The sequence below is a fragment of the Nuphar pumila genome, chromosome 11 (genome assembly GCF_984573655.1).
Source record: "Nuphar pumila chromosome 11, dmNupPumi1.hap1.1, whole genome shotgun sequence".
In the NCBI taxonomy this organism is placed as follows: domain Eukaryota; kingdom Viridiplantae; phylum Streptophyta; class Magnoliopsida; order Nymphaeales; family Nymphaeaceae; genus Nuphar; species Nuphar pumila.
Window position 1 is genome coordinate 19735914 of NC_143259.1, and position 144179 is coordinate 19880092.

The 144179-nt window shown below is 36.9% G+C and overlaps 2 protein-coding genes across 3 annotated transcripts; both read left to right on the forward strand.

The window, feature by feature from the left end:
- The first annotated feature begins 568 nt into the window (after nt 1-568).
- LOC149822153 (peptide methionine sulfoxide reductase-like) lies at nt 569-6265 on the forward strand. The gene is made up of 2 exons (XM_089980697.1): nt 569-1035; nt 5855-6265. The coding sequence occupies exons 1-2, from the start codon at nt 676-678 to the stop codon at nt 6104-6106; spliced, it is 612 nt and encodes a 203-aa protein (XP_089836823.1). The 5' UTR covers nt 569-675; the 3' UTR covers nt 6107-6265.
- Nucleotides 6266-14667: 8402 nt separating this feature from the next.
- LOC149822154 (uncharacterized) lies at nt 14668-83007 on the forward strand. 2 transcript variants are annotated; one of them, XM_089980138.1, is made up of 9 exons: nt 14668-14898; nt 31035-31144; nt 33637-33705; nt 54685-54800; nt 54946-55000; nt 62318-62438; nt 62528-62575; nt 82575-82669; nt 82762-83007. In XM_089980138.1, exons 1-9 carry the CDS (start codon nt 14814-14816, stop codon nt 82861-82863), a joined length of 801 nt encoding a protein of 266 aa, XP_089836264.1. In that variant the 5' UTR covers nt 14668-14813; the 3' UTR covers nt 82864-83007. The 2 variants fall into 2 exon arrangements, with proteins under 2 accessions (XP_089836264.1, XP_089836265.1); XM_089980139.1 differs by lacking the exon at nt 82575-82669.
- Nucleotides 83008-144179: the final 61172 nt, after the last annotated feature.

The window sequence follows — 144179 nt, forward strand, 5'->3', positions numbered from 1 at the left end:
CTCTGAATCAGGCTTCACAACAGTCAATGTACAGGTCAGCCGGTGCTTGATGGAGCAATGTAAGATCTTCTGTTGGATGTGCATAGAAGCAGAAATAGAAGGGAGAGAGAGTGAGAAGGTTGATGTTCATAGCCTCCTCTAGGGGAGATTTTTTTCTCAGATAATCCTGCAGTGAAGAGACTAAGTCTTAAATAATCATTTTCGGGGCACTTAAGTCTTTGCAACCACTCATTTTCAAAAATCGTCATTTTTTTTTTTGAACCAATGGAGGAGAGGTTACTTAAGTCTTTGCAATCGCATCAAACTCCAATGCTAATTAATACTGACAAACATGGAGATACGAGACGCACATGCTTACATACGTGGTGCTCTTTGAGACCCCCAAACATGAGATGTAGCTAACTGCCCTGTTCGGGAGGAACATATAACCTGCTTCGATTTGACTTGCATTGGTATTTCGTGAATAATATATATATATATATATTTATTTATTTTTTATTTATTTTATTTAGGAACAACCCCACCCTTCAACTGAACGTATAAAATATAGGTCACACCCCTTAAATGCAGGTCCTCTCTGTTTGGCCTTCCCTTCCCTCCCACCATCTCCCCGCCTTCTCTCCTCCTGAGAGTGCCCCTCTCCCCCCAAAACCCCAGCCCTAAACATCCATCTCCATGAATTGGCTGGGGAAGCTAGGGTTCGGAAGCTTTAGGGCCGCCGACGCCTCTCCGAAGGGCTCCTTGGCCCAGGGCCCCGACGACGACGGCCCTGCTCCGGGCCACCAGTTCGCCCAGTTCGCTGCCGGATGCTTCTGGGGCGTCGAGCTCGCCTTCCAGAGGACCCATGGCATCACCAAGACGGAGGTGGGCTACAGCCAGGGCACCCTCCACAGCCCCACCTACACAGACGTCTGCTCCGGGACGACTGACCACGCAGAGGTCGTCCGGGTCGAGTACGACCCCCAGGAGTGCGCCTACGAGGCTCTGCTCGACGTCTTCTGGGCTCGCCATGATCCCACCACGCTCAATCGCCAGGTCGTTCATGTCTTCTTCTTCTTCTTCTTTTTTTCCGCAGTTTTTTTGGAGAATTTTGTTGTGAGTTTTCGTTGGTATGTTGGATGCGAGCATTTTATTTGTTATGTTTGATTGATAAAAGGAGTTTGTTTGGTTTGTGATTATGATGTTTAATTCTGAATGAAATTTGGGAAGGTTCTTAAATGGGGGAGACTCCCCCTACCCGCCCACTTTAATCCTTTTGCTTGCCTATGGGTTTCTATGTTTTGAAATTAGAGAGGTTGCCTTTTTTGGATTTTTTTTTTAGATATTTTATGGAAGAAGTTCTTTTGATGGTTTTTGTTGGTCAGAGGTTTTGCTTATTATGGATTGATTAAAGTTTTGATTTTTTGCTCTGAATTTTGATTGCTGCAACAGAGAGAATCTGGTTTTAGCTGTTAACTTGGTTGGGTCTCTAGAGTTAATTGCTATAAAGTTTTTATTTATTCGAAAAGTACGGTGTTATGGCGGCCGTCATTAGAGCTTCCTGATCATGAGTTTTTTTTTTAATAATATTGTTGCTTTTATTTTTCTCCTGTCAAGAGTCAATCCGGAACTTATGAATTTGGGAAATTTGGTAATGGTGTTGGCCTAGATTATTGCAAAAAAAATGGTATTGTTCAAGTCATAGGAATGTGTAGTGGAGTCAAATTGTTCGAATATATATGGGTAACTCGCTGAATTGTTTAATACCAGTTCTGGGGCAGGAGGGTAACGCTAAAACATATATGGTCCCTGTAATTAAATCTTCTTAATTTAGGATAACCAAGCTATTGTAGTTCATTATCATGTATTGCTTTATGTATTGGTTGTTGTAATACTTTATCATTGATAGTATATTTTTTTGAAGATATAGATGACTTCGTTGAGCAAGGCCAAGAAGATGAAGCCCTTGGACAATCTGATTTTTTTTTGCTATGTTATGGTTATTTCACAACACATTTTTATAAACAGGCAATGTGAAAAAATAGGTTATGTTGGTCTTTATACCTAAAATGTTAAGTTATTGATCATGTTTCTGCAGGTTTATGATACAATCGTTGCCTAAGATTAACTTTATAATGACTAATGGAAGTGACTAGTGAGTCATGGATGGATTTTCTTTTCCTGGCTTGGAATGAATAACGTATGAGGAACTTTACTTTTTGGAAATTAGGATTTCCATGACCAGGCATGTTTGTTGGTATGCCTAAGTTGGAAAGTTATTTGATTGTTTTCTTTGAAAATTTTGAATGTGTGATTGAGGTATATGACTACCACGACAGTTTACAGTGTTATACTGAGTAATTTTTGGTTTAATTTGAGCACTATCTACAACATCTGGCTTTTTATGTATAAGACTCAGTTGTAAGTTGTAACTTTGTTGTAGATCTTGGTAAATGAAAATCCTAAAATTTATTTTTAGGAAGACAGACGGTCACTTGACTCTATCCTTGTATTAAGCTATTTGGAAAGAGATATACTTTCCCTCCTTGGGGAAGTTATTGGTTTTTATTTCATGAAACAAGGTGGTGTTGGTTAGCATAAGTAGATCATATTCATTGTAGAAACCACCTTTTTGGGCTTGCTTTTTCAGGAATCAGATTTCGTCTGGGTGGATATGTTGGTAAATTTTTTTCCTGGGTTAAGTCTCTGTCTGGCATTTTACTTTGTCTAACCGTTAGCCTAATCTGCATACGGCTGTAACAAATGACAGCTATGGTATTGTTGGTATTCATCCAGACTTGTTATTAATGAAGTAGAATGATGTTTTCATAGAACAAGGTGATGGTTTCATTTATGGGCTATAGATGACAGTATTCTTGAATCAATGTGAATGACTGGTTTTGACAGATGGTTTGTCCTGTGATGGACTGGATGCCAATTGAACAATGGCTTTTTATGTATTAACATGGTAAAATGGATGTTGATTGAATCTGACTCTCACTGGTGGCTGGCAGACAGTAGGTTAGTACTAGCCTGACTGGGCTTTCAAAGAAGGTGAATACAAGCCATTCTCTTGCAAAGGTAGGTTGATCTTGATAACCTGTACAAATAAATGGTGGTGGAAATACGTTCACTCATATTTGCAATGAATGGACGAGATAAAATGACCCAATGTCATTAGTGAGATGCAGATGACTAGCAATCTGATCTAGATTATCTTAGTGATGAACCACGATAAGGTGAAGTTGAGGTGCCTGTGAGTTTGAATTTGTGAGAGAAATTTCCATTCTGTTTTTGCATGTTTGCTATGGAAGTCTTCACATCCTGGGAAATATTTCGACAACCTCTGACAAAAGGCTACGAAATCAGTACCATAGTCTCTTAGGGTACGTTTGATTGTGTTTTTGAAAAGTGAAAATACTGTTAAGAAGAGATTCACTTTCAAAATCTCATGAGACCTCATGAAAAAATTAATTTCACACAAATGAGATTCACTTTCTAAATATCACTTTTGGGGTTATGTATAAACTCACTTTTTATGAGTTTTCTTTTTGGGTTCTATGCAATTTTCTTTTATGTTTGGTTGCTTTTGGGTATTGTTCAAATGAGATTCACTTTCTAAAGTGTATTAGGAAGTGAATCTCATGTGATCGAACCAAACCCCTTAGTGTCCAAAACAGGACACAAATTTTCATCCCTTGGTGGTCTATGAAGATATTTTCTAGTTCCTTTGAAACCTTGCTCTTCCATTTTGGCATGTGAATATGAAAAGTCTAACATTGTTAGTTTTTGAGCTTGGTCTATGTAGTGCATACATCATACAATTCTGCATTGATGAAAACATTCTTGAAGGTTGATGGAATTAGTCAGCAACAACTAGCCTTTTGGGAAGCATCTACTCTTATGTGTGGATAGCAATGTTGTGAAAAGCGCGTCTCAAGGTGCAAAAAGCTCGCCTCGCCACAAGGTGAGGGCCCTTGGGCCTTGAGGCGCACTAAAAAATGTGAATGCCATGAGGTGTGTGCCTCATAGGCTATGAGGCACATGCCTCATGGCAAGGTGCGCCTCAGGCTGAGGCGTGTGACTTATTGAGTTTGGGTCAAATGGGGGTCAAAGCCTCCATTTGATCCAAATTAGGGAAGGCCCCGATTGATTAGGTTACTCTCTCTCTCTCTCTCTTACCCTTCAGTTCCTCAGGTAGTTCAGTAGGAATTCCATGCTCCTAAGCTAAACTTTATAACTTTTTAAAAAAAATGCTGCTTCTTCCTAATCAAATTCTCAGCCTTCTATCTGTTGCATCTTGAGTTGTTATTAATTTACTGATAGGCGTTTGCCAAATCCTAGTATTAATTGTAAAAAAATTTGGTGTATGAAATAGATTTTCTTATTATGTCTTGTTGTGAGTCTATGCTTTGAAACCTGTATGCATATAATCAATGATTGCAGTTTCACTTGGAACGTTGAATTCTTTTTGTTTGTTTTTTTGTTTTTAAGTTCTTATTAGATGAAATTGCATATCAGTTTTTTTTTGCATTTGTATTTTATCTCTTCCTATTCACATTATTTGTTGATACGTTCCCTTTTTTTGGTTTTTTGGCACTCTCGAACATTGAGAACCTTCAAAATTCTGCATCGACAAACAAATTCATCCTTTTTTCCATGTACCATTTCACCTTCTGAAAACTTCCCTTTTAAACTGACATATCATGGCCACTAGATCATCCAACCTAATAGAACCTGAAAATAGGCCAATAAAATATGAATATAGTATATCTGAAAGCAAATATCTGCTGGGAAAATATTCAATGCCAGGTAGTGCACCAAACATGCAAGTTAAAAATGCATTGTGAGAAAGAAAGATTTCTGAAGCAATCGCTTGCAAAAGAATAGTTTGGAAAGGCATTTCTGAAACAATTGCTTGCAAAAGAATAGATTGGAAAGTTTTTTATTTTATTTTTATTTTTATTTTTTGTTTTTTATATGTAATTGTAATTGTTTGTTTGTTTTATAATTCTTTGTTTATAATTCATTCTGTTCCCTTTTGGAAATTTATAATTCAAAGAAAAGAAAAAAAGAAGAAAGGCTAGGGGAAAAAGAGAAGGGAACAGGGTGGACCATTTAAGTTTGGCTTCAAGAGGGAAAATTACTTTGCCATTCATTTCAACTGTCTTTTATGTGTCACGCTTGACTTTTTTTTTTGACAGAGAAAGCTGGGGTTAGGCAGACCCCTACCAGTTATACAACGTCCCAACACAAGGTGACGTGCACTAGCTGCTCCTGCCAGACAAGCGGAGCCCCCGTTGGGTAAATCACGCTTGACTTAGTTACAAGATATGGTAATAAAGCCCTTGCCCAACTTCACTGAAAAATCCTTAGATGTAAAGGGTTACCCATGCTTCACCAAGTGAGTTTACCAAGTTGAGATTCTGACATGCAACCAACCTTGATCTTTTTAAGCTGAAATGAAAATCACAGTGGATATACTGACGTAGCGCCTGATTGAATTCTTTCTGTGAGTTTTTCTTTTGTACCTGTTTTTGTGAGAAAGAGAAGAGAAGAGAAGAGGAGAAGAGAGGCTGCGGCTGTCAGGAACAAGGAACTCGGGTCTGATGAACTCGGGACTGATATGATAATCAGACCCTAAACACGCTTTTTCACTTTCCTGGCTCCCTGTTTCCTATTTAAGTTCCACCACGTAATGAGTTTAAAATTTCGCCTGGTAACTGATACAATGGATAGAGCAAAGAGCCTTGGTCTGAGTTTAAGCAATAGCTGAACCTTATTCGAGACAGGTTTTCTTTGCATTATGGAAGTTCATTGTCTGACTGTCAAAATAAAGTTCATTGTTTGCTAAAAACTTTGGATTTGGCTTCAGGGTAACGATGTGGGCTCCCAGTACCGGTCCGGGATATACTTCTACACACCAGAGCAGGAGAAAGCTGCTCGTGAATCGCTGGAACAACATCAGAAGGCCTTAAACAGAAAGATTGTTACTGAGATCTTGCCTGCAAAAAGGTTCTACATTGCAGAGGAATACCATCAACAATACCTTGCTAAGGGTGGCCGCTCTGGTTCTAAGCAGTCTGCAGAGAAGGGCTGCAACGATCCTATTCGTTGTTATGGTTGAATGATGCACAACTCTTCCGTGTGATACCCTATTACAAAGAACAGAACAATTTAAAAATGCTGTGTGGTTGATCTGTTGAGCTGTAGTTTGATGTGCACTGGTTTGTGAGATGCTTTTTAATGTGGAAATATAATTATTGTATAGAAATATATAAGAAAACACTCAAGTCAGCCGTGTCTGGTTGGAAATCCAGCAACAATCATAATCCAAACTTGACCCACGTTACTCGGATCCTGTTTGGGTCCATCACCTCAGGCTATGGTATGGGGCTGCACTGAATGTGACCCTTTTATGGGTCGAAACAGAACTCTGTTCTGCACACTTGGCACACCGTTGGCCCAACTGCCAACACTGTACTTGTTTTATTAATGTCACCAAGAATGAGATGGGATCAGGTTATAGTGAATACTGTCAGAGCTCCTTTGGATGCAGTTGATCTCAAGATAAACGGGAAGCCTTATTCACTGTTTGATGGGTGGTGTTCATCGTCCCCTCTGACGGTGTCACGTTATTGCCATCAGAGGTGCCTCTGATCTGATCCTCTCTCCCGAGAATATGCTTCCCTGCCCCTGCAGAGTGTCGATCAGGTGACATGATCTGTCTGCAAGCCTATTGCCAATCCACTTCTGCAACCCTTATACTAGGGTTGGTAAACAAGACAAACAAACTCATATACTAGGGTTGTCGATCTAATCTTCTTCTTGCACCTCCCACATCAATGATATGGTTGCTATGATATATGAACTTTGACATCATTTATTGGTGATTAGGCCAGGGCTTCCTTAATGCATGAGAGCTTCATGGGGTGCTATATGCAGTGATGAAGTACCCTGAGGGGGCTATCCCTTAGCTTGAGTTAAGAAAAAAAAATTCAGGGTTTTTAATAACATGGTGCATCTGTTGGTCATAGCTGACAAGTCTCTTTTGGCTTCTTGTCTAATTACACCAGGCGACACGTGACACGTGAGCTCGCCCTGACCCATATGGACAATATTTTATTATTTATTATATATAGCCATATTTTCATATATATATAAAAAATTAATTTTAGTTAGTAAAATAATAAAATTCTGTGTTCTTGTGTCCTATTGTATAAAAAAACTGCAAGCTGTCACAAAGTAGTGCAGTCATGGGTTCATACATTCTCCAATGGGAAAGCACTTTCCCTCATGTATGTATGTCCTTTCAAGGGAAAGTGGCTTTTCTTGAGTAAAAGTGTAACAAACACCCCCTAAGGGTGCACTGTGACATTTAAACTGCATATAAATCAGTGCGGATTTTAAGCACCGCAAGCAGAGTACCTGCATGAATAACATTAAATGCAAAATGATATTTGGATCAGGTCAGAGGTACCTAGGGTCCCTTGGCTACCATTTATGCATGTGATGAACGGCATTGGGGTGCCCCTGACCTGATCCACTCTCTCTGATTACCTTGTTTCTCACATCTAGATCTGGAGTGGGGTTCATGCTAGGTCCTCAGTTTGCAAGATCTGAGAACCTCAAAAATGTGATCCGAAGCCAAAGTGTGGAGACTCCCTTGGGGCAAGGGGTAAAGCCCACAGAGTTTCAAGCAGCTTGGACAGCGCGAGAGTAAGTATGGCAGGCAAAGCCAGCGCCGCTAGGTCTCTGATCCTGAGGGTGGTTTCTCCCTTATCCTGACCCAAATGGCCCAAAAAACCAAAAAGGTACAAAAAAGAAAAGAAAAGCCATGGTAGTTTATCTTATAGTTTGGTGGTTTTGAAAGTAAAAAATCAAAAGGGCTACTAGCGATGCCTTGATCATTAAAGTACAAACTTCTGGGCGCGCAGTCTGTGGGCACCATGTGAAGCATAATAAGGCCAAGAATTTCAATGTGTTTCTTGATATCATCATGTGAAGTATGACCAGTTCATGAACTTGTTCATGTTTCCAAACGCATCCCTCTTTATTTGAGGGGTGAACCCAAAAAGAATCTTTGGAATAATTCAGATGCGTGAACCACGTCAAGTAAATAATTGAGGAGTGATCCCAAAAAGAAGTACAGAGCTGCCCATTTTGCACCCCTCCATATGAAGACCTTCAAATTATGGAGGACCTTCTGCTCCCTGTCATGGGGTTCTTGCAATTATTGATGAATACATCCATTATTATTCAAATGACCAAACAAAGAAACTTGGCGAATTCAAATAATTAGAAAAAGGATAATTTACATATAGGCGTCTAACATATGACAAATTTACATTTACCAGCCTCAGGTTTCAAATATATATGATAGGCTCATAACTTTGCTCAAATGACCACCTGATTTGCTTTTCTTACTCACCTAAGTGTGCCTAACTTCTAGAAAATGACAATGCCTACTTTTTTTTCTTTAAACCATTGAATGTCGGTTTTGTAGCTCTGATGAGTAATTTTAGGAAAAAAAAGCAACTCAGGCGCGTCTGAGCAATTTCTAAAAAGTTAAGTGTATATTTTAAATATTTGGAACCTCAGGCGGTAAATGTAAATTTTCCATAGGTAGAAAAAAGAGGTTTAAATGCCATGTTCAGCTTGTGGGAACCAAGGGACAGTTCGTTGGTTGGATCCTGAACCAAGTCCAGCTTGATATGACCAGACCTGGACCCATCCAGTAATTCCTTCCAAAAATATTGTTGCATAGGCTAAAAAAATTAACTTTATCTGCCCATCATAAAGCTATCTAATAATAGATTGTTAGAAAAACAATGGAGATAGTACTGGATATAAACCCTTTACAATATATATATATATATATATATATATATATATATATATATATATATATATATATATATATATATATATATATATATATATATATATATATATATATATATATATATATATATATAATAAAGCCGGGCTTAGGCAGACCCCTAGCTGTTCATTGAATCAAAGCCAACAACTACATATATTGATTCACCACTGCAAGATATGCCAAGTGTCTAGTCATATGATTACAAGATTTAGTGACTCTAACAATATGAACCTTATAAAACCTTAAATCGTATTTGTTTGATGTAAAAATACGATTTTTTGAGTCGAGAAACTTCGATAAATTGTCATTGATTCTTGAAGCCTTTGAAAAACATATATATATCATAACCATACGATTCAAAACCGATTTTCTATTAAACAAACTTCTTAAAGTTTAATTTAAAAAATATAAAATACACGAAAAAGGTTAATTCTAATCATTAGCTTTGTACTTTCATTAGTACCAAATATTTACACATTTTAGAAAAGGAATAAGAATTAAGTGGTTTAGTGACATGTGCCTAGGGCTGCAAATGGGTTGGATTTGGTCGGATATCTCATCCACATACTATTTTTGAATATGGATCCTTTGAGTAAAATCCAAATGTGCATTCAGATCAGATATGAATCTTCACAATCGGATTACTTTAGAATTTGGGTCAGATTCAAATCAGCATTTTAAGTCGGATATGGAGTTGACCCAAATCAAAATTTGCCCGATTGCAAATTTTACATGTAAATATCTTGTTCTTGTTGCTTTTTTTTCGGATCCAATATTACTACATATATTTTGGATTCAGATTCAATCTTACCTCCTCGGATTCGGATCTGCTACTTATATTTCAGATTTGGATTCGGACCTGACAAGAACCGGTTTGACTCCGGAAAGTTTTTACCCCTACGTGGGCACTTTGTTGGGCAGAGCTCTTTCGAACCAATGGCTTTGCCAGTTTAGTGCTTTTCACAAGTGGCCTAGAGACATTTGTTTAGATAGGTAGGAACCAAAGGGGGGCCAAAATGGTCAAAGGTGGATGGCACCACGTGTGCCTCATTAAGCACAGTGAATTTTGGTGTCCCTATCCTTTTCGTTGAAGTGCATGTGTAAAGCACATGAAGATCGATATCGACAAGATACAAACCAACATAATAGATAAGATTCTGAGGTGAATCACCCACGTGAAGATAACTCAGGACAATGTTTACCTGATGTTTTAAGCTTCAACCAAGCTACACTTGAGGGGGGGGGGGGGGGGCAAACAGGGGTGTAGAAAAAAAAATTTATTTGTGTGATAGTCGGGGGTTCGGGTGCAGCGGCCCCGAAAAAAAATTTTTTTTGAGATAAAATAAAAAATGACAACAATTATTAATAAAAATCTATTTCATTTGGACAAATCAAACTATTTGCTGCAGTAAGGACTGGGCTGGGCTAAAAAATGAATAAAAATCTATTTCATATGGAGTCAGGGCAGGGCTAGGACTGGGCTTTTAAAAAAAAAAATTTTAACTGTTTGGGGAGGCAGGACTGGGCTATATGACCAAGATTTTATATATTATATATATATATATTAACCAAGATTTTCATAGTTTTTTTTTTTTACTTTTTTTTTTAAAATTTACCATACGGATGTGATCTAACCGCTTGGTTTTATAGAAACAGAGTCTTGGATCATCCAAATATGATGTATATGAAAGAGCTTTTAAGGGTTGCAAATCACTGGCTTAGAATTTTTATGAATATTCAAGCATAAACAATCACATTTCTTCATCTAATTACGACGATCCACCAGTTTATTTCTAGCAAATGAATCACAAGGAAAGGGTTAGATTTGCAAAAAAAAACTATGAAAATCTCAATTCATACTAGAAAATATATTTAGTTGGTAAACATATATATTCTAGTTTCCCCATATATACATATTGCTCTATATGACTGATTGGTAGCTGCTCCCACGTTAGGTGCTAAATGAACGTGCTAAAATAGGGTTTTCAGCCTTTTTCATTTTATTTTTAAATTCTCACCGTACAGATGTGATCTATGTACTTAATTTTATAGGGATCAACTCTTGAAACATTGGATTCTAACACATGGGTGGGTTTTTATAAGGTTCAAAAAACTAACGGTCTAAAATCCTTGTAAATTCTTGAGGTTCTAAATATCATTTTTTAATAAAAAACACATGATCCAGGTGCTTATTCCTCATAAATGGACCATGCCCGACACATATATGGGGTCATAACTGCGAAAAAAACACCGGAAGAGCAGAAAATCCATTGAGCATGTACCATTTCGCACCTGTGTGAGCAGCTACCAATTTCTCTCTCTTTATATAAGAACTGAACCTATTAGGCTTTATTTTCTCATTTTTTCCCATTAGGTCCCATAGTTTGAAGTGTTTTATGATAGATTTGAACCATTAGATGTGTTTAGCATGCTCTATTTGGTGGGAATTGACTCTCTGATCTTGTTTTTTCCATGAAAAAATATATTTTTATGATTAAAAAAAAATTGATGCATTCATAGCCATTATTTTTGGATCACTGGAAAAACCTGTATACAGGTGTTAAGATTCTATTTATCCAAAAGCCGGTTGCCACTAAACAAAGCCTATAGATCACATCTATATATGTTGTAAGATGTGAGAAAAAATATTAAAAACTACATTTTTGTAAGGGGCCTAATGAGGCAGACCGATGGTATTACTCTATCTCTATATATAGTAACTAGAACATGAGAATTGAAATAAGAGAACTAGAAATATGGGCATTTTCAACACTTTTTTTGCAAATCCAACCACGTGGATATGCCTGGCATGGTGAATTTGCTAGGAATCAACCATTGGATGGTATATTTTGATAAAAAAATGTGATTTTTTGAATGCGTGAATATTTATAAAGATTATGAGTCACTGATTTTGAAACCTTAAAAAAATCCCGTTTATGAATCAAAATTGGATGATTGAAGAGTGTTCTTATAAAACCAAACATGTAGATCACATCTGAATGGTTAGATTCAATAGAAAATAGATGGAAAATTGTTGTTCACACACATATACACACATATATATATATATATATATATATATATATATATATATATATATATATATATATATATATATATATATATATATATATATATATATATATATATATATATATATAGGTTACCAACCCAATATGTTTACTGGTATGAACTAAGATTTTCCTAGGTCTTCCTATTTTTTTTTTTAAAACTTTACCATACCGATGTGATCTAGACGTTTGGTTTTTATATAAATAGACTATTGGATCATCCAATTATGATGTATAAAAAGGATCTTTTAAGGGTTAAAAAACATAGGTTTAGAATTTCATAGTATTCAAGCATAGAAAATTGTATTTCTTCATCCGATTATGATGATCGGACAGTCAATTCCTAGCAAATGGTGCATGCCAAATACATATGCAGAGTTAGATTTGAAAAAAAACTATGAAAATCTTGATTCATACCAACAAAATTTTTTGGTTGGTGAATATATATATATATATATATATATATACAATTGAGCCTATTTTTGTGAAGATTAGACCCCAGTTTTTAACTATGATTATAACCCTTCCGATGTGGGGACGTCTAATTATATAAAAATGATTCTTTCCAAGAAAAGTTCGGCTAGAAAAGCAAAATAATCCGACACCACCGAAAAGTCGCGCTTTTTTTTCCCTTTCACATGGATTGGGGGCACCCCTCAACCGCAGAGCTTCTCTGATACAGCTCTTCCTATTGCTTACAATGCATATACCATTAGTATGAATTTGAAGCCATCCACCTTGAGATGGACGAACATAGCGGCACTCTTTTCCTATCTATCTAGTATAATTGGAATGAAGATCCATGTAAAAAAAGTATTTAAAATTTAAATGGTGATTAAAAAAATCAACGGTTGACAAAATGCAAAACCCTTTTTTAAAAAAAATCATATTTTTTGTCAAAGAAATTTTGTTGATTCTTATTAAATCATCCATGATGAATCCATGTTATGAGAGTATGTTGGTCACTCTAAAACCATGTTCTAATCCTGTCAAAGGGTATAAAGGGTATTGTATTTGTCCAGAAAAGGGTGACAGATATTCTTAAAAAAAATAAAAAATAAAGTTAATAATAAAAGTAAGATTTGGACGTTTTAAGAGGGGGTGGGGAGACCCTTTTTGGTCATTGACTAAATAACTCGAAGGTCAACTTTTTCAAGATTAGTTCACGTTTGGACCTGTTTTGTGGTAATGGGTCGCGAGAAATGACTAAATTACCCCAAATGGGTGTTCGTCATCGGGTAAACGCCGCCGATCTCGTGGGCCGTTTTTTATTCGCTCGTATTGTGGGTTGTTTTTGCTCTTTTTTATGAAAAAGCGAGGGCATTCTCGTCAAAATGCGAGCCTAGTTCTCTCATTCAAGCGCAGCACACCAACTTCCGACTCGAAAGAGATTCGTAATTGAATAGACTCGGTCCGGTTCTAAGAGTCCATCATCGGGTCATAGTAGCTTTAGCCATCTGTCTGGGTCTGGGTTGATCTCGGTACCCGAAGTTGGCAAGAGAGCGACCATGACCATTGGAATGAAGAACCCGATCGAGTCTTGCTTAGACTCACAAAGTCACTCATTTCATGCAACAAGATGCACCCAGGATCGGTCGTAAAATTGACCGAGTCTTGGTAAGACTTAGCCATGCAGTGTAACACAATCGTACTGCTAGACATGGATAGTCCCATTTTGAGGCTATGCTACTGCTAGACATGGATACTTCTCATGGTGATTCAAATGCGTCCAAAATCTTGGACCCTTCAAAAGTACAAAGGTCCCTCTAGTCTCCTAGTGGAATGAAAATAGGCCCTAGATCTATTATATGGACCAAACAGGAACAATTTCATGTATCTTTTACTAGTTTCAAGATGCTATCCTTTAGACCGAATTTAGACCCGATCCATATCCCGATCTCCTTGTGCCAATCATAGTGACAAATCTAGCGAGAAATTACCCAAAAGTTAAAAACGGTAATTTCTCATGAGTTTTTGTCAAAAACATAAATATCACATTTTAAACATGAATTTTATATTTTTATTGGTTATTCATCATAAAAAACCATGTGGTTTTTATTTTTAAATATTTATATTTTCATATAAAGTATTTTTTATTGCAGCAATTTTGCCAAAAAATGTGATTTAAAAAAAAAATCAATTTCTCACGACTTTTTAGTTGCTGATATTTTGCAGTTTTTTACTTTTGTCACTATGGTGCTGATAACCCCCAGTTTGAATTTCCGTGCTCTTCATTCCGATTCGTAACGGAATCAGACTGAAGTTATATCATAATTCCGAGTCATTCTCATGAACCACAAGGGTAGAACGGTCATCACGAAAGTACACAAACCTGACGTTAATTACGATTACAAATAGAGAATAATTAATGAAATACAAATAAGATCTTCGTTAACTCGTTAACGTATTTTTTTTACTCTCTCTCTCTCTCTCTTCTTTCTCTCTCTTCAATCTTTCCCGTGTGCGTGAAAGACGCGCAGGCGCTCAGAGAGGAAGGAAAACCAGAAAAAACGGAAAAACCAAAACCAAGGAAAACGATTCCGCCGACTCCGTTTCTCTCCTTCGTCTCCCTCTATTCCTCCCTCCCTCCTTTCTCCTTCGGAATTCATAATCCCTTGTTCCTGCATTCCTCGTTCTCGTGGGGAATTCGAAAACGGAAAAGCTTCTTGTTTCTTTTCTTTTTCTTTCTCATGGCCCCGTCCTTGGAGGTCCTGGTGGCAGATTTCTAGGGTTTGAAGGGGAGTTCTTGGTTCAGCTTTTCCCGTGAGGAAAGGGCGAGCTTGTCTTGGTGTTTGTTGTTGTTGTCTGAGGAGGAGGAGGAAGAAAATATCGATGGAGTAGGGAGGTTTCGTTGTACTGGAGTTGCGGTGGAGGAGAGAATGGACGAGCGAGGAGGCTCGTTCGTCGCGGTGAGAAGGCTGTCGCACGGGATCGAGCGCGGCAGCGGGTGCCATTCCACCTCTGGTATCCATAGATTCTTGCTTCTTCTAATTTTGTTTGATTTTAGTTTGCTTTTTTGTTCCTTTCCTCCTCTCTCTGGAATACGTGTTGCATTCACGATTTGAGGAAGATTTTGTTTTCTTTTGTTTTATATATATATATATATATATATATTCAGCTTTGGAAATTTTGTGTGTATGTGTGAATTGTTTGTGGGGAGAATGATCTGTTTCTTGGTGGTAAGTAGGATGGATTTTGAGCTACTGAAGATGATAGAGGTCAATTAGGTTATTCGGGACATTAGATTTAGAATTGGGATGTGGATGAGTGAAGGTTTTGGACGGACTAGTGCTTTAATTTGTCACCATCATCAGGAATATGAGATGAATAAATTGTAAGAGGGTATGCGTTTTTTGTAATTTTGAGAATCTTGATATGTGGTTTGAATGTATAGGAACTCACTTGGTTGGTAGGATTAAGAGGATTATTAGTGTTCATTTTGGACGAGGATTTTCTGCTACATGTTTCTGTTATTGGCTGTGCACATATGCAGATCAGAGACGACCGGTGTTTCTAACTCTGATGTGAGGCAATCTTGGTGTTTGAGATGATTGGATGTTATGCTTTGAGAATTTGAGTCATTCCTTCCTTTCCAAATTGTGTGAGTTCATGGCATAGAAAGATATCACGATTTATGGTGTTACACTCGAAAGTAGATAAAAAATTGTTGACATCATATTTTCTGCATCTCATTTATTTTTGAATGTTTCTATTTTATTGTGATATTAACGCATCTTTTACTTTTTGTATTTTTATATTTTACTTATGTTTTATTTTTTCCTAAAATTTCTAGATTTCATACATGTTGATATTTCCCGAGATTTTCTGAGAAAACATCGATTTTATTTATCATGAGATTTTCCTCACCTAGAAAATATCACACATCTCATCCATTATCAAATGATGTGATTTTATTGTGATATTAGCATTTTATTTTTTTATATTATTATTTCTATTTATGTTTTATATTTTCCTAAAATTTCAAGATCTCAGACATACTGATATTTCCTGAGATTTTTGCCAAAAGCATAAATTTTATTTATCACATGATTTTCCTCGCCTAGAAAATCCCAATACAGAGAATTGTGGCATTGCTTCATAACTGGGAGTTCTTTCAGACAGCCTTTGCCATGCTATAAGAAATTTGAAACTTCCACCATTTCAAATGTGCCATAGGATAGGGATTAATAGTTTAGGTAGTAATTCTAGATGATTTGTTTGCATCTTGAGTATCCTAAATCTTATTGCCTTCTTTGTACTTGACACATCCATAACAAGCGAAAAAACAAAATTGTCTACATACAATGCGAGAAATATCAATTAAATACGCTGAGGCACCGATTCTATGACGGATATCAACCTACCCTCTATTTTTTTGCCTTTAGTAGGTCTATTATTTCAGTGCTTCTTTATCTCTCCATGTTCAAAAATTCAAAATTGTTATCATAGAATGGGACCAAAGTATGGTCACATGGATTGCCTAGCTACCTGTGAGAAAGTTGACATTTCTTGGTGAGGTTTGAACATATGTGGCAGGATCCTTTATCTCTTTGCATAACATGTTTGGGCCTAGGGATTCTTCATTTTGTGTGCTTATTGTGGTAGAAAGACTTTTTATTTGTGATGATGTTCTTTTTTATGTGCCATGAATACAAGAAATGAATGTATACATTTTGATTATCATCATAAGTTGTGTTTGGGCTTTCAAGCGAGGTGTCTTTTTTTTTTCTTAACGCTAAATCCTGTTAACTACCACATATTAAAAATGATTCGTGTGATTCACATAGTTAATGTGTCTATGCTAGATTTCAAGTGAACTAAAATTATGAGCTTTATAGAACATAAAGGTTGATGGGTTTTAGAGATTTTCTGGCAGGATCTTTATGTTGATTCCTCTTTATAAGAAAGAGAAAATTTTGAATAAAAAAATCCTGAAGAAGCCCTTTATGTTGATTCTTTGTGATGCCGACTTTAACTAATATCGTTGTTTGCTGTGTGGATGCTTGACATATGACCAGGATCCAGGAAGTTGCTTTGAAGCATATCAATAGTGTGACAGATTGATGCTTGAGCTAATAATTGTGCCATGCCAACTGTTTAATGTTTTAATGTCTTTCGAGCAATATAGATATTGCAACTGACTTGGGAGATAATTTGCTCAATTGTGTTATAGCCCTTTTTGTTTTTGCTCATTATATTTGGTATAGTTGCCATGTGTTGAAGGAGTAGGACTCTCATGCCTGATAGAGTCCTCACGTGAAGGAAGAACCATATGTGAAGATAAGACTCCTGAAAATAAGTCTCCTACTTCAGTTAACGTTAAGGCAAATGGGAGTCCTTGTGAAGAAAGACTCGAGTGCTTCAAGTTATCTCAATCTAATGTAATTGAGTCCCAATACAATAAGGAGATCACATGTGTTCAAGATAGCTGTAATTTGGAGAGTCCCAACCAACATAGGAAGTTGAGGTTGGTTGGGAAACCTCCTATCTCATGTAACATCCCCCTCTTATATAAATTAAGAACTCCCCTCTCTCAAAGTGAAATAACATAGAGAGAGAGAGAGTCTTCCCTGATCCGTGGAATTAGGCCTCAAAGGCTGAACCACGTTATATCGTTGTGTGTTATTGTGTGGTGTGCATGACCGATATCAATCATGTGCGATTAAACCCAGATTCTAACACTTTGAAGCTATGAAATTTTAATTATTGTTACTGGTGGTGGCTAATGAGTGGAGGAAGAGTACTTTGGTGCCTCTATATAAGAATAAGGGTGATATACAAGATTGCACAAACTATCGTGGTATAAAACTCATGAGTCATACTATGAAACTTTGGGAGAGGGTGATGTCGAGGAAGGTTGTCACGATATCGGAGAATCAATTTGGTTTATTGCCTGGAAGATCAACTATGGAAGCTATACATCTTCTTAGACAACTTATTGAGAGATATAGAGAGAGGAATAAAGATTTGCATATGGTTTTTATTGATTTGGAGAAGGCATACGATAGAGTACTTAGGGACGTTCTCTGGTGGACAATGATGAAGAAAGATGTTTCTCTCAAGTACATTAGTATAATTAAAGATATGTATAAAGGAGTAGTAACCAATGTCCGCACTTGTGGAGGGGTGACAACCCATTTTCCTATAACGGTTGGGTTACATCAAGGATCTGCTTTAAGCCCTTTCCTATTTGCTATAGTGATTGATGAGCTTACGAGATCAATTCAAGAAAATGTGCCGTGGTGTATGTTGTTTGTTGATGATGTTGTTTTGATTGATGAGTCTAGAGCTGGTCTTAATGCTAAGTTAGAATTATGGAGACAAACACTGAAAGCAAGAGGTTTTAAGTTGAGTAAGAGTAAGACAAAATATATGGAATGTCGGTTTAGTAAGCAACGAAGTAGTGATGGGAGTGTAGTGAAGCTTGGTGAGCAAGAAATACCGGTGGATGACTGTTTCAAATATTTGGGATCTATCATTCAAAAGTATGGAGAAATTGATGGAGACCTAAATCATAGGATAAAGGTTGGGTGGATGAAATGGAAAAGTGCAACTAGAGTGTTGTGCGATCGTAGAATGCCATTGCGGTTGAAGGAAAAGTTTTATAGGACGACAATTAGGCCCACTTTACTATATGGTACGGAATGTTGGGCTACCAAGAGACATCATATTCAAAAAATGAGTGTATCTGAGATGCGTATGCTTAGATGGATGTGTGGAAATACAATAAAAGATTCGAAACGAGGAGATACGTAAGAAGGTAGGTGTTGCATTCATTGAAAATAAGATGAGAGAGAATCATTTATGGTGGTTTGGACATATTCGGCGAAGGCCTAATGATGCTCCAGTTAGAAGGATGGAGAAATGAGAAATTATTTTAGTTAAAAGAGGTCGGGGTAGGCCTAAGAAGACTTGGATGGAGATGATAGGAAAGGATATGAATGCTTTGAACGTCACCGAGGACATGGCATTGGATAGAAATGATTGGAGGAAAAGGATTCATGTGGAAGACCCAGAATGATTTCCTTTTTTGGTTCATATCGCCGACCCCAATTGTTTTGGGATGAAAGCGTAGTTGTTGTTGTTGTTGATATGATTCTCCATAGTCGTCGCTCACATCAAGTAGTTGTTTTCATTGAGTTTGTAGGTGATGACGGTGTAATGAAATGGTGGTCTTCAACAAATGCACGAATAACTCACAAACAAGTGTCTATTGGAGACACTACAAGCATGACCCTTGAAAGGGTATAAAAGGAAGAACACTTGAAAAATAAATAATACTTTATTCATGAACAAAATGCTTAAGAAGCATAGTAGTTTACATTGAAGGGGTTCACCCCTATATATACAAAAAAGTGGAAGAGAGAGGAGAGCTCATTTTGAGCTCTCCAAAAGAGACGTTGGAAGTCCAACGTCTCTTAATATAGCTGTTGGACTACAATCCAACAACATTTATTATTATAGCTGTTGGACTATAGTCCAACAACATTTATTATAGATGTTGGACTACAGTCCAACAGCTATTTGCACAGTCAAGTTCCAACAGGAACTTGACTGGATCAAATATCTAGTTTCTATTGAACTAGATGCTAAAAAAGAAAATAAAGAAAAATAGAAAAAGAAAATAATAAAAGAAAATATAATAATATTAAATTTTATATATATATATATATATATATATATATATTACAGTTTACATTTTAACACTCCCCCTCAAACTTACGGTACAATGAGCGAAAGTTTGTCTAAGAGGAAGTGAAATCTGGGAGCAGCGAGAGGCTTGGTGAAGAAGTCTGCTAATTGATATTTTGATGTAACATATGGCAGATCAATGGTTCCATGTAAGTATTCATCTCTGACATAGTGACAGTCCATCTCAATGTGTTTAGTACGCTCATGGAATGTCCGGTTGCTTGAAATGTAGATCGCACTTTTGTTGTCACAACACATCTTTGAAGCTTGCGTTGCTTTAGCTCCCATATCCGCTAGCAATCGTCTGAGCCAAACAACCTCCATAGTGGTGGTTGCCATGGCTCTGTATTCAGCTTCGGTGGAGGAAAGAGAGACTTTTTGCTGCTTCTTGCACCTCCACGAAATTAAGGTTTCACCTAGGAACACACAAAAACCAGTAGTTGAGTGTCTATTATTGGGATCACCTCCCCAGTCAGCATCAGTATATGCAATTAAATTTAATGAAGATGAAGCAGACAAGAAGAGTCCTCGTGAAAGAGAGAATTTTAAGTATCTAATAATACGCAAAATTGCTCCCATGTGCACGGAGGTGGGAGCATGCTGAAAATGACTGGCTGTATGAACCGCATGAGTTATATCTGGCCTAGTAATGGAAAGATAAGAAAGAGCTCCAACAAGCTGTCTATAAGGAGTAGGATCATCAAGAAGTTCTTCATCATCAATTTTCATTTTAACATTGACAACTTTTGGAGTGTCTACTTTCTTATCATCTGTAATGCCAGACCTGGAAACGATATCAAGAGCAAATTTAGATTGAGATATCAAATACCCTCGAGGGGAATAAGCAACTTCAATGCCTAAAAAATATCTTAATAAACCTAAGTCAGTCATTTCAAAGTGAGTTTTAAGAAGAGATTTGATATTTGCAACTCCCTGTTTGTCGCCTCCGGTGATGATCATATCGTCCACATAGAGAAGAAGAATAATGATGCCTGCATCAGATTTCTTAACAAACAAAGCAGTGTCAGTTAAACAAGGTTGAAAACCAATATCAAGCATAACATGACTAAATCGGTCATACCAGGCTTTTGGAGCCTGTTTAAGACCATAAAGAGTTTTTTCTAGACGAAGAGCTTTACCCTTAGGGATACTAATACCAGGTGGGGCTTCCATGTATACTTCTTCAACGAGATTCCCATTTAGGAAAGCATTTTTGACATCTAATTGAAAGATAGGCCATGTTCTAATGGAGGCCAATGCTATTAAAGTTCTAGCAGTGGTCATACAGGCCACAGGAGCAAATGTTTCTTCATAATCGATGCCATACTCTTGGGCATATCCTTTTGCTACTAAACGGGCCTTATATCTTTCCAGGGTCCCATCACTTTTGGTTTTGACTTTGTATACCCACCTACAACCTATAGGTTTCTTACCCGGAGGGATATCTTGTATCGTCCAAGTATTGGCCTTTTCTAGTGCATCCAATTCTATTTTCATGGCTTCTATCCATTCTATATGATTTTTGGCTTGAGAATAGGATGATGGTTCTGTTAAAATATGTATATATATATATACATATACTTATATATATACATTCATATATATATAAGTATATATATACATATATGTATATATATACGTATTCTCTTTTATTGAAATACCCGATAGGGGTATTCTTGTAAATCAGCCAATGTACTTTTTATTTTTACCTTTTTCCTTTTTTCCTTTTTCCTTGTTTATTTTTTTCTTTTTATTTTCTTTCTTTTGGATGACCACAAGGGGCCCCACTCTTGTAGTCGTTGGGGCCCCAACGGTCAGATTTCTGACCATTGGAGCTCCCAACGACTACAAGGGAGCCCCCTTGTAGTCCCTTCTTTGAGCCTCCCTCCTCTATAAATAGAGGAGGTGTTCTCCTCTTGTAGCATGGGTTTTTCACCCTTCTCTTCCTTTCTTCAATAATATCCAACTTATGACTTTAAGTCATTTTCTATATTTGAGAGTTTTGTGTGTGCACATTTGGTGTTTGTGTTCTTGGCTCTAGTAGTCGCTCTTAAAGAGTGACTTTTGCTTTATTGGTGCTTCCGCCTCTTTTCATTACATGGTATCAGAGCTCGGTTGGTGATTGGGCTTTTCTTTGGAACGTGTGACTCATTTTTTGAAGAAAGGAAGGACTTTTTGGTGCCGATGGAACGTGACTCTAAAGTGGAGCTTTCTTTTAAGCTAAATGGGTCCAACTATCTCATGTGGGCCTCCGCTATGGAAAATCATCTTAGAGGTAAGAAACTTTGGGGTTTTGTTATGGGAACTACTCCCGAACCCTCTCTTGTTCTCACCAAAATCGAAAATGAAGTTGAAAAAGCTTTAGATGGTGATGAGCGCATCAAAGCTATTAATGATCATCAATCCAAAATTGAGGATTGGGAAAGTAACCATGCCAAAATTTTGGCATGGTTTATGAACAATGTTGACCTTAAAAATTGTGCTAATATTGCCAATTTTAGAAGGGCCAATGAGGCTTGGTTTTTCCTTAAGGGTATGTATACCCAAAAGGACCTTGCTCGACAATTTTTTTGTCAAGAAAAAATCCGTTCCACCAAACAAATGGACATGAGTGTCCGAGACTATTTTAGCTCTCTAACTCCTCTTTGGGAAGAACTTGCTCTTCTTGAGCCTAAGTGGGTGGCTCCGGAAGATATTGAATTAAGGAGGGAACAAATTGAAAAGGAACATTTTTGTCAATTTCTTCATGGTCTTCGCCCGAAATTTGAACAAGTAAGGGCATCTCTTCTCCATAGAAGCAAAGCCCTACCTATTGAAGATGCCCTTGGCTTGAGCATTAAGAGTGATGAAGTTTTGGCCGTCACTAGGCCCGGATCGAATGTTAAAGCATAGACCTCCAAATTTTAACAAAAATAGTAATGGGCCTAGAAAGGGAATAATATGCCATTATTGTAATGAACCGGGACACATTAGACCGGTTTGTCCAAAACTCAAAGGAAAGGTAGCCGCTGTTGGGGAAAATTCTCCAAAGAAGGAAGAAAGTACCAAAGAAGGAGATATCAAAGAAACTCTAAATCACATCTCCGAAGTTCTCCAACATCTTCTCAAGACTTCTCCTTCAACATCCGGGGCCGCCATCGCCTACTCTTCATCACCTCCAGGTATGTGGATACTAGACTCCGGTGCTTCTTTTCATATGACATCTCATAAAAACTCTCTTTCAAATGTTTTTTCCGAACCCATATCCTCTTGTGTTTCAACGGCCGATGGTACATCATTAAAAATTGAAAGTATTGGATCACTTGATTTTAAAAACTTTTTCGTTCCTAAAGTAAGAATCGTTCCTAAAATTAATTTAAACCTTTTTCCGTGTCTAAAATCACCGATCATGGATGCCAAGTCTCTTTTTCACCTAAAGATTGCACCGTGCAGGATCTCCAGTCAGGGAAGCTGATTGGGCAAGGCCATAGAAGGGGTGACCTCTACTTTATGGATTTTTTGACTCTTCCATCTAAGTCATCTTGCAATCTTGTAAAAGACAAAAGTATTGGAATATGGCATGAGAGACTTGGCCATCCAAATTTTGTAAAAATGTCTCTTTTTACGTTTTTGAACAATACTTGTAAAGACAATCACATGACTTGTAAAGATTGCATTTTTGGGAAATCTAAAGCTACTCCATTTCCTCAAAGAAGTTACTTTACCAGTCGGCCATTTGAACTTATTCATTCCGATGTGTGGGGACCTTCCCCTATTTTGTCTAAAGGAGGTTTTTCGTATTACGTGGTCTTTATTGATGACTTCACTCGATTTACGTGGATTTACTTCCTAAGTCGCAAATCCGAAGTTTTCTCCTTCTTTAAATAATTTCATGCAATGGTCAAAAATCAATTCTTGGGAAATCTATCTATTCTTAGGTCCGATTCGGGAGGTGAATATATGTCCAATGATTTTCAAAACTATTTAAAAGAAAATGGAATTTGTCACCACCGTTCTTTCCCCAACACTCCGCAACAAAATGGTCTTGTGGAAAGAAAGCATAGACACATAATAGAAACTACAAGAACGTTATTAATTTCAAGAAATATTCCAAAATCCTTTTGGGCCGAAGCGGTTCTAACCTCTACATATCTTATCAATAGAACTCCTTCATCCTCTTTGAAAAATCTTTCTCCATTTGAAAAACTTTACAATATGTCTCCCGATTATAAAAGACTAAGAATTTTTGGATGTAAATGTTTTGTTCTAACTCACAAGAATGATAAACTTTCTCCTAGGGCTATTGAATGTATCTTTTTGGGATATGGCGAAAAACAAAAAGGTTATCGATGTTTTGACATACTTAAAAACAAGCTTTATATCTCTAAAGATGTCACATTCCTTGAAGAGGAAAATGGTTTTTCACACCAACCAAATGAAAATATTGATTATTCCTTTCTATTTGACTTGTTGCCTAAAGAAAACATCATAGATGATCATAGTGAATCCCTTAGTGAAGATCTTTTTGAACATCCGAGTGATGATCAAAACTTAGAAGAAAATGTTTCAAGACAAATTCAAGTCTACTCTAGAAGGAATGAAAGAAATCCTCCTTGTGCCCTTGAAAAATTTTCCCAAAGTGAGTCCATCGATGAGACCTCTCAAAGAAGATCAAATCGGATTTCCAAAATACCAAATAGATTTGTTTCTTATGATTCCTTTTCTCCTAACTTTCGAGCATGCCTACTTGCTCTTCACTCCTTTCATGAACCATCTCATTACAATGATGCTAAGCAATATGCTCATTGGAATGAAGCTATGGAACTAGAACTTAATGCTCTTAAAAAGGCACAAACTTGAGAAATCATTGATCCTCCCAATGGCAAGAAACCCATTGGATGTAGATGGATTTTTAAAGTAAAAACTAAGAGTGATGGTTCATTGGAAAGATATAAGGCTAGGTTGGTAGCCAAGGGATATGCCCAAGAGTATGGGGTAGATTATGATGAAACTTTTGCCCCAGTTGCTCAAATGACTAGTGTTCGAGCTCTTATTGCTATAGCCTCAGTTAAAAATGGCCAATCTTTCAACTTGATGTCAAAAATGCCTTTTTGAATGGTAATTTAAATGAAGAAGTTTATATGGAACCGCTTCCAGGTATGAATTTAAATGGAAAATTTTTGAAATTAAAAAAGGCTTTATATGGACTCAAGCAAGCTCCTAAAGCTTGGTATGATAGGTTTAGTAACGTATTAATCAATTTAGGATTTTCTTCTTGCTATACTGACACTGCTCTTTTTGTTAAAAGGACAGGTGACTCCATTATTATGCTTCTACTGTATGTTGATGATATGATCATTACTGGGAATGACAAAAAGGGAGTAAATGATGTAAAGTCCATGTTAAAAGAAACTTTTGATATGTCTGACCTTGGTTATTTGAGATATTTTTTAGGGATTGAAGTGGCTTATTCCCCGCGAGGATACATCCTATCTCAAATGAAATTAGCTGCAGAAATTTGTACCAAGTCAGGAATATCTGATGAAAAGAAAGTTGAGAGTCCCGAAGTTGTTAATGCAAAACTGAGACTTGAAGATGGTGTTCTACTTGAGGATCCAACCCCCTACCCCCAATTAATCGGATCTCTCACCTATCTATCCATCACACGTCCAGACATAGCTCATGCGGTTAATGCAGCAAGCCAGTTTCAACATGCACCTACTTCGGTTCATATGGCAGCCGTAATGAGAATTGTGCGATATATCAAAAATACTATATCCAAGGGACTCTTCTTATCCTCTTCCTCATCTCTTGACTTAACTGCTTTTACTGATGCTGACTGGGGAGAAAATCCCAATGATCGTATCTCAATAACGGGTCTTTGTATTTTTTTAGGTGAATCCCTCATTTCGTGGAGATGCAAGAAGCATCAGAAGGTTTCACTGTCATCCACTGAAGCTGAATATCGGGCCATGGCAATGACAACTATGGAAATTGTATGGCTCAGAAGTCTCCTTGCTGACATGGGCGTCCCCATTTCCACTCCCACCAAGCTCTGCTGTGATAACAAAAGTGCGATATACATTGCCAGCAATCACACCTTTCATGAGCGGACCAAGCATATCGAAATGGATTGCCATTATGTTCGAGACAAATACCTCAGAGGGACTATCTCATTACCATATGTTACTTCAGAGTATCAACTAGCTGACTTCTTCACCAAGGCGCTCCCAACTCCACGATTTATGTTTCTTCTTAACAAACTTTCGGTCTTCTCCCCGTAAAGTTTGAGGGGGCGTGTTAAAATATGTATATATACATATACTTATATATATATACATTCGTATATATATATATATAAGTATATATATACATATATGTATATATATATATGTATTCTCTTTTATTGAAATACCCGATAGGGGTATTCTTGTAAATCAGCCAATGTACTTTTTATTTTTACCTTTTTCCTTTTTCCTTTTTTATTTTTTTCTTTTTATTTTCTTTCTTTTGGATGACCACAAGGAACCCCACTCTTGTAGTCGTTGGGGCCCCAACGGTCAGATTTCTGACCGTTGGAGCTCCCAACGACTACAAGGGAGCCCCCTTGTAGTCCCTTCTTTGAGCCTCCCTCCTCTATAAATAGAGGAGGTGTTCTCCTCTTGTAGCATGGGTTTTTCACCCTTCTCTTCCTTTCTTCAATAATATCCAACTTATGACTTTAAGTCATTTTCTATATTTAAGAGTTTTGTGTGTGCACATTTGGTGTTTGTGTTCTTGGCTCTAGTAGTCGCTCTTAAAGAGTGACTTTTGCTCTATTGGTGCTTCTGCCTCTTTTCATTACAGGTTCAACATATGATTGTATTAATGTAATGGCGGCCCTATACGTGGGTGAAAAAGATTCATAAGACACAAAATTCTCTGGAGGTTTAGAGATTCTAGACGTTCTTTTAGGTGAGACTTTAGAGTATTTTTGTAATGCACATGGAAAATTTTGCTCTCTACGTCTTGAATATTGTAGACTAACATCCCTATGGATTTGCTCTTCATTATCATCATTTTCAACAACAATAGGACTTTGATCATTGTCAAGGTCACATCCAACATCACATTCATTGGATTTTGAAGTTGGATCAATTAAAAACGAGTATTCAGTGACATCCTTGGATTTTTCAAATTCAAAGAAGCTTTCTTTTTCCAAAAAAGATACATTTCTTGACACATATAATTTGTCATTTTGAAAATCGAAACACCTATAGCCTTTTTGATTATCAGCATATCCTAAAAAGGCACATGGGATTGCACGAGGAGAGAGTTTGTCATTTTTGTTGGTGAAAACAAAACATTTGCATCCAAAGACTCTTAATCTAGAATAATTTGGAGTTAAATTAACAAGCTTTTCTATTGGAGTTGTATTCTTTAATGAGGAAGATGGCATCCTATTAATGAGGTAGGTGGCAATTAGGACCGCTTCGGCCCAAAAACTTTTTGGAACTTGATTTGCAATTAGCAATGTCCTAGTAGTTCCATAATGTGCCGATGTTTGCGTTCGGCTAGGCCATTCTGTTGTGGAGTGTGTGGACATGATCTTTGATGTGTAATACCATGTAAATTGAGATAGTCTTTGAATTCGTTGGACATAAATTCTCCCCCTGAATCAGTGCGAAAAACAGAAATATCATTTTGAAACTTATTTTTAACCATTTTATGAAATATTTGGAAGTTAGCAAAGACATCAGATTTATGTTTAAGAAAATAAATCCAAGTATGTCTAGAAAAGTCATCAACAAAAATGACATAATATGTATAACCACCTTTGGAAATAACTGGTGCGGGGCCCCAAACATCCGAATGTATTAACTCAAGTGGTCGTGAGGAAACAAAAGTTCTACTAAGAAATGGTAACCTTTTCATTTTGCCAAGAATGCAGTCTTTACAAGAAAAATTTTCAGAATTACAAAATTTTTCCAAACTTGGAAAATATTGAATTTTAGACATATGAGGATGGCCAAGCCTTTTGTGCCATAAATCCAATTCTAATTTCTGAATATTATAACAAAATGCATTCTTGGGTAATTCCAAAAAGTCCATGTAATAAAGTCCTCCTTCTCTATGGCCTTCCCCAATCAGCTTCCCTGACTGGCGATCCTGTACCCAACAACCATGAGAAGTGAAGGAGATATTACATCCATAATCAGATATTTGCGAGACAGATAAGAGATTCAAATTAAGTTTAGGGATATATCTAACTTCTGGGATAAAAAATCTTTTGGATTTTTGAAGATTTTCAAAACATCCTATTCCTTTTACTTCAAGCGATGTGCCATCGGCTGTAAAAACCTTTGACACACTTGAGTTATTTTTAAGACATTCAGATAGACTATTAACATTTGGGGTCATATGAAAAGAAGCACCAGAATCTAAAAGCCAAGGAAAGTTACTTGGACCGGAGAAAGATGCAACTGCCGCTCCAGTTGAGGCTTCGGTTGATGAGGATACCCCATTGAGAAGATGTTGAAGGATTTCCATCAGTTGAGCCATAGACACAGGTGCATCTTGATCTTTTAACTCGGATTCAACAAATGCAACTCTTTTTTCTTCTCTTCTTTTTAACTTTGGACATTGAGGCCTATAGTGCTCCGGTTCATGACAATGATGACAAATAACTTTTCTTTTATCAAAGTTGCCGTTTTGCCTTCCAAAATGAGGCGGCTTGTAAGTACGAGTATGATTCTCCGGTCTAGATACAGCTAAAACGGAGTCATCATCAACTTTTGGAGTACTTTTTCTAAGTTTATTTTCCTCCATAGTGAGCTCTTCTATAGTATCAACAATAGAAGGAATTTTTCCACGATGTAAAAGGGCCGATTTGGTGGATTCAAACTCCGGCCTTAGACCATTCACAAATTGATAGAAATGTTCCATATCGAGTTGCTTTTGGTGAAGCTCGATGTCTTCGGCACAATGCCATTTGGGCTCAAGAAGAGCCAACTCTTCCCAAAGTTCGGACAACTCATTATAATATTCTCGAATAGTTTTATCTTTTTGAGTCATTGTCCGAACTTTATCTTGTAAATTGCATACATGTGCAATATCTTTAAGGGAATACATGTTTTTGAGGTATTCCCAAGCCTTATCGGCATGCTCAAACTTAGCTAGACTAGAGCATTTTTTAATGTCTATGCTATTGATGAGCCATGACATAATTTTTACATGCCCTATCCTCCATTCTTTCCATTTCTTTTCATAAGTGGCTAACGCCTTACTCTTCTCTTCTTCCGTTAGAGGAACCTCTTTATCACTCTCTTTCTTGGTAAGAGATAGTTTAGGTTCCAAATCGGAACCATCCACTATACCCCATAAACCTTTTCCTCAAATGTGGTGCTTCATAATCGAAGCCCACATTACATAGTTAGTATCATTTAGCTTCATAGGAATGATGGTGATCTTATCATTGTCAAGGGTAAGAGAGGAATAAATAGGAGGAGAGACAGAGAAAAATAAAAGAAAAGAAAAAGAGTAGACAAAGGAATAAGAGAGGATACAAAACCAAAATTTTTGTAGCACAAGTTCGCCTTTCTTCAAACAAATCTTCTTGAGCCAAGAACAAGGTGATGAAACACCTTTTGTAAATGTGGCACGGAAATCGAGACGGAAGCACTTCAAGATCTAAGGATTTTGTAGCTTTGATACCATGTAATGAAATGGTGGTCTTCAACAAATGCATGAATAACTCACAAACAAGTGTCTATTGGAGACACTACAAGCATGACCCTTGAAAGGGTATAAAAGGAAGAACACTTGAAAAATAAATAATACTTTATTCATGAACAAAATGCTTAAGAAGCATAGTAGTTTACATTGAAGGGGTTCACCCCTATATATACAAAAAAGTGGAAGAGAGAGGAGAGCTCATTTTGAGCTCTCCAAAAGAGACGTTGGAAGTCCAACGTCTCTTAATATAGCTGTTGGACTAGAGTCCAACAACATTTATTATTATAGCTGTTGGACTATAGTCCAACAACATTTATTATAGCTGTTGGACTACAGTCCAACAGCTATTTGCACAGTCAAGTTGACTGGATCAAATATCTAGTTTTTATTGAACTAGATGCTAAAAAAAAATAGAAAAAGAAAATAATAAAAGAAAATATAATAATATTAAATTATATATATATATATATATATTACAGTTTACATTTTAACAGACGGTGGCAGACTCTCTTTCTCCCATAATGAATACTTGAGTTTAGAATAGAGGAGATAGGGAATGATCAATGATCGAAGAACACCTCCTTTACAAGATTCTCCTTCTTTCAAGAGCCCAACTTTGATACCATGTAATGAAACAATGTACAATGAAACAATAGTGAAACAAACACAATGCCAATAAAGGGATTTAATAAACTCACTTAAGATTGGTCACTAATGAAAACAACACAAGAGGCATACTAGCCTATAAGATGGGAAAAAACTCTAGAGAAAATCCTCAAATGCTTCTAAGAGCATTGATGAATAACAAGGGAGTGATGCTCTATTTATAGAGCCTCACTCCAGCACATGGGAGGCAGTCCAGCTCTTTGGACTGCCTTCCAACAGTCATTATTATGATAGTTGGACTGCCTCCCAACAGTCATATTATGACTGTTGTGCCCCACAGTCATATTGTGATTGTTGGGCCTGTTATTTATTATAATACTAAATTACATTTCAGTCCCTAGTGGACTGTACTATATGATAAAAGACAGAAATACCCTTATTGGGTATTTGAATACAATTTTATTTTTAACAACGTGGACATAGCCTTGGTCTTTTCCGCCTTCATAAGAGGTACCTCTTTTTCTCCTTCTATCTTAGTAAGGATTAGTTTGGGTTCCAAATCCGACCCATTCACTAATCTCTACAACCACAACCCACAAAAGGGACATTACAAACGCACAAAAGCTAATCCCTATATGAAGTGCTTGGATTGATGTTGAGAAACCACTTGAAGATATTGCCCTCTTGATGCCATCAAAACTTATATAATTTATTTACCATGTTGTTATGCCTTCTTGCTTTTGAAATGTTTGACTATATTATCTGTATATTGAGTTACATATGGATTTTTTTTCTTCTAAAGAATTGTAAACTTCTATATTTATTCTTGCTGTTGCATCTGTGATCTGTTTCCAAGAACTTTGGTGACTTCTTGCATAGCATTTTAACTATCTGTATTGTTTTGTAATGAAAATGCATGACAATATCAATCTTCTGTGCAACTATTTTCTCTTCTTAGAAAAAGGATATAACTAGAAAAATAAGTGTTGATCTTAGCATATTTGCCACTTGAGGATATTTTTGTTTCTTGGTAAGGTAAACATTATTGACTTCACTAGTTGACAAAGTTGAATGCTCAAATTTAATAGTTGTTTCTTCAATTGTTCCAGCTGAGGTTGTTACAGGATCAACAGCTTGGATTGGGAGAGGCCTCTCATGTGTTTGTGTACAAGGAAGAGAAAGTGGTGCTCGTGCTTCTTTTGACTTGACCCCTTTGCAGGTTTTTTCCTTACTGTTAGATTTATCCATCTGTTTGGATCACTTTATAAGTTGCTCCTTGCCATTTATGCTTATTTTAAATAGCAACTTTTGGTGTTTGGATCTTTTATTTTTATTTTTTTAATGACATTTTATAAAATTCACCCCTCTTTTAAAAAATAGGAGACCTTTTTTTTAACTACTTATTTTATTTCATTCCACCCCCAATCATCCCCACCACCACCACCATTGACACTATCACCATTACCAACACCACAATCATCATTACTGCCACCACCAGCATTACTATCATCAACATTGCCACCACTATCATCACCATTACCGCGATTACCGTCTATCACCCCCTCACCACCACCACCATTACTATTATCATCATTGTCACCACCACCACCATTACTATCATCATCATTGCCGCCACCACCATCACCATTGTCATTACCACAACCATCATCACCATTGCCACCACTACCATCCATCATTACCACCACTACCACCATCCACCACTGCCACCACCACCATCACCACCATCTATTGCCACCGTCATCACCACTGCCCACTAATCTTTTTTTCTTCATTATAATTTAAATTTTAAACAGTTGGTAATCCAAAGTCCAAACATTCACTTAATTAAAAGTAAAGGAAAGATTCTTCTTTATAAAATGTGCTTAAATTTATATATGTAAGCAATAAGTAAAAATAGATCCAAACAGGGTCTTAGTTAGTGATTTCCTTTTAACCACTGTTTTGTCTTGCAAAAATTTGCCTTTTCTGTTGTACAATATAATTTTATTGATCATGCAGCAGCCTGGTTAAATGTTTGAGCTGATTATTCATGAACACTGATAGAATAGAAGTTTGAATCTCATTTCTGGATCTTTATTGAATATAAGTATGCTGAAAAGTATATTAATGAGCAAAATTGCTGTAATTGTTGAAATTTCCAAGAATACTTTTTATTCTAAGTCAGGATAAGGTACATTGCTTTTCTTTCTTTTGTTCAAATGTTCTCATGGTTAACACATTATTTTATTATTGGCTTCTTACTAGATCACACTGCATATTTTGGTAGCATTGATCACACCAATGGGGCTAGGAGTAGGCTGCACCAAAATCTTTGAAATTAAGAATATTAAGATTAGTCCACGTTCCTTCAAATCCAACACTCTTTCAAAATAAACCTCCAGATTCTAGTTTGAAAATTGGATTTTGATATTCTACACTGCCTATTTCACTCTGCTCTTGCGATGGTTTACTGCCTACATTTACTTCTGTGGTCGGTTGAATCAGTCTGCACTTAAAACTTGCACTCGATATTTATCAGCATCCAGATGTGCAATCTCCCACGTGGAATGAGTAAAGAATCAAGCACTAATGGTCCTGATAGGTTACATGCCTTATGAGCCGTTTTTTTTCATCTTTGGTTACAGGCAAGATCTGACCATGTAAGATATTCATTAATAGGCTCTTTGCAATATGGGATTCAAGGACTGAATTCCTCATGTGTTAAATTCACTGCAATGGTGGAAGAAACTTGTGGTAATGAAATGGTGATCTTCCACAAGCGCACAAAAGCTCACAATGGGTGTCTATTGGAGACATTACAAGCACAACCCACAAAAGGGTATAAATGGAAGAACACAATAAAAACAATAAACATTTATTTCTCATGAGAAATGCTTAAAAAGCATTGTTTTACAATGGAGGGGATCACCCCTATTTATACAAGAAAAGGAAGAAGGAAGAAGAGCTCTTCTTTAGGTCCGTTGGACCTAGTCCAGCCGCTCTAATTATAGCTGTTGGACTAGGTCCAACGACTATATATCTAGTCAAGTCCAAATGGGATCTTGACTAGATTCCTATTTCTAGTTTGAAATGAACTAGATAAAAATAAAGATAAAGAAAGAAAAGAAAAAATAAATAAAACTAAATATTATATTATTATTATGTATATATTATATATATTACATTTTACATTTTAACAGTTGGCAGTCTTGTCTTGAAAAAAAATGACAAAAGTTGGGAGAATTATGTAAAAATTACAGGATGCATCAGTATTATTTTGCATTGCAGGTCTCTTATTGTCTCTTGTTGTAATAAAAGCCTTGCCGAACTATTGTGTTTTTCATTGTTATTCAGCACTTTGATCACAATCTAAGTTATTTTGAATTGATTGACCCTTTTTTCATATTCAACAGTTTAAATTGTGCATAAACTGAGATGTATGTCATCTTTTATCATTTAAGGGCATCATATTTAAGGCTGTTTACAGACCTATCATCCAGTTTCCTTATCTTTTCTGTCTATGAACTTTGTTTGCCAAGAGATTATGCCACGGTTTTCTTATTATTTGCTGTACCATTGAATCTCGTCTCTATGCTTGCCAGCCTTTATTATTCCTCCACATTTCCTTGCTAACTTCTTTGTTGTGTGTTTCTTTTTGTTATCTAATATTGGATATTTCTTTTCTTGTGTGTGTGTGTGTGTGTGGTTCAGGAGGATTGTTTACTCAGGCTAAAGAACCGGATAGAAGTTAATTATGATAGTTCAAGGCTTGAACATCAGGTAGTGTATATTGAGGATCCCTTTCAAGCATCTCAATATTAAAAAAATCTTTATGATTACTGTTATATGTATTTCTATAAAATGTTCTTGCTACTGGGAAAATGCCAAAATGAACTTTTTGTCAAATTTAATCTCATGTTGTCAGAGCTCTTTAAGCTGTTTGTTTAAGACAATGATTTTGTTGGTCCAAGGTTGCATTTTACTTTAATAAACTTGTCAGTATTTTCCTATGTGTCACTCTTCCAGGGGTCAGACCAAGGTTGCCAAACTAGGAAGCGGATGCGGGAAACGATACGGGAAGCGGAAGCGAGAAGCGAGGCATTTAAAATTTATATGAAGCAGGAAGCGAAGTTTCAATTTAAAAGCGAAATATGAATAAAAAATGAAGTAATATGGAATCAAACAAGAAACAAATAAAAACTAAAATAAAATTGATTATTCTTATATTTCATGATTTTTCTATAAAAGAGTTAAATTTTTGTTAAAATCTAACAATGATGGTTACCAATTTAAAGAAAGTACATGGAAAGTGAGTGAAAGCATGAGAGAAAATACATGAAAAAGCTGAAAAGAAATGTGAAAAAAGCATATAGTATGCATAGACCATGTGTATGAGAAGCATAGAAGAAGCGTGGGGGAATCAAGCTTCCCATGAAGTTTCAGAAGCGAGGAGTATCGTGCTTTCGAAGCGAGTTTCCGGGAAGCGAGCTTCCCACCTACCTAAGAAGCTTTCAGTAACTCTGCTCTTCCCTTCTTATGACCTAATAACTAGGAACATCATGCATTCTGTCCTGCCAAACTGCAGCTGCATCACCTGTGATGGACCACCAGAAACTTTCTGCAGAGATTCTTTTTCTCTTTATAAAAAGTGTGATGGACCTAGACATCTTTGATATCCACCCACACTTTTTTTTTATTCTTCGATTTCCATGTCTTTTGTAGGACACATTATATTTTAACTATTATTTTCCAGAAACAAATGCATCTTGGCTATATGTATTGTTGTCTTTTATGCAAAATGCTGATTTCTGTTTAATAAAGTGTTTATATCAGATACACTACCTTAAGAGGTGGATTTGTATGGCTAAAGCATGGCTGTCTTCATGGCATAGGAGTGAAGGATGTAATGAAACATGCATGATTTTTGATGCACAATTCCATGATTTTTTAGATATAATTGAAATTCATTTGAAATAAACTCTCCCCCAGAGTCGGAGCGAAAGACTTTAATATTTGTTTTAAATTGATTTTTAACTAGATTATGAAAGTTTTTAAAACATGAAAAAACTTCGGATTTGAGTTTTAGAAAGTAAATCCAAGTATGTCTACTAAAATCATCTATAAATGTAACATAGTACGAATAACCACCTTTTGACATAACAGGGGCGGGACCCCACACATCTGAATGCACTAATTCAAAAATTTTATGTGTCACAGAGGTTCTAGACCCGAAAGGTATCATTTGCATTTTTCCAAGTATACAATCTTCACATACAAAATTTTTTCAAAAATGGAAAAAGAGATAATTTGGATATACTTGTGTGTCCTAATCTTTTATGCCAAAGATCTATATTAATGTCTTTGACATGATTACAAAACGAGTATTTTGGTAAACATAAGAAATCCATGTAGTAAAGGTCTCCTCGTCTATGGCCTTGCCCAATCAGCTTTCCTGACTGGAGATCCTGCACCCAACATGTAATAACCGTGAATTTTATCAGATAAATAAACATGAATTTCATATTCAGAAGCTGCTACATGGATACTTTTATTGTTTGATTTTTATATCTAATTGGATCTTGGATGCCCTGCTTGGAGCTTCGATATCGGATCCTTTTATATTATTTGGATCTTCGGTAATTGGATCCAAACAAATACCTAATAATAGATCTTTATTTTTGGTTCAGATCCTTGATATTGGAATCTCGATATCATGGTTAGATTTGGTAATGGATCCAACACTTATTATGTGGATCTGCGAATTTATAATCAGATCTTAAAGGAGAAAACTTTATACAAGATCCATAATAGTTTATTTTGGAGCCATATTCATCTACTGAAGGTTTGGATCCAAATTATATCATTTAGATTCATAGTTTCAATAGTGTAATAGAGAGAAAAGTTTTAGATTCAGGATCCATAAAGGGTCCATATTTATGTATAATATCATAAAAATAAAATAAAATAATAATAAACATAACTTATATATATATACCCAAGTTAATAAATGGATCCACAGTTGGATCCATATTTCGGGCAAGCTGTGGAGCCGCACCATAGGAGAGTCGCAGATCCGTTGGATCTCAGGTCATGAACTCGGACCCAAGCCCTGCCCCGCATACGAAAAATAAAGGGGAGAGGGTCCCTACCCGATAAATCAGTCGTTAGGGTTCATTTTTGAACCCTAACTCATCGTGGGGAGTGGCTGGGGAACGAAATGTGCAGCCGCCGATGGCAGGGGGGGAGATCCCGAACCCCTCTTCCATCTCTCTCTCGCTCCTCTCTACCTCCCACACCTCTCTTCCTTCCACTCGCCTCTTCTTTCTACTCCCGCACTCACTGTCTCACTGTCCCTCTCGACCCGAGCTCGCCATCAGGAGCAACCGATGCCGGCGATCTCCCTGACTGCGACAGCCACCTCCTCGTCGTCGGAACAGGTAGGTTTTCCTGTTTTCTTCTTCTTTTGGGTATTATGTGGGTCGAGTATGGGGTGCGGGGGCAGTGAATAGGGATTTACGAGTGCAGTGAATCCCAAATCCGACAAGAAATTTTGGGGATTTAGGGTTTAAGCTACCGAAATTCCAGAATCTCCGATTTGGGGATTTTGGAGTTTCAATAGTAAAGAGATAGAGTGTCTGGCATGGATTTAAATCTGGGGAAATCGAGTTGCTATTCGGGATTTCACGGTGAACCCCAAACCGAAACCCCAAATCGTTGATTTGGGGGTTTTGTAAGTCTGTCAAAGAAAAAAAAAAGGGGGTTTTCTATTTCTGCTTTAGGATTTCTGAAAATTTTCTTTTGGGTATTGACTGTGTTCGGTCATGTAGGGGTGGTCGGCAACACCTCCATCCATGGCATCTTCGAGGAGAAACGCTGGAACAGGTAGGATCAGTAACTTTTCTTGTGGGTTATTGATTGGGTCTGGGTGTGCTTGTGTTGGTAAAAAAAAAAAATACTTGAATGCTGAAGGCTACTGCTAACCTAAACCGAGAACCCAATTTCTTGGATTTGGGGGTTTCTTGTTTTAGATTCATAGGATTGTTTCTTGAACGCAGAATGGGGGTAAGGAAAAAGGGGTCTCTTGGTGTTTTTGATTTCTTTCGTTGGTTATAGTTAAGGTATTTATGAAATGAGTTGGTTGGCGTTCTTGATTTTCTTCATTTCAGCACTTTTGGAGTTTTTCTCTCCATTTGGGTGTATTGTATTTTGCGTAAATTTTGTTGGATAGTCTGGATGTGGGGTTTAGTGATCTTGGAACAAAAAGATTCTCGGGAGCCTTGCTGCAATAAATGTACAACCTTTGATTGAGGCTGTGAAATTTTATGTCTGTTACGCTACCTGAAAGGGATGTTTCAAATATACCATATGTGGCTAATTGAAAAAGGTAGAATCATGGTCACATTACACAATTCGTTTGGATCTTGTCTGCTTTAGGAAAACATAGGCATAATTTCCTACAAATGATGCTTGTTCGTGGAGACCCTCGTCCACCTTGTCACTCCCCAGTCCATATCCTCATCAGCCATTATATTTTTCATTCAACTCTTTGGCTGTATGCATACAACCGTATCTATAGGTGGCATGTTGTAATTTATGGTTTAAATATCCGGTGTGATAAGGGGTTGATCTGATGACTTATCTTTGACCCTCCTACCAGAACAATTTCTTTTTAGGTTGTAGTTATACATGATTAACATCAAAACCCATGACGATAGGAATGGACTTTGTTTGTTTTACCTGTGCATGAACCCATTCCTCATGTTAATTTTCTTTACAATAGAGCATGTTATCCGTTCCAATTACTAATATTTGCTAATTTAGGTTCTGATGTTGCTTTTACATTGAATCTCTACTTTATCAATGCCCCAGTTTCACAGTTAAGCTCTCTTTATGACAGTGAAATTTATACACCACACTAAATAGTTAATAATAGAAAAATCCTGAAGGAGGATGCATATCTGACTTGGAGGTTCAGATATGGCAAATGCCACGAACATAAAAACAATGTAAACATATGGGTTATATGATGTTTTGTTGACAGTTTAAATACTTGAGTAATATGTTAATTGGTGGATTGTATCACAACTGATTTCCTATTAGTTTGTTGACGGTGATTAGAGTTGATTATATGATATCTTGTTGGGTTCCATCACCAAATCGGATTTTTTTTTTTTTATATATTATTATATTGATTGATATCCAAGATAACTATATGTCATTTTACTGACTATATCAAATCTGTTTCAATGTTGGTTTAATAACTGATATCAAGTCTGAATACATATGTTTTCGTTACCCATTATCATGTTAAATTTTGAATTCTTTTATTATCTATTATCAGACTTAAGTTCCAAGTTATTTTATTTCCCATAATCGGTATTGTCTTCAAGTAGTTATGTTGGCTGTGATCAGATCTGAGTACATGTGATTATGTATAATCTTATACAAGTTGTATGCATGATATTGTGGGAAATTGAATATGCTGTAGTCTAATAAGCTTCTTCCTCATAATTTCTTAAACTGCATATTGCTTGACGATAAATGCATATTGAGCTGCATAGTTATTTGGGTCCAAGTGCATATTAAACTGCATAAATTATGATATTCGAAGTGCCTACTTTTTTGAAAGTTCTGATTAAGCTGCACCCTTGCTAACGTTAAAATGTCTATGGATTTGCTTATCCTCTAAGGTTTAACTTTATGTTAAAGTGTATAACCTTTCTAACGATCACTGTCCTAGCACACTACATACTTTCTGAAATTATCAAATGATAATAAAGACACCAGAGCACTATGGGAGGGTGTTTGGGAACTCCTGCCTAATGGGCAATATGGGTTGAATACCCGATACGGGTATTTGGACTGTTAGCTTGTGTGCTATGGCAATGCAATCAATGAAAAACTTAATCTTAAGTGTTGTGTGCCCGACTGATTTAAAAGGTACCGGGGCATCGGTGCTTACCGGTTTAAAGGTACCGAAGCACTCTGGGTAATAACCATAAGACTGATGAAAGACTTAAATTTAAATTATGTGGCCTGACTGGTTTAAAGGTACCGGGGCTTGTGTGCTTGACTGGTTTAAAGGCACCATAGCACTTTGAGTGGGTTTATGCAATCAATGTGACAAAGGGTTGGGACTGTTTTGTACACCTTGGTAAAATGACTAAGGTTGGGGATTCTACTGCTATGATAGTAGAAGGAAGTCAGGGAAATGCCCTATACTTCAGGAATATAATTAAATGAAAAGTTTAACCCACTCAGATTCGGGCTTACCTTGGAGAGAGTAGGTGGTACAAAACTCTGGGGACATGTGTTTGTTTTCGAGCGTAAAGCGACTCGTTGGTCCCAGTCCTCAGAGTTGGGGGACCCGGACTACCAAATGTGTCCTAGGTGGTAGCTCCATGTTCTTCTGCAGAAGTTAGGGATGCATCCTGTTTTGGTTTTGGCCTTTGGGAGATTCTCTCGGTCACTGGCCGCTCCCTTAGGATTTTCAGTCTCAGTTAAAATGTTCGGGTTAATAAAATACCCTTGAATAATATACCCCCGAACGTTTTCTTCTGAGATGGTTGCCTTGGCCCACGTGTACCCGTGGGATAAGAAAAGATAAACATTAATTAGAACAGTTAGGTATCACTGTGATGGAGTCATTAAAGAGACATTTGCATATTTTTCAGTATGCTTTATATTGTGAAATTGTAATGATCTGAAATCCTGAAATGGGTAAATACGAGGTGATTGAACTATTACATGAAAGTTATGCATGTTATTGTTATTGCTGTTGCATCGCTTACCTCACTTGCTTATTAATGTTGCATACTATGCCTTACCTGCTCAGTTATTGTTATTGCATAATTGTTTACCTGCTCCTGTCTATGACTGTTGATTTCTGTTGTTGCTTACTTGCTTATGTATATTTTGAAAATCACCTATGACACCCACATCTCATACTGGACTCATGATATACCTGCATTAAGAGTTACTGTTTTCCTACTTAGACGTGGTAGTCTAATTCCAATTAATTTACTATTTTTCAGGTAAAGAATAGGGTTTATGAGTGGTTGCGGGATGAGGTATCGGATCGAGATTTTTGGATTTATTGTTACAGGGATCGCTTGGGTTTTCTTTTATGATTTTAACTCTGATGATTTTCATTGATATTGAAATGAAATAAATGTGTTGGGTTTTCTCTCCGCCGTAATGTCTCGAAATGTTTAGCCCTATTTTATTTCTTGTTTCCGCTGTTATAAAAAAAAAAAATCTTCAAATTTTGGGTTAAAAATTTCGGGGCGTTACAAATGGTATCAGAGCTTGAGAACAATAAATCAAGGATCACGGTCGTGCCACACCCTGCAAGTGCTCTGTGAGTATGAGTTATTTGGTTTTGTTATTTATCATAATACTTGTTCTTTTATTGTGATTCTTACATTATCATATAAGTGAATTCACGCCTACAATTGATTGATTTTCACTTATTAGGGAATGATACATAACGCCTGCAAATGATTAGCTTTTAGGTTGTTGACTTATCACGCCAACAAATCATTAGTGTCAACCTACTAGGTGGATGTACCACGCCTATATAGTTTCATTGTAGATGACCGTATTATGATTGTTTGAATGAATCTATCATACTCGTATAGCATGATTGATGTGTGTCTGGATATTTGACTAAATTTCTTAGTAGATATGTGTGTATGTTTCACGTCGAAATAATCGAATATGATATGATATAATAATTATCAATTCGCATGCTATGATGATCTGAATGTCTCAGATACGTATATGATTGAAATTCTATCTGTATAACTCGAACTACGTAGAAGTTACGTATCTTGAGGTTTAATTGATTCTTGATATACAGATGATCACATTGTATAGAACTCATGCTTTGAGGTTAGATTTGGAAATGCAATGCTCCGAGTGGTAATGATATGGTGTATAGGATAATATGCTTTTATATGATATAATTGTTTTGGGATGAAGGCGTAGTTGTTGTTGTTGTTGTTTGTTGTAATTGAATTGCCACGTGATCTGAAATTTTGAAAGCATGCGATATATGCTTAAGTTTAATGGTGAACTATGATTCATGAAACCTTAATTAGTGACAGGTGTGATTTCATGATTGTTAATGTCGAATGAAGTAATGATGCATATTGATGATATATATGCTTGAGTTCATAATGGTGGCTATCGATCTTGATAACGGTCATTTCTGGTATCACTATCTTGGAACCAGTTGAGGATCTTTTCCATAAAGGATTATCTGTGAGGGTGTGTATGACCAAGATCAGGTAATCCGGTTAGAGCGGTAGATCTCCGTGAGGTAATACATTGTCCAAGAACGGGTAGCCGCAAAGACGGTAAATTCCTGTAAGGAAGTGTATTGTCCAAGACCGGGTATACCATCTAGGGCGGTAATTTCGTGTGAGGGGGTACATTTTTTCAGACCAGGTGATCCGATGTGAATTTTATTAATTCTTAATTAATAAAGAGTTTTGGTAAATTAGGAGAATATGCCGAGATTGATTGATATAGCCAGTTAGAGATCAATAGATTTGACTTTAGTTACAGAAGAATTGAGTCATTATTAAATTTAGACCTTGATATAATGTTATTTCATGGATATATGAGTCATTTTGGTGAGAGAATTATGTCTTGAGCGAAATCTCGACTGGAGATAACTAACCGCGCAACGCTTTGAGAAATAGGAATAAGTGGAGGTTATTCAGGATAAAAAGTCTGTTGGAAATAGCAAAGACAAAAACAACGATGTGGTTATGATAAAATAAAGAAAATTCCATCCAATAATCTAGAACAAGCTAAAGGAATAGCCGGTCGTGGCTATCATTCGTGACTAAAACAAGTAGGAAGTAGTGAACATACCCTCTAACTGCCTCAGGTTAAGACTTTTCCGTGATTTAGTACATTTTGCCATCAAAGAAATCATGTCCGAATTCTGTCGAGACCAAATTTTTGCTCCAAACTTCTCTTAGAAACTTATTGTGTGTTGTCCTGATTCTTATATGTCGGGAACCCGCACATATATGTATATCCTTGTCGATACCACTCCCCTCAGATTACGATCTCTATGGGAATCCTACAACGAAATTTCGAGGACGAAATTCTTTTTAGGGGGAAAGGATGTAATAACCGTGAATTTTATCAGATAAATAAACATGAATTTCATATTCAGAAGCTGCTACATGGATACTTTTATTGTTTGATTTTTATATCTAATTGGATCTTGGATGCCCTGCTTGGAGCTTCGATGTCGGATCCTTTTATATTATTTGGATCTTCGGTAATTGGATCCAGACAAATACCTAATAATAGATCTTTATTTTTGGTTCAGATCCTTGATATTGGAATCTCGATATCATGGTTAGATTTGGTAATGGATCCAACACTTATTATGTGGATCTGCGAATTTATAATCAGATCTTAAAGGAGAAAACTTTATACAAGATCCATAATAGTTTATTTTGGAGCCATATTCATCTACTGAAGGTTTGGATCCAAATTATATCATTTAGATTCATAGTTTCAATAGTGTAATAGAGAGAAAAGTTTTAGATTCAGGATCCATAAAGGGTCCATATTTATGTATAATATCATAAAAATAAAATAAAATAATAATAAACATAACTTATATATATATACCCAAGTTAATAAATGGATCCACAGTTGGATCCATATTTCGGGCAAGCTGTGGAGTCGCACCATAGGAGAGTCGCAGATCCGTTGGATCTCAGGTCATGGACTCGGACCCAAGCCCTGCCCCGCATACGAAAAATAAAGGGGAGAGGGTCCCTACCCGATAAATCAGTCGTTAGGGTTCATTTTTGAACCCTAACTCATCGTGGGGAGTGGTTGGGGAACGAAATGTGCAGCCGCCGATGGCAGGGGGGAGATCCCGAACCCCTCTTCCATCTCTCTCTCGCTCCTCTCTACCTCCCACACCTCTCTTCCTTCCACTCGCCTCTTCTTTCTACTCCCGCACTCACTGTCTCACTGTCCCTCTCGACCCGAGCTCGCCATCAGGAGCAACCGATGCCGGCGATCTCCCTGACTGCGACAGCCACCTCCTCGTCGTCGGAACAGGTAGGTTTTCCTGTTTTCTTCTTCTTTTGGGTATTATGTGGGTCGAGTATGGGGTGCGGGGGCAGTGAATAGGGATTTACGAGTGCAGTGAATCCCAAATCCGACAAGAAATTTTGGGGATTTAGGGTTTAAGCTACCGAAATTCCAGAATCTCCGATTTGGGGATTTTGGAGTTTCAATAGTAAAGAGATAGAGTGTCTGGCATGGATTTAAATCTGGGGAAATCGAGTTGCTATTCGGGATTTCACGGTGAACCCCAAACCGAAACCCCAAATCGTTGATTTGGGGGTTTTGTAAGTCTGTCAAAGAAAAAAAAAAGGGGGTTTTCTATTCCTGCTTTAGGATTTCTGAAAATTTTCTTTTGGGTATTGACTGTGTTCGGTCATGTAGGGGTGGTCGGCAACACCTCCATCCATGGCATCTTCGAGGAGAAACGCTGGAACAGGTAGGATCAGTAACTTTTCTTGTGGGTTATTGATTGGGTCTGGGTGTGCTTGTGTTGGTAAAAAAAAAAAATACTTGAATGCTGAAGGCTACTGCTAACCTAAACCGAGAACCCAATTTCTTGGATTTGGGGGTTTCTTGTTTTAGATTCATAGGATTGTTTCTTGAACGCAGAATGGGGGTAAGGAAAAAGGGGTCTCTTGGTGTTTTTGATTTCTTTCGTTGGTTATAGTTAAGGTATTTATGAAATGAGTTGGTTGGCGTTCTTGATTTTCTTCATTTCAGCACTTTTGGAGTTTTTCTCTCCATTTGGGTGTATTGTATTTTGCGTAAATTTTGTTGGATAGTCTGGATGTGGGGTTTAGTGATCTTGGAACAAAAAGATTCTCGGGAGCCTTGCTGCAATAAATGTACAACCTTTGATTGAGGCTGTGAAATTTTATGTCTGTTACGCTACCTGAAAGGGATGTTTCAAATATACCATATGTGGCTAATTGAAAAAGGTAGAATCATGGTCACATTACACAATTCGTTTGGATCTTGTCTGCTTTAGGAAAACATAGGCATAATTTCCTACAAATGATGCTTGTTCGTGGAGACCCTCGTCCACCTTGTCACTCCCCAGTCCATATCCTCATCAGCCATTATATTTTTCATTCAACTCTTTGGCTGTATGCATACAACCGTATCTATAGGTGGCATGTTGTAATTTATGGTTTAAATATCCGGTGTGATAAGGGGTTGATCTGATGACTTATCTTTGACCCTCCTACCAGAACAATTTCTTTTTAGGTTGTAGTTATACATGATTAACATCAAAACCCATGACGATAGGAATGGACTTTGTTTGTTTTACCTGTGCATGAACCCATTCCTCATGTTAATTTTCTTTACAATAGAGCATGTTATCCGTTCCAATTACTAATATTTGCTAATTTAGGTTCTGATGTTGCTTTTACATTGAATCTCTACTTTATCAATGCCCCAGTTTCACAGTTAAGCTCTCTTTATGACAGTGAAATTTATACACCACACTAAATAGTTAATAATAGAAAAATCCTGAAGGAGGATGCATATCTGACTTGGAGGTTCAGATATGGCAAATGCCACGAACATAAAAACAATGTAAACATATGGGTTATATGATGTTTTGTTGACAGTTTAAATACTTGAGTAATATGTTAATTGGTGGATTGTATCACAACTGATTTCCTATTAGTTTGTTGATGGTGATTAGAGTTGATTATATGATATCTTGTTGGGTTCCATCACCAAATCGGATTTTTTTTTTTTATATATTATTATATTGATTGATATCCAAGATAACTATATGTCATTTTACTGACTATATCAAATCTGTTTCAATGTTGGTTTAATAACTGATATCAAGTCTGAATACATATGTTTTCGTTACCCATTATCATGTTAAATTTTGAATTCTTTTATTATCTATTATCAGACTTGAGTTCCAAGTTATTTTATTTCCCATAATCGGTATTGTCTTCAAGTAGTTATGTTGGCTGTGATCAGATCTGAGTACATGTGATTATGTATAATCTTATATGTATGCATGATATTGTGGGAAATTGAATATGCTGTAGTCTAATAAGCTTCTTCCTCATAATTTCTTAAACTGCATATTGCTTGACGATAAATGCATATTGAGCTGCATAGTTATTTGGGTCCAAGTGCATATTAAACTGCATAAATTATGATATTCGAAGTGCCTACTTTTTTGAAAGTTCTGATTAAGCTGCACCCTTGCTAACGTTAAAATGTCTATGGATTTGCTTATCCTCTAAGGTTTAACTTTATGTTAAAGTGTATAACCTTTCTAACGATCACTGTCCTAGCACACTACATACTTTCTGAAATTATCAAATGATAATAAAGACACCAGAGCACTATGGGAGGGTGTTTGGGAACTCCTGCCTAATGGGCAATATGGGTTGAATACCCGATACGGGTATTTGGACTGTTAGCTTGTGTGCTATGGCAATGCAATCAATGAAAAACTTAATCTTAAGTGTTGTGTGCCCGACTGATTTAAAAGGTACCGGGGCATCGGTGCTTACCGGTTTAAAGTTACCGAAGCACTCTGGGTAATAACCATAAGACTGATGAAAGACTTAAATTTAAATTATGTGGCCTGACTGGTTTAAAGGTACCGGGGCTTGTGTGCTTGACTGGTTTAAAGGCACCATAGCACTTTGAGTGGGTTTATGCAATCAATGTGACAAAGGGTTGGGACTGTTTTGTACACCTTGGTAAAATGACTAAGGTTGGGGATTCTACTGCTATGATAGTAGAAGGAAGTCAGGGAAATGCCCTATACTTCGGGAATATAATTAAATGAAAAGTTTAACCCACTCAGATTCGGGCTTACCTTGGAGAGGGTAGGTGGTACAAAACTCTGGGGACATGTGTTTGTTTTCGAGCGTAAAGCGACTCGTTGGTCCCAGTCCTCAGAGTTGGGGGACCCGGACTACCAAATGTGTCCTAGGTGGTAGCTCCATGTTCTTCTGCAGAAGTTAGGGATGCATCCTGTTTTGGTTTTGGCCTTTGGGAGATTCTCTCGGTCACTGGCCGCTCCCTTAGGATTTTCAGTCTCAGTTAAAATGTTCGGGTTAATAAAATACCCTTGAATAATATACCCCCGAACGTTTTCTTCTGAGATGGTTGCCTTGGCCCACGTGTACCCGTGGGATAAGAAAAGATAAACATTAATTAGAACAGTTAGGTATCACTGTGATGGAGTCATTAAAGAGACATTTGCATATTTTTCAGTATGCTTTATATTGTGAAATTGTAATGATCTGAAATCCTGAAATGGGTAAATACGAGGTGATTGAACTATTACATGAAAGTTATGCATGTTATTGTTATTGCTGTTGCATCGCTTACCTCACTTGCTTATTAATGTTGCATACTATGCCTTACCTGCTCAGTTATTGTTATTGCATAATTGTTTACCTGCTCCTGTCTATGACTGTTGATTTCTGTTGTTGCTTACTTGCTTATGTATATTTTGAAAATCACCTATGACACCCACATCTCATACTGGACTCATGATATACCTGCATTAAGAGTTACTGTTTTCCTACTTAGACGTGGTAGTCTAATTCCAATTAATTTACTATTTTTCAGGTAAAGAATAGGGTTTATGAGTGGTTGCGGGATGAGGTATCGGATCGAGATTTTTGGATTTATTGTTCCAGGGATCGCTTGGGTTTTCTTTTATGATTTTAACTCTGATGATTTTCATTGATATTGAAATGAAATAAATGTGTTGGGTTTTCTCTCCGCCGTAATGTCTCGAAATGTTTAGCCCTATTTTATTTATTGTTTCCGCTGTTATAAAAAAAAAAAAAATCTTCAAATTTTGGGTTAAAAATTTCGGGGCGTTACACAACATGTCTTAGATGAGAAGAATACTTTACAACTATAGTCAGCAATTTGAGAGACCGAAAAAAGATTTAAATCCAGTTTGGGAATAACTCTCACTTTTGGAACAAAGAATTTTTTTGAAATATCATCAAGGTTTCCTAAGCTTTTAACTTTTAAAGAGGTACCATCGACAATTGACATGCATGAGAAATATGATTTAGTGCAATCGGATAATAGAGATTCATTATGAGTCATGTGGAAAGAAGCACTTGAGTCTAGAATCCAAGAGGTCTTACCTGGAGGAGACGAGGAAGAGATGACAGCTCCGGATGTAGAAGGTGCAACCTTAAGAAGTTGTGAGACGGCTTCTGCTATTTGAGCAAGATTTAATTCATTGAAGCTGCCCCCTTTTCTTGATTCTTGAGGTTCTTTACTTAAGGCGGCCACCTTTTTAAATTTGGGACATTCCGGTCTTATATGTTCGGGTTCCTTACAATGATGACAAATAATTTTTCCTTTGTATCCTCCCTTGTATCCTCCTCCATTATGTCCTTCCCCATTGAACTTCTTATCAAAGTGAGGTGGTTTATATGTTTTCACAAAATTTCCGGGCCTTGCCATGGCAAGGACCTCATCATTAGACTTGTGCATTCCAAGTCTTGTCTCTTCTTGACAAATTTGAGCAAGGGCCTCACTTATAGAAGGAGAAGTGGTCTTATGAAGTAAGGAAGATCTTACTTGCTCCAATTCCGGTCGAAGGCCATAAAGAAATGAGAAAAGATTTTCTCTTTTGATTTGGGTCCTTCTCAGCCGAACCTTCCCATTTTGGTTCAAACATGGCTAATTCATCCCAAATAGAAGATAAAATACCGTAAAAATCTCTTACACTTTTATCTCCTTGTTTTGAATTACGTACCTTGTCTTGGAGATAATAAAGTCTTGCCATATCCTTTTGGATAAAGGTACTTCTTAGAAAGCTCCATGCGTCACATGCCTTCTTGAATTTGATGATATTGGTGGCGATCTTGAACTCCATGGTATTCATAAACCATGAGAGTATTTGTGCATTGCTTTTCTCCCAATCTTCCAATTTATTTTGGAATTCTTCCAAGGCTTTTTCTTCTTCGGACAAGGCTTTGACTTGATCTCCTTCTCTTTTAGTCAATTTGAGTTGTGGTTCACTAGTAGATCCACTAACAAAACCCCACAATTTTTTTCCCTTGATATGATTATCCATAGCCGTCGCCCACATCAAGTAGTGGTTTTCATTGAGTTTGTAGGTGATGATGGTGGCAGACTCTCTTTCTCCCATAATGAATACTTAGAGTTTAAGATAGAGGAGATAGGGAATGATCAATGATCGAAGAACACTTCCTTCACGAGATTCTCCTTCTTTCAAGAGCCTAACTTTGATACCATGTAATGAAACAAGGTACAATGGAACAATAGTGAAACAAACACAATGCCAACAAATGGCTTTAATAAACTCACTTGGTCACTAATGGACCAAATACAATCTCAAGAGAGATAAAAATACCAAAACAGCACAAGAGGCATACTGTTAGAAAATGACATATATATGTATATACTTGAATATATATATATTTATATATATATATATATACATACTTTTCGTAATACAAGAGTATGTATATGTATATATATGTATATAACTATATATTTAAAGTATATACTTATATTCTTGTAATACTTTTTTATTTATTTATTTTTGTAATTTTATTTCTTTCTTATTTTTTGTCTTTTTGTCAAACAATCATAATTGACTAGAGCTGTTGGACTGTCAAAACAACCAACAGCCTTTTTGTCAGGTTCTGTCAAACAGTCAAAATGTTGACTGTTTGAATAGAGCTGTTGGGCTACTCCCAACGGCTCTAATTAGAGCTGTTGGGAGTAGCCCAACAGCTATTTTAATAACTCCTCTCATGTAACCTCTCTATAAATAAGGGCATGCTGCCCATTGTAATTCATATACAAAGGTAGAGGGTTTTACCTCTTACATATTCAGATTCAAGTGCATTTATGCACTATTCTTATGTTTGTGCTGTGGAGCATTTTGTATGCTATTTTGGTTTACCATATTGGGTGAATGTATGTTTTGTCAAGTTGTTTGTAGACTTGATTGTGTGAAAGACTCTTTACATGGTATCAGAGCTTGGTGTATGATCAACCGTGCATTGGTGAGCTGCCTCGTAAAGCGTGCCTTCTTTCTTTCGTGATTGGTGGTTCCTTTTTTTCTTTGGATTCATCATGGGTGAATTTTTTCCGCACAATACAAGCAACTCCAACTTCATTTCGCCATTCAAACTTGAAGGAAACAACTATAACATTTGGGCGGGACACTTGGAGACATTCATCAAGGGTCAAGGTTTGTGGGGATTTGTAAGAGGTACTATTCTTGAACCCACTCCCAAAATTACATTAGGTGAAAATGACGTTGAGACTAGTCTTGAAGAAAAAAACAAAGCCATGGAAGAATACTACAAAAAATTAGATGAATGGGAAATGAAAAATGCCAAAATTCTTTCATGGATGCTTAGTGGAATTGAGACAAAAATTGCCTCAAACCTTTTGTGTTACAAAAAGGCAAATGAAGCATGGGAATATCTTAGAGGTATGTTTACCGAAAAAGATATGGCTCACAAGTATTATCTCCAAGAAAAAGTTAGAAACATTAAACAAGAAGATAAGAATATAAGAGATTATTTTATGGAGGTATCTTCCATTTGGACCCAACTTGCCCAATTTGAACCCAAATGGGAAGGAAAGTGTATAGAAATGCGGAGAGTTCAAGTTGAAGAAGAGAGACTTTTCGCTTTTCTCTATGGTTTGAGACCCGAGTTTGAACAAACAAGGGCCTCCTTGCTATCATCTTCATCACCTCCTCCTATTCATGAGATTCTCACTAAACTTAGTGGAGAAGAGACTAGGCTAAACATGAGTAAAAATGTTAGTGTGCTTGCTACTTCTAGCAATGGTCAAGAAGAGTATTGCGCACTTGCCGCATCAAAACCAAGACACTATATCAAGCCATATAAACCTCCTCATTTTAATAAGAATCGAGGAGAATAAAAAATCATTTGCTATAATTGTAATGAGCCCGGTCATATTAGGCCTCAATGTCCTAGATACAAATATAGGCCTCAAGAAAAGCGTGTTGCGGCTGCACCATCAAAACAAGATGAAGATACTTTGAATCTCAAAGACCTCACCAAATCATTATCTCAACTGACGGAGGCATTACAACCACTGCTTAAAGGATCTACCTCAGGAGCGGCCATTGCAACCTCTTCTACTCCTGGTATGTGCTCTTGGCTTCTTGATTCAGGAGCTTCTTTTCATATGACCCCACATAGATCTATACTATCCGAATGTCAACCTAATTCAAATGCATCATTTGTTTCCACTGCCGATGGTACCCTCCTTGGAAATAGAGGGTGTTGGAATTTTTAAAAATGATTTGTCAAAACATAACAACTTTTATATTCCGAAAATAAGACTTATACCAAAACTTCATCTTAATCTACTTTCTGTTTCTCAAATCTCGGATCATGGATGTGATGTCATTTTCTCATCAAGTAAATGTTTGGTGCAGGATCGCCAGTTCGGGAAATTGATTGGGGAAGGTTCTAGGCAAGGAGATCTCTATTATATGAATTTTCTTTGTATTCCAAAGGAATCATTTTGCAACACTGCCCAAACAAAAGACATACGGACTTGGCATCATAGACTTGGGCATCCAAATATAAGAAAATTAAATTTTGTACCTATTACCAAGAATCTTTGTAAAGATAATTTTGAATGCAAAGAATGTTTACTTGGTAAAATGACAGTCTTGCCTTATGGTCAAAGAACTTTTTACTCCTCAATGCCTTTTGAATTAGTTCATTCGGATGTATGGGGTCCTGCTCCTGTAGCCTCTAAAGGCGGATTCTCCTACTATGTTGTGTTTATTGATGACTTCACTAGATATTGTTGGATTTACTTTCTTAAGTATAAATCAGATGTATTTGCAACCTTCAAAACATTCCATAACATGATTAAAAATCAATTTGAAAGTAAACTCAAAATTCTCAAAACTGACTCTGGAGGAGAATACTTGTCAAATGAGTTTAAACAATTTTTAGAAAATGAAGGAATTTTACATCAAAGATCATGTCCTAGAACCCCACAACAAAATGGAGTTTCAGAAAGGAAACACAGACATATTATGGAGACTACAAGAACTCTTCTTATTGCTAAAAATGTTCCAAAAAATCTTAGTGTTGAAGCTGCATTAACCTCAGTATATCTTATAAATAGGATGCCTTCCAAAACTTTATCTAATGAAATTTCTTTTGAAAAATTATTCAAATATCAACCTGACTATCAAAGACTGAGAATCTTTGGTTGCAAATGTTATGTTTTGAATGATAAAGGAGATAAACTATCTTCTAAAGCTATTTCCTGTGCGTTTATTGGTTATTCAGAAACACAAAAAGGATTTAAATGTTATGATACCAAAAATGATAAACTTCTCATTTCAAAGAATGTTAATTTTGTTGAAAATGAAAGTGGATTTGAAGAAAACATGTCGGAAGACATAAACTCTGATTATTCTTTCTTGTTCAAACTATTGTCTAATGATGAAAATATTTATGTAGAACCTCTTATTGAAAATAGAACAATAGTTGAACCAATAGTATACACTAGAAGAAATCGAAATGCATTCAATGAAGGTGTAAATCAAAGTAATCATGAAGCATCAGAAATTCCTTCAGAACAAACCACTATTCGTAGATCAGAACGAACCTCAAGAATCCCAAATAAATTTGTGTCTTATGATTCATTATCTCCTAAACATAGAGCATGTCTTATAGCTATCCACTCATATTTTGAACCTTCATGTTACAATGAAGCAAAAAATTTACCTGAATGGATAAAAGCTATGCACATAGAATTAGAAGCTCTTAAAGATGCTAATACTTGGGAAATTCTGGATTTACCTATAGGAAAAAAGACAATAGGTTGTAGATGGGTTTTTAAAGTAAAAACCAAAAGTGATGGATCCTTGGAAAGGCATAAAGCCAGATTAGTTGCCAAAGGATATTCTCAAGAATACGGAGTAGATTACGAAGAAACTTTTGCTCCTGTTGCCAGGATGACCACTGTTCGAATGATTGTAGCTATTTTAGCTATTAAAAATTGGAATATATTTCAAATGGATGTTAAAAATGCATTTTTAAATGGGAATCTCAACGAGGAAGTATATATGGATATTCCACCTGGATTAATAATTCCTTCAGGTAAAGTGCTTAAATTAAAAAAGGCATTATATGGCCTCAAACAAGCACCTAAAGCTTGGTTTGATACTTTTAACAATGTTATTACAAGGTATGGTTTTAAACCATGCTATACTGATACATCTTTGTTTATCAAGAACTCTTCTGCTGGTATTATAATTTTACTTTTATATGTTGATGATATGTTAATTACAGGTAGTGACAAGGAGGGAATCAAGAAAGTAAAACAATTTTTGAAAAATTCTTTTGAAATGACAAATCTTGGGTTTCTAACATACTTTCTTGGTATAGAAGTTTCATACTCTAACCGAGGATACATATTGTCACAAACAAAGTTTGCTTCAGATATTATTGACAAGTCAGGACTTTCAGATGATAAAGTTGTTGATACTCCAGAGATTGTTGGAATGAAAATGCGAGCCGATGATGGAGTTCCTTTGGACAATCCAACTCCCTTCAGACAGCTAGTGGGATCTCTTATGTATTTAAGTATTACAAGACCAGATATAGCCCATGCTGTACATATAGCCAGTCAATTTCAACATGCTCCAACATCAGCTCATATGAGTGCAGTCATGAGAATTATTAAATACATCAGAGGCACTATAAATAAGGGAGTCTTTCTGTCCTCTTCTTCCTCCTTAGATCTTATTGCATATTCTGATGCTGATTGGGGAGGAGATCCAAATAACAGGCGCTCAACAACTGGTTTTTGTATATTTCTAGGTGAATCTTTGATTTCATGGAGGTGCAAGAAACAACAAAAGGTGTCATTATCATCTACAGAAGCTGAATATAGAGCAATGACAACTACTACTATGGAAGTCGTGTGACTCAAACAACTGATTTCAGATATGGGGATTCACCTTCAGAATCCTACAAGATTGTGCTGTGACAATAAGAGTTCGATATACATTACTCGAAATCATACATTTCATGAAAGAACTAAGCATATAGAGATGAATTGCCATTTTGTTCGTGAAGAATATTTGAAGAAGACTATTGATCTTTCCTATGTGACATCAGAATATCAACTTGCTGACTTCTTCACCAAGGCACTATGCTCACCAAGATTCAACTTTTTACTTGACAAACTTTCGGTGATTTCACCATAAGTTTGAGGGAGACTGTTAGAAAATGACATATATATGTATATACTTGAATATATATATATTTATATATATATATATATACATACTTTTCGTAATACAAGAGTATGTATATGTATATATATATATATGTATATAACTATATATTTAAAGTATATACTTATATTCTTGTAATACTTTTTTATTTATTTATTTTTGTAATTTTATTTCTTTCTTATTTTTTGTCTTTTTGTCAAACAGTCATAATTGACTAGAGCTGTTGGACTGTCAAAACAGCCAACAACCTTTTTGTCAGGTTCTGTCAAACAGTCAAAATGTTGACTGTTTGAATAGAGCTGTTGGGCTACTCCCAACGGCTCTAATTAGAGCTGTTGGGAGTAGCCCAACAGCTATCCCAACAGCTATTTTAATAGCTCCTCTCATGTAACCTCTCTATAAATAAGGGCATGCTGCCCATTGTAATTCATATACAAAGGTAGAGGGTTTTACCTCTTACATATTCAGATTCAAGTGCATTTATGCACTATTCTTATGTTTGTGCTGTGGAGCATTTTGTATGCTATTTTGGTTTACCATATTGGGTGAATGTATGTTTTGTCAAGTTGTTTGTAGACTTGATTGTGTGAAAGACTCTTTACACATACAAGCCTATAAGATGGGAAAAAACTCTAGAGAAAACTCTCAAATGCTTCTTAAAGCATTGAGGAATAACAAGGGAGTGAGGCTCTATTTATAGAGCCTCACTCCAACACATGGGAGGCAGTCCAGCTCTTTGGACTGCCTTCCAACAGTCATTATTATGACTGTTGTGCCCAACAGTCATAGATATCACTGTTGTGCTTAAACTGTTATTACAATGCTAAATTACATTTCAGTCCTTAGTGGACTGTACAATATGATAAAAGACAAAAATACCCTTATCGGGTATTTGAATACAATTTTATTTTTAACAAAGGACTCACTTCAATGTTTAAGGCACATGATTCACTCTCTGGTTTTAGCTTTCGTTAAGAGCAACAGTTAGTCCTGTCATCTTCATTTGAAACTTGTGGGTAGCCAATTGTGCTTTTACAGGGGAAAGGCATCACATTGCAATTTATACTTTCCAAAACCCTTCTAAAATAATTGTTAAGAGTAGTGGATGTTGCAGAAGGCAGAAATCTTCTAATTGCTCTGTGGACCGACAAATAACTAGATGCTTCAAAATTTTATGATTAGATATTAGACTCTCTTGACAAAGTTTCATTGCAGCTTTAGTATGTCCATGATTTGATGGACTGTGAAACAATCGGAGGATAAGAACTGAGACCAACTGCATATCTGCAGACATGCTACAAGATACACGCACATCCAAAAATATACATGGCAAGGCAAATTCTGAAGTTGTGTATGTTTTTACTGTCATGGGGTTATTGCAGGAAGCTTTGAGGGCTTTGTGGTCTGCTGCCTTTCCTGACGAAGAACTTCGTGATTTGATATCAGACCAATGGAAGAAAATGGGTTGGCAAGGCAAAGATCCATCGACAGATTTTAGGTACTTCAGCATTGTGTGATGAACTATCTGGTTGTTTTCCATTTCGCAGGTTTCACTGTTTCTGTTTCTATTTATCCATTTACTTTCTGATAATATTTCTCAAGCTATTATGTTCTTGTCTAACTATGCTGATTTAATCCTGTAGGGGTGGTGGATTTATATCTTTGGAAAATCTATTATTCTTTGCAAAGACTTTTTCGGTATATTTCTTTTAGACTTCCTTTTCTCTTTTCATCACTGTACAACTGCCTCTTATATGTATATTATATATGTACATGTATCTACATACATGTGTAGTATAAATTGTTGTATATATGCTTATTAATCTAAGATTTATCAGCGATGAAAGATGATTCTTTCGTGTCATCCATCACTTTTCCCATTGAATATCTTATCTATTGCTGAACGAGAGTTTTTGATGTGTGGGAACTTCAGGTATACAATGTCTGAGTGTGTCTCTTGATGCAAATTTAGTGTGTTGTAATGACACAAGCAAAAATAAAAAAACAATATGCTCAAGCACAAATACAAGTCCCACAAGGGACAATACAAATGCCAAAGGCAATACACAAACACACAAGTGCATACAATGGCTACAAAGAGCCTAAATGTGCACAAGCACAAGTCTACAAAGGGGCAAAACATAAACCAACAAATGGCACATACATAAAATCACAAGAGACACTAATAAACACAAAAACATAAAAATAATGCTTTTATTGATGTAGAATGCTTAGGAAAAACATTAATTCTAATGGGACAAGAGATCCCTATTTATATACAAACAAGAGAGGGCCAAGAGGACCCATATAGATAGTTGTTGGGAAATGCTCCAACAGCTAAAAATATAGCTGTTGGAGATTTCCAACTTCACTAAAAGCAAAAACTGAATATAGTTGGAGATTCCCAACAGCTATATTGACTTAAAAGACAAAACTGCCATTTACAAAAGTGTAAAGGACACAATAAAAATAAAATAAAAAAGAGTTCAGTTTTGTCCCTAAGGGGCAGTGCCTATTACATGTACGAAATTACTACAATACCCCTAAAGGGTACTACCTATTACAAAGGAAAGAAAAATAGTTTAAAATGATATAATATATACATATACACTCATACACGAATATATACACTCATATATATATATATATATCATAGTCACAAATACCAGTATCGGCTATATCTCAGCGTGGCTATTTCTCATGATATTATCGGTTCGGTGATAAATCTTGAAAAAATATCGAGAAAATCTTGGGACTTAAAAAATAAAAAAATAACAAAAATAAGTAAGAAAATTTCATGTTTAGACAAAAAATCATATAAATAATAAAAAATATGTAAAAGAAAGAAGAAAAACATATTTAAAATGTAAAAAATAAATAAAAAGTAAAACTAATTGATAACATCGCGATAATATCACGATATATATAAATTTTTGATAATTTTGAAAATATTGTGATATTATACCTTTAATATTGTTTTTCCATCATATTGCGATAATATCACGATATTTCCAAAATATCGCCCATATCTGTGACTATTATATATATATATATATATATATATATATACCCCCTTAAACTTCCAGTGTGACTACTGAAAGTTTGAGAATACAAAACAAAAGGAAGGATCCAAGTCTTCATTGATAATCTTCATTAAATGCCTTCATCGGCTATCTCTATATTCATGATATGATGTATCAGAAACAAAATTTCTTTCTCAACCTATATCTTTAAGAACCTACAGAGAAAACAAAACAAAGGTTCCAACTGCACAAAAGAAGATACAACAACAACAACTACGCCTTCATCCCAAAACCATTGGGGTCGGCGATATGAACCAACAAAGAAAATCATTATGGGTCTTCCACATGAATCCTTCTCCTCCATTCATTTCTATCCAATGCCATGTCCTCGGTGAGGTTCAAAGCATTCATATCCTTTCTTATCACCTCCATCCATGTCTTTCTAGGCCTACCCTGACCTCTTTTAACTAATATATTTTCCCATTTCTCCATCCTTCTAACTGGAGCATCATTAGGCCTTCGTCGAATATGTCCAAACCACCGTAAACGATTCTCTCTCATCTTATTTTCAATGGGTGCAACGCCTACCTTCTTACGTATCTCCTCGTTCCGAATCTTATCTTTTATTGTATTTCCACACATCCATCTCAGCATACGCATCTCAGCTACACTCATTTTTTGAATATGATGTCTCTTGGCAGCCCAACATTCCGTACTATATAGTAAAGCGGGCCTAATAGTCGTCCTATAAAACTTTTCCTTCAACCGCAATGGCATTCTACGATCGCACAACACTCCAGTTGCACTCTTCCATTTCATCCACCCAACCTTTATCCTATGATTTACATCTCCACCAATTTCTCCATACTTTTGAATGATAGATCCCAAATATTTGAAAGAATCATCCACCGGTATTTCGTGCTCACCAAGCTTCACTACACTCCCATCACTACTTCGTTGCTTACTAAATCGACATTCCATGTATTTTTTCTTACTCTTACTCAACTTAAAACCTCTTGCTTCCAATGTCTGTCTCCATAATTCTAACTTAGCATTAACCCCAGCTCTAGACTCATCAATCAAAACCATATCATCAGCAAACAACATACACCACGACACATTTTCTTGAATTGATCTCGTAAGCTCATCAATCACTATAGCAAATAGGAAAGGGCTTAAAGCAGATCCTTGATGTAACTAAATAGATTTAAAAGAAAACGTTTTAACACAATAGTTAAAAATAAGTCATATGTTATATGTATATAGTTTCAAAACAAACATATTTTGAACAATATATATATATATATATATATATATATATATATATATATATATATATATATATATATATATATATATATGGAGAGAGGATGGTTAAACTCCATAACAAAACACAAAGGTACTATAAAGTTAAACTAAACAATTTTAAAAGTGAGTAAGATATATACCTTCATCAATAACTTAAAATTTTTAGAAATAGTAGCAACAATTCAAGCAAGATACAATAGCCATTAAGATAGACACAAGGAATATACTTCAAAATCATTTTTTTAAGAATTTCTCATTTAGACAATCATAACCATAAAAACAACATATTTTCTTAAGGAAATATAAATTCTAAACATAGTGAATTTTTTATCACTAAAGTTCAAAAGACAAGCACATATTAGACATAAAATATCAATAAGATATAAACAATTTTGCAATAATGTCCCAAAGGCTTAGGTAAACATTTGAAATAAAGATACAACTCATTAATTATACTAAGCAAAACACATGTATATTAAATGTAAGAGCTCAAAGGAGCTCACAAAAAGGAAAGAATTAATTAAATTCATACAAAAAAATGTAAGATAATCATCATGGAACAAATCTAAATATCCTCAACATATATATCCAACATGCAATTAGAGCATATTTAATGCACATAATAATGCATGATAACCCAATAAGGTTCATGTATACGAGTCACAAAAGTCACTCACACAACCCAAATATAGGTTCAAGCACAAAAGTCACTAAGGACCAAGAGGACACACATAAAAATAATAATTTTATTGAGAGAATGCACACAAAATGCATGTAAAATTTTCATACAAGGACAAACATGCAGCGAAAAAGATTAGGAAATACATAAAGAGATTTTAAAAATCCCGTGTACAATAAATCATAACAAGATAAATGATATTTCCAAATCTGAACAATAATTTGCTCACGACAAGCAATCACCTCTTTGACCTCCAACTCAACATCATCAAAATTCAAGTGTATCAGTGTATTAGACAAGATATCAAACACAAATGTCAGCAATAACCAAACCAATGACCATGCATCAACAATACTGGCTATCTAAATTGACAATAAATACCAGCTATAACCATAAGAGGTGCACATCCCTCACCTCACAGATGATTGTAAAACTGCAATCAATACTATCAGCTACAACGGGTGCACATAACTCACTAGAACCATAGTTGTAAAACTGATAAACAAAATCTCTTATCCAAAGAAAAAAAATACTCAAATAAGAAGGGAGAGTAGAGAAAACAAAATAGACAAAAACACTGTAATAAAGACAAACTGATGCCAATAAGCAAGAAGATTTGAAAACAATATTCAAATTAAAGTAATAAATTTTGCAATATTATGAGATTAATCCATAATAACCAATATAATCACGAGCAAATAACAATTGAACCATCACTAACAAAGATCGATACAAACATCTAATACACAATAAAGGCCAAATAAGGAATTAAGTGATACAACTCACTTATAAAACCAGAGGTCAATCAACTGTCAGTTGGAGCCAAGGATAGAGGTGTACACATAGCTCACCCTAACAACTAACTCTGGCTCCACAACACCGAGTCCAAATAAGCAATTTAATGATACAATTTTCTCGTATAACCAGAGGTCAATCAACTGTCAGTTAGAGCCAAAACAAGTGTCAATACAATGCTCATAAACTTGGCAATCTATACTGACAAGAAGATAGAGGTGCACACATAACTCACCCCAATAACTAACTTTGGCTCAACAACACCGAGGTGCACATATCACCTCGAAAAGGCCAAACAATAGTAATGGATGTATTGAAATAGAAAGGTGATGGACTAAGCCAAACAAAGAGGCAAGGAGGAAAATCTTGAAAGACACATTCGAAGAATAAAGGAGACGAGAATCGATTTGACAAAAAATTTGAAAAAATTTAAATCAAGTAAATTAACAAGAGTTTGAATCCTCAAATAAGTTTTAGTAAAAAAATATGCACTTCATGCAATCATATGACAAGATAAAATGTCCACCAATGAAAGTCTTCAATTACGAACAAGCATGTCCACCAATAGATACAAAATGGACAAGTACAAAAGTGAACCATGAAGGAGACACTTACAACACCTAGAAAGAGCATACACAAAGAAGGCTCTCATAATTCACAAAATATTATTTTATTAATACCAAGTATGCAAGAAACATAATGCTTAAATCTCATGCAAAAACATGTAAGAGCCTTGAGACTAGGATATAACACAATCACTAGGCGCAAATGCCACTAAGGTCTCCAAAGAGAGTCCTCAGACAAAAAAATCTTTTCAATAAATAATTTTATTAATGATTATGATACACTAAGCATGTAGGACACAAATCATTCAAGTGCAAATAAATGCACTCACAATAAACACCTCACAAGACGCAAGAACACAAGCCATAAATAGGCACAACCACAAGGGCCAAGAGAACAACACATGCATAAATAAAAGCATTGTAATAAGTAAAGAGCAATATGTAACGACCCCAACCGACTCTCATAAAAATAGTGGATTTTTTTTTAAAACAATTGCGAAAACTAATCCAAAGATCCGGGGCCTCACATATTTAATATACTAAACAACAAACCAGATTGTGCATTGAATCAATAAAGAAAAAATCAAACTTTATTAATTCAATAAATAATGTCAAATAGACTAAGATAAAAAATCATCTATATCATGAATGAGCCACTCTGTCAGAGAACCAGAAACCAGTCACAGGGCTCACAGTCTCCAGCCGGCTAGTCAGGATATCACTGAGCATTTGATCCTGTAAAATAATTTTAAGAAAACAAGTAAGAATCAAAGTCCTTTGTACGAATTTCTCTAAAAATCAAAACAATAAAGGAAATAACATGAACCAAATTCATGCATAAAAACGAGTAAGAACCAAAATCCTTCGTACCGAATAAATGTGGGTAGTGGTTACACATATCGGCCTCGAGATCCCAAGTGCACTCATCCAGTCTGCGATGCTACCAACACATCTTCACGAACGAGATCATCCTACTACAAAGTGTTCTCTCTTGGCGATCCACAATCTCCACCGACCTCTCCTTTAGCGTCAAGTCAGGTTGTACCTCGGCCGCCTCATAGTGGATCACGTGTGAAGGGTCAGGCACATACTTCCTCAACATCGAGACGTGAAAACTATATACAAACAAGAGGGCCAAGAGGACACATATAGCTCCAACAACTAATAATATAGCTGTTGGAGATTTTCAGCAAATATACTCACTAAAAGACAAAACTAAATATAGCTTTTGGAGATTCCCAACAGCTATATTGACTTAAAAGACAAAACTGCCATTTACAAAAGTGTAAAGGACAAAATAAAAATAAAATAAAAAAGAGGCCAGTTTTGTCCCTAAAGGGCAGACCCTATTACATGTACAAAATTACCATTATGCCCCTAATGGATAGAGCCTATTACATGTACAAAATTACCACAATACCCTTAAAGGTTATTACCTATTACAAAGGAAAGAAAAACAGTTTAAAATTATATAATATATACATATACACTCATATACGAATATATACACTCATATATATATATATATATATATATATATATATATATATATATATATATTAACATGTGTATGTCTCTTGATGCAAATTTAGGATATATAAATTTTTATATTTTTAAATAGAAGGCAAACGCTGAATTTATATAAACATGAGACAACCAATGACAAAATACTCTTATGCTCTTATCAACATCCAAATAGGTTTATTACTTCCATGTGCAACTTTTTTTTTGCCACCTCATCAATCATTTACGAATGGGAAAACCATCTTAACATTAGAACCAGGCTTGTGATAGTCTAATGACAGTGTGAGGAGATTGTTCTTGGAAGTGTCCTTTTTTTAAGCTTATGTTAGCTACTAACTGAAGTATAATGTATGACATTGTGTAGTTAGCCTGCCCGATCATGAACATCCTAATCCATGGTAACTAACACTTTCCAGTTGTTTTGTTTCCTATGAGCCAATAGCATCTTGAATCTGGATCAGTTACAAAGTGGCCTCAACTTTTAGCAGGGGATGATTATGATTGGTAGTTAGTTTAACCAAAACAAATCTGATTTCTACTTGATAGAAAAAGACCTTTAAACCACCAAACTGAGCTAATATGATTGCCTGGTTCTTGCTGTATGGTCCAACTGCTTTCTTAGGTTCCAATCCACAGCTGGTTCCACCTCAAGGTCCTGTATCTGCAAGAAGTAGAGTCTCACATGACATGCTGGAGACTAGTTCATACTAATAGGAATTTGGACCAACTAAAGCCTGAAACTGAATGGATTGATATCTTGTGACAGCATTACACCTAGGTCCTGTCCAAATTGCCCAATACCTTGGTTTTGTGAAAATAAAATTATTTATCTTGCATTCCTTTTGTAGAGCATGATTCTAAAATTGAGGGATTCATTCTTAGGTTAATTTTTATTATTTCTTAGATACTTTGGTGTGCTTCTGGGGGTTACATATGATTGCATTTCTCTAGCTGTTTGCAGTTTTTAATACTCAGATTTTCATTTATGCTGCCTGCATATTCTGATTGTAATGGAGAACCAGATGTTGACAAAAAATTATAAAGTATTGGTTGTTAGGTTCCTTTAAGTTTATTCAGTGCTGCTGACTGATAGTAGTTGTGATCAATAACTCCCATGCAGAAATCTTTCCAAGACCTTCTTCGGAAGCAGGAAGGCGACCGAGCCATGTGGGAGTACCCATTTGCAGTAGCTGGTGTGAACATTACATTCATGCTGATTCAGATGCTTGACCTCCTATCTGGTCTGCATTTCACATTATTTTGTTCTTTTTTCTTCAGCGAGTTTCTTAATGTTGAAGTTACTAATGCAGCGTCATTTGGTAATTTGCAGTCAAACCACAGACTCTGCTGGGAGCAATCTTTGTAAAATTACTGGCAGGTGTGTATGTGAAAAGTGGATTGATGCATGGAAATTATAACAGTCTGTGATTCACTTGTCACAAAATAGCACGGAACCCGAGATAAGATAAACTAAAAATAACAACATAGATGAAATCCAAATGCATTGTAAAAATGCATTTGGCTAGATACAATAAGCCATGCAAATACAAGAGAAGAAACAAGATAAAAATAAATAAATATTTTATTGATGTGAAATAAACACAATAAAATATACAAGAAAAACCTCACTACAACACTCATGCACACACTCAATATACTGTAATGAAATGGTGGTCTTCAACAAATGCACAAATAACTCACAAACAAGTGTCTATTGGAGACACTACAAGCATGACCCTTGAAAGGGTATAAAAGGAAGAACACTTGAAAAATAAATAATACTTTATTCATGAACAAAATGCTTAAGAAGCATGGTACATTACATTGAAGGGGTTCACCCCTATATATACAAAAAAGTGGAAGAGAGCGGAGAGCTCATTTTGAGCTCTCCAAAAGAGACGTTGGATTCCAACGTCTCTTAATATAGCTGTTGGACTACAGTCCAACAACATTTATTATTATAGCTGTTGGACTATAGTCCAACAACATTTATTATAGCTGTTGGACTACAGTCCAACAGCTATTTGCACAGTCAAGTTCCATCAGGAACTTGACTGGATCAAATATCTAGTTTCTATTGAACTAGATGATAAAAAAGAAAATAAAGAAAAATAGAAAAATAAAAGAAAATATAATAATATTAAATAATATATATATATATATATATATATATATATATATATATATTACAGTTTACATTTTAACACTCCCCCTCAAACTTACGGTACAATGAGCGAAAGTTTGTCTAAGAGGAAGTGAAATCTGGGAGCAGCGAGAGGCTTGGTGAAGAAGTCTGCTAATTGATATTTTGATGTAACATATGGCAGATCAATGGTTCCATGTAAGTATTCATCTCTGACATAGTGACAGTCCATCTCAATGTGTTTAGTACGCTCATGGAATGTCCGGTTGCTTGAAATGTAGATCGCACTTTTGTTGTCACAACACATCTTTGAAGCTTGCGTTGCTTTAGCTCCCATATCCGCTAGCAATCGTCTGAGCCAAACAACCTCCATAGTGGTGGTTGCCATGGCTCTGTATTCAGCTTCGGTGGAGGAAAGAGAGACTTTTTGCTGCTTCTTGCACCTCCACGAAATTAAGGTTTCACCTAGGAACACACAAAAACCAGTAGTTGAGTGTCTATTATTGGGATCACCTCCCCAGTCAGCATCAGTATATGCAATTAAATTTAATGAAGATGAAGCAGACAAGAAGAGTCCTCGTGAAAGAGAGAATTTTAAGTATCTAATAATACACAAAATTGCTCCCATGTGCACGGAGGTGGGAGCATGCTGAAACTGACTGACTGTATGAACCGCATGAGTTATATCTGGCCTAGTAATGGAAAGATAAGAAAAAGCTCCAACAAGCTGTCTATAAGGAGTAGGATCATCAATTTTCATTTTAACATTGACAACTTCTGGAGTGTCTACTTTCTTATCATCTGTAATGCCAGACCTGGAAACGATATCAAGAGCAAATTTAGATTGAGATATCAAATACCCTCGAGGGGAATAAGCAACTTCAATGCCTAAAAAATATCTTAATAAACCTAAGTCAGTCATTTCAAAGTGAGTTTTAAGAAGAGATTTGATATTTGCAACTCCCTGTTTGTCGCCTCCGGTGATGATCATATCGTCCACATAGAGAAGAAGAATAATGATGTCTGCATCAGATTTCTTAACAAACAAAGCAGTGTCAGTTAAACAAGGTTGAAAACCAATATCAAGCATAACATGACTAAATCGGTCATACCAGGCTTTTGGAGCCTGTTTAAGACCATAAAGAGCTTTTTCTAGACGAAGAGCTTTACCCTTAGGGATACTAATACCAGGTGGGGCTTCCATGTATACTTCTTCAACGAGATTCCCATTTAGGAAAGCATTTTTGACATCTAATTGAAAGATAGGCCATGTTCTAATGGAGGCCAAGGCTATTAAAGTTCTAACAGTGGTCATACGGGCCACAGGAGCAAATGTTTCTTCATAATCGATATCATACTCTTGGGCATATCCTTTTGCTAATAAATGGGCCTTATATCTTTCCAGGGCCCCATCACTTTTGGTTTTGACTTTGTATACTCACCTACAACCTATAGGTTTCTTACCCGGAGGAATATCTTGTATCGTCCAAGTATTGGCCTTTTCTAGTGCATCCAATTCTATTTTCATGGCTTCTATCCATTCTATATGATTTTTTGCTTGAGAATAGGATGATGGTTCAACATATGATTGTATTAATGCAATGGCGGCCCTATACGTGGGTGAAAAAGATTCATAAGACACAAATTTTTCTGGAGGTTTAGAGATTCTAGACGTTCTTCTAGGTGAGACTTCAGAGTATTTTTGTAATGCACATGGAAGATTTTGCTCTCTACGTCTTGAATATTGTAGACTAACATCCCTATGGATTTGCTCTTCATTATCATCATTTTCAACAACAATAGGACTTTGATCATTGTCAAGGTCACATCCAACATCACATTCATTGGATTTTGAAGTTGGATAAATTAAAAACGAGTATTCAGTGACATCCTTGGATTTTTCAAATTCAAAGAAGCTTTCTTTTTCCAAAAAAGATATATTTCTTGACACATATAATTTGTCATTTTGAAAATCGAAACACCTGTAGCCTTTTTTATTATCAGCATATCCTAAAAAGGCACATGGGATTGCACGAGGAGAGAGTTTGTCATTTTTGTTGGTGAAAACAAAACATTTGCATCCAAAGACTCTTAATCTAGAATAATCTGGAGTTAAATTAACAAGTTTTTCTATTGGAGTTGTATTCTTTAATGAGGAAGATGGCATCCTATTAATGAGGTAGGTGGCAGTTAGGACTGCTTCAGCCCAAAAACTTTTTGGAACTTGATTTGCAATTAGCAATGTCCTATTAGTTTCCATAATGTGTCGATGTTTGCGTTCGGCTAGGCCATTCTGTTGTGGAGTGTGTGGACATGATCTTTGATGTGTAATACCATGTAAATTGAGATAGTCTTTGAATTCGTTGGACATAAATTCTCCCCCTGAATCAGTGCGAAAAACAGAAATATCATTTTGAAACTTATTTTTAACCATTTTATGAAATATTTGGAAGTTAGCAAAGACATCAGATTTATGTTTAAGAAAATAAATCCAAGTATGTCTAGAAAAGTCATCAACAAAAATGACATAATATGTATAACCACCTTTGGAAATAACTGGTGCGGGCCCCAAACATCCGAATGTATTAACTCAAGTGGTTGTGAGGAAACAAAAGTTCTACTAACAAATGGTAACCTTTTCATTTTGCCAAGAATGCAGTCTTTACAAGAAAATTTCAGAATTACAAAATTTTTCCAAACTTGGAAAATATTGAATTTTAGACATATGAGGATGGCCAAGCCTTTTGTGCCATAAATCCAATTCTAATTTCTGAATATTATAACAAAATGCATTCTTGGGTAATTCCAAAAAGTCCATGTAATAAAGTCCTCCTTCTCTATGGCCTTCCCTAATCAGCTTCCCTGACTGACGATCCTGTACCCAACAACCATGAGAAGTGAAGGAGATATTACATCCATAATCAGATATTTGCGAGACAGATAAGAGATTCAAATTAAGTTTAGGGATATATCTAACTTCTGGGATAAAAAATCTTTTGGATTTTTGAAGATTTTCAAAACATCCTATTCCTTTTACTTCAAGAGATGTGCCATCGGCTGTAAAAACCTTTGACACACTTGAGTTATTTTTAAGACATTCAGATAGACTATTAACATTTGGGGTCATATGAAAAGAAGCACCAGAATCTAAAAGCCAAGGAAAGTTACCTGGACCGGAGAAAGATGCAAGTGCCGCTCCAGATGAGGCTTCGGTTGAGGAGGATACCTCTTTGAGAAGAGGTTGAAGGATTTCCATCAGTTGAGCCATAGACACAGGTGCATCTTGATCTTTTGACTCAGATTCAACAGATGCAACTCTTTTTTCTTCTCTTCTTTTTAACTTTGGACATTGAAGCCTATAGTGCTCCGGTTCATGACAATGATGACAAATAACTTTTCTTTTATCAAAGTCGCCGTTTTGCCTTCCAAAATGAGGCGGCTTGTAAGTACGAGTATGATTCTCCGGTCTAGATACAGCTAAAACGGAGTCATCATCAACTTTTGGAGTACTTTTTCTAAGTTTATTTTCCTCCATAGTGAGCTCTTCTATAGTATCAACAATAGAAGGAATTTTTCCACGATGTAAAAGGGCCGATTTGGTGGATTCAAACTCCGGCCTTAGACCATTCACAAATTGATAGAAATGTTCCATATCGAGTTGCTTTTGGCGAAGCTCGATGTCTTCGGCACAATGCCATTTGGGCTCAAGAAGAGCCAACTCTTCCCAAAGTTCGGACAACTCATTATAATATTCTCGAATAGTTTTATCTTTTTGAGTCATTGTCCGAACTTTATCTTGTAAATTGCATACATGTGCAATATCTTTAAGGGAATACATGTTTTTGAGGTATTCCCAAGCCTTATCGGCATGCTCAAACTTAGCTAGACTAGAGCATTTTTTAATGTCTATGCTATTGATGAGCCATGACATAATTTTTGCATGCCCTATCCTCCATTCTTTCCATTTCTTTTCATAAGTGGCTAACGCCTTACTCTTCTCTTCTTCCGTTAGAGGAACCTCTTTATCACCCTCTTTCTTGGTAAAAGATAGTTTAGGTTCCAAATCGGAACCATCCACTATACCCCATAAACCTTTTCCCCAAATGTGGTGCTTCATAATTGAAGCCCACATTACATAGTTAGTATCATTTAGCTTCATAGGAATGATGGTGATCTTATCATTGTCATCCATCTTTTACAAGGGTAAGAGAGGAATAAATAGGAGGAGAGAGAGCGAAAAAATAAAAAGAAAAGAAAAAGAGTAGACAAAGGAATAAGAGAGGATACAAAACCAAAATTTTTTGTAGCACAAGTTCGCCTTTCTTCAAACAAATCTTCTTGAGCCAAGAACAAGGTGATGAAACACCTTTTGTAAATGTGGCACGGAAATCGAGGCAGAAGCACTTCAAGATCTAAGGATTTCGTAGCTCTGATACCATGTAATGAAATGGTGGTCTTCAACAAATGCACAAATAACTCACAAACAAGTGTCTATTGGAGACACTACAAGCATGACCCTTGAAAGGGTATAAAAGGAAGAACACTTGAAAAATAAATAATACTTTATTCATGAACAAAATGCTTAAGAAGCATGGTACATTACATTGAAGGGGTTCACCCCTATATATACAAAAAAGTGGAAGAGAGAGGAGAGCTCATTTTGAGCTCTCCAAAAGAGACGTTGGATTCCAACGTCTCTTAAGAGAAATAATCATCATGAGAGTTAGTAGCAATAATTTAAATCATAAATAGTAACAAAGAAGACACTAGAAAACTTAATTCAAAATATTTTAAAACTAATTAAGAAATATGATAATCCAATAAGTCAAACATCCATATCAACGTATCACCAAAGGTGGAAACAAAATACTAAATTACTATAGACTAAAAATATAATCACCTATCAATATAAATTATTGAGGGGCAAACATACTCATACAATATATCAATGACTTGGATAGACATTTCATTCTAATATATAAATGAACAACAACTATATCAAATTGTGAATAAGCAAACAACAAATGTATAAGAGCAATACTTCAATGTCTCAAAGAGATGCAAAGGCTCAAACAGATAACAATATAAATTTCAACAACAATAACAATATCAATAAATACATTCAATATATATCAACCTATGCAACCAAGGTACATTATAATGCATAAGAATGCTACAAGAGCATTAAAAAATAACCATTTCCCATATAAGAGCAAAAGGGCAGCAGAAAAGATTAAAAAATACATGAAAAGATTTTAAAAATCCTGTACAACAAATTTTAACATTATAAAAAAAGACATGATATTTGCAAATCCCGACAATAGTTTGGTCACCACAAGCAATCACCTCATTGATCTCCAACTCAACAACCTCAAAATCTCAATGTATTTGTGCATAGGATAAAAATTCAAAAACAAATGCGAGTTACATATCAGTGACCATGCACCAACGATACTGACTATCTAAACTAACAATAAGCACCAGTTATAACCACAATAGGTGCACACACCTCACCTCAAATGATTTTAAAACTTCACAGTCAAATACAACGGGTGCACATAACTCACCACACACATGGTTGTAAAACTGATAAACAAGATCCCTTGTCCAAAGAAAAAGTCACTCATATAAAAGGAGAGTGAAAAAACAAGAGATATAAAAATGTAATGAAAACAAACTAATGTCAACAAAAATAAGCAAGAAAATTTGAAAAAATATTCAAATAACAGCAAGAGAAATAAATTTTGCAATATTATGAGATTTAATCCATAGGGACCAATATAGTCATAAGCAATTAACAGTTTAGCCATCACAGTTAAAGATCAATACAAACATCCAACATAATAACGATGTCCAAATGAGCAAATGAGTGATACAACACACTCTCATAACCAGAGATCAAACAACCGATAGTTATAGCCAAACTGAGTGCCAACATGACACTCATAAACCGATAATCTAAATTGACAAAACGAGGTACACGCAAGTCACCTCCAACAATCAAACATCTCTGGCTCCACTACAATGAGGTGTACACAACTCATCTCAAAAGGCCAAAGGAAAGAGATGATACATCAAAGGAAATATTGTGATGGACTAAACCAAAGCCAAAAGAAGACAACAAGAAAACCCCGAAAATAACTTTCCAAAAAGAGGTTATAAACAAGAGCCAATTTGAAACACAAGATCTCAAATCAAAATCAACAAAGGAAGTTTGAAACCTCAAATAAAAACAAGATGACAAGATGCAAGTCACTAAAAAACTCATGAGAGTCCATATATAAGACATCCATAAATCACACAATTATATGCATCAAAATTTCAAAAGACATAAAGCCTTATAAGGAATGCAATGAGAGGGAAATTCAAGAGGGAAATGACCAATAATGAAATAATCGCAATGCCACTAGGGCAATGGAAGCACTCAAGTCATGAACATAAGCACAAGAGTGTACAAAAGAGCCAACAAGGACACAAATAAAACCATATTTAAAATATTAATTAATTCTCACAAATACACAAAGAATATTCACATTCAAGACCATTTAATGAAGTGAGGGATACTATTCAAGACCACTAAGGTCACAAACACAAGCCTATAAGGAAAGAGAACACAAACCATAAAGGGTCAGAGAGCACACTTAACAAATATTATTTTATTAAGTTCCCATTAATGCTCAAAGAATGCATAAAGATAGACATTATAATATCCAAAGAACAATATGATTGTATAGCTCTAATACATGTTAAGATACAAGCAAAAGTGCTTAATACACAATACAAGAGCATGTATTACAAATCTAACCAAGGTAAGAATATGAACATGTCATGTATGAAGAGAACATATCAAAATCTTATAAAATGCTCATGCATGAAAATATCATCATGCATATACAAAAAAACACAACAATATACATTATCAAATAAGACTACTAAGCATTTCAAACAAAAGATAATTTCAAAGTATGCAATATGCGTCCATAGAAATTCCACAAGTTTCTAAGTCATGCTCACAAGGATTTGCTTCAACAAAAGATCACGGCCCTCAAAACAAAAAGACATGAATTTGACATAAAGACATGCTTTGACATTTATAATCACGAGGTACTTTAATAAAGCATCTAAGTGCTACAAACATATGCTCAAGAATACTAGATCACACACGTAAACATTAAATAAAAGCACACAAGGTTGTAAGTATCGTATCCTTACCCATATCAGTTGGGTCCAAAATAAGATATGTATCGTAAAAAATAATAATTTTTTAATATTTTTTTTAAAAATTCAAAAAAAAAATCATGAAATATCAGAACAATTATAAAAAATTATAAAAAAATCATAACACATGAAACAATGATGAATTACACAAAATACAACCATAAGATCACATATGAAGCATTTATGTCCCTATGAGCTACATAAGACATCATCAAACATTAACTATCTCACAAGAATAATGCAAAATATTAAATATCTTGCAATTAAGAATATTCCATAAGACTCATACTTTCATATTACATAAATAAAAATATTATGACAATAGTTTCACTCAATTTTCAATCGGTTTCCACTCATTATTTGAGTGCCCCATTGCCATGTCAGATCATATGATACCATCTTTGTTGGAGTGTGGAACCTGATTTCTACCTTGATATAAATTCCTAATTTTCACGTATTCAATAGAGATTTTTGGATGGTAGTTTTGTAATTTTACTCATAATAGAGATTTTTTATCTTAATCTACTTCCTTGAGTGGAAAAAATGGTGGAAATACACTCTTACTAGAGCAAACCGCAAAAGCCCTCTCCCTTTCACGCAGATTGGCTCCAAATCGCTCTCACGACTCCTAGAGTGAGTGGATACCCCTCTAATAGCCTCTATACAAATGAGAGAGTCGGCCCTCAAGAGGTCTTTAAAAAAATTACGATTCAACCCTTTTTAAAGTGGGCCGAAGTTGTATCACATGATACAATATGATACAAGGTTATATCGTAGGATACATACGATACACACTCGTATCACAATACGTGTGTATCGTATCGTTATTTCCTGTAGTAACGATACATATCGTACAATACAGTACGATACTTACAACATTCAATCACACATATATAAATATCATTTCATAAAATTAAATAAATATTATAAATTTTATAAAAATATTTGATAAAATTTTTAAATTTGCACAAATATGAATGCAATTAAATCCGACAATAAATTTGAAAAACATTTAAAAGTTTTAAAGATAACCCCATATACCAAAGAGAATTTAAATAGCTCAATCATTTGCTAACTAACAAGCATAAAATAAAAGAACTTTAAAAAATAAAAAAATAAAAATAAAAAATAAAATTTAAAATTTAAAATTTAAAAGATAAGAAAAATAAGTGTTTTTTCATGCATAATGCATGAGATAGACAACTCAAGTAAAAATAACCATATATATAAAGATTTAAGATACACACCGGATCAAGATCTCCCTTGAATCCAAGCCATACATCTATCATGATTCTTTTACTAACATGAACTCGAACCAAAGAGTCCCAAGACCCAAAGAAGCAAAATACCAAGAAAATTTTCTTGGCTTTGATACCATGTCACAAAATCGAGACACAAGAAACTAAAAATAACAACATACCAATAATAGTAAGCCACGCAAATACAAGAGAAGAAACAAGATATAAAAAAATAAATATTTTATTGATGTGAAATAAACACAAAAAATAGACAAGAAAAACCTCATTATAACACTCATGCACACACTCGATATACATCCATCCCCTCTCACATTCACTTACATTAGGCACAATCCTCAGGGCTAGTTTTAGTCAACCTAAATTGATAAAAAACAAAGAACAAAAATAAATACAAAAATCAGTCATTTAAATAATGTTTGAAAAATACATGCATCAAATGAGAAATACCTAATCTACCCCTATTAAGTCTACTTACACTACTAAGGACAAAAACCAGTAGGTATACCAAAAGTATACCTTAAGTACAGAAGAAAGAATACAAAAGAATAAAAGTATACCTAAATATACTTACTACAAATACAATGTAACGCCCCAAAATTTCGACTTGTGATTTCGAAAACATTATCGAAAAACCTTTCAAAGATTTAAAGTTTTTACTTTTAAAAACAACAGCGGAAGACATTTAGAAAGGAGCACAAGTCAACAATCCTGGGTACGTTAGCTGAAAAACCATCACTCACATGAACAACACTTAAAGGAATTGAGAAAATAAGGCAATAGATTAAAAATCTGCAGTTTATTACATAATGAACATTTTTCCAAAGTTCCATAATCTAAAGAAAAACTCTAAAACTTAGAGCCAAGCTGCCAGCAGAAAGAAGATAAATCTTGAGCCATATTGCACCACGCCATCGGCCGCCTGTGAAGTCCTACTCACCTGCCCATGAAATGGGTCAGTTTCATAACAAACCAGTAGGTGCACGAATAGATAAGTAGAATGAACATAAAGCAGGACATTCAAGAGATACACAGTTATTATATTAAAACAATCAATACAATTGTAATCTATCCTAACAAGTGTAATATGTGCAAAGAGCTATTGTTTGAAGCATTTCAAGCAGTGTAAGTCTCAATCATCTACAACTATTCAAACAAATATTCTTTAAGTTCTGATATTAACTGGCCTGTGGGTCGCACAGACGCGGAACGTAGAAACAACCGAGACCGATTCAGGGGGTTTATTATGTCAGGTGTTTTCATTAACCCGGATGGCTGACTGAGTCCGCTCCTAAGGGGACGGTCAGTAACCAAGAGAGTAAATCCTCAAAGGCATTCGTGGCCCATGGATGCATCCACTTCTGCAGAAGTACCTGGGAGTTACCACCTAGGATAATTTATGGTAATCCCAATTCCCCTAACTCCGATGACTGGGGAAGCCGAGTCTTTTGCCCGTGGGGTGGTTGTTAACAACCTGTCCATCGGAGTTTTTGTACCATCCATCATCTCCCTTGATGAACCGTGAAGGTCGAATGGGTACGACGGAGGTTTCTTAACCGCCGCCCCATTCTACATGCTCTGGTCTATTAGACCCACTCGAGCATCTTGCCTCTGAAGGCGAGTTGTCACCATTTATGTGATCTCAGCATTGTGCTAAATGCACGCATCGAGGTTGCTACAACCTCATCATTCAACCATCGTAATACACATAGGACGTACTTGTTTAAAAGTACGATCGTACCTACCTAGAGGTACGACTACGATGAGAGGGCAACATATAATGTTTTATGATTCTTTTGGTTCATACATGACATGTATTGCTCTTTGAGCAATTGGCCTGTGGAGGCCGACATTATCACATCTACATCAATAAAGTGTTGATTTCCCACTTCAAGGTACTCCATAACCTCAAATTTATATCGTACCTGTCTTAAGGTTCGGTTACAAACTTACAATAGCAATTGCAGTGGGTTTCTCTCCAGAAATGAGTCTATTCACAAAGTTTACATTAAGTATGCAATTTCAAAAGAATAAGCATGCAGAACAGAAAATCACAAGTTAAGTAATCCTACAGGTAAGCAGGTATGCCAATTAAACTACTTGATTCTCTCTAGAATGAGTCTACCCAAAGAATTTACATTAAGCATGCAATTTCAAAAGAATTCGAACGAGGAAAACACTGATCAGACAATCATAAGTTAAATACTTCTCTAGATAAGCAGGTATGTAGAAGAACTATTCTATCTCAGAAGTCTTATTTTATTTCATTCATCCAAAATCCTCGTGCGACTTTCCCCTACCTCGGGATGTCGTGCAGCTGCGTGCGTCTACGGGTGTAGATGACACGAGACTCAGGCCGTGGAGCCAGAGCGGGGGTTCGATGCGAAGTCTGCAAAAGTGTGAGTATACAACGCTACATTAATTATCATGCGAAGAATAGAAAGTCAGGCCGTCGATCGAAAAAGCGAGGCAACAGGGGTGTGCCCCTGGCGGCCAAAATCAGGAAAGCGACAACAACGGGGCGACAGGGGCTGAGCCCCTGTCGAAAGCACTGAGGCGGCAGGGAGCCAGCCCCTGCCGACAGCAATGAGGCGGTAGGGAGCCAGCCCCTGCCGACAGCCACGAGACGGCAGGGGGCCAGCCCCTGCTGAGAGCATCGAAGCAGCAGGGGCTGAGCCCCTTTTGACAACATTGAAGCGGCAGGGGCTGAGCCCCTGCCGACAGCCACGAGACGGCAGGGGGCCAGCCCCTGCCGACAACATCGAAGCGGCAGAGGCTGAGCCCCTGCCGACATCAACAAGGTGGCAGGGGCCAACCCCTGCCGACAGTCGAGAGGCGGCAGAGGCCAACCCCTGCCGACAGAGAGAGAGAGATCGGGACGGGGGTGACAGGGGGCAACCGACCTCCCGTTGGTTTCCCTATCACCCACAGGGGAGAGGGGGTTGTCGCAGGGGTCATTGGTCCCCTGTCGGCACTCCGGCGAACCGCTAGAGAGAAAAGGGGACGACATGGGCCCATAGGCCACCTGTCGGGCCCCTGATGGGCACAGGGGAGGTGGGAGGCCGCGGCAGTGGTCGTGCGCCGCCTGCAGGCCTCCCGACGAGGTGACAGAAAGGGGGGGTTAAAGAGGGAGGATTAGAGGGCGTACCTGGGAGGAGAATCGCCGGCGTCGTCGGTCAGCAGCGTGCGCAGGGAAGGAGGAGAGGGCCGGCGCAAGGGGAGCGAAGAGCTTCGAGAGGGAGGAGGAGAGGGTGGTGTGCCTCCCCTTGCCCTCCTACGCTGCTCTTAAAGGGCTCAGGGGGCGATGAAAGGGGAAACCCCGATGGGTTTCCCTTATCTTCCCGAAATCGCAGGTGGAGGGGGGGTTTGTTGCGGCACTCGAGAAGAGGATTTAAAATCCTCTTCCTGAGTTGGGTTATTAAAACCCTACCGATGACGGGGCCGGGTCGGGTCCGGACCCGACCCGGCCCGGGTCTGATACAATTTTTTTTTTGAAACGTGGGTTTTACATACAATATGATATTTTATATCTTAACATCACTGAGTATCAATCTGTTGTTCACAGTGCAGTCTTTGATAAGGCCAGATGACCTTCACTTTCAGAACGTATTTAAGTTTGCTTACTGCCAAAATGGATGAGGTGGATACATGTTCATCAAATAACTGGAAATGTATGGTTTTTATAAATCATCTCCTTGCTTTCTTTGGGGTCTGTGAGTGCTATTGTGCCCCTATCTGATCTGATTAAGCATGTAACTAGTGTAACCGTGTAGCACTGGGCTTCAGTTCTGTTTTCCATGTATAGGAGATACTGCATTGTGAACCCAAGATCCCTTTCTGGTCACATTCACAGAAGTTAACCATTCCATTCTTCATGGCCAGTGTTACCATGTAAACTAAAAAATTTCACAATACCCCTTAAAGTTTTCTTTTCTGGTTGTTTCTTTTGCAAGCATGATAAATTGATAATGTACATAAGTATGTTTTTTTACATTAGTGGGAGTTCAATCAATTCTAAGCAAGAGTTCTTTTGTTGCTTTGATATGCATTGTTATGTTCCCTATAGTTTATGAACCTTTGTCTTCTGGCTTGGATGCATCTAGCTTTGCGAACCAAACTGTAACGACCCCGACTCATACTCGTGAAAAAGTGATAATTTTTTTTTTTAAACAAATGCGGAAACATTCTTAGAAACCCGGGGCCCTTACAGTTTAAATACAACCACCACCACAAGAGATCTTATACCCATCATCCAAACAAAGCACAAACTTTATTTATTAAAGTGCAATGCATAGAGTCTGAGACGTAAGCAAATAAAATATAAATAAAACAAAAAGAAGAGTCATACTGTCCTAAGAAAAGTTTGCCAAGAAGTCGCATGGTCTCCTTGTAGCCCTCTTGAAAGCAAATCCCTTCACTGGGCCTTAGAAACTGTAAAAACACAAAAGTAGGGGTATCAGAATCTAAAGAATTCTGTATACGAATTTCTCTAATGAAACAAATAAGTAAAAAAAACACAAATAAGATTTATGCAATATTTTAGAGAAAAGACATTATGACAAATTCATAACTCAATTAACTATTCATGCAATAGGGAACAATCAATAAGCATGAGGGAACACTTTATTAAACAACATGAACCATAATTTAAGCAATAAAGATATTTAACATGCATTAGAGAACAAACATCATGTATTCACCAATATATGACAATTAAAGGAACAAGTATGCATGGTTTAATGCATAGCAAGAATATGCATAATTTCAGTGCACATGCATGAATAAATTATTATCTTTTATCAGAGTTTTCTTTTTATATGGATGTCCCTATTAAATGCATACAATTTAAGTTTCTATTTTTATTACCATTGCTTGCGGATACTCCAAACGAGTAAGAAATTCTCGAGGTCAAGTTTGGTCCTTAGGGTAACTTAGCACACAAGTTATATTTTATTACTGGGTTCCAAACTTAGCCTTCGACCGAAACAGCCTTCGGAACATTAAACATCCAAATCTAATATTAGGACACAAGGAACATCCAAATCCACAAGTGTCACTTTTTTGATATACCAAAACAACAGCTGTGTCTACACACCACCCCCAGGTAAAGTAGAGGATTCTCCCTAAAACCGTAGTCAGGAGAAGAACCTCAATATCGGGTTAAGGAGTAACAACAACACACACGAAGCTTTAGTATCACTACGGTCTATGTCACATGGGTGCGGGTGCGACACGGGTGCGGCGCAATTTCAAAAATTTTGGACACGGGGACTCGGCTATATATATATTAAAAATAAAATAAAATATATATATATATATAAGACTCGGTCAAAGTTGTGCCCATTAGGGGACAGGTGATGAGTTGTGAAGGCATTCTGTACACTTTCTTCATACAGGAATAATTCACTTTTGGGCACTTTCTTCATACACTGTAATAATTCACTTTCTTCATACAGGAAAAAACCACAAAAACTTGAGTTGTGCCCATTCTGTACTTAAAACTTGAAAGTGTACAGGTTTTTTAGTTGTGATGGGTTTTTTTCCTTACAGCTGCAGCCCAGAAAATTTTAAAAAAAATTTCAAAAAAAAAAAAATTCCAAAAAATGGACCAAAATGACCCTGGGTGCGTTGACCGCACCCAGGGTCGAGTTGACCGAGTCCGAGCCGCACCCGTGTCGGTGCGTGTCGACGCGGGTGCGGCGACCTTGGAGCTGAGTCCGTGTGACATAGACTACGGTTCTTCAAAACCGTAATGTCCAAGATTCTCATACTATATAAGGGATGTTAATGAAATATAAATTACACTGTTCTTTTAATTTCTTTTATTTTGTCATTAATTCATCTTCTTTAATTTGCAATTCAACATGCAGAATTAATAACACAAGCTCGCAAATCAGCATGCGAAGCTCTTCACGGGACCACAACTCGTGGGAATACAAAACAATGCAATTAGAACCATAATATCACATTTGATTTTTGCAATGCATAATATCTCAAACAAAGAGCAACACATGCTCAAGGCTTGCACGATTTACGATGATCCATTTTGATCATCTATGCATTCATATGCAAAAATCATGAATAACATGCTACTATGCATTCGTTTTTAAATGTTTCTCAATGCACATTCATTTATGCCAATTTAAGGATGTGCATGAAACAATAATATTCATATGCATGTGCATGAGTTCACACAACCATACCAAGTGCATGCTTTCATTCATGGATCACTTCACTTAAAACATGTGAACATGCATGCAATTATGTACATGCAAAACATATCTATCTATCCCATGTATGCATATGCACATGAAAGCGCTATGCATTACTACTCCGAACATGCATAGCATAACTAGTCTAAACATGTGCAAAATATCATTCTTTTGCGTGCACAGGGCTGAATATAACATGAATAGCAAATCTGAAATTTTACAAGCACCCGACTGGGTATTGCCCAAGTCTGGCCAGAGTCCAGACCACAAAAACAAACTCCTTTTTTTTTTTTTGAAAGGGTGCCAGCCAAGTGGCTGACCTGACAGGGTCAGTCAGGTCTGCATTAGCCCAGCCGATTGGCTGGGCCCGGCAGCGTGCTAGACCTGCCCACGAACCCAACAAAACAACACACATATGTGTATATATATATATATATATATATATATATATATATATACTTTCGAGTATGCATCCGTACACAAGTTTATTACTCCGGTATACATGTATTTGCATATCTAAACTCAAGCATGTATGTATATGAAAATTTTCATTCAGATACACCTGTATATCCGGATTTACAAACAAATAAACATGCTTTTGTATATTTATATTCAAATATGAATGTATAAACAAATCCACGTGCAATATATATATGCATATGCAACCATATACGAATTCAAAATCAAGTATGCTTGTAAGAATAACTTACATTCAGATATGTACCTATTCTTAACATATGTGGATTTTTATTGAGATATGCATATGCATTAAGTATTCTTTCACATGCCTACATGCATCCACCAACTTATACATTGGGTAAATTGTGGGAGTCAAATCTACTATGATGCAAACACATGAAATGTCATATTTATCATAAATTAAAATTCTGTTTTGGCATTGAAATAAGCATGTACAGAAATTTATTTTTGGCAGGATGTGTAAAATAAAAAATACATCTATAAAATAGGATCCATAAATCCTCATCCATGTATTTTAGAGTAAACATCTAGATTTACTATTTTTTCATGGATTTCTACCAAAATATTGTATGAAAATGCAATCTATATTCAATTTCTCACTTGAATCAAGAGAGGAAACCCGTACCATGAATGTAGATCAAAGAGAAATAAGGTCGGATGGTGAAAAACGTGGATGGCTAGAGAAGATATCCTTCTTCTCCCCTTTTTCCTCCCTTTCTCTTTTTCTTTCTCTTTTTTTTTTGATATATATATATATATATATATATATATATATATATATATATATATAGAGAGAGAGAGAGAGAGAGAGAGAGAGAGAGAGAGAGAGAGAGAGAGAGAGAGAGAGAGAGAGAGAGAGAGAGAGAGAGAGAGAAATAAGGGGTGACACCCCCCCCCCCTTCTCCAGCCCCTTATAAATGGGCTGGAGAGAGGGAGCTCTCCCTATATTAGACTCTTTCCTCTCTAGTTTTCGAAAATTTCCAAACTCTAAGTGTTGACTTTTTTTTCAAAGTTTTCATTATAAATAGACTTTCTAAAACCTTCTTAGCTCTTCTATATGTGTTTAAGGACTCTACTAGGAGTCCTAAACAAACACCAAAAATGAAAATTTGGAATTAAATAAAATTAATTAATTAATTACAGTGTTATTAAAAGCGCACCTCAAGGCGCAAAAAGCATGCCTTACCTCAATGCGAGGGGCTTTATGCCTTGAGGCGCAGACATAAGACGCAAAAGCTCTGAGGCGCACACCTCATACGCCTTAAGGCGTACGCCTCAAGGCGAGGCGCGCTTCAAGGTGAAGCGTACACGCAAAGTTTTTTTTTCTTCTGGCTAATTCTTTGTTAGGTATCTGCACACACCAAAATGTGTTTTTTTATTAGTCTAGTGACTCCAGTTGGTAGAAGCCTTAAGTACTTTAAGTGAAGGGATGTGGTCCTTATCGACTCAGATCCTCTGCATGGACCATTGTTGATGACAACAACAAGCAACCTGCTTACTATTCAGAAAATGACAAGAATAAAAAAAGTTATCATGATCATCCCTCTGCAAGCACTTCAATTGGGACTTGCAAATCTATCATCATCTAAACATATTAACTCCTGATCTGCATCCTTAAAAAGGCCTAAGAGAGCTAGAAACAGCCAAATCTGATACGATTTGAAAATGCACTAATAATATAAACATTAATACAAATAAAATAAAATATTAAAATATTATTTACTTCTACTATACTGGATTTTTGCATGTACCCTCTTATTAATCTTGTCTAGGGGTGTCAACGGGTCGGGTTTGGTTCGGACCCAAGATGAACCAGACTTGGACCAAATTTTCGGGTATGGCATTGGGTCCGGACCTAGGTCTAATCGGTCCACCATAAGAAAAACCATACCCAGACCTGATAAGAACTACATGAACCAAACCAGGTAAATGTTAGGAAAACCGCGAGCAAGAAACAACTGAGACCCCCCAGAGAAAAAAAATTTGTTTTGGGGGGCGCTGCCCCCCAAAGACCCCCGCCAGGGGCACCCCCCCCTGGACCCCCGCCCGCTGACCGAGCAGCGATACCCGCGCTGGGAGGACCCCCTTCTTGTAAGGGCAAAAACTCTGAATCAGGCTCCATAACTCATCAGTAAAACCATATTTTCTATCATTTTTACATTGAAAAATTATGGGTCTTAATTAGAACTCAGGTCGAGTCCGGGTCTGGTATAAAATTTCACAAACTATACCTAGGTCCATGTATTAATCGGACCTTTGGGTCCGTACCCGAGTCTTAATTGGGTCTTCTTATTTATCACCATACCCAGACCCTATAGGGTTTGGTTTGGGATTGGGTATCCAAATTCAGGCAAAGAAATTAGACCCATTTGGGTCAATTTATTAATAGTGGTAGGTTATTAATTGAAGAGAATTTTGGTTTCTAATGTTTGAAAAACAACATAAATAAGATCTCATGCTGTGAGAGAATTTTGATTTCTTAGCATTAATGTTACTTTTACATGTTAATCTCATATTTTTTCAGTATTTATTTGAGATTTTTTATTTCTTGTTGGTTGTTGCTTCATCAATAAAGTATTTTTTTTATTTATAATTTTAGATATTTTTTATAGTTTTTTTTTTAAGTTTTCAAAATAAAATTTGAGGCTTACGCTTTACGCCTCGAGGCTTATGCCTCGCCTCAGATTTTGGTGGAGCGTCTCGCTAAGCCTCAATGCTTTTCCCATCATTGTTTAATTATTAAATATTAAATAATGAATAAATATCCAGAAGCTTCCAAAAGTTGTCATATTAACTTAGGAGACTTTTTAACATTAATTAACTTCAATTTAAAGGTATCTAATGAATTTAAAGTTGGAAATTCGTTGGGCATGGGTTTGGGTTTGGATTTGGATTTGGATCTAGATCCAAGATCCAAATCCATCTCTAAAAATCCAAATGGGTCTAGGGCTGGATCAAATCCAGATTAATATGGGTCATAGATAGAGTTCAGATATATATTAATTTGGATCAAATCCATTGGATCTAGTCTGATCCAAATCCGGACCCGAACCGACAAACTGCTTCTTTTTTGAAAAAAACAATAATTTTTGGGTCAACCGTAACCCGAATCAAGGAAAATAAAATATCGTTACACTCAGAATTTTGAGACGCATCCAACGATATATAATTCGAATTTCGCTTCTAAAATTTGTCTGAAAATAACTCGAATTCTGCTCGAATTTCGCTTGAATTTAAAGGTTGAAAATAAAAATCTCACGTTTTAAGTGGATTGTTTAGTCCTTGACAATGAGACCTGGGCCAAGCCCAGACTCAAAAGCATCAGCCTAAAATCGAGAATCTGCCGATTTTTCTTCTATACTTGGCCAAAGTTTTGAAAAAACTCAAAATGAGTAAGTATGAAAATACACGATATTACACAAACTGATCATCTTATCTGTTTGTTGACTATAGGTTTACACCATTAATGCACATAAGATGGACAAATTTTGGTACAGAAAACAGCCATAATAAACTTGTTCATATATTTCCTTGTGTTGCATTATTAATGCACCTGAATCATTTGTATGAGACAAATGGCTTTGGGGAACTTTGTGGTTCGATCACACTGGCTGTGGTCATTGCTGAAAGCTTCTGTTGGCCGTAATATTGGGTAAATCCTCATTCAACATCCTGCTTTAATCTAACTGGCCAGTGTATGCTTTCTGTTCAGGGGGGTGTACCTTCCTCCTGTTAAGTGTACCATCACAGCTTAAAGTTGCGGGACTTTGAAGTTTACCAAGATATTCAAAGCAGCAGATATTTCTGATAGATAAATTGTTCTTTTCTTGACATTCTTCCTCCAGCCTTTTTTTTTTTACCCCAGAAAATCCCACCACCTTTGGAAGAAACTGTTGTGATTCTCCTCGATGGTAAACATGCCTCCTAACTCAGGATCTCTATTCTCATGGTTGGATGCTTAGTTCATGATGCTAGTATGAATGCATGAATGATGCAAAATACAAGTTTGTTTGTTCTGATAAGCATGCAACATACAAGTTAGTAACATAGAAAATTGTTACTTTACAGAGAACGAGTGGGCGTTCGACCTCCTATACTGTATAGCCTTCAAGATGATGGATCAGCAGTGGCTTGTGATGCGTGCTACATATATGGATTTCAATGTATTTTTCCTGTCTTTTGGAAGTAAATACTGGTGGCTTCTATTCAGATTAAGATTTACCTGACTGCTAGGCCTTTTTGTTTCATTTTGCAGTCTGTAATGAAGGCCACACGTGCGCAACTGGAAAGAGAACTACTTCTTGAGGAGATAGCACGCCTGGAAGAAATGCCGTCTTACAGATTGCTACTTCGGTAACAATTGAAGTCTGTAACAGCAGTTGTAGAATAAGTTTTCACTCTTGTATTTCTTTTTACTCTTTTTCTTTTGTTATTTGAAATCCTGCTTCTTTGGGGTTTAAGTTTTGTCAATTGGTTCAGGAAAAAAAAGAAAAACTTACGTCAATTAATCTCTCTCTCTCTCTCTCAAGAGAACCTGGAAGAGGTTGGCAGACACCTATTCTACGTTCAAGTCCCTCATGCTGGAAGAACCATGTGTTAGAATATTGACCGAGGCATTTTCTGCATACTTCTCACTGTTCAAAACAAACGCTATACAATTTCAAAATGGGACTGGTTCGTTGAAACTATGGTGCTGCACATCGAAGGCCTGGAAGCAAGTGGCCGTATTGACAAACATCAGCTCTATTTTAAAAAAAAAGTGAGAAATTGCCTAGCCGATAAAAACTTAAATATCACCTGAAATTAACCCCCTGTTTGGATTACTTTATAAATAGTTGCTTACTATTTTTGCTTATTTTAAAGAGTAATTATGGTGTTTGGAACTTTCCTTTTAATGACTTTTTATAAATTTCACCCCTTTTTTCCAATGTAGGGGAGGCCTACTTTTATTTATTTATTTATTTAAATGTACTTATTTTCTTCCATTCTACTTCCATCGTCCCATTACTACTGTCACCATTTTTTCACCATCACCACTGCCACCATCACCATCATCATTACCACCACCACTGCCATCACTACCATTACCATCACCACCACCATTATCACTGTCTATTGTCACCATCATCACTCTTACTCACTAATCTTCTTTTCTTTATTATAATTTAAATAGTGATGATCCAAACTAATTAAAAGTAAAGCCAAGATTCTTCTTTATAAAATGTGCTAAAATTTATATTAATAAGCAATAAATAAAATAAATCCAAACAGCGCTCATTTTTTTTAATTGTTCCTTTATAAAAAAATGCGTTTCTATTATAAAGGTCAAGAAAGAAACTCTGCCGAGTTTTACAATTGCAATGAAATCAATTTATGCACTTCATAAGGTAAAATCATAAGTCTCCTAATATTGCTCCCCAATTTTCCAATCCTGCTGGAGCTGTGATTACTAGTATCAGACAGGCCTGAGTGTAGGGATGAATTCTTCTTTTCATGCATCTTCTTGCAGATGCTCCAAACCCTCGGGCAGTAGTCTTAAAGAGGGTCAACGGACCAAAGCCATCCAAAACCAGGTAGGCAATGGGTCCAAAATGATTCCAAAGGTCCAAAACCATCCAAAAGACAGGCTGGTCAAATAGTCTGACAAGCGTCAAAGCTTTGGGTAAATGACGATTGGCCTTTGAAATGTTGTTTGACCGCTATGGTTGGGTTCTGTAAAATGTTAGACTATTGTGATCACGGTCAAAGGCACCTCATGATCTGGTCAATGTCCAAAATGACTAGGGTTTGATAAGATCCTTAGCCGTCTTACACAGTTTCATTTTTTTTAATAATCCAAGGAAACCCCCACATTGGCTGGCCTCCATGTAAGACTCGTGCATTTAAAAACAAAAAATGATGTTTTGGATCCAGGTTGGAGCTCCCTCTCTCTCGACTCTCCCCGCGTCTCCCTTTTTTGCATGTCAGCGCACCCGAAACCCTCGACTCCCCCCCTTCTCCCAGCTCTTCCCTGAACACCCTAAAGCCCGACCTTGAGCCCCACCCTCCGGTTCTCTCTCTCCAGTGGCATTGACATATTGGACTGGTGCTGCTCCCCTCCCCTCCCCCCCTCAAGTACACTCTTGCTCTAGGTTTTTTTTTGGCAGGAGGGCGCACCCTCCGCCTCTCTCTCACCCCCGGGCGGCAGCAACAGCAATCGAGCTACTGCTGCCTCTCGGTTCATTCTCGATCGAGCCTGGGTCGGTTGGGTCCAACCAAGCTCAACTCAGTCAGGGCTGGCTAGAGGTGTCGACTGGGAGCCACCCAATCGCTGGGTGCTTCTGCTACCCTCGGTCACACCCCCCTTGTGCTCCTCTCTCAACCGAGCTGAGCCCCTGTAGGGCCAGCCCCTGCAGCACCCTCTTCCTTCTCCTTTTTCAGCACCAACCGTAGGCTGTTGCTACTTTTTTGAGACAACCGACAGGGGGTGTCGAATCCCCTGTCGCACCACGAGTCGTTGTCAACAAGTCGAGTTATTTGGGAATGCAGCCCTAATCGGGGGCGTCAGAGAGGGTGAGAGCCATGTCGTGTTCGAAGTCTATTGCTCCCTTATGAGCACCCCTTCCTATCGCAAGATGGGGATCAGGTCAAGCTCGGCCTAACCACCTAGCCCACCCCCTCCTGTTGGTCGCGTAGTATCGAGCTCAACTCGATCTCCGCTTTCAGACCGAGCTGTCTCATTTAGTAAACTGAGCCTGGCTCAGTCGAGTTTTACTACCCACCTCTTGTATCGAGCTCGGCTTGGTCCAATCGACTTGAATTGGGTTTGGGTTTGACCTCTGTGATGCAATCATCGTCACGATAAGGTTTTAATATCATTCTTTATGCGGCATAACATAATTTTTTTAGTGCTCTACATTGACACAACAGATATGACACACTTACCAAGGCATGAGCTTTTAAAAACCTATGCTCATACTCGTCAGCGAGTCTGATCATCTACGAGGTAGAGAAAAGTTACATACGAGGACAAATGACAAAATATTTCTAATATATATATATATGCTTTTAACTCAAAGATGCAATTTTGCGTATTCTTGTTCATTTAAAATTATGTCATTTACTTTCCATCACGTTGTTATGTGCACAGGCTATTGCTTAAGTAATTTATTTAACTAATGTATAGTTTCATACATTATGCATTACTTCTGCAAATTATTTAGTCGATGTAAGAAACCATTACTTATGCAATTTATTTAGCCGATGTACGGTTTCGTACATCATGCATTGCTTACTCATTTTTTTTAGTTCGATGTGTGGTTTCACACATCAGGCCTTATTTTATGTCATTTACTTTGTCGTCGCGCTGTAATGTGCACAAACTCATGCTTTAATATATATGTATTCTATATACATATATATAACTTTGTTAAGTATACATTTTTGTGTACTCTTGCCTACTTTATATTACGCCTGCATGTATTTAAATATGCATATTTGCGCATCCGCGGCAAGTCTTTGTTTTTAAAGAAAGGATTTCATATGCGAGATTTTCAAGCTCGTATTATTCATTATCTCAAAAAGCAAAACAAGTATTTGGTGTTTGCGTTTTCGCAACTGAGTTTTTCCCTCAAACCTGTGTAACGAAAAGGTATTGACTACGTAGCCCTAGGTGGTACGTACATCTGGTCCTTTGTTTTAGTATCCAAAATGACTCGGATATTCTCAGCCTAAAGCATGAGACTTTGGAAAATTTTTAAATGATGTTAAGGTTTCTTTCTGAGAAACTGATATCCCTCTCATCGTAGTGGTACTATCAAACATGCACATGTTAGTACTACGATAATTTGACTGAAGGTTTATGGTAACCTCATAGAGTAAAAATGCACAATGATTAAAGAAAAATCCCATAAATAGTGATGATCGCCTTCACAGACAAGATGCTCGATTTGGTTTGAAAGACCAAAGCATGTAGAATGGGTCGTCAGTTAAAATAGAACTTGACATACCCATTCATCTCTTTGGTTCCGTCAAGAGAGAGGATGAGATGATACAAAAACTCTGATGGACAAGTTGTTAACAACTACGCTCCTTGAGTAGCAATGACTCAGTATCCCCAGTCATCGAAGTTAGGGGACTGGGCTACCAAAAATTATCCTAAGTGGTGGGTCCCAATGACTTCTGCAGAAGTATGAATGTATCCTCTTGAACAAGTGGTCTATGAGAAATTCTCTCTTGGTCATTGGCCGCCCCCCTTAGAAGAAGACTCAGCTAGTTGTCTGGGGTATTAAAATACATAGAATAACAAACCCCTAGACAGTCTAAGTTGTTTCTACAATTTTTTTATGCGTACCCTCAAGACAATTAATTATCGAAACAAGATTATCATGTTTATTTTGCTTATTCTGAACTATACATCACAAAAAGAATAACATATATGTTAGTCTTGTTTAGAATTTTAATATCTATGCACCTACCAGATTTTTATAAATCTGACCCATTTTATGGGGTACAAGTGATAATTAGGTCGGTATGACAGAAGATGGCACGATGACGTGATGATATCAAGTTCCCACTCTTTTTCTGACGTTTCATTCTTGAGCATGTTTTGTAATTTTGCATATGGGTTTTCTTTGAAAATTCCTCTTTTGTATAAACTTTAAATTATCAAAAACCTTGTTTTAAATTTATGTGGTTTCAATGCTTATATAGAGATACAAATCTATTGTGTAATTTTTTTCTAAAAAGTTACAAGTTCGGGATTTTGAGGCATCACACTCCAGTTGGTGAAACACTTGAGGTTCCCTTGCCCACTGTGAAGTACACCCAGTTTCGACTTGTGACTAGGGACACCATCCATGGGTTTCAAACTTATGAGGTTTTGTCAACTTGCTGACATTCACAAGTCCCCCCTACGAGTTAGAATTGAAAGTCCAAAGTATAAATTTGAATCGATAACCTCTATGAGGGCATCACCCTTTAAAGTGTCCCCTAAGGCCCTAACTAATGTAGACCTCATGGAGGATAGATCAAGTGCAATCACATTGCACACTTTGAGTGTGTCACTGCACTTGATTTGCCATAGACCACATGGTAGTTGTACTTTATGACCAATATGGGGGGTAAAAAATTTAAAAAAAGTAGAATTTCACCTTTCTTCTTTTTGTCTTTCTTTTATTATGGATTTGAAACCATTGTCCATGCTTACCAACCCCATGGCCTATGCTCGAACCTCTCATATCCATTTTTTGGCAATCACTTTCCTCTTCAGCTTCTTATTCTCCCACTGCATGGCGGCCTGCTCCAACATCACCCACAGTCTCATCTCCCAACTCGACCATCACACTCGCTACCTCTCCCACGCACTCTCCTTTATCTTCAACCAAACCTACTCCGTCCTCTATATCTTTTACCAATCCTTCCACCTCTTCCTCTTCTCCCTCTCCCTCCTTTGCACACCACCAACTTTGCCTCCTCCTCCCACCACTCACCCATCCCCACTCTCCTAGAACCGCTCTTGTCAGTGCTCCTTCAGGTGCTGCTGTTGGCGTTTTCCATTCACTCCTACTTCATAGTACCTACATTTTAGATGCATGTCATTGAAATCATATCACCGTCACAACTACAACCTTGGCCTTATTATGTCCTTGTCCATTGTTTTGATGCTTTTAGTTGGTTGCAACATCCATTGTTGATCTGTTTTATCGTGGTATCAATGCACAAGGACGTCAGTTGGCAGGAGATGATTGAAAAGAGCAAGGCCATGTTGAGTGGGAGGAAAATTGATCGAATTTAGTTTTAATCAATTAAAGTTAAAGATGTTAGCTTTCTAATGCATAAAAAATCAGGTCAAACCGATATCAAAATCAAAAGTTATAACAAAAACAAGTTCTAGGGTGATAATGATACATTCAATTGTCATTATCACACTTTGAATTGTTGTCACCTCACTTTGAATTGTCGTTGTCACACTTTAAATTGTTGTCAACATCTCTCATCTTTTGGTTCATGACATCAACATCCCTTAACGATATATTTAATTGTCATTAACAACTGTCACTTCCCATAAATTGTCAACATCTGTATTCTTTATGATTTGTCGTCACTAGATGGGTTAATAACACATTCATTTGTCGTTAACACAAAATGCATCATCATCCACCATTTTTAGCGACAAAATCATGTATTGTTAGTAGATTTTGAGCATAGTGCCACTTACCTTTTGAAAATATTTTATTTAATATTTTGGATTTCAAATTTTTCAAAACTATATTTCAATTTTAAATAAAATGATTCTACATGTAATCCAAATTATTTCAAATGCATATAATTTTTTTTAAACACTAATTTATAATAATTATCTAAATTCTTTTCTCAAAATACCATTTTCACTCAAAATGAATTTCAAAAGCGATTTTCACTAGGGTCGGCCGAACACAGTCATTTTGAGAATAATTTTTTTCTACTATCTAGTCTATTTATTTTATAACACTTATTATCATTATTCAATTATCATCTATAGGAATACTCACAAAAAAATCATGAAAATTCCATGTAACATCGTAGGTATTACATCGATGACGTCGAGAGCTCACATTCAAGATTGAGCATTTTGTTTTTGTGCAGGTTTCTCCTACCAAATGTGTGTTCAGATTTGGCAAGAAAGGGAAGCTCAATCTCAGGATTTATAAGACCGTTCAAAGTTCTGAAAAAAAGTAGGCACAATGGCATATAGAGTGGAGTTACTACCCCAGTATGCAAAGATCTATAACGTGTTTCATGTGTCATCATTAAGGAAGTATGTACCTGACCAGTCACACATGATTCCGTATGAGGATATTGAGGTATGAGAATATTTGACCATAGAGGAGCACCCAATTGAGATCTTGGACTGTAAGGAAAACGTACTATGGTTGAAGACCATTCCTTTAGTAAAGGTGTGCCGACAACACCATAGAATTGAGGAGTGTATGTGGGAGCCTGAGACCAGCATGAAAGATAAATACCAATACCTATTTGAGTAAGTACAAAAGTTTGCGGACAAAAATTCTTTAAGGGGGATAAAATGTAACACTTGTGATTTTGATTTAGTTTAACTTTTAAATTCAAGCAAAATTTAAGTTAAATTCAGGCAAAATTCAAGAGTCTAAGTTGAACTAAGACTCCAGTTAGATATGTTACTAGTCATAGATCTCATTAGAGATTTGATTCGATGATTTTGGATTTTGGTTGGTTTAAAAAAATATAATTTTTAAAATTGATTGGCCTCTATTTTGAGTTTTTCAACTTGGATAAGGTTATGAATTTGTTTGTTCTAAGTTTATCAATTTTTGTTTTGGACTCAAACCGGGTTCCAGGAGAGGTACAAGGGGGGCCACGCCCAGCCCAGTGGGGTGCCACTAGGGTGGCCCACAGGGGTTCAGGGATGACTTAGGGTTTTATGGATCCTAGATGAGTCATGTTCAGATCCAAACCTAAATTTTGGATCCAATATTGATTTGAATCTCACGTATGAACATGAATCGTTAATTTGAGATTTCGATTTGGATTTGGATTTGGTTCTAAGATCCAAACCAACTGGGTTTTGATACATATCGAGATTTGTGAATCCAGATGCCTTGGATATGAATCCAAGTGGGGTGCCACCTAGGTGGGACCCACTTTGCTTTTCTAAAAGACATCTAATTAATTAATTAATTAAATTAAACTAATTTAGAGGGTTTTAGAGAGGGTGGGATGCCCCCCTAGTGGACCCCATGTTAGTTACTTAGAGTTTTATTTCAATATGACTCTAAAGAGTCCAGAGATAGTTTGAAGTCTTGAATAAGAAGATATTATTTAGAGTTAGAAGTCTTTAGTAGAGACTTCTAGGTGGGACATCCCACCTGGTGGGGCCCACCTAGAAGGTAGTTGAGATAGAGTTCTATCTCTTGTGGGCCTTAGAGAGACCCATAGGAGAGGACAACCTCCTTATGGTGACTTTTTAAGCCCCTCTCTCTATACTTTTTCTTCTATCTTCTCCTTATTTCTTCTTTCATATTCTTCTTTCTTCTTCCTTCTTCGTGGAGCTTTTTCAGCAGCCATTGAAGCTACTTCAAGGTTTGAAGACGGGATACAAAGATCATATTTCATTTGAGAACCCGATTAAGGTAGGTACATTAGTTGCGCAGACATAGATCTATCCAAACTCATGAGATATACATAGAAACGATTTTTAAATCTGAACCAATGAAGATCTGACCTGAAAACACCTCTTTAATATTGGTTTTTAATTTAAAGAACACATTTTTTGTGGATCTATGTCACCATGGAATAAAAAAAATGGTTTTCAAAACAGGACTATTTTTTAGCTTTCAATATGAAAAATGATTTGAGAAGGCTTGTTTTCTTGTTATTTGTTAGATTTTATTTGTTTTAGTATGAATAAATATTAATATTAGATTATATTGATAAAATACAAGTTCTAAAAGTTCTGAAAATCAATATATGCTTGAATCTGTATTCTTGTATGCAAAATCATTTTTGAAGAAGGGTTTGGCAAAAACATTTTAAGGTTTTGATGTTTTATGATAAAGAAAGGTTGATCTGAGCATGGTAGATTAGTTCATATTTAATGTGATTATTTAGCATAAATAAATCATGATTTGATATTGTTTAAGGTTTCTTGCAATTCTTGAATAGATAAAATTTTATTTGAGATATTCTAGAAAGGTATTGTGATTCTTGAATAATGGATGTTAATGTTTTAACAAGTTTAGCATAAATATGATTAAAGATATGTTGTATGATGTTGTAAATATGTTTAGAGCATTAAAAATCATGATCGAATGAATTATAACATGATTCTTAATCTTGCTTAATGGATCTTGCATGAATTTAAAATCTTGGCTATTCTGTCTTTATTTCTTGTTTTGACCAGTTTAAAAAAAAAAATCAATATATTTATAAAAATGAAGTCAATAAATAAAAAAAATACTAAAGTGTTCTACACATCCGAGGCTTGAATTTAGAATCTTTTTTTATTTCATTTGAGTCTGTTTTGAGGCTGAAACATCCATTGCTACAAAGCACAGGTTTTCTGCCTTGTCCGCAGGACTGCTTCGACCAGAAATTTTAAAAGTTATAAAGACCTAATCAAAACTGATCAAAATAATTTATGAAAAATTTGGGTGAAAGCTAACACATATAAGACGATTTTGTAAAAAGGTTTTTTGTCAAAAGATTTCTCTGTAAGTCTTAAAAAATTCTCCAATTCGGAATGAATTTATGCTGTTGACAAGATCTGTCTTATATATATTTTTAATAGGGTTTAGTCCCAGAATTTTCATGATTTTATTATGACTAATTTTGTGATTATGTTTCTTAAACTGTGTTCCTGAGATGTTGGGGCAATCCTAGTTAAATATGAAGAGCGATCTTCGATTCCTATGATTTTTGGTGGGTTTTTTAAAATTGGGTTAACAGGGATCCGAACTGCACAATATGACATATGTTGGTGCCTAGTTGTGTTTTACTTTGTACAACATGATTATGGATGCTTAAATTGGAATTTGGTCTGATATGCATGTTAACTGAATGTATTCTATGTTATTCTTGATTGATAACCATTCATATGATAAGCATGTTGATGAACATTATGCATCATAAGGCAAGATCAGTGAAAAATAATTGGTTACACATGTTGTGTTGCTTGTTGAAGCTTGATCATGATTGCATATGTGTGCAGCCTTTATGTATGTGGGAAAATGATATGATGATAAAGATGTGTGATATGAGCATAAGTGTGGCTCAGGAGTGAGGTTGGGTTCATGGAACCTATGAGTGCCTTTAGTGCACCAAGGAAAGAAAAGATTTATCTATGCACATAATCACATAATTGCTTCGTGGAGGCCATGCTCAAGGTCACCCAGTGATGGGGTGTGAACTACGAGCTATTTGAATGGGTTAGAATAACCTTTTGTTATGGAATCTCCGGTGTAGAGATTGAGCTTGGGTGTGTGTATTATTAGCACCTGAAATTAATTGATGAGCTTAATAATTAAATAACACCCATGACCCATTCAAACTTAGAACCACTTTAAAGAGAGTGGTGGTACACACGACCGGTTGACCATTGTTGGTTTTTAGAGAACACAATATTTCCTTTGGTCTCGAGTTTTCAATCGTAGGGGGTCCGAACTACCTCATGTTTTAGGTGGTATGTCTAGAATCTTTGTAGAGTATGAATCGATTTCATACTGAACCACTAGGAGATTCTCTCGGTCGTGGACTGCTCTAGTGGAACCTCCATGGGAGGTCGCAAATTCTTCAATTCAATAAGACTAATAAAATACAAGGCATAACAAATACCATATTTGGATTGGTTGAATCAGAGTTAGGAATCTAAGAGTGTACCTTCAGGGCAGAAAAAGATAAACAAAAGATCAAGCATGTAATCATTGTAGTGTTTCTATTTGTGCATAAATTGTTATTTCATTGGCATGATGCATTGTGACATATTTGTTTTGAAATTATAAATGCAAGCGTGATTGATTGTGAAATTGTAAATTTTGCTTATTCTGATATGTTGTGTTGCATGATTTAGTTGTAATTTGAAAATGTGTCTGTTTATTTTTGTGATTGAAATATATTTATGTTCGCATGTTTTGGTATAACCTGCTAAGATTGTGGACTTATGCCTCTTTTTTTAATATTTCAGATAATGAGTAGGTTGAAGGGTGATGATAGGAGGCTTGGGGTGACGCCAAGAAGGTCACAGTTCTTTAAGGCTGTTGAGAGGGCTTGATATCTTATTATTTGTTTACTTTATTAAGTCTTGTAAACTCTGATAATTTTTTAGTTTAGTATTTGAATCGTTTAATGCTATGATGGTTTGATTAAGTTATTCTAGTGTTACAAGTGTGTTTGGAAAATTGTAACCCGTCCAAGGCTTGAACCATACTTATAAAGAGTTTATGTTGTGTTCTTGAAAATTGTGTAAAGGGATAAAAAAAATTCTCTAAAATTTCAGTTTAAAAAATTAGGGCATTATAGGGTTTGGATTGTTAGTCCAAATAAATCCCATCCACTTCAACCTCTACACAAGGGCAAGCACGTGAATGCACATAATTACTAATGTACCATGGTGGGATATATATGCCATACACTAAGTTGGAGTTGATAAATATACATGCATGCAAATAAACTTGCAATATGGGTGCCCCTATTATTACAAGCATTCTCAATGATTTATAAGTACGTGCAATGTACTTTATGTTAGCATAAAATAGATCATGAAAAAGCCACTTACCAGATGTAGCTTTGGATGATCTGAATGATGCTTTGGTGAATGCGGGTGGTCAGCGTTCTCCTCAGCCAATCAACCCCATCAATTAGACCAGGCCAGAATATCGAGAGGTGAGCATGACCCTTAAACCCAGAGAGAGATCACATACGAATGTAGCACTCAACAACCATGTATGCCCTCATGGTAGTCCTCATCAAGCTATCATAGATCTCTCTTATTTATAGGGAGATCTAAGGGATGACCATAATGGATCCATAATGTATCCAGAATGGGTACTAGTGGAGGTTTCTAATGGATATAAATGAACAATTATGAGACCTCATAACTGACTTGTAACCCCCTGAAATCCAAAAGTCTCTCCCTTGTATGTCCCTTGATGTGCCCATGTAACGCCCCAACAATTTCAACGGAAAATTTTGGATTTTTTTTGTTTGTGAAACAACGAAAATACCCAGTTCAAGAGTTGGGCGGGTTATAGGGTAACACAGAAAATACTCAATATCATTCAATAACATAATAAAGATTATGTTTAATTTATTACAATCTCATTAATGAAATAACTAGAAGTTATCAGAGTTTAATGAAGGATCATAAAAAAATGGAAATCTCATGGCTTCCTCTGCAATGACATCTGCAATTGCTCCAACTTAATTGCTACCTGAAAATTAGTAATTTAGAAGGGGTCAGACTACATCACATCTGAGTAAGAAGCATTATATTCATATAAATGTGATCAGTGTCATGTGTACAAATATATGTGCAACATTTACAACTAGCTCATGGTTGAATAATTAATGAAATTATGCTTCTAACACATGCTTCACAATTATAAGATGACAATTGACATATATAAAGAGTCTTGAAGAAACTACACATCATGTAAATGACTCACGTAAATAAATTTTAATCTTGGAACCACAAGCAGTCAGTGTACTTAGAATTATTTAAAATGAACTGACTTTAGGTTTTTTTTGTTAATTACCGTGTGGGTACGCACATGCATTCGACATCGTATCAGACCGAGATCACACAGGGGTCTGTTATGCTTTTCAATTTAATACCCGATGACTAGCCGTATGGATATCCAAAGGGGATGGCTCACAACTGAGAGAATACTCTCCAATGGAAAATTAAAAATTTGGATGCACCCTGTAACTTCTACAGAAGACTTGAATCTACCACCTAAGACACAGTGGTAGTACTGACCCCTAACTCCGAGGACTAGGTACCGGGCGAGACACCCAGCTCTCACAAAATGCAACTGTCCCATAGAGCTTGTATCATCTACCCTCTCTAAGGTAGAACATGGGTCTGATAACATACACCATCTTTCAGGCGAACCCAGAACCCTGAAAAAATTAGTAACATATACCGTCTTTTAGGTATACCCAGAGTCCCATAGTTAGGCTATAAGTGCACATATTAAGTTTCTATTTTTAATTTTTTGTGCAATCGTTGCACCACCAGGGATTTCCAAAAATCTCGACCCACACTCGAGGTGATCAAGTGTATGCACATTATCAACCTAGTGCCCAATATACACCAACAAAATTCTCTGAATTTTGGCTCGTATTCAAGCCCAGTACTTGAACCACTTCACACATTCATTTCTTGATTAGGGTGCACACATCGTACCCCCCGGTCACGCAGCCACATGGCCCATCTCAAGTACCTCACTTTAGAAGTGTTCATGTGACATTATCAGGATTCTTCAAAACAACATAAGTTTAATTTTTATTTCACATAATTCATGACCATGAAATCATCAACATAATGCAATTGACACACACATTCTATAACTTGTGCGTAGTTACATGAATCATAAACTTCTTGATGTTTGCAATAAGCATATTTCCCATGCAACATATTCCATTTAATCCAATAAAATACCAAAACTAAAGTTTTGGATGTATAGCTCCAGATAGCATCATTGTTCTTAATTATTTGGTTTATTTTCTAAGAATTATTGACCTTTTTTTTCTTAACTAGTCTAGTTAGAAGCAAACAATACCGTCATCCAACAGGACACAACTAATCCCTAGTTTCGAGGGACATATCTCTTAGAATACTGATCCAAATAAGTTAAATGAATGTCATTCTCAAATATAGAAAGTGTAAATTGAGATCAAGCCCTTATTTAATTTTTCCAGACTTGTATTCTAAAAGATATCAACCATTTTCCAAAACATGTTAGAAGAAAAATATCATTGCAGTCCTGTAATTGAATAGAGATTGGTCCTTTTTTGTGAGGGACATATCTTCTAGAATACGAACCCAAAAAAACTATTTAGATATATCAAATTGAAGATAAAAAAACTTAGATGATGATGGACTACTTATTTATTTTTTTATGATCTTTATTCTAGAAGATATTGGCTATTTCTCGAAACAAGTCAGAAAGAAAACATCAACGCAGTCCTGTAACTGGACAGAGATTGGTCCCCTTTTGTGAATGACATATCGTCAAGAATACAAACCCCAAAAAGAATAATCAGATATATTAAATTGAAGATCAAAAAATGTAGATGATGATGGACTACTTATTTTTTTTTATCTGTATTCTATAAGATATTGTCTGTTTCTCGAAACAGGATGGAAAGAAAACATCAACACAGTCCTGTAACTGGACAGAGACCGGATCCCTTTTGTGAGAGACATCTTTCAGAATACGAACCCAAAAAATTAATCAGATATATCAAATTGAAGATAAAAAATCATAGATGATGATGGACTACTTATTTATTTATTTTTGATCTGTATTCTAGAAGATATCAGTCGTTTTCCAAAATAGGTCGGAAAGAAAATATCAATGCCGATTCATATTTTTATTCTTACAATTTACATGTATCTTAGCATGATCCGGCCATATGCAGCATAACATATATCAATCACATCATTTCAATGGACTGATATACATATTGGCATATTCAGAAGAGTGTTGCAACATACTTGTGCTACAGGGCACCAAACACATGCATACAGATACGATACTCCTTAGCTCGATTTGATGAACCACGCTCCGATAAGAACTGGTGTTGTTCATCTCGGTGCTCCCTTCACTTTGGGATGGAGCCTCTCCTAATGTGAGAGATTAATGGAGGTTCTGGAGGGTTTAGAGAGAGAGAGAGAAATTATGTACCACGATTTTTGCTAATGAGATGTCTCTTTTACCTCTTTTTGGTTGGGTGTTTCAAAAGAATTTGAAAACTAGAAACCGTCCATCCTAAATTTATAAATTGTTTTCATCTTGAAAACTCAATCAAAAGTACTATGTTTCCCTCCCTCTTTCATGCCATTTGCCTTTTCAAACTATTTTCTTCTTTTTGTTTTTTCCCTCCTTACTTGTGCACACAGACTTCTAAAATCGTGGCGAAGGAGAGATATTTTAGCTAACTCAATTTTGGTTTTTTTTGTTCTCTCCAGTCCTGTATCGTGGTCATCCCTCAATTCATGGTAAGATGGGAGACAAATAATTTTCTTAATCTTTAGAGAAAGCATGTGGCAACTTCTCATGTTACCATTTGTTTCTGGAGTCAATAAAATGTATGGGTTTGGGTTTTAACATTTTTTTTGTAAAAAGATCTCAAAATACAAAGATGTAAAAACTTGTGTGCAATGGGAAGTTTTGAACCAGGGTCCATCCCCAAAGAGGCAATGAACCTCTCCATTGCACCATGTTCTTTTTCATTGCAAGTGATGTCTCTTTTAATTCCTTTATACGTGTGTAAGTACTAGGCATTTTTGTCAAAAGCAAAAACACGTTTTTCTCAAAAATATGCACGTAAGCATGGTGGGATTTGAACCTGCGTCAAACCCCCAAGAGCTAACGAGCCTCTCCACCACGCCACACTCCATTTTGTTGTACGTTTTGTCTGGTTTAATGTAGATAAACTTCTGCTCGGGTTCTTCCCTTAATGTGCTTCATGTATCCAACTTTGTTTCTCCCATCTTTTCTTAAACACCTATGAAAGTTCGTTATTTGCTTTCCAGATCTCGATGAGGGACCATAAGATATTTGGATCCATCGAAATCCAATTACAAACTGGTTGGGTTTCGGATCCCCCTAGAATCTGAATCCAATTGCCAAATCCGAATCAAATCACTGGATCTATGTGATCCAGTTCAATTCATCAATTCATTCCAAAGACATGGTATTATCACACTTTTTTGTAAAATTTTTTATATTTATTTATGTGGAAATTTCTTAAATTTTTTGGATTTTACTTACACCCTTCCCCCCCTAAAAATAGAATTTCATCCTCAAAATTTGTGACACATACTAATCGAACAATTTAGGGTACTTGTCTTTCATTGTTGCCTTGGGTTCCCACGTGCATTCTTCTAGGTCGTGATGTCTCCATCGCACTTTTACTAGTGGGATGATCTTGTTCCATATTACTCATTCTTGATTATCCACGATTTCGATTGGTCTCTCTTCTACTGTCAGGTCCTCTTGCACATTTATGTCTTCGAATTGAATCACATGTGAATGATCCTATATGTATTTCCTCAACATCGACACATGAAATACATTATGATTCTGGATGATCTGAGGGGGTAACTCGACTCGGTATGTCGTCTCTTCGATCCGCTCCAATATTGTGAAAGGTTTCACATATCTAGGACTCAATTTTTCCTTTTTGCCGAACCTGAAGACACTTTTGGTCGACGACACCTTGACAAATGTTGCATCCCCCACTTCAAAATTGAGCTCCTTGTATCGCTGATTTGCATAACTTTTATGTCAGCTATGAGAAGTGTGTAGCCTATCTCGTATCCTCTGGATTTGCTTAGTATAATGCTGAAGTACTATCGGTGACTCTACCACTCTTTCACCAACTTCGTCCCAATGCACTGGTGATCTGCAAAGTCACATGTATAATGCCTCAAAAGGAGCCATATCAATGCTGGCGTGGTAGCTGTTGTTGTAAGCAAATTCGACTAATACCACGTGAGTGTCACATTCTCCTCTCCAGTCCAACATGCAAGCACGCAACATATCCTCCAATGTTTGAATAGTTCTTTTCGACTGCCCATCGGTCTGGGGGGTGAAAAGTTGTACTGAATTTCAACTTTGCACCTAAAGTGGTCTGTAATCAACTCCATAGTCGTGAAGTGAATCGAGGATCCCTGTCTGAGATAATTGATACAGGTACTCCATGTAGCTGCACTATCTCTTTAATATATAAATATGTCAAGCTCTCCAACGATTGTCCCTTTCTCATTGGTAGGAAGTGCGCTGATTTTGTAAGTCGGTCAACCACTACCCAGATGGCATCATGATTCTTACGGGTTCACAGCAAACCCATTACAAAGTCCATTGTGATATGCTCTCATTTCCATTGAGAAATCTCCATCAACTGCATTGTTTCTCCCGATCTCTGGTGTTCAATCTTGATTTGTTGGCATGTTAAGCATTTCGCGATGAATCTAGCAACATCGCGTTTCATTCCATTCCACCAGTACCCGCATTGCAGATCCTTAAACACTTTGGTACTGCCCGGGTGGATGGTGTACTTGCTTTTGTGTGCCTCTTCTAATTAGGGGTGGCAATCGTGTCGGGTTGGCGGGTCAGCATACCTCAACCTGAACCCGACCCGTTTATTAAACGGGTCGGCTGTGGCAAACACGAACCCGATCCGTTTAATAAACGGGTAACCCGACATGACCCGCCAACCCATTTAATAAATGGGCTGGGTCGGGTAAACGGGTTCTCAGGTTGGTGGGTCGGGTTGACGGGTCGGGTTGGCGGGTCGACGGGTTGGCGGGTTGACCCACCCGCCTAACCCGTTTATTAAACGGGTCAGTTGGGTTGGCATACCCCCAACCCGAACCCGACCTGTTTAATAAATGGGTTACGTGGGTCGACCCGTTTATTAAACGGGTTGGCTTAAGCCCAACCCGAACCCGCCTAAGAGGCGGGTTGGCGGGTCGTGTCAGGTTTTGCCACCCCTACTTCTAATAATTCTTCTCTTAATTCTGAATCATTTGGCACCCAAAGTCAATCCTTAAGACATATGCTTCCATCTTCCTTGCGCTGAAATGTAGTATCCTCCTGTAATGCCAGTGCCTCCATCTTCCCATATTGTGGGCCCTCCTTTTGCTTAACTATTATTCTCTCTTGCAACTTTGGTCATACTGTCAAACTTGTCATCTTGATTATAACTCGATCGTCTGAGAAAGGCTTCCATTCTACGAATTCAGTAATCATTTTCCATCCTATGTTTATTAGGTTAGCCAAATTACCCCCAACCTTGCGACTAAAGGCATCGATGACCATATTTGCTTTTCTAGGATGGTAAGAGATGGTGAATTCATAGTCCTTTATGAATTGAAGTCACCTTCTCTGGCGCATGTTAAGCTCTTTTTGTGAGAACAAGTACTTCAAACTTTTAGGGTCTGTGAAGACTTCAAATTGTTCTCCGTATAGATAATGTCTCCAGACCTTTAAGGTGAAGACTACTTCTGCCAACTCCAGGTCATGAGTTGGATAGTTTCTTTCATGGGTCTTCAGTTGTCGTGATGCATAGGTAATGACTTTACCATGTTGCATCAACACACAACCCAACCCGGTACCAGAAGCATCAATATATAGCACAAATTCGCCATTTCTTGATAGCAAGGTTAGTACTGGTACCATTGTGAGCTTTTTCTTAAGAATATGAAAGCTCTCTTAGCTTTTATCGTTCCATTCGAACTTCACTCCCTTTCTTAAGAGTTTCGTCATAGGCATAGCGATTCGATAAAAGTCTTGTATGAATCACCTCTAATACCCCGTCAGCCCAAAAAAACTTTGAATCTCACTGACATTCTTTGGTTGTGCCCATTTCATTATGGCCTCAACCTTGGCTGGATCCACCGAGACTCCATCCTCCGAGATTACATGCCCTAGGAACATGACCTCCTCGAGCCAAAATTCACATTTTGAGAATTTTGCATACAAATGATGTGCCCGAAGGGTTTTCAGAACGCTCTTCAAGTGTTCTCGATGTTACTCTATACTCTCAGAATACACTAATATATCGTCAATAAAAATGATAACGAAGGTATTCAAATATGGCCTGGATATTCGATTCATCAGATCCATGAAAACAACTAGGGCGTTTGTGAGTCTGAATGGCATCACCACGAATTTATAATGTCCATATCTGGTTCAAAATGTTGACTTAGGAATGTCTTCATCATTTATTCTCAGCTGATGGTAACCAGATCTTAAATCAATTTTGAAAAAGACCTTTGCCCTTTTTAGTTGGTCAAACAAATCTTCAATGCACGACAATGGGTACTTATTTTTCATGATTGCTTGGTTCAACATTCGATAGTCTATGCATAACCTCATAGACTTGTTTTTCTTTTTCACAAATAGAACTCGTGCTCCCCAAGGAGATGTGCTTAGCCACACAAAACCACGCTTCATCAATTCTTGCAGCTACTTCTTTAACTCCTCCAGTTCCGTTGGTGCCATCCTGTAGGGTGCTCTAGAAATTAACTTTATACCAGGCACCAATTCGATCCCAAATTCCACTTCCTGTGGTGGAGGTAATCTAGGGAGTTCCTCCAAAAATACATCAGAAAAGTCACAGACGATTTCTGAATCTTTGATAGGTAAGTGTTTGGCTTCGCCTCCTATCACATTAACTAGGAAAGCCATATCTCCTCTTTGCAGGTATTTTTGAGCCTTCAGGGCAGATATAATCCTTTGCTTTATCACCAGCCTCGAAAGACAAAATTTGACCTCCAGTACATCGGGTCGGGATAAGATCACCTTACCCTCCCTACATAGGACTTTTGCATAATGTTCAAAGAGCCAGTACCCAGTATGACATCACATTCTATCATGTTGAGTAGGATTAAATTAGCAGACAAATTGTGTTCTCTCAATATGACTTCTACCTCTGGCATGTAATTCACACATATCTCATTGAATTCTATGGGATTATACACTACTAGTTCTTGATTCAAAGATTAACAAAATCTATAAATATGAATGAATGTGAAGCTTTACAATAAAAAAGTACCAGAGCAGCTTGACTAGATATAAGCACAGTACCTTGCACCAAGTCACCCTTCTGCAATTGCTCTGTCGAGGTAGCGTAGACTCAACCCACCACCTTCTTCTGTGTAGCTTGCAGTTGTTGTGGTGGTTGTCGTTGTTGTTGTTGTTGTTGTTGTTGTTGTCCATCGATCTCACGCCTTGCTTCGTCTGCCTGCTTCTTCTGACACTCCCTGATATAGTGTCTCATCTTTCCACAATAGAGACAAGCTCCTGTTTCACGGGAACATTGTTGCCCAGGATGGAAATGATTGAAGTTCGTGCATCTCTGGCTTTTCACGAGCCTTTGTCTGGTTCTCCAGTTGTGTTTTTGTTTCTTGGCCTGCGGATTAAACTTCTTTCCTCCAAATCTCTTTTTGAACTCTGGTTTTTGTACCCCGATTCGGTTCTTCTGGGACCTTTGTCCCTCCTTCCAGTCATCATCCAGTAGGGTAGCCACCTGAGTAGATGATATCCGAGTTGAAAGTTAGATCTTTTCTAACTTTCTTAAACACTATTCTGTTTCAAACAAAAGGTTTAAGAATATAAGTCTTTATTACCTAAATGACCTCATCAAGAGTCTTGGGCCCCCGAGTGTATAGACGGTTCTTCAGACCCATCTTTAAACCTCGGGCAAACTTCATTGTCCTATGCTTGTTAGTAATTAATGTACACGTTCGAACAATACTGTTCTAGGCTATGGAACTTGGTGGTGTACTCTGCCAAGGACAACTCTCCCTGCTACAGGTCCAAAATTTTATGCATCTTTTTTGTTCTCTCATGCTTCGAGAAATACGTGGCATTGAAGGCCTCCACGAATTCCACCCATGTCACTGGACCATTTTGGAATCAGACCTTTCGAGTGGCCTCCCACCATTTTTCAGCATGCTCCTTGAGACAATATGTTCCAAAATCAACATGTTGGTCTTCTAGAACATCTAGCACTCAGAAGATGCGTTCAATCTCCCGCATCTAGTTCTCGACCGCTTCTGGGTCCATCTTACTTGAGAAGGCAGGTGGGTCCATGTCCATAAATTTCTTATAGGACAAGCCTCAACCAGTGGTTGTTTTTTTCTTGGGCCACTTGATGTAAGTTATTGCCCATCTGTTGCATAGCAGTCGCTTGTTACCCTACGACCTCTGCCAGGTTGTGCAGGGTATCCATGATATCGTTGCACCTATTTTCTCATGCCATCTAGTTGCAACATACAAAAAGAAACATTCACAGTCTCAGTTATTATTTTTGTTTTTTTCTTAATAGTATAGTACATTATCTTTAGTCTACTTAACACTACACTAAAAAGTTTTTCATACTTACAGAGCTATTATAGGTGGTCAGAAGAGCCACGATTTCACATTTTGAATCATTTTAAATCCTGCTCTGATACCAAAGTTGTAACGCCCCAACAATTTGAACTAAAAATTTTAGATTTTTTTTGTGAAACAACAGAAATACCCATTCAAGAATTGGGCGGATTATAGGGTAACACAAAGAGTACTCAATATCATTCAATAACATAATTGTAACGCCCCAAATTTTAACCCAAATTTTTAGAGGTTTTTTTTTATAACAGCGAAAACAAGTAATACTATTAGGTTAAACATTTTGGAACATTATAGTGGAGAGCAAACCAACACATTTATTTCATTTCATTATCAATGAATAATAACATCAGAGTTTTAATGACATGTTCTAAAAATGAACTCAAGCTATCCCGGGAATAGTAAATCCAAAATCTCGATCCAAGCCTCATCCCGCAGCCGCTCATAAACTCTATTCTTCACCTGAAAAATGATAAATTTATAGGAATTAAACTACAACTGTCTAAGTAGGAATTACTGTATTTTTTTTACAGGTATATCATGTGTCAAGTATGTGATGTGGGTGTCGTGTATGATTTTCAGTATATACAAGAATAAATAAAGCTCTATGCTGCGATAGTCAATAATTTATCAGAAGCTAACTAGAAAGTAACATCATTAGCAGAATTTAAATATCACATAGACACAAATTTCATTGCATGCTGAAATTAAATATTTTCATGTCACAAGTAACTGTATATGTATAAAATTGTAAATCTATCACTAGCTACTCAAATGTGATACCTAAGATGATCTAATTCAAATGTTTATCTTTAATTATCTTGCGGGTACACGCGGGCCGAATCACTCGTAATGAAAGAGAACGTTCAAGGATTTATTATTCATGGATGTTTTATTAACTCGAACGTTCTAACCAAAACTGTAAATCCTAAGGGAGAGGCCAATGACCGAGAGAACCTCCCAAAGGCCAAAACCAGAACATGATGCATCCCTAACTTCTGCAGAAGAACAAAAAGCTACCACCTAGGACACATTGGTAGTCTGGGTCCCCCTTCCAACTCCGAGGACTGGAGACCAATGAGTCACTTTAGCTCAAAACAGTTAAACACATGTCCCCGGAGTTTTGTACCACCTACCCTCTCCAAGGTAAGCCCAAATCTGAGTGGGTTAATCTTTTCATTTATTTAAATTACCCAAAGTATATGGGTATTTCCCCAAACTACCTCCTACTATTATACTAGTAAGTCCCCAACCTTAGTCATTTTACCAAGGCCTAAACATCCAATTTTTTTTCATATTGATTGCACAAACCCACTCAGAGTGCTCCGGTGCCTTTAAACCAGTCAAGCACACAAGCCCCGACACCTTTAAACTAGTCGGACACTCAACATTTAAGATTAAGTTTTTCATCAGTTTTACTTGACATTGAGTGCAAGCTCATCAACCCGAGTACCCGCATCAGGTACCCAACCCGAGACATGTTTATACTAGGCCTGAAGTGGGATGTACCCAACTATATATGTGTTGGTCTTTAAACCAAGTGTAATCAGAGATAGAAAGACATACTGATCATGGATTATGGTGTAACCAAAATCATCTACCATTATGTTGGGCGTGAAGTGACATACAACCAAAAAGAATTATATCATGTTCGTCATGAACTAAAGTATAATCAGAACACTTGTATGTGCAGGACATAACGTAACACACAATCGGAACAATCACATACATGTTTCAGAAAAATGAATTTCACACACAGACTGAACTTAGATAATACCTGAGCATTATTCTACCCACTGAACATATATTAGCATGCTTTTAAACAGTATTTCAGCACACAGACTGAACTTAGATAATACCTGACCATTATTCTACCCACTGAACATATATTATCATGCTTTTAAGCAGTATTTCAGCACACAGACTGAACTTAGATAATACCTGAGCATTATTCCACCCACTAAACATATATTATTGTGCTTTTAAACAGTATTTCAGCACACAAACTGAACATATATTAACATGATTTTAAAAAACAATTCTGACATTTAGATCAAAGGATCCACACCGAGTTTAAGCATGTACAGACACTGATATGTCAGATAAAATCAAGGCTTCATCAGATGAACTTAGGGTATTTACAATGTGACAGTGTTGTGAAAACCAAAAACATGAATATACCTTGATAGTTTGGCACATGGAACCAGTCAAAATAACAGTAACTTCAGAGTTAAGTACAGGTAGTTGCCATATCCCAGCTAAAGCAAGCAACAATTTTAATCACCTATTTCACCACTACCATATCCAACTGAAATCGTAAAACTATCATGACTTGGTAATCGACCTATAAAAAAAAACTTTCTAATACTTAAATGAGAGCAAATTTACATTTAAACTCAAAATACACCAAAGACAGTATACTCAACCAAGCTCAAACTATCACTGATTCAAAACTCGAACGGATTAACAGCCAAACCCCCACCCTGTTTTAAAGAAATCAAAAGGTACCCCTAGCAGTTGGAGTTTTCACAGTAGCCGAAAATCCCCAATTTTCTTTTCAATTAGGGTTTCCTTTCATGGTAGCCGAAATCCCCAAATCAATTGATTTGGGGTTTTCGGTTAACCCACACCGCATACCTGAGCGCACAGTGTACCCAAAGAAAAGGGGCAGTAAAACCTACCTTTTTCCGGTGAGGAGGCTACTGCTACCACGAGGGGTAATCGGCCGACCCCGATTGCACCACCGCGAAGTTGTTCGAGAGGGGAAGCGAGAAGTTGAGAGGAAGAAGGGGAGACAGGAAGGGAGAGAAGAGGAGAGACAGAGGGGAATGCAGAGGGTGTCAGTTGCTCCTGCTGACGCACACAAAAATGAGAGGGAGATGAGAGGCAGAGGGAGATGCAAAGGGTGGAAGAGAGGCGAGACCCCCTCCCCCTCTTTTGAAGAGGAGCGACCCCCTTCCCCCTCCTTCCGAAAAGGAAGGAGGGCGAGATTTACCCCTGGCGGCTCCACACCGCTCTCCTTTGTCAAAATCGTGATAGAGTTCTTTCAGAATCCTAACCCCGATTTCTCTTTTTATCGCTACCCATAACACAGCCCGGTTTCGGGTCCAAAACCCGCGACCCACAACTCAGAATCCAACCGTGTGTTGGATTCGGGTCTTGCTTAAAATATGGATCCATAGTTGGATCCAAATCCCTACCTAATGATATATATATTTTTTCTATTTATGTATATATATATATATATTTAATAGGTTTATATGTATAAGAGGTAGCACTTATGTATGGGTTTTGGATCTGGAACTTGGATCCATGCCCAAATCACCCAAATTATGCCTAAAATATTTAAAATTTTAATGGAAAAATGTGGTTATTACAATAATAAAGATTATGTTTAATTTATTACAATCTTATTAATGAAATAACTAGAAGTTATCAGAGTTTAATGCAAGATCATAAAAAAAATAGAAATCTCATGGCTTCCTCCACAACGACATCCACAATTGCTCCAACTTAATTACTACCTGAAAAATAGTAATTCAGAAGGGGCCAAACTATACCCCGTTTGAGTAAGAAGCATTATATCCATATAAATGAGCTCAGTGTCATGTATACAAATATATGTACAATATTTACAAGTAGCTCATGGTGTAATCATTAATGAAATTATGCTTCTAACACATGCTTCATAATTTTAAGATGACAATTGACATATATAAAGAGAGTCATGAAGAAACTACACATCATGCAAATGACTAACGTAAATAAATTCTAATCTTGGAATCACAAGCAGTAAGTGTACTTAGAATTATTTAAAATGAACTGACTTTAGGTTTTTCTTGTTCATTACCCTGTGGGTACGCACAGGCATTCAACATCGTATTGGACCATGATCGAGGGTCTGTTATGCTTTTCAATTTAATACCTCGATGACTAGCCGTACAGATATCCAAAGAGGATGGTTCACGATCGAGAGAGTGCTCCCCAATGGCAAACTAAAAATTTGGATGCACCCTGTAACTTCTGTAGAAGACTTGGATCTACCACCTAAAACACATTGGTAGTCTTGGCCCCTAACTCCAAGGACTGGAGACCAGGTGAGACACTTAGCTCTCACAAAATGCAACTGTCCCACGGAGCTTGTACCATCTACCCTCTCTAAGGTAGAACATGGGTCTGGTAACATATGCAGACGTACCCAAAACTCTAGAAAAAATAGTAACATATACCATCTTTCAGGTATACCCAGAGTCCCACAGTTAGGTTATAAGTGCATATATTAAGTTTCTATTTTTAATTCGCTGTACAATCGTTGCACCACCAAGGATTTCCAAAAATTCTGACCCACACTCGAGGTGATCAAGTGTATGCACGTTATCAACCTAATGTCCAATACACACCAACAAAATTATCCAAATTTTGGCTCGCATTCGAGCCCAGTACTTGAACCACTTCACACATTAATTTCTTGATTAGGGTGTATGCATCGTACCCCCCGGTCATGCAACCACATGGCCCGTCTCAAATACCTCACTTCAGGAGTGTTCATATGACATTATCAGGATTCTTTGAAACAACATAAGTTTAATTTTTATTTCACATAATTCATGACCATGAAATCATCAACATAATGCAATTGAGACGCGCATTCTATAACTTGCATGTAGTTACTCGAATCATAAACTTCTTGTTGTTTGCAATAAGCATATTTCCCATGAAACATATTCCATTTAATCCAATAAAATACCAAAACTAAAGTTCTAGATGTATAGTTCCGGATAGCATCATTATTCTTAATTATTTGGTTTATTTTCTAAGAATTATAGACCCCTTTTTTTCTAAACTAGTCTAGTTAGAAGCAAACATTATCGTCCTGCAACAAGACACAACTAGTCCCTAGTTTCGAGGGACATATCTCTTAGAATACTGATCCAAATAAGTTAAATGAATATGTCATTCTCAAATACAGGAAGTGTAGATTGAGATCAAGCTTTTATTTAATTTTTCAGACTTGTATTATAAAAGATATCAATTATTTTTGGAAACATGTTCGAAGGAAAATATCACTGCACTTATGTAATTGAACAAAGATTGTTCCCCTTTTTGTGAGGAATATATCTTCTAGAATATGAACCAAAAAAATACTCTGATATATCAAATTGAAGATCAAAAACGTAGATGATGATGAACTACTTATTTATTTATTTTTGATATGTATTCTAGAAGATATCAATCATTTTCCAAAATAGGTTGGAAAGAAAATATCAATGCCAATTCATATTTCTATTCTTATGAATTACATGTATCTTAGCATGATCCGGTCATGTGCAGCATAACATATATCAATCACATCATTTCAATGAACTTATATACATATTGGCACATTCAGAAGGGTGTTGCAACATACTTGCGCTACAGGGCACCGAACACATGCATACAGATATGATACCCTTTACCTCGATTTAATGAACCGTGCTCCGATATGAATTGGTGTTGTTTGTCTCGGTTCTCCCTTCACTTTCGACTGGAGCCTCTCCTAATGTGAGAGATTAATGGAGGTTCTGAAATGTTTTTGAGAGGGTTTAGTGAAAAGAGAGAGAGAGAGAGAGAGAGAGAGAGAGAGAGAGAGAGAGAGAGATAGCAAAATCGTGTACCACAATTTTTGCTAATGAGATACCTCTTTTACCGCTTTTTGATTCGGTGTTTCAAAAGAGTTTGAAAACTAGAAACCGTCCATCCTAAATTTACATTTTTTTTCATCTTGAAAACTCAATTGAAAGTACTATGTTGCCCTCCCTCATTCATGCCATTTGATTCATTTCAAATTGTTTTCTTCTTTTTGTTTTTGCCCTCCTTACTTGTGCACACAGACTTCTCCTAAAATCATGGAGAAGGAGAGATATTTTAGCTAACTCAATTTTTTTTTTGTTCTCTCCAACCTTGTACGCGGTCATCCCTCAGTTCATGGTAAGATGGGAGACAAATTAACTATCTTAATCTTTAGAGAAAGCATGTGGTAACTTCTCATGTTACCATTTGTTTTTGGAGTCAATAAAACATATGGGTTTAGGTTTTAACATTTTCTTTTTGTAAAAAGATCTCAAAATACAAAGATGTAAAAACCCGTGTGCAATGGGAGGTTTTGAACCAGGGCCCGTTCTCAAAGAGACAACGAACCTCTCCACTGCACTGTTTTTTTTCATTGCAAATGATGTCACTTTTAATTCCTTTATACGTGTGTAAGTACTAGGTGTTTTTGTCAAAAGAAAAAACACATTTTTCTCAAAAACAGGCATGTGAGCATGGTGGGATTTGAACCTGCGTCAAACCCTCAAGAGGTAACGAGCCTCTCTACCATGCCACACTCCATTTTGTTGCATGTTTTGTCTGGTTTAATTTAGATAAACTCCTGCTCAAGTTATTCCCTTAATGGGCTTCACATATCCAACTTCGTTTCTCCCATTTTTTCTTAAACAACTACGGAAATTTGTTTTTTGCTTTTCGGATCTCGATGAGGGAGCATAAGATATTTGGATCCATTGAAATCCAATTGCAATATGGTTGAGTTTTGGATCCCCCTGGAATCCGAATCCAATTGCCAAATCTGAATCAAATCACTGGATCTATGTGATCCAGTTCAATTTATCAATTCATTCCAAAGACATGGTATTATCACATTTTTTTTATAAAAATTTCCACCTTTATTTACCTGGAAAATTCTAAAAAATTATGGATTTTACAGCCCAAGTCAATGAGTCACATCTAGGTTGGATTTGATCTGATCCAAAATTCGACATTCTCCCACTTGACCCATTGACATGGAGCACATAACCGAGGTTCTTTACTGTTATCTCGATTTAATTCTCATGTGGGTTTACATGCTATCCTGTATCACAAGAATGAATCATACAAGTCAAAGAGATTAATACCTCTATATGAGATGTCATATTTTCATATACTACAATATTATCTATTTTCAGTGTTTAGCATATTAAGAACACTTTTATGAATGAGTTGGTCTTTGACCCATTCTATTGGTCCTTTTAATATTGTTATATTGCTATTATCTCTTCACAAAATGAGACACTTTACACATAATCAATAATGTACAAAATCATAGAGAATCAATTTAGTTTCATAAATGTGATCACATATAACTATAATGTATTGTCATACATCAGAAGGAATCAAATAGATCCATCCCCATTACATGTTGAGTATATAATCTCAGTGTTAGCTCTTTAGTAAGGGGATCTATAGTCATTTCTTTCGTACTGATTGTATCAATACACACTAAATGATTCTCAATTTTTTTTTAACAAGAAAGTACTTTAACTCCATGTATCAACATGAAGTGGAGCTATTGTTGTTATTCGAGAAGGACAAGACAACTTACTTATCATATAAGATCTTTAGTGGTCTCTCAACAGAGTCCACTATACAAAGACCCATAATGAAGCTTATAATCCATATGACCTGAGATGAAATCTCATTTAAATCAATAATTTCTACCTCAATGGCTTTCAGAAATTCCTTCACGGTTCTGTAGTGAGAGATGATACCTTGAATATTATTAGCCACTCATGATTGCAAAAGTAATAGGCTACGATTATTTGAAAACTCTCACTTCTCAGACATCTTTCTAAGTGCTCTCACTTCTCATAGACAACCTTCAGAACAATTATTCTATTCTCTGTATAAGTGAGAGATTAATCGCTCTATACGAGATTCATATCAAAAAGGTAAATGTTAGACCCTTTATTATTCACTTTTTCTAAGGCAAGCATAATAGAGTCATTATCATTTTACTTTAGCAAAAACAGTATTATTCTGAGCTGATTTGCCTCCTCAATTCTCAAGGAATTGACTTTAATTAGTGAAACTAGTAGATCATCTAACCAGAAACAATTTGACACTATATCTTTGAGTACGAACATGCTTCATGGGATGGTATACATATCTACTATTACACCCTGTGTGAATTTGGAATACATTGATCTACCTCTAGGTATAATCATTGTTTCCTAAAGTTACACACAATCTCACCACCAAATTTTAATCTCAACACGGTCCAAGAAACCCTCAATCAACAAAACTCAAATCACTTTGGTTATAACTAGAGTGAGTTGATCAAAATCTTTTATCGTAAGTTCATGTAAAACATGTCATAACACAAATAAAGTGCATACATTCATAATCACATGCTTAAATAATCATGAATTACTAAAAACACAACATGAAATATACCTTATATCATATTAAAGTTACCAAAAAGTATGATATTAATGATAAAGACATGCATTTACGAGTTATATTCAAGATTGAGGTCATAAAATGACCTAAATGAGTCCTTAAAGACCTTAAACTAGTCACAAAAAGCCTTGAACTGGTCACAAAAACCCTAAACTAGTCTAAAAAACCACTTAATCAATCAGGAAAATGCCCAAACCAGTCACAGAAAACCCAAATCAGTCTCATAAACCATTGAGTGGATCAGAAAAACCATTGAATCATTTAGAAAAACCCCTATATCTATCACAAGAGGCCCAAACCGGTCGTATAAACCATTGGATCGATCCCAAAAGGACAGAACCGGTCCCTAAAAAACCTAAATCGATCCCAAAATACATGAACAGGTCTCAAAAACCACTAAACTGGTTTTTAAAATGTATGAACTGGTTCTACAAACCCCAAAACCAGTCTTAAGAACCCCTGAACCGGTCCCAAAAGGACCGCATTAGTTCTTGGATCAATTATGTCCTTACTGGGTCAAATGGTCTAGTTCTGGACCTAATCTGATCCATGGTTACTGACCTGGTCCACCCAAAAATAGTAATGGGTCATTGACCGAGTCTCAATAGGTTGGGACCAAACCGGTCCACTTGGAACCCCAATGGGTCCGAGTCCCCCTTTAATGGGTTCTAGAGTGCTCTTCCCAAAATACAGCCTACTTGAGATCTCAAATGCCAATGAGGTCTGAACAGAAGTTTATCAAAATTTAATTGCAAACAACTTTTGTTTTAACATCATTCCCGAATTCCATGCCAATTTATCAAAAAATGCAAATCAAGGAGCCAAAATGTGCATGGACAAATTTCTACCAAAATTTTGTAGTCATCGAAAAATATGCCAGAATCCCTCCACACAATTCTGATGATGCTCAAATCACTTAGACAATATCCTCACACGTCAATGAACTCAGATCCACTAGTGGATTGTCGATCTTCCACCAGATATTGCCAAAATTTAAGGATGTACAGTAATGGGTGCCTCAACAGTTGCCGGCAGACAACCAACTAAATGGCTTGTTGAAACGACTGTGGCAAGCGATGGGTTGCTTGTCAATGCTTCCTCTATCGTTGTTCGATATCCCAAAACCAAATGGGAGTCCAGCGAGAGAGAACAACGACAACAAAAAAATTTGGCAAGCGTCGCATGGACGTTGGCACACCCACACCCCGAATATGCTCAACAGACGTCCGTTGTGGGCCCATAACACAATGTTAGCATAAAATGAATCACAAAACAGCCACTTACCGGATGCAGCCTTGAATGATCTAAACGGTGCTTCAGTCGATGCGGGTGGTTGACGTTCAACTCAACCAATCGACGCCCTCAATTAGCCTAGGCCAGAATGTCGATGGGTGAGCAGGACCCTTGAACCCAGAGAGAGAAATCACAGACGAATGTGTCACTCAACAACTACGTATGTCCTCATGGTAGTCCTCATCAAGCTACCATAGATCTCTCCTATTTGTAGGGAGATTTGAGAGAGGCCCATAATGGGTCCATAATGAGCACTAGTGGAGGTTTTTAATGGACATAAATGGATAGTTATGAGACCTCATAACCATTTTAAACCTCCCAAAAGCCTCCCACATGTATGTCCTTTGATGTGTCCAAGTCGATATGGATTACATCTAGGTTGGATCTGATCTTATCCAAAATCCAGCATTCTACACTTGAATAAAACTAGATCTCGTGGAATCATATTGAATATTGGATGGTACTTTGCTAAAAACTGATCCTTGTTACCAACCACATATTGTCTAACCAAATCAAATTATCTCTCGATACATTCCTCAAAATGTTTGATTCATGCTAATTCTTGGTATTTGTAACTGAGGGTGGTTATTCTTAATTCTTTCTGTTGCCTATATTTCAGATATGAGTCAGGGGCAAAAAAAAAATCATTTTAATGAATGAATGCACAAGCCTGTGCTTTAGCCATTTTACTTGGACATGACATTCATTTCAGTGGGATCAATGTTCATTAATCATTTTGAATTATAATTGAAACACTGATATAGTTTACTCAAAACACTTCTGAGTTGATACGATGTTCACAAGCCTTAAACGTTTAGTAGCATACCATCTGTGTGTGTTCTGCAAGTGCATTTCTCTATCTAGCCATCCATTCAGGTTATTAACCACTCAATTAATAGGCAGAGTACCATTATCATAAATTATTGAAAAATTTACAAAAACACGTATAGATTTTTTCTTATTTATAAAAACTGGCCTAACTTTGAAATATTACAAATACACACCTAACTTTTAATAATTGCTTTGTTAACCAGGCATATATTTGTAATATTTTGAAAATTAAGCATGTGTTTGTAAATTTCTCTAAATTATTCGAAAACTTTATCTAAACATCGTGGAAAAGGTTGGTGTCTTTTGGTTGTTGAAGATCTTGTGCATTGCTTGCCAGCAGTACATTAAGTCTAATGCCATGATAAATTGATAATATATTCACACAAAACATGCAACCATACGAACAATCCTGGTATACCATACAGTAGACCATCGGAGCAGGTTATATGTTCCCCCCGAAGATGTAGGTGTGTGTTCGAGGGGTTTGAATGATCACCACGTATATAAGCATATGGGGCTCATATCCCCGTGTGTGTCGGCATCACTTAGCATTGGAGTTCAGTGCAGTTGCAAAGACTTAAGTTTCCTTTCCCGTTATTCCTGCCATGAAACGACGGTTCGAGAAAAGAACACAAATGTCCTCCTTCCAAAAAAAAGAGGATGATCTTAACTCTTCAAAGTCCAAACGTTTCGTTTTCACCCTAAGCAGTAAATGATGCACCATCTACTGTAACAAGAGCTCCCTTTGATGATGCACCCTTTGTCGTCGTCTGCTACCACCGAAGCACCATTTGTCATCATTTATTGCCGTCGGAGCACCATTTGTCGTCGTCTACTGTCGTTAGAGCACCCTTTGTCATTGTCTACGCAGTGGGTGCACCGTTGCCACCATCGACTACATCTACCTTCACTATCGGATTACCAAAGCTCCTGTCATTTTGGTGAGTTTAGTGTAAAGTTTCATTACTTAAACAAATCGATTTGTAAATCTGAATGCTAAATCTTACAACTGGTTGTACTATTCATGCTAAATAACACCTATTTTCATACTGAAATAAATCAATTTGTACCTATCCACCTTATGGGTGTCAAAAACCAGTTAGCATGATTTGTTCTTATGAAGGCCAAACATTACAACGATATGTACTTATAAAGGCTAAATTTCTACAACGATTTGTACGTTTGAATGCAACAATGATTTATATATTTAATGCAGTAGCAATTTGTACATTTGATACACCAATGATTTATACGTTTGAAGCAGTAGCAATGTGTATTTATGATTTATGAAGTTACCATGATTTGTACTTAAGTTTGCTACATCGTACAATGATGTTTACTTATGAAGCTCAAATGTTACAACGATATGTACTTATGAAGGGTGTGATTTCTATAACGATTTGTAACTTTGAAGCATAAATGATTTATACATTTAAATTAGTAGCAATTTGTACGTTTGAAGCAACAATGCTTTATACGTTTGATACAGTAGCGATATATATTTATGAAGTTACCTTGATTTATACTTAAGTTTGCTAAATCTTACAATGATGTTTACTTATGAAGTCAAATATTACGACGATTTGTAATGTTGGTGATTGTGCAATGAATGTGATAATTTGTAATAATATATACTTGGAGAGGCGGTTGTAACATATAATGATGCAGTTAAATTTATATGTTGTTCAAGTTAGCAATGACTAAAATTCGTAAGACAAGAAAGCTCCCATCATTCGAGGGGATGACTATTGGAGAAGTGATCTGTCAGTCTGATATATATGAGCATTATGAAATATACCAAAATATAATGAAGATTGAGAATGATAAAGATAGGGACAAAGCGTTGGAATTGTATAATGCGGAGCCTAATCCATCAGATAGTGAAGATGAAACACAAAGAAATAAGGATGAGGAAAAACTAAAGATGAAGAAGAAGGATGACAAAGAGAAGGAAAAGCAAAGAAAGAAGGATGAGGATAATGAAAAGCAAAGAAAGAAAAGGCAAATGAAGGAGGAGGAGATGGAAAGGCAAAGGAAGAATAAGGAGGAGGAAGAGAAAGAAAGGCAATTGAAGAAGGAGGAGGAGAAGGAAAGGCAAAAGAAGAATAAGGAGAAGGAGGAAGAGAAGGAAAGGCAATTGAAGAAGGAAAAGGAGGAAGAGAAGGAAAGGAAAGGCAAAGGAAGAAGTATCACGATGATGAAGAGAAGGAAAGGCAAAGGAAGAAGGGGGACAAGGAAGAGAATGAAAGGCAAAAGAAGAAAAAAGAGGTTGAGAAAGATAAGGAAAGACAAAGAAAAGAAAAGGAGGATGAAGAAGATAAAGAAAGGAAAAGGAAGAAGTAGGAGGAAAAGAAGGAAAGGGAAAGGAAAAAGTAGGAGGAAGAGAAAGAAAGGAAAAGAAAAAGGAAAAGGAAAAGGAAGGAAGCAGTAGAAAAGCAAAGGAGAGAGGCAAAGGAGCGAAGGAAGGAAGAAGTAAAAAAGCAGAGGAGGGAGGCAAATGAGCGAAGGAGCAATAAAAAAGGTAGAGGAGGAGGAGATAATGAATGGGGAACAAGAAAGGCAGAGGAGAGAGGAGGATGAGTGAATGATGGAGCAACAGGAAAGACAGAGGAGGGAGGGAGGGGATAAAGAGAAAAAAAGTGTGACCAATGTACGTAAATCGATCATGTCTGTCACGATTTACTATGATAGGTATTATGCATAGTGATTATTGTGATAGCGATTACTATGTATAGCAATTATTGTGACCTATGTATAGCGATTAACGTAATAGCGATTACGTAATGATTTACTGTGATAGGTATTATTATGTATAGTGATTACTATGACATCGATTACCACTACAAGAAACATGTAGATTAGCGACGACCTAAATACGTTGTTAATTTGTCGCTAAACAGCTTAGCGACGGATTAACGTCGGATTAGAGACGGATAGCTTCTATCACAAATTTTTTGACACTAATTAGCGACAAAATATATTTGTCACCCATTCCGTCGCTAAGTAGCGACAGAATGTATTTGTCACCAGTTTTGTCGCTAAGTTGCGACAGAATAACGAATACCAACATCCGTCGCTAAGCTTGTTTTGGAAATCCGGGGTGTTACAGAATTGGTATCAGAGCCTGTGTTTGAGAAACCTGGTTCAAGATTCATCATATGCACTGTAAGTATTTTTTTATACTTTCTGACCTGGTAAACGCTTGTCAATTATAGATGACAACCCACGATTCATGAGGCTACTGCTATCAGTGCAAGTTCATGCACGATGAATGAATTTGCCCTTATAAACAAGTAGAGTTTATCAAGTCTTTTAAAAAGTTCAAAAAAAAGTTGGAAATTTTAAGAAATTGAATTGCTTTTGGGGATTGCACTCCTTAGGATGAATATGGGACAAATTTAAATGGAAAAGAAAATTCTACAAGAATTTGAAGAAAATAGGAAAAAGAAATAAATACAGCTTAGAAAACGACAGTCTATCATGCAGAAGCTCATGGATGACTGATCAGTCCAAGAAAGCACAAAATCACTAATTAGAGTGGAAAATTTATATTTCCCGTGAATAAAAAACAAAGTACACATCAAAATACATATAAAAGGAAACTAAAACAATTAATCGATTCACTGTAAAATTCGCAAGTTCGAATTATTTACAATTCAACATTTACATTTTTGAAACAAAAAGAAGGTAGAACAAATTCAACACATGAATCTAATCATCGCCAAGATTTTGTGTGTCCTCTTGTTCATTGTCTTGATTTGTCCCTTCAACTCCACTACACTGATTATCGCCAGCAACCTACATGAGAAAAAAGGTCAATATTGATAAACAAAATATACTGAATTCTATCATGCTCATATGTGTTCTAAGGCAGTAAAAAAACTATATATGTGATTCTATCATGCTCATATGTGTTCTAAGGCAGTAAAAAAACTATATATTGATTCTATCATGCTCATATGTGTTCTTAAGGCAGTAAAAAAAACTTATATGTGATTCAATCATGCTCATATGTGCTCTAAGGCAGTCAAAAAAATGTATATGTGATTCTACCATGCTCATATGTGTTCTAAGGCAGTAAAAAAACTTTATATGTGATTCAATCATGCTCATATGTGTTCTAAAGAAAGTAAAAAAATTGTTTTTGTGATTCTATCATACTCATATATATGTGCTCTAAGGCAGTAAAAAACTGTATATGTGATTCTATCATGCTCATATGTGTTCTAAGTCAAGAAAAAACTGTATATGTGATTATATCATGCTCATATATGTTCTAAGGCAGTTAAAAAATTTTATATGTGATTCAATCATGCTCATATGTGTTCTAAAGGCAGTAAAAAAACTTTATATGTGATTCTACCATGCTCATATGTGCTCTAAGGCAGTAAAAAAATTGTATATGTGATTCTACCATGCTCATATGTGTTCTAAGGCAGTAAAAAAACTTTATATGTGATTCTATCATGCTCATATGTGTTCTAAGGCAGGCAAAAAACTGTATGTGTAATTATATCATGCTCATATGTGTTCTAAGGCAGTCAAAAAATTTGTATAAGTGATTCTATCATGCTCATATGTGCTCTAAGGCAGTCAAAAAACTTTATATGTGATTTTATCATGCTAATATGTGTTCTAAGGCAGGCAAAAAACTGTATATGTGATTATATCATGCTCATATATGTTCTAAAGCAGTCAAAAAAACTGTATATGTGATTCTACCATACTCATATGTGCTCTAAGGCAGTCAAAAAATTGTATATGTGATTCTATCATGCTCATATGTGTTCTAAGGTAGGCAAAAAACTGTATATGTGATTATATCATGCTCATATGTGTTCTAAAGCAGTAAAAAAACTTTATATGTGATTCTATCATGCTCATATGTGCTTTAAGACAGTCAAAAAACTTTATATGTGATTCTATCATGTTCATATGTGTTCTAAGGCAGGCAAAAAACTGTATATGTGATTATATCATGCTCATGTGTGTTCTAAGATAGTCAAAAAAATTGTATATGTGATTATATCATGCTCATATGTGCTCTAAGGCAGTAAAAAAAAACTGTATATGTGATTCATCGCCATATGACTCCTACAAAATAATGTTTATAGTATGAATTAATAATTAAGAATTACAATATTTATGATAACTTGTATATTAAAATGATTATTAATACAATAAATACATATCGTTGTCGTTCTCGCCTTCTCCGATACGAACTCTTCAGTGGTCTTACGTTTATGTGTTTGAACAAACACATCCTTATATGGCACAATGCTTCCTTTTTCTGCTTCCTGCTAAGTGAAATAATAAAAGATTTAGTTAACAGGTTTGTAACAATACTTATAAAATTGATTTTTTTATATATTGATGAGTTACCATTTTCTTCAGGTGGCTCCCAAAAGTCCTAGATCCACCTGTGTGTAGATGGGCTTCGGGCATTTTCGCTCAATTTTGTACAGCCTCCGCTGAGTGATTTCAAAATGCATCCCCAGCCCACTTGTCACACATTGCATCCCAAACATCTGACCTGATAGTAGAAGGTCCATGGCCCTTCCACTACAGTGGATCATCTATCTCGCCAGATGCTTTTCTTGCTGCAGTTTTCATATTGTGCAGCATGTATGCAAATTGATTGACAACCACCTTCTGCCACACCTTCCTTGCATCATGTTCCTCCATCGTAGTCGCGAAGCTATTCAAAGCCTACAAATATTTTCAGAAAGTTAGTAGACATGACTATAACAAATAATTAAATATGAAACACATTAACTATGACAAACAATTGTATACCGTGAATGAGGACCACAATCTGTTTATCACCTCTTTTAGATACTCTTTTCATTGAGTGATCGGTCCTAGTAGATGTTGAAGTAGTGAATTCCTAATATCGCATACTACTTCTTGTGGCTCGAACCTCGTGCTGCACATGAATTGGTATACAATAAATATCAATATACAATATTTATAAGATATGCAACAAGTGAAAACAAAATACTTACGATCGATATCGATATACACTATTCGAATGAGTCTTCTTGTGCCAGACTGAGAAGATCATGCATGTAACGCCCCAACTTTTTATAGTAAAAAATTTGGAGTAAATTTTTTTTTTTGAAATAGCGAAAGTGTGAAAACAAGAGTTGGGTGCATTACAGGATGACAGAGAAGTACTAAAAACATACTATTCATTAATTGAAGCATTAATGTCATTAATTACATCTCATAACAGGGATGTAAATCTACTAATCAGAGTTCAAATAGAAAATACTGAAAAACTGAGATCTCTTGACTACTTCCATACGCGACGCTCACGATGCTCTGATTTAGTTGCTACCTGAAAAGCATTTAAAACAGAAGGGTCAGACTTCCCTGTCTGCGTAAGAAGCATTATATTTATATGTGGTGCTCAGTCTCCTATGTACAAATATGTGCAACATCTGCAGATATAACTAGCATGAAAATTTATATCATTCTAAGGAAATGATTATGCTTTCAAATTCATGATACAGTGCAAAAGTTATCTGAGCTAACAGTACATTAGCAGAAGCTGTAGATTTCACCAGCTTTACGAAAGTCATATCAACAATACGCAAATCTCCAGAATTTAGTTTCCAGTCAACTTAAATTATTTACTCTTTATCTTACTCTTACCCTGTGAGTACGCACAGGCATAGACATCATAGTAAACTGAGGCCCTACGGTGATACGCCTAGCTCTCACAAAAACATGAACGTTTACGAAGCTTGTACCACATACCTTCTCCAAGGTAGATCAATGGGTCCAGTAACATATACCATCTTTCAGGTATACCCAGAGTCCAGAGAATTCGGTAACATATACCGCCTTTCAGGTATACCCAGAATCTCGAAAGTTTTATGTTTATGTTATCATTTAACATCTTTTTTATAATCACGTGCGAATCATCGCACCACGAGGGGTCTGGTAACATACACCATCTTTCAGGTGTACCCAGAACCATGTGATTTGATGTTTCACATTCTTTTATTTGTTTCTCTTGTGCGAGTCATCGCACCACAGGGAATTTTCCAAAAGTCCTAAACCCGCCACGGGGTTCACACCGATTGTATGCATTTTATAGTCTGGGTGACATACGCACCACCAATGAGTGAAGTTTCCTTGGGATCGGCTTGGCCCGAAACCCACGTTCAACAATTTAAATTTATGGTGTACTCTTTTGTACCCTAGAACAACAACATATCGGCCACAAGCATTGTTGTCCCTTCTTATGCACTTTACATTTTGACGTATCGGTACCATTGTGGCCCTCGCCACAGCTGTCGCCCAAACCCGGTGTACACACCTCCACTTGGTTAAAGTGGTTCGATTAGGTTGCAAAAATGACTAACCGCATCCTGTGAGTATAACGACCACCAGGTCATCGTGGTCCGCAGCAATGGTGAAACCAAAAACAAAAACCAAGGTCAAGTCGTCTTTTGCCAAACCCATGCACGGGTGCTGTGGTATTTGGCAAACTCACATGGAGTTCCAAACACAACTCCGACATTTAGTCGGAAGCAACATTAACAGGTTGTTGATCCAGCTATATGCTGGATAGGCCAGCATCACCAAAGTGGTGATTCACGGTTTCGATCAGCCGAACACGTTGTGTCGACGTCATATGATCACCCAACAGGTGTGGTCTATTTGCAGCCTACGCACCACAGCTCCTCAGCCCCGTGCGTGAATGTATAGCAGGGCCATACATGGTCACAACACAAATCTACGTATTTTATTTATTTATATATATTAAACTTTTTTTCTATGCACCCCACACAGGAATTACAGGTCTGTTTGTGCACCATTTTGTTTTTTTTTAGAGATTCCACCAAAGAGCAATGTATACTAAGAACATCTTGTTCCATTATTACGAAAATTTTCATGCGAACATGCCTATAAAATATATGTAGGACATATATATATATATATATATATATATATACGTGAGAGCAAATGCATTCCGTAAAAGAAATGCACACAGTCTGATTATCAACTAATGACTGTTGTATAAATAAAAATCACATAAACCTAAAGGATTTCCAAGTAAAAATCCCATTCCTCTTGTTCATGTTATAATATGTAAGCACTTTATGCAAATTTCTATTAGGGGCCTATAAAATACATGCAGAATAATAATACGTGCATGACAGATTTTTGACCATGGGTAAACAAAAAAATGCAGTCATAAACTAATATGCTTGAGATGTAATAAAAAAAATATTGATTCAATGAGGAAAAACCCACACATATATTTTTTTCCAGTTTCAAATAATGGTAAAATAAAACGCAAATCCCTATTCATGGACTTAATACAAAAAAAATGTTTGGTTGCCAACACTTTGACCGTGGTTTTTTTTTTCTTTTTATCTTCCAGATTTTTACTAACAACCATCCACATAACAGATTTAACGTTTTAAAAAAAAAGCTCAGGTCTTCACGCATGACCCTTTACATAACAGCTTTAACGTTTGTAAAGAAAACTCAGGTCTTCACGCATGACCCTTTACATAACTGCTTTAATGTTTGTGAAGAAAACTCAGGTATTCACGCATGACCCCTTTACATAACAGATTTAGTAAACATTATATAGCCTTATTTAACCGAAAGAGAGAGCATTTAATAACTATCCAGATACATATATAAAGATACCTATATAGGTATATCTATATACGTCTATGCATGACTTTATATATATATATATATATATATATATATATATATATATATATATATATATATATATATATATATATATATATATATATATATATAGCACCCGTGTGCAACCGTGTTGGGTTGGGAACTCATAAACCAACCACGGTGGTTATGGTTTCATACTGGGTTTTGGCGAACACCAGCCTCATAGTCGTACCACACGACAAGGAATACAACATATAAGCATAACACTCCTTACCTCTTTGGAGTCTCACGACGGCAACCACCCCACTTCCTTATCTTCGTTGAAGCGGCACACTACGTCGCTAATGGAGGTCCACTTGCACAACAATAGAAGGTTTACACATCCAGGAAGGGAGGTCCAAACTCACAAAAATGGAGAGGAAAGAGAGAGAGAGAGAGAGAGAGAGAGAGAGAGAGAGAGAGGGAAGTCCAACCGTTTTTCCCTTTTTTCCCCATTTAATTTCCTTCCTTACTTAGGGAAAGTTTGATTTTCAAAAAAACTAACCTCCAACCCACGTTTTGTATGGTTTGTTTAGAAATTTCCGAGATTGCCCCCCTTTACCTCTTTAGCAAAGTAATTTCCAATGTTGCTTTATGGGTACCCCTTCATCCCATTTGGTGGGATTCCACTACAAATGTGGAAATGTGGAATGAAGAAACCTAAGTAGTAGGATTGGCTAAGATCCCACGTTTTTACCCTCTTCTTTATTTTATTTTATTTTTTATTTTTTTCCACTAAAGTAAAAATTATAACCTTTGTGTGTGTAAAAAGAAAAATCTATGCACATGGGGTTTTGAACTAGGGTTTTCAACCTAAGGGATAACGAGCCCCACCAGTTGTGCTACATTGCTTTTCGTTGCAAAGTGTGTGCATTAAATTGTATTTAACCCTATCCGTTTCGTTCTGGATTTCATGAAAAAAAATATAATGCTTTTCACTTCTACGTGGGCACCCCAGGGTTTTGAACTCGGGTTGTGGCTTCACACAACCGTGCGTCCTACCACTACACCCCACCATCACTTGGTGTTTACTTTTGCAAGAAAATTCTTTTTATGTCATATTGGGACGTTTACCCCCATTGGTGGATCTCTCTTATTACTGTGGATTTTTCTCCCGTTTGTTTCAACCTTGCACCTTCTCACCTTAAATGTGCTTCGGATCTCACGCTATTATCCCAGAACTATCGAATTTCTCCACTTGGCCTCGTGAACCGGGTCGGATCATTGGATCTCGCTAAAGTCCGGATCCAAGTACCCTTTCTAGTATTCGTTACCGGGTTCGCTCTACTGGCCCGCAAGCCTCAAAATCACATTGAATATTTCATAAACCATATTATTTCACATAAACACACCTTTTTATTTCATTGAAAATTCTTTAAAATTCATGGGTTTTACAATGCATCTTGTGTTGGCTCCAGACTTGTATAATCAACTGGTGTAGGTGGGTCATGTACAGGCGAAACATCATCTGTAAAAAAATACATTAGAAATTCTCAAAATGCGTATTTCAACTAATCAAGCATACAATTAGTTAAATGATATACATATCAAAGGAGCCCGTGAAGATGAAGGCTGAGACTGGCTACTACTGGATGAACGACCACTGTAAGCTCCACGAACCATATTCTAACAAATAAAAAATGTCATGCAATACATTCAAATTATTCCAAATCATTCACATCAAGTATTTTCAATACATTCAAATAATTCAAATCAAGTATTGCAATACATTCAAATCATTAGAATACTAGCAAATCATTCAAACCATTGCAATACATTTCAATATATTCAAATAATTCAAATTAAGTATTGTAATACATTCAAATCATTCAAATAATTGGAATACCTGCAAATCATTCAAATCATTGCAATACATTCAAATCATTCACATCATTCACATCAAGTATTGCAATATATTCAAATCATTCACAACAAGTATTGCAATACATTCAAATAATTCAAATTATTCACATCAAGTATTGCAATATATTCAAATCATTCACAACAAGTATTGCAATACATTCAAATAATTCAAATCATTCACATCAAGTATTGCAATACATTCAAATCATTGTCACACATTTCTATACATTCAAATAATTCAAACCATTCATATCAAGTATTGCAATACATTTAAATAGAGGTTTGTATTACAAGATTTTGCTCACTAGCTCAAGAATTTTTCCTCATCACTAATTTGACTTTCATATTCTTCTTTTTCTTCTTCTTCATTGTTTGCACATCCACTTGGTATATCATTTGGATCACATCTTTTATGAATGTTTCATCGACCAATGGAGATATGACATGCATATCATGCGCAACATCGTGACCATAAAAGAAGTCATAGATATCATCTGATTGATAGTAATCACTCTCTTCAGTTAACTTGTCTTCCTCTAACTGATCATACTCAGGGTATAGTTTGGACTTCACCTTGCAAACTGCCCACCATTCATTTCTATCTGACTTTTTTGTACTCGAATATGAAGTATAATAAACTTGTTCAGCTTGGGAGGCTAATATGAATGGTTCATATGTTTCAAACATTGATTTATGATTCACCTCCACAATGTCTGAGGCTTTGTCAACTCTTGTTGCAGTTGGATCAAACCAATGACACTTAAATAAAGTTACCCTATTATTTATGCTTAAGTAAGTCAACTTCATTATTTGCTCTATAACACCGTAGTAATCATGTTCATTTTCACCGTAGCTGCTACCCTTGACACACATGCCACCATTCATCGTTGATTTGTTTATACCGTAGTCTTTTATATGGAATCGATAACTATTTACGATATACCTGTTGTAACATTGCATAACTTTCGTCGGACCATTTTGTAAATCATATATTCCTTGATCTTTAACATCACAATGGCGGACCTACAAACATAAATAATGATTGTGATCACAACCAATTAAGTAACTTAGTGTTGTTTACAAGTACATAATTTATGTGAGCGTCCTTACCAACTCTTTCAACCACTCCACAAACTTAGTTTCACATTCTTTTTGTACTTCTACATCAGTGAGATATAAAACTTCTCTTCACAACTCCAGATCAAATCGTCTGCAAACCACAAATACTTATATTACCGAACCATGTATGCACGTATAGAACATAAAAGGATTTAGAATTGTGTTGCGTCTACATATACTTACTCGATGTATGGGTCGATCACTAAGCAATTAAAAAGGATATAGATGTGTATTGCGCCTTATTCTCAATCTGCCAAGAATCTTGATCGGCAACTACCAAATGCATGACCAAGTGGTTAAAATATCGATAGTTTGTCAGCTATAGTTACTTGTTCTCCACCATCGTTACGAGGCGGGTATGTGTAACGTGTTGGAATGTGAGGTTCAAAGTACATAGATGAGAAATTTGAAATTTCTTTTAAAGTGTACGACTCACAAATAGAGCCTTCTACTCTTGCTTTATTATGAACCTTTTTTTTTAGGTCAAACATGCATCTGTAAAAAATATACATTTCAAATTTGAAATATCTGTCATTGAAGAGACAAATATAAGAAAACATATATCTTTCAAATAGGTATATCCACTTATATTGCACAGGACCATCAACCCTTAGTTCATATAGCAAATGTATGATCAAATGTTCCATAACATCGAAAAATGTTGGCGGAAAAATCTTTTCTAGCAGACAAACAATAGTGATGACAGAGTCCTCGAGATTCTTTACATCAGATACTATGACTTCCGATGCGCACAATGTTCTAAAAAATTCACTTAACTCAGACAATACCCCCCATATAGGTTTGTCTAACATATCATGGAATGCTAGAGGTTATCGATCGTTGCATAAAGATATGACAATCATGCCGCTTCAACCCATATAACTGTCCATCGTCAATCTTCACAGCCCGAGCAATGTTAGAGATATATCCATCTGAAAATCTCATCTGTCTCAACCATTGACATACCTGTTTTATTTAATCAGGTTCAAGCATGTACCTTGCCTTTGGTTTCAGTATTTTGCCATTATACTCTTTGAGTTTCAATTCTGGTCTTTTACATGTTACTTTTAAATCCATACGAGCCTTCGGATTATCCTTCGTTTTTCCTTTAATATTCAGTACTGTATTGAACACATTATCAAACACATTTTTCTCCACATGCATCACATCCAAATTATGTTGTATCAATAGGGTCGGCCAATATGGTAGTTCCCAAAAAATAGATTTCTTTATCCAATTGTGATCCTTCTCAAATCCAAGGAAGGGCATCAAACTATGAGCATCTGTTAATACATCTGAAAAGTATCGCAATCTTCTTAAAATCTTTATGCCAGACAATCTTGTGGGTGGACCTTTCATTTCAGTTGTGCCTGCTCGAAACACATTCCTTTGTCGTCGGAACGGATGGTCGCTGGGTAGAAATCGACAATGACACTCAAACCAGCAAGACTTCCTTCCATGCGTCAATATAAAAGTTTTTGTATCCTCCATGCAGTACGGACATGCCAACCTCCCATGTGTGCTCCAACCAGATAACATACCATATGCAGAGAAGTCACTGATTGTCCATAGAACAGCGGCTTTCATATTGAAATTTTGTTTTTTGTGGGCATCATACGTGGTAACACCGTCATCTCAGAGTACTTTAGTTCATCAATCAATGACCTTAAATATACATCAAGATTTTAGTCAGGTGAGGTCGGACCAGAGATCAATAGAGACAAGAAAAGATTTAGACGCTTCATACACAAGCTTGGTGGAAGGTTGTATGAAGTTACAAATACTAGCCAGCATGAGTATGGAGTTAATCTACCCCCAAATGGATTAAATTCATCTGTACATAGACCGAGTCTAACATTTCTTACTTCCATTGCGAAGTTCTGATGAGTATGATCAAAGTGCTTTCAAGCTTCCGCGTCAACAGGATACGTGATCTTGTCTTTATCATGTCGAACTTTATTTGCATGCCATCTCATGTGTTTAGCTATCCTTAAGGACATATACAATCGTTGCAATCTAGGAGTGATAGAAAAGTAGTGAAGCGACTTGTATGAAACTTCTTTTGATCTCGTGCTACCATAACTTTCGCACGATAGAAATTTTGTAGCAATTTCTCATCTTTGAGCAACATACTCTTCACAATCATGCATAAACGGTCAAAACATGATTGACTCAAATTATACTCAGATTTCAAATTCATTAGTTCAAAAACTGCATACAAGATAGTGTGACTCTCGCAACCCTTCCAAAGTGGCTCATCAGCATCTCTAAGTAAATCATAAAATCTACTAGCTGCATCGTTTGGTGATTCTTCATCTACTGCAGTTGTTACATCACTAGGACTCATAGCAGAACCCAATTCTGTTCTTGCGGCATCAAATATCAAATCTATATATAGATTATTATGCACCACATTCACCCGTGCATCAAAATTGTTTCTAAATTCTTCATAATAAAACGTCCAATTCTGATAATCACTCACAAAACCCTTCTTATATAGGTGATGTCTAACGTCATGAGGTTCTACAAATCAATTGTTCTTACAAATCTTGCAGGGACACCTAATCCGACCTATAGGATCCACTGTACTGACACTTGCCATTGCAAATTCAATAAAACTTTCAACACCATCCATATATTCATGCGATAACTCATTGTCAACTATCCTACGGTACATCCATTCACGGTTTGTAGTCATTTTGACATATGATGTAACGAATAGTATCATAACCAGTTAAAAGAGAATCATCAGAATGTTATGATGAAGAAAATATCAAATTTATCATGCAATATATGATGTCATACAATCACAAGAATTATGATTCATGCATTGATAACTTAATATTTTCATGTGCAAACTATTCATAACACGATACATTCATTTGAAGCATGCTTTTATTATACAATTTCACATGCAAGTCATAATCAAATTGAAAGTAACTACATGCAAGCATGGATACAATCACATCAAACATTATAATACATCAAAAACATTCATATCAAAAAAATGTCAAACATGTACCAGAAGCAAACACACTTCAATATCCCGCTAACTACTATCATGCCAACCATGGAATCCGTACTCTAAAAATAAGAACACTTCTATTCTCATACATTAAAATCATGTTCATCATAATCTCCAAACTTCAACAAAGCAGTCCTAAATATCAACAACTAAGTGAGTGTGTGAACAGTAAAGTGTTGCATCCAATAAATTAAATAACATGTGATACGCTTGCATCACTTACTCACCACAGGTATTTACCCGATTTGCATTATTTTTGTCGTTTACTTACCACGAGTGGCGGGGCACAAGCGGGATCCGTTGAAAAATCTGCAAGAGACACTGTGTTAAAATGAAATCACCCTCTGTCAAAAGGAAAAAAATTAGAATAAATATCGAAGTCGGATTGGATTCTGGCGAGGCGGAACGCCTCCCAGGCGTCGACCACCTCTTTGTTCGGCCCAACAGGTTTTCAAGTTCGGTCGGCCAGTCAGTAGGCCAGCGATGTACGACAGCGACACGAGGTCTTCGGAAGCAGTGATCGTCCCCCAGAGCGGCAGGCACGGGGTGATGTCGTGGTTCAGGAACCTAGCGATCGTTGGGCGCCCCCTGGCCTGTCGCCCCCCTGCCGGAGAAAAAAAATGAAGCAGGGGGTTGCCCCCTTGCCCGAAAAAAAAAAGACGCAGTGGGGCGACCCCCTGCCCGAATAAAAAAATGAGGCAAGGGGGGCGACCCCCTGCCCGAATAAAAAAATGAGGCAGAGGCGGCGACCCCCTGCCGGAAAAAAAAATGAGTTAGGGGGTCGCACCCCCGCCCGCCGAAAAATAAAAAATGAGGCAGGGGGACCCCCTGCTCGAATAAAAAAATAAGGCAGGGGGGCGACCCCCTGCCAGAAACAAAAAAATGAGGCAGGGGGTCGCTCCCCTGCCCGAAAAAAAAAGAGCCAGGGGTCGCCCCCCACCCCCCCTGCCGGAAAAAAAGAAGCAGGGGGGCGACCCCCTGCCCGAATGAAAAAACAAGGCAGGGGGGCGACCCCCTGCCGAAAAAAAAATGAGGCAGGGGTCCCCCCCCTGCCGAAAAAAAAAGAGGCAGGGAGGCGACCCCTTGCCGAAAAAAATGAGGCAGGTGCTCCCTTGTCGGAAGAAAAGAACGAGGCAAGGGGGCGACCCCCTACCGGAAAAAAAATGACCCACTTACCTGGGAGACACCGGGCGACGGGCTGGGGACGACGGGCGATGGGTCGGGGGAGGGACGGACAGCGGAACTGGGGGCGATGGGTCGGGGAAGGGACGAGCAGTGGACCGGGGAGCGACAAGCGACGGGCGGTGGGTCGGGGAGTGCATCGGGCGGGAGAGGGCGACGATCGGGAGAGTGCGTCGGGCAGGAGAGACGAAACATGAAAGAGAAAGAAGGGTTCTGATTAGGGATTTACGGGAAATTTAGTGACGGATTTGGCGATGACCTACTTCCATCGCAACTTCGTCGCAAATTTACATGACTAGTTAGCGACGAAATATTTTTTATCGCTAACGTCGTCGCTGCGTAGCGACAAAAAAACCTTTGTCGCCAAATATGTCGCTAAATGTTGCGGGTGTTGCGAGAAAAACCTGACGTCGCTAAGCCAGCGCTAATTAACGACGGATTTGGTGACAAAAGTTTTTTTGTCGCTATTTTCTTAAATATTACAGATTTTAGCAACAGATTTGTTTCTCTCGCTAATCCACCATAAAGTTGCGACAGAAAAAATCTGTCGCAAAATTTCGTCGCTAATGGCCATTTTTCTTGTAGTGTACTATGTATAGCAATTACTATCTATAGCAATTATTGTGATAGAGATTACTATGTATATCGATTATTATGACCTATGTATAGCGATTATCATAATAGTGATTAGTACGTATAGCGATTACTTTGATATCGATTATTGTGTATACAATATCAGTGATAGCGAGTGTACAATGATTATTATATATAGCAATTACTGTGTACAGCAACGTGTAGAAGTACAAATGGGACTAATTATGATTTGATACGAATAATATGTTATTTTGTGCTTCAGGGAGGTTATAAGAGAAGTAGAGCACCATGTGAAAAACTCAAAGAGCGGTGTCAGTGGCCTGTAGTTCTGTTATGGTATGGACAGCTGAGTGAATATCAGAATGATCGATTACAAAATATGCACTTCGGCGGCCTTCTTGACCAACATTATTTTAAAACATGTTGGAACACCATGACCCACCTGGTCAATAAGTGGAATCATAAGATGAACACATTTCAGTTTGATTTTTTTGAGATCACCATGACCCTAGAAGATGTGACATAGATTACGGGTCTTAAGTGTCATGGAAGTGTTGTCCTAGCACGGGATTCAAACTATAACACAAGGGACAATTGCACAGCCCTTCTAGGAATGTCGATGGAGGACTAAGGTCAATGCATTTTTGGTGGAAGCAATTCCACATCGATGAAAGTTTCTTCTTCCGTAATAAATAGAGAGGTCGGTCTGCTATATGTGCATTTGAAAGAGCTTATTAAGAGTTGTGTGGTTTCCTTCTTTATTTTTTGGACTTACTTTATTTTTAGATTTTTCTGGTTTGAGGTTAAGTTACTTATGGTTGCAGTTCTTGAAAGACTTAGATGAAGTCAACAACTATGCATGGGGTGCTTGTCTCGTCCATCTTTGCATTAAATATGACTGATATTTCTTGTATCTTTTCTTGATTAAGTGTCTTTAATGCATGACAACATAAAATATCTTTAAATTCATACATTTTGTACGTTGATTCAACTGTTTCGTTGTCAACATTGCACGTAATATGTGCTTGTTGCCTTTTCAGATGCTTTTTGCCCTCTCATACAATATGATATTTGTGCATATTCTCAGTTTGCATACGTCCTTCTATGTTGCAATTCATGACTTGTATAACCTCCTTCTTAATCCATTCAAATACAGTTAGTGTATATAGATCTGCAGGTCACGTCAATATTTTTATGCCCAAAGTTATAGGGTGTGTGTTGAAGCATTTCACATCTTGTTTAAACTCATTCCGTCTAAGACCGTCTATAAATAATTCATATTGTTCCATGAAGCAAAATATTGTTAAACATGAATACAAGGTTGTCTTCAGTGTGACATGCATAGATTCAGCTCTTTGTGTGCTTATCATAATTGTACAAAAGTATTGTCTTCCATATGCTAATGTCCACTTCTCTTTGTCTGTATATAAATTTTGTAACCACATACAGTCTTCAAGGTCGTACATCTGAATCATTTCCTCTCAATCAAACATAACAGTAACATCGTCTACGCTCTCAAGTATACACCTTGTAAACTTTTTATCAAACCATGTCTTCTGATTAAATATGTGTCTTATGTTCTTTGCTATATTTTGAAAGATGTGCCACAAACATAGGCGATTATGTGCATCTAGCCATACATGAGACACTGCAACCGTAATTGCGTGATCACCATCTATAAGTACAATTTCAGGGTGCTTCCCATTCATTGCCTATGTAAATACCTTGAACACTCACTCAAAGGTTTCCTTGGTCTGGTCATACAAAAAAGTGTCGCCTAATATGCAACTCTGTGAGTGATGGTTCACTCCGACAAACTGCGTAAATGGCCACTGTTCAGTATTAATCTTCACTGTCGTATAAAAAATAAACACATCATTAAAACATTCATAATCTACTCTTGACTTTGAATCTACCCAAAATATATTCACAATATATTCATCTTCATTCAGTTGTATTGCACTAGAGAAACCAGGGTCATTGCTTGATTTCTTCTGTAAGTAATCAACCAAAAAACATATTTCTCCATTCTTCATGTTATCTATCATCGTCTTTCTCAAGTGGTTTCTTAGATCCATAGGTGTGAATGACACATTCTCGCGACCACCATCTATGTGTGTGCATAAATTATGTCTTCCTTGGTGCAATGTCGGCGCTATTAACTATTTCAGCAATTGCAACATGCGCTTCAGTTACTTTACGGTGTGACCTTAACATAAGAGTCATAAATGAAGCTGCTAATTCATGGTTATAATCACTGATTAAAGTGTGAACTACATATTTCTTATTCGAAAGTCTTCTTAACACCATTCTCGCTGAACAACTACATTTTGAATCTTGCATGCTCATTGTTGAATTTTCACTTGACTTCTTTTAACCTTCCTTAAAACAAACATATATTTTTTTCACCACGACACCCTGTGCATTTTTTGACCAAAAATACCTTCTAACACTAAAGTCAAGTTTTAAGGCATAACCATTGTAAAATTTGTATGCAGTTTTCTCATTATTAAACTGCATTCCTTCAGCGAAAACAAAGTCAAGTGTATTTGTAAGACCCGTAATTTTTCAGATAACTTCTGAATAAAATTCACGAGGCATTTCCAGGTGAAAATAGTATTTATACTCAAAATGCGAATAGAACTGATTCATGCGAGCCAAATATACTTAGGATATTCGTATCTTCATTAATATATGCTCAAACACTCTGGAGGTCCTAACTTCCTACCTGAACGAAATCAAGTGATTTCTACGAGCTAACTTTCTTAGTTACGTCAATACGAATGGAATGACATACTCAGAATTTTTTGGAAAAAAAATCGCCAGAAATACAAAATTTTTGCAGGACCCATGAAAATGTTGGTGAGATCCACAGAAATATTCCTCAAAAAATATCTGGTGGGACCCACAAAATATCCTATAAAAATATCTGGTGGGCCCCACAGGATAAAATATCTTATCTGGATAAGATCAGTGAGTCATCTGGATAAGATCAGTGACTCATCCGGATAAGATCAGTGAGTCATCTGGATAAGATCAGTGACTCATCTGGATAAGATCAAATAGAATTTCTGAAAAAAACTATGGACTAAAATGAAAATTCTGAAACTTGGGGCTCAAGTTTCAGAATCTATAAATAGAGAAGCCCCCCCTCCTTTGAAAAATCGTCTAGCCCTTTCTCTCTCCTCCTTTTTCAAACTTCCCCTACCTAGCCTAGCCCACCTGAGCCTGTCTGACCTGGTCCTAGCTCACCTGACCTGGTCTGAACCTACTTGACCTGGTCCAAACCCAATTGACTTGACTTGAACCTGGTTTGAAGTCAAAGTTCTTTTTTATCACAGATTCTGGTTTGGATTTTTCTGAACCCAGACTTAGTCTAACTTCTCGAAGGAAAGATTAAACCTCGTTCAAAGCATTGGGGCATTCAAGAGTCGTTTCTTCCACAATTTGAAGTAAGTTCGCTTCGTCATCCATCTCTTTAAAGTATTTGTTTGTTTCTATATAGCATATACTTTCTGAAGTAGTATCTGATCCTAGTTCTTGGTTGAGCCCTTTGGGACACTCTGGTGTTCAACCGCTCACCTCGTAACTATTGTCGGATATATATGTTGAATACCCAGTATATACATTTTTAAAAATGGTATCTTACCCTAGTTCTTGGTTGAGCCTTTCAGAACACTTCGGTGTTCACCCGCTCACCTCGTAACTATCGTTGGATGCGGATCTTGATGTATATCGTCTGGATCGGGTCGTTGCGTCTTATATCGCCAAGGCTGTGTATTTTACCATTCGCCGCCGCGTTGTATGATGTCAAGGCTCTCTGCTTTCTGTAATTTCTGATTAATGCCCTTCCGATTATGCATTTACTTACGTTGTCGCATTGAATGACGCCAAGGCTCCTGCTTTCTGCAAATATATATATATATAATATTTCATTCAGTTACACACCCTGAACAATAGTATATGCATTTCCTTTACGCCGCTGTTGTATAAAGCACAGGCTTCTGCTTATACTAAATGTATGGCGCATAAATGAGCGTTCAAAGGGAGATCAACTCCAAATCGCCAATGTGATTCCCTTACTGCTCCTCGTTCAAGATTCTGCTTGACGAATGAAGCCCCTATTGGAAAGGCTTCACTTTTTGGCAAAATGTTTTCATAAATACTAAGTCAGTTACGTATGGCCTGGCTATGACCCAGGATTTAACACAACCTCGATGAATGCAAGGTACGCACAACAGTGCGCATCCATTTCCCAAGTTAAGTGTAACAATTTTCTACCAAAGAAGGAAGATGCCACTGAAATGGATAAAAGAAACGCACGCTTTCTCCGTCAAAGAGAGGAAGTGTTGCTGAAATTTTTGAAGAAGCTAAGAATATCTCATAAAGATCATAGCAGAGTACTCCGTCATATAGTGGAGTGCTACCCAGTTTAGGAAATGCTTTCTACAACGTAGAAAAGATCGTCGCACCACTGCCAGTAGAGCAGGGGAGGTGCTGACAAAATGGTTGGCAGGAGAGCTGCCAGAACCAGTTAAACGGCATAATGATGTTCGTTGTTGGAACGATGCCAGAATGACTCGTCTCCCAAATACTTGTAAGGACACCTTGCTTGTAAGAGTCGCTGAGCTAGAGTAGAGGTTGTGCCTTGACTAGGTTTGGACTCGTTGCGTAAAAATGCGCCGAGCAGCCGATCTATTTAGATCGAGTCATATGCATGCTCATTGAGAACGGTTACACAACTAGACTCGTAAGGGCCGCAGAGTCAGAGTACGTTGTCCACCTAAAAGAGGTGAGATACTCGTGATGGTCGTAGTGCCGAGAGCAAAGTCAAGCATGCATATGAATAAAATGAAAAGACCCCGCGGTTGATAACCGTGTTAGGGGCATACTGAACGGGGTCGAGTACATACTTCTCAACGGTTGCCCAATAGGCATGCATTAAGTAGCTTGTCAGACTGGCAGACCCTTTTAGAATTTCTCACTGAGGAAGACGGTGATGGCGCAGCCTTGAGTGACATATATTACACCTGAACTTGATAGAGTTCATTGATGGCCTCTGTCACTCAAAGGTATGGAGGTTGTGGTTATCCTTAAATATCTAAGGATTGAACCCAACTACTGCAGTGGCAGGATGCATCTAAATATCTAGTAAGGATTTCTTCTGGTATGATGTACCGTCCTACTAGGGGGATGGGGTCAACAGGCTTCTGAGATATCTAAAAATACATAGAATAATCAACTCCCAGATCATCGCGTTGGTGCTCAGATATAACTCCCTTAAGCCCAGGGGGATGAGTTAATTATCGAAACAAAGCATTAGCTTAGGTTCAGCGATGCTTGAATGTATGAGTGAATGGACGTTGTTGAGTCAGACATGCATAACCTTTGTGAATGTGTCATGATCGATATACGACTGGACCGATTGGGCAAAGACCCGTGTTGTATCTGCACGACTAAGCGAAGCTCGAAGAGCCGTCCTTAGATGTGGGGGATATGGATATGCCAAGTATAAAGACTTGAGCTAGACATCCCTTTGAGACCCGGAAGAGGTCAAGGCTAAGTCATGGAGACTTAAGCGGTTATTCAAATCACAGCCCTGAAGAGGCTAGCGCTAAGTCATGAAGACTTGAGCAGAGATTCAACTCACAGCCCTGAGGAGGCTCTTACGATATACGCTAAGTCGTGGAGGCTTGAGCGTCGTTATTGTGAACTGCGACCCTGAGTGGTCAACGCATTTACTTGAGTTGAATGGATATTGATTGCTTGCTTACTAGACCATCAGTGGTTTTGACCCCGTTTAATGGAGATTTCAGGTGATGGACCTGCGTTGCGATATGCGGAGCAAGGCAACATTGAGTTCCAGGGTTTCTCTAAACAGAGTTGTACTGCTTCCTTTTATTGAACCTATACTATTTTTCCAAGCAGTGATGTTGTAATAAACATATGGTTTTCGATAAAATGGAACACTTTGGTGGTCAATGAGTTGCTTGGCCACATACCTATAATGTGTTTGGGGTTTTCTAAAACTGATGACTCATTATCGTCTGATTTCGCTGCTAAAAGCTTTTTTAAGTTCCACTGCAAAGAAAAAAAATCATGAAAATTTCAACTTAGCTTTGTTTTGGAAATTTGGGGCGTTACAGTATTGTCATGATTGTCTACCTCATTATCGAAATGCAATTTTTTTGCTGAAATATTCAAGTCAAGAGTGAATTCAATGCATGCACCCTTCTTATCATGTGCATCATTAGTGCACATGTTCACTTCTTCGAGTGCGTCATTAGTATAGATGTTCACTTCTTCATAACCTTCCAATAATTGAGATACATCATCTCATCTTTACTGCAACGAGATGATAAGCTCACCATTGTCATAAGCAAGATATCAATTTGTGTTAGCCAGCACATACGTTTAGTACGATTTATTCAAGATGCATATAACAACGAATATTGATTATTTAAGCAAGTCAAAGAAATGATTGAATGAATCACAGTATAAAAGCAGCAATGATTTGTTATTTGCTCATACCATGCATAAGAAATGATTTGTTATTTAAGCAGTAGTGTTGATTTGTTATTTACCATGCCAATAAAAGAAACGATTTATCGTATATGTGTGTTGACGATAGCAATCCACGTGACAGTGATTTAATTATATTTACGACGTTGCGAAGCAATTTCAATAAAAAATGCTAAATAAGCAACGATTTGAATACGCAAATTGTCACCCCAAGGGTGCACCAATGTAAATTTTATACGCACACATTTTAAAATTATACTACAAATATCCTACAAATCAACACTAAAAAACACATAATATCTTAGAAATCGATATACATATCATATAATATATTATAAATCAATACGACAATTCATCATAATAGCTTACAAATCGATATTAACAAACAAAACAATATTTCACAAATCGATAGTATGTTACTACAACCTCAATTTGCGTTACATTGCATATACTAAGTGAATGGACGATACTGGATGGGGTAGAGGCCCTTCCTCGCATTTGTAACCAAGCATTCTTGTCAACAGGTTCCAGCATCTTATAAATATATTTAATTTTTCAATCATCGAAAAGACATCCACCTGCAATAAAAAAACGCCTTAATGGTACTCACGACGACATACATCCTTCAACGATAGCATAATAACATGAAAAGGTACTCATAGTGCCTTAATAACACTTGTTGAAATGTTTGTGCGTCATTGTTTTTTTTCATACTGCCTAACAAAAACGAAGAAGAAGAGAAAACTGTAAAAAGAGATGGCTGATAAATCCCCTTATGACACCCACCAATGATCAAACTAGTCGATCGATTTATAATTATCTCCATGAGGTAGGAACGAACCCAAGAATGTTTTGTAACACCAGACAAAAACGAGAAAGCGACAATGTGTTGTAACACAAGCTAAAAACTAAGGCGGACCTCGACTCACGAGAATGTGCAAAGCTATTTACGAGAAGATATTTTCGTCAAACGCATATCTATCTTACTAGAGAATATTTGTGTCAAATGCATATTTATCTTTTTTATATATTATTTTATTATAAAATCATCATGGGTAACATTGATATATGAATTATCACTTGTCCCAAGATATTCCTCCGTACACCCCCAAACACACGAATTTGTCTTTCGGATAGAACACACACCACCCACTTGTAGACCACCTTAACATAAGGTGGTCATTCCATAAATAAAGCACCTTGAGTCTTCTCTGGCTTAAAAGAGAAAAAGTTACATCTCTCACAACTAGTTTAGGGTATCAAACTGTCCTTCAAACCAACCCATTTGCACTGGGTGGGTGGTAGGCTTCAAATTCCTCATCTATTTAACATATGAGGCCAGCAAAAACACGCAACCATAGTTTCAAGTTGCAGAGGTTTTTCCTTGTACAATTCTCTCCTACGATGGATTTGGAGCCAGTGGATCTGCAGGGCCTCGGCTTTTTCTCCATCCTCTCCAACTCTATCGCCATTGCTCTCTCCTATCCCAGCCATTTCTTTGCCGTCACCCTCACATTCGTCCTCCCTCTTCATCTTCACCCCTTCCGGCATCGCCCCGCTCAACCCCCGACCCGACTCCTCTTCCTCTGCACACTACTCTCCTTCATCCTCTACCAATCCTTCAACAACCTCCTCCTCCTCTCCCTCTCCCTCCTCTCCCTCTCCCTCCTCTCTGCCGGCATCGTCTCCTACGGCACGGCCTGCAACTACACCACCAAACCGTCTCCTTCCCCCGCCTTCTCTCCACCATCCCCACTCTCCTCAGACGTCTCCTCGACACCTTGTTAGCCTAGCCAATACTCTGCAGGCCCTTCATCACCTACTAATACATGATCCTGTGAGGGTACATCTCCGCATACTAACAGTTTCCCTTCTCAACTACAGCCATGGGACCGGCCTTCCAGTCCTTTCCTGTGTCGTCCTGCTCTTATTTGGTTTCTATCTTATGCATTTCTCTGCAGCATGGTGCCTCTACGGCATGGTATCAGTGCTAGAGTGTGTTGGTGGGGAGCAAGGGATTTAGAAGAGCAGCGACTTGCTCAAGGGGAGGATGACCTTGGCTGGGTGCTTGGCTAATGTGGAACTCATCGTTTATGCAACGGTTAGGGCCATCTTTCATGGTGTTGTTCTGGATGTTGTTGGGGGTTGCAGCTTTGGAGTCAGGATTTTCCCTCGTATCTTCCTTGTGGGCTTGACTGCATTGGTGAATCTGGTAGGAGAATTGGCAGTGTGTGTTCTCTATTGTCTGCAAGGCTTACCATCACGATGGTATCGATAGATCTTTCTTGCGTGATCATCTCGATCGATATTGGTGGGAAGCATGCGCTTCCACAGTCGCAGTACTGAGATCTGTAAGCTGGATGGTCTTTGGTCTTCCTGTACCTCTTGTTGCGATTGTCATCACTGCATAGCCTTTTCAAAGTTATATATATTATCTATAATTGAATTCGGTGTTTTTGTGTTGATCAGATTTTTAGGCGCCATGCATGACCTCTGTATGTACACGTTTTCTTCGTGGTATATTTGTGGTTTAAGTTGCCTTGATGTTTGATTCAAAACTTCTCATGGAGATTGCTCATTGTCATTGGTAACTTATTTATCTACGCACTACAGTAGCTAGTAACCCAAAAATTGTGGCATTGAGATATTAAAATCAATGAAATATTTAACAATAAAATTATCATTGTGATACAGAGAGAGAGAGAGTACTGCTGATTGAGTAAGAGGTATTCCAAAGGAGAATAAACATTATAGTCTATTAAGTCATGCTGCCTTCTACGTAGGTAGGACATAGTTTAGTTGGAGCTAACGGACGACCCTCTCTACCTTGGTCCCTCAGCAGTGTACTTTTCGTCAAGAGTCTAGTATGTAGGGTTTGATGGACCAAAATGCACTGCGCTTATAGACACCCATTTGGAATGCATCTCTGTCATTGGGTTGAGTTCATCAAGGGCTCTGCTCACCTGGTAGGGGCTACTTGTAAATGTCACCAAAGACAAGAATATTACCTCAAACCAACGCAAAAACCAAGGCAAAAACCAACTTAATTAGAAACTTTCTCACATGTCCACAAGGGCTCTCCTCATCTAGTAGGAGAGACTTGTAAATGTCACCAAGTTAAGCGAGATGTCACTAGTTCGAAACCCATGGGTGGCATCCTTTGTCGCAAGGTCAAAGCTGGGTGTACTCTCTAGTGGGCAGGGAGGATGATGCAGAGCATCCTGAAGATCCGAGCTTTGAAGGTAAATTGGATCCAAATTCAATTCCTAAGATCCACTCCAGGATGCAATTTGAGGCATATCAAATCATGCAGGATTATCCGGGTCCAATTGGATCTCTGTCAACCCATACCCATTTTGATTATCATGTTTCAATTTCTGAGATATTTTGCATCTTTCTCAAATATTATATTTTTATTATTTCGATTCCATTTTGGCATGTGAGGCACCACAAAATTTGATTACAAATCAAAGGCTCAGAATTCATTATGGTTGTTTTACAAATGGTATAAAACATCATGTTGAAGTCAACTTTAATGCATGAAAATAGTAAATTGGGCATTCTAAACATGATCCAAAGCTTAAATTTTGATTTGATGTAAATCAAGTGTGTAACACCCTAACTTATGGTGGCTCAGTACCACGATAGAAGCTCTCTCTCTCTCTCTCTCTCTCTCTCTCTCTCTCTCTCTCTCTCTCTCTCTCTCTCTCTCTCTATATATATATATATATATATATATATATATATATATGTGTGTGTGTGTGTGTGTGTGGATGGATATACAAGGTAATGTGAATATCCATGCTACAAACTATACATGCTGCATACGAGTTGGCATTTCCATCACTTTTTTCACACATCTGACCCTGCAGATGTGTTTAGTACGATCCATTTGCTAGGAATCGACAGTTGGATCAAGTTTTTCCAATGAAAAATACGTATTTGCGAAAATTTTGACCATTGATTCTCAAACCCTATAAAAGCTTATCCATGTGTCATTATTGGATGATCCAAGAGTTGATTCCTATAAATCTAGCATGTGGATTGTAATGAAACGAGGCGGAAGCACCAATAGAGCAAAAGGCACTCTTTAAGAGTGACCACTAGAGCCAAGCACACAAACACCAAATGTGCACACACAATGTAACGACCCCAATCCAGACCCTTTAAAAATGCAGAATATTTTTTTTTCTAAGAGTTGCGGAAAACTTCTCAGAGATCTGGGGTCCCTATAGTTCCAATTTCAGTTGGATAACCACACACCACAAACGAAGTTGCAATTATCATCCATATCAACCAACTAAAACTCTTTTATTAATGATTAAGAAGATTTCAAAGACAAGGTTTTCTTCAACTGAAAGTAAAGTAACAATTGCAGAAATTAAAAGAACTAAAAGACAAAAGAAAGAGCCACTTTGTCCTCTGCCGAAGCCGTCAAGCTCAAGTATGACTCGTATCCATCCCCAGATGCATGTCCAACTTCACTGTTCACCATTTCCTGTGAAAAACCAACAAAGTAGGGTGTCAGAAGCGAAATTATGAGCACAGCTACTTCTAAAGAAACCAAGTGAGAGAAAGAACATGGATAAGATTTCATGCAGTAATTTGAGTGAGTGCAGATATAAAGTTTGCAACATTCAGATATCCATAACTACCAATAATTACATAACTCACCAGTCAAGAACAATAAAGCAGTGTCATATATCAATAACTAAATAATCAAACCTTTCAGCATGATTTCACCAAGTAAAGCCTATGCTACCACCAAATGATGTCATGATATCAAGAATGATTCAAACATGCATGATCTAATGCATAACAGAAAAATGCATGATTTTGTGCAATGCATGGTTTCTTCTGTTATCTTTCATTAAGTTCCATCTTTCCATATGCATGCCCTATTAAATGCACACATCTTTAAGTTCCTCTTTTTAATTACCGTGGCCCGCGGATACACCAAACGGGTACAAATCCCGAGGTCAAGTAGGTTCACAGGGTAGCTTAACACATAATTTGTATTTTATTACTGGGTTCCAACTTAGCCCTCGACCGATATCAGGAAACAGCACCATCCATCGGAACATTAGACCTCCACATCTAATGTCGGGAACACAAGGGACACCCCACGCCCACAAGTGTCACTTCCTTGGTACCATAAACTCACAGCTGTGACTAACACACCACTCCCGGGTAAAGTGGCGGGCTCTCCCTAAAACCGTGGTCAGGAGAAGAACCTCAATATCGGATTCAGGGGCAACAACGCACACAGAGTTTTTGTATTCTCACAGTCTCCCCAAGACCGGATATCTAAGATTCTCATACTCCAGATGAGATATCCCAGAATGTATATTACATTGTTCTTATTCATTATATTTTTAATTAAGTCCATTGTTTTAAGTTTGCCACACATATGCAAAAGTAAAGTGAAAACCCCGCATCCTCCCTTGCAGGGACCCATTCGGGACTCCAGCCCGTGTAAACACATAGAACAATGTAGTAAAGTGCCAAACCATCTTATGTGGTTCAAGTGATGTATTTAAAACATATGTGAAATCAAACCAAACCCACAACTCTCCAGGCCGATGACAGTCCATTTAGGCCATCGAGGCATCACATCACAAAACAAAAGTAGTGTTTTATTTATAACACTAAGCCAAAGTGTCAAAAGCATGTGCACTTATCATAAATCCAACCATATGCATGTCATAATGCATTCATATGCATTTTCAATATGTGTGTGTTACCTACATCACATATTTAACCAAATCCATGGTTTCTTTAAGTGTGTGAGTGTACATGTACCAATTCACACAATAATCAAGCGTACCGGTTCAAGAAGAATTAATAATAACTGAATCATGCTCACACCCATGAGTACCATAATCATAACAGTCAAATGAAAGCATAAACCTCCACGACAAGTGTTTCCAAATGCACATCCATATGTGCCAATATAACCATGGTCATGAAACAACAACACTCACAAGCATGGCTTCAAAGATTCATGTGCAAGGATTCACTTATTTATACCAAAATGCATGTTGTCATTCCTTGATTGATTTTATTATATCATGTGAATACCCATGCATGTAGATTCAAGAAATCAAACATTACTTCCATGATTGCTCATGCCCATGCAAACAACTAGACAACAATATCCCAATCAAGCATAACAATCAAGTCTAAGCATATTAGCATTTTCATGAATATACAAGACTTTCCCTAAAAAAAATGAAATGAACATACAAGGCTAGACACACAAGCAATCACAATTGATAATAAGTGTACAGCTGAAAACATGCTATCATGCACATTTTTTTTTAAAACATCAGTCTACATGGATGACCAGCACAAGCACTCTAAAACAAGCAAGGAATTCTATGTTATTAAAATGCTCAAAGTTTGATCCATCACAAGAACCGAGCTATACCACATTAGCCTACACAACCTAAACCACTTATCTAGAAATTTAGTATGATCATAAATTTTATTTTTTGAATAACATGAAAAATAACTTTTAAATAGTCAAGAATTTTATGTGCATATCATCACTGCAGGTATAATCATCAGGCATGTGGTGCATCCATATTAAGGCCAATTTCCTCTAATTCCCAAGAGTTACTGAGTTTTCGGTGTTTCATTTTTTTTTCTCTCTTCTCCAAATAGCTACCTCTATACATTGCATATCCTGAATTATCTAATTGCATCAACTGTCCTTTAAGAAATGGTAAAAAGAATACCACTAAATTGACCATGCAACCACCTATTTATTTTTTTATTTTTTAGGAGCCGAATTCTACAAATCCGGATAGTTTTGACCACTAATATATCTATTGCAAGAACCACAATGAGCATGCACATATGAAATTGTTCATCATGCTTACAAATGCACATTCATGCAACCATAATGAGAATGCACATGTATAACCATTTCACATATGCATATGAACACATGCTTGCAAAATACCTCTTTATTTTCATGATTCATCTCATGCATAATATGCAAACATGCACGTGATCATGCTAGTGCAACTACAATATAAATTTCAGGATTTGAACGTGTTCACTACATGCGTAGGTATGTAAACAATACATTAAATGTCACAATCATGCATGGTCAACAATTTTTTTTGCCATTTGGGCAAGCTCAGGATACAATATTTACCCACCGAGTCCAAGCCCTGATGCCCGCACACAGGACAACATTGGTAGTCACATGAATACATTCCAATGCACATATGCAACCGTGCATAATTGTCCAGTTATAAACATGCAAAAATCTAAACATGTGCAGACATATAATTATGCATATTACACATGTATAAATCTAACATTTAACATGTATAAAATATATACTTTTAACATATGTAATTCTAGCCATAACTATGAGCATTTTAAATATGTAAGTCTGGACATAACTATGAGCATTTAGCATATTATCCACACAACTTGTACAATCGAGATTGTGGTTTAGATATAGACATAATTATCCATGCAAAATGCTGAATGTGATAACAATTTATACTAAGGAAGACAAAATCCTAAACCGATGATTACTTAAGAATGCTAAATATTACAACAATTTTAAACCATTTACCTCATTTAATTGCAGACCATCTAAAATAAACTGAGCATTTTCCTCCTTGACATTTATTATAGCCCACTGGC

Excerpts from the sequence above, each read along its gene's own strand:
- LOC149822154 (XM_089980138.1), top strand. The coding sequence starts at position 14,814 with ATGGACGAGCGAGGAGGCTCGTTCGTCGCGGTGAGAAGGCTGTCGCAC. Across the intron at positions 31,145-33,636 it reads TTGACTTGACCCCTTTGCAG|GAGGATTGTTTACTCAGGCT; the intron begins GTTTTTTCCTTA and ends TGTGTGGTTCAG. Across the intron at positions 62,439-62,527 it reads GATGCTTGACCTCCTATCTG|TCAAACCACAGACTCTGCTG; the intron begins GTCTGCATTTCA and ends GGTAATTTGCAG.
- LOC149822153 (XM_089980697.1), top strand. The coding sequence starts at position 676 with ATGAATTGGCTGGGGAAGCTAGGGTTCGGAAGCTTTAGGGCCGCCGAC. Across the intron at positions 1,036-5,854 it reads CCACCACGCTCAATCGCCAG|GGTAACGATGTGGGCTCCCA; the intron begins GTCGTTCATGTC and ends ATTTGGCTTCAG.